This window comes from Ornithorhynchus anatinus, chromosome 5 (genome assembly GCF_004115215.2).
Source record: "Ornithorhynchus anatinus isolate Pmale09 chromosome 5, mOrnAna1.pri.v4, whole genome shotgun sequence".
Classification (NCBI taxonomy): domain Eukaryota; kingdom Metazoa; phylum Chordata; class Mammalia; order Monotremata; family Ornithorhynchidae; genus Ornithorhynchus; species Ornithorhynchus anatinus.
In genome coordinates this window covers 59,954,691-60,069,653 of record NC_041732.1, presented here as the reverse complement: position 1 = coordinate 60,069,653, position 114,963 = coordinate 59,954,691, and the positions used below count along the sequence as shown (strand labels likewise).

Genomic DNA, 114,963 nt, shown 5'->3' with positions numbered 1-114,963 from the left:
GCACTGTACAAAGCAACAATTTGGCAGCAGATAGAGACAATCCCTACCCGACAACGGGCTCCCGGTCTAGAAGAGGGGAGACAGACAATAAAACAAAACAATTAGGCATCAATAGCACCAGTATAAACAGAATTATAGACGTATATACATCACTAATAAAATAAATGGAATAATAAACATGTACATGTATATACAAATGCTGTGGGGCGGGGAAGGAGTCGGGGCGATGGCGAGGGGAGGAGCAGCAGAGGGAAAGGGGGGCTCGGTCCGGGAAGGCCTCCTGGAGGAGGTGAGCTCTCAGGAGGGCTTTGAAGGGGGGAAGAGAGCTAGTTTGGCGGAGGTGAGGAGGGAGGGCAGACGATGAAGCTTCCCAGGGATTTGGAAGTAAAGAGTGCCCAATGGCGACAAGGAAAGTCATCAGGGTTCTGGGCGGGCTCCAACTTTCCCCTTTTACCCCCACCAGAGTCACCTGGGATACCCTCTTGGCCCCTGCGGTGTGGCTCGGTGGAAAGAGCCCGGGCTTGCTTGGGTGTCCGAGGTCATGGGTTCTAATCCCGGCTTCGCCGCTTGTCAGCTGTGTGACCTCGGGCAAGTCACTTAACTTCTCTGGGCCTCAGGTACCTCATCTGTAAAATGGGGATGAAGACTGTGAGCCCTATGTGGGATAACCTGATTATCTTGTATCTCCCCCAGTGCTTAGAACAGTGCTTGGCACATAGTAAGCACATAACAAATACCAACATCATCATCCTGCAAGGAACTTTACCTAGAATCCCTCTGGGGCAGTGTCTTACTTCACCAGGAGTGTGGCCAAGTGGATAGACCATTCATTCATTCATTCATTCATTCATTCATTCAGTAGTATTTATTGAGCGCTTACTATGTGCAGAGCACTGTACTAAGTGCTTGGAATGTACAATTCGGCAACAGATAGAGACAATCCCTGCCCATTGACGGGCTTACAGTCTAATGGGGGAGACAGACAAAAACAATAGCAATAAATAGAATCAAGGGGATGTAGCCCACTGACCTGGAAGTGAGAAGGACCTGGGTTCTCATCCCAGCTCCACCACCGGACTGCTGCGTGAACTTGGTCAAGTCACTTCACTTCTCTGTACCTCAGTTACCTCATCTGTAAAATGGAGGTTAAGACCGTGAACCCCAACCCTAAGATTGTGTCCAATCTGACAACCTTGTATCTACCCCCAGCGTTCAATACAGTGCCTGCCTCCAGGAGGACTTCCCAGACTGAGCCCCCCTTTTTCTCTGCTCCTCCTCCCCTCCTCATCTTTCCCACTCGTTCCCTCTGCTCTACCTCCGTCTCCTCCCCACAGCACTTGGGTATATATGTACGTATTTATTATTCGATTTATTTTATTGGTAATGGGTATATATCTATAGTTCTATTTATGTATATTGATGCTATTGATGCCCGATTACTTGTTATGATTTCTGTCTCCCCCCTTCTAGACTGTGAGCCTGTTGTTGGGTAGGGATTGTCCCTATTTGTTCCTCAATTGTACTTTCCAAGAGCTTAGTACGCTGCTCTGCACACAATAAGCGCTCAATAAATACGATTGAATGAATGAAGTGAATGAATGGCACATAGTAAGCGCTTACCAAATACCCTAAAAAAAGAAACCATTGCCCAACTGCCCATCCTGCTTTCCAAACTGCCAATTGTCTCTGATTGGGCTTCATGGTCTTTTCTTAATTGCGCTTTCTACTCATCTTCCAGAGACCTTGACTGGGGCCAGCCCTTCAGGTATCAGAGCCCTCAAAGTTTCTGCTCCTTTGTGTTTTCTCCTTTCCACCGTTTCACCCCATCTCCCTACCCTCCACGCTGCCATTCCACCTCATTACAGAATGGCAGCATAGTCTGGTGGAAAGAGCACAGGATTGGGAGTCAGGAGAGCTGGGTTCTAATCCTAGAACCACCACACACTTTCTGTAACCTTGGGCAAATCGCTTAACTTCTCTGCCTCTCAGTGTCCTCATCTGTAAAAATGAGGATTAAAAACCTGATCTCCCTCCTCCTTGGGTTGCGAACGCTGTGTGGGACAGGGACTGAATCTAATCCAATTATTTTGTATCTACCCCAGCACTCAGTAAACTGCCTGGCACACGTAACTTAAATATCACTATTATTATTATTAATATCCGAACATTGGGATTTTCAGTATTCTGGATTCAGAAGGCTGATGAGGGGAGTCACCTTGCTGCTTGGAGTAGCTTGCCGATCAGTGCTTGTTTAAGAATAATAAATTGAGATGCAGTGTGGACTAAATAGATAGCGTATGGGCCTGGAACTCAGAAGGACCTGGGTTTTAAAGCCATTTCTGCCACTTGTCTGCTGTGTGACACTGGGCAGTCACTTCACTTCTCTGTGCCTCATTACCTAATCTGTAAAATGGGGGATAAGACTGGGAGCCTCATGTGGGACAGGCACTGTGTCCAATCTGATAAGCTTGTATCTAGTAAGTGCTTAATAAATTCCAAAAAATTAATTAACCAAATTTTTTTTATCATTTCAACATTTGACTCCCTAGATTATGAGCTCCTGTGGTCAGAGATTGACTTCCATTCAGCTCTCTAGCATACATTTTGGAGAATTCTGGAGACGTTCTGGAGAAAATATAGCCGTAGAGTCACTGTGAATCGGAAACAACTCAACGGTACTTGAAAATAATAATAGCATATATTCCCAAGCACCCAGAACAGCTTTTCATACAATGAGGGAAGCTGATTTTTTTTTTTTTTGAGAATACCATGCAGTGCTCCGGCAGTTTCCAAAGATATGGAGTTGGGCCAGTTGTCAGAAACAATTTTTTTTTTTCTTCCCAAACGACTCAGAGTGGTCCAGTAGCAGTTTATGGTTGAGGTTATCAGATAATGCTTATCATCAAGGATTTCTTAAGCACTTTCAGTGAACATGATCCTGGATCCTTTTACCCACTTAAGATTAAAACAAAAATTCTGTTGTCGAAGGTGTAATAACATGAACCAAGGCAACGTTTTAAAGCAGATTCCATTCCTGACGAAGACGGATCCAGGCCTCGACTTTTCAATCTTATTTTTGGGATTTGGGTAAACCAAAAGTGGATGCTTTACACTCCGTTCCCATGTTTGATGCTGCTCTAGAAATAGACTTTTAGAAAAACAATGAATGCTCAGCTGTGCCCTGAAAACCATTTAAAAAGTGTAAAAATTGTAAAAAAAAGAATCCTGCCACCTAAATGATCACGACCTTTGAAGACTTCGATTTGCCGGAGGAAGGGGCGGCCCCCTCCAATATGGCTTCTGTCCCCTTCACTCCACAGAAACCGCCCTCGCAAAGATCACCGGGGAGTTCCTTCTTACCAAATCCAACGGTCTCTACTCCATCTTAATCCTCCTTGACCTCTCAACTGCCTTCAACACTGTCGATCACACCCTTCTCCTGGAAACATTATCCAACATCAGATTCACTGACGCCGTTCTCTTCTGGTTCTCCTCCTATCTCTCCGGCTGCTCGTTCCCAGTCTCTCTTCACAGGCTCCTCCTTTGCCTCCGACCCCCAGCTGAAGGAATCCCTCGGGGTTCAGTCCTGTATCCCCTTCTATTCTCCGTCTACCCCACTCTCTTGGAGAATTCATTCGTTCGCTTGGCTTCAACTACACCTGTATGTGGATGATTCCCAAATCTACTTCCCCAGCCCAGATTTCTCTCCCTCTCTGCAGTCTCACATTTCCTCTGCCTTCAAGACATCTCTACTTGGAGGTCCTGCCATCAGACGTAATACGTGCAAAACAGGATTCCTTATCTTCCCTTCCAAACCCGGACCTCCCCTTGATTTTCCCATCACTGTGGACAGCACCACCATCCTACCTGTCTCGTGAGCCCATGATCTAGGCATTACCCTTGACTCATCTTTCTCATTCAATTCACATAATAGTAATAATAATGTTGGTATTTGTTAAGCACTTACTATGTGCAGAGCACTGTTCTAAGCGCTGGGGGAGATACGGGGTCATCAGGTTGTCCCACTTGAGGCTCACAGTTAATCCTCATTTGACAGATGAGGTAACTGAGGCACAGAGAAGTGAAGTGACTTGCCCACAGTCACACAGCTGACAAGCGGCAGAGCCGGAATTCGAACCCATGACCTCCGACTCCCAAGCCCGGGCTCTTTCCACTGAGCCACGCTGCTTCTCGTATTCAATCTGTCACTAAATCCTGTCAGTTCAACCTTCACAACATTGCTAAAATCCATCCTTTCCTCTCCAGCCAAACCGCTACAGCATCAATACAATCACTTCTCCTCTCCCTCCTTGATTCCTCCATCAGCCTCCTTGCTGACCTCCCAGCCTCTCGTCTCTCCCCGCTCAAGTCCATACTTCCCCCTCCTGTCCGGATCATTTTTCTATCAAAACCTCGAGTCCCTTTTTCTCCACCCCTCCCATCCACCTCCGCAACGAACCGAGACTCCTTACTGTTGGGTTTTAAGCGCTGAAATGCCTTCGTCCTGACCCCCATCTCAATTTGCTGCTCTCCTACTACAATCCAACCCAACCCTCATACTTCATTACACTAAAGCCAACCTACTCACTGTACCCCGGTCTCATCCGGGGCCGAATTGTACCTTCCAAGCGCTTAGTACATAGTAAGCGCTCAGTAAATACTATTGAATGAATGAATGAATGAATCTATCTCACCGCCGACCTCTTGCCCACATTCTGCCTCTGGCCTGGAACACCCTCCCTCTTAATATCTGACAATGACTCTCCCCACCTTCAAAGTCTTATTGAAGACACATCTCCAAGAGGCCTTCTCTGATCAAGCTCTCATTTTCTCCTCTTTCAGTCCCTTCTGCGTAGCCCTGATTTTCTCCCTTTATTCACCCGCCCACCTCAGGCCCACGGCACTTATGTGCATATTCATAATTTATTTATATTTCTATCTGACTCTCTAGTCCGTATGCTTGTTGTAGACAGGAAATGTGTCTACCAATTCCGTTATATTTATAAATCGTAGTCTCCCAAGCACGTAATACGGTGCCCTGCACACGGTAAGCACTCAAGAAGCAGCCAGGCCTAGTGGACAGAGCTAGGACCCGGGAGTCATAAGGACTTGGGTTTGATTCTCGGCTCCACCACTCTGTTGTGTTGTGTGTGACCCTGGACAATAATAATAATAATTACGGTACTGGATAATCGCTTACTATGTGCCAGGCACTGTACTAAACGATTGGATGGATACAGGCGAATCGGGTTGGACACAGTCCCTGTCCCACGTAGGGCTCACAGTCTTCATCCCCATTTTACAGATGAGGTAGCTGAGGCACAGAGAAATGAAGTGGTTTGCCCAAGTCCACCCAGCAGGCAAGTGGCAGAGCCGGCATTAGAACCCATGACCTTCTGTCTCCCGGGCCCGCGCTCCATCCACCCTGCCGTTCTCTGTACCGCGGGTCCCTCATTTGTAAAATGGGGACTACGACTATGAGCCCAATGTGGGACATGGACTGTGTCCATACCGATTACCTCTTATCTGAGAAGCAGCGTGGCTCAGCGGAAAGAGCGCGGGCTTGGGAGTCAGAGGTCTTGGGTTCTAATCCCGGCTCCTCCGCTAGTCAGCTGTGTGACCTTGGGCAAGTCGCTTAACTTCTCTGTGCCTCAGTTACCTCATCTGTCAAATGGGGATTCATTCATTCCGTGAGCCCCACGTGGGACAACCTGATCACCTTGTATCCCCCAGTGCTTAAAACAGTGCTTTGCACATAGTAAGCGCTTAACAAATACCACAATTTATTTATTTTTATCTACCCCAGCACTTAGTACAGTGTCTGGCATAAATACCCTAAAAATAACACAAAATATCATAAAAAATGCGACTGATTGATGGATCAGTCGATTGGCCCAAGGCTTTAGTGGTCTGGAGATCTCTAAACCCGGAACTCCCAGCCAAATCCACTCATCCCACCTGGGATAGAGATGAGTCCAGAACCTCATCCGGCAGCAGGATCAGGACTATACCGAGCTCTTCTGGACATTCTCCTCACATGAAACAGGGTGGCCTAGCAGATAAAGGACGGACCTGAGACTCAGAGGACGTAGGTTCTAATCCTGGTTCTGCCAACTGCCTGCTGTGACCTTGGGCAAGTCACTTCACTCCTCTTTGCCTCAGTTACCTCATTCGTAATAGGGAGATAAGATACCTGTTCTTCCTACTTAAACTCTGAGCACCATGTGGGCGAGGGGCCGTATCCAGACTTGCTTTGCTATATCTACTTCACACAGAGTAAGCACTTAATAAGTACCGTTATTATTATTAACGTGTAGCTTCTACGCTTCCTCGGAGCAAAGGGCAGGTGAAAGTGGAGAATGGACTGAATCCTTTGGCCTTGGGATGAGATTAAAGGGAGGCTCTGAAGCTTTATTTTCTCCACTCACCCCTTTTCAGAACACTGGGCTCCGCCTCGCCTCGTCCCTCCCTTCATGCACCTCACCAGTACAGTGCTCAACTCCTGCCCTCAAGGAACTTATAAGCCGAGAGAAGCAGTGTAGTCTAGCGGATAGAGCATGGGCCTGGGGGTCTGAAAGATCTGGGCTCTAATCCCAGCTCCATCGCAAGTCTACGTCGTGACCTTGAGCAAGTCACTTCACTGCTCTGTGACTCAATTACTTCATCTGTAAAATGGGGATAAAATTCCTGTTGTCCCTCCTACTTAAACTGGAAGCACCTTCTGGGACAGGGGCCGTGACCGACCCGATTATCTTTCATCTCCCCCAGTGCTTAGTACGGTGCCCGGCACGCTAAACGAATACCATTAAAAAGAAAAAAAAACAACCCAGCTCCGTGTCTCCTTGTCCCACTAAGTCAGTGCCCCAGGGAATGAAAGCAGAAAGAATCATGACCTAGTGGAAGGAACACGGAGCCGAGTTCTAATTCTGGCTCTGCCAGTTGCCTGCTGTATAACCTTGAGCAACTCATTTGTTTGCTCTGTGCTTCAATATCCTCCTCTGTAAAATAGAAATTCAATAGCTGGTTCTCCTTCCCACTCAAAATGTGAGTCCTGTATGAACCAGGGATCGTGCCTGACCTCATCTCGTATCCTAGTGCTCAGTACGATGCTCTGCACATCGTAAGCACTCAATAAATACCATTGAGGATGATAGTAAGCATTGAACACATAGCACTATTATTAAAAATGAACAAGGGTAGGGGTGAAATGCATGTTGCCATGACAGAGATAGGAAAAAAGGGCACTCAGGAATAACGAGGCCCCATCCTAAAGCCAAATATTTGGCATAGGGCTGGGATCCCTTAGGTATTCAATGCCAATTTGTTGTCAGACTGGTTGCCCTTTTGACGGTTGGTAGAGGGTGGAAACAGCCACACGGAAAGTTTGAAAATGAGGGAGGAAAAGTAGAGCCCTTGGGTCTGTGGGAATCCCACTGTGGCCAAGTGGAAAAAACATGGTTCTGGGAGTCAGAGGTCCTGGATTCTAATCCCAGTTCCACCACTCATCTCCTGTGTGACTTTGGGCGAGTCACTTCACTTCTCCTATGTCTTGCTTACTTCAACTGTAAAATGGAGATTGAATCCTCCATCCGTGAGCCCCTTGTGGAACAGGAGCTGTGTCCAAACTGATTACCTCGTATCTACTTTCGTGCTTAGCAGGGTGCTTGGCAAATAGTAAGCACTTATATACCATCAAAAAACGCTTGAATAAACCAGATCTTAGAGGCATCTCGAATTGGGGTCTCTCTGCTATCGTCAGTGCTGTCACCCATCCCATAAAGATGAATCTCGGAAAGGTCCTCCGTCACAAGAGTCTGGATCGATGCAAAGAAAGCAGGCCACACTCGCTAGATGCCTCAATGCAGCCCTGTGGCAGAGAGCAATTGGACCCTAGACTCTAAACTCCTTGAGAGCAGAGATAGCACCTACTTAATAATAATGCTAATAATGGTATTTGTTAAGTGCTTACTATGTGTCAAGCACTATTCTAAGCACTGGGGTAGATACAAGTCAATCAGGTCGACACAGACCCTGTCATTCATTCGATCGTCTCACTCTAGGCTTCAAGGGTCTCCATCACCTCGCCCCCTCCTACCTCTCTTCCCTTCTCCCTTTCCACCGCCCAGCCCGCACGCTCCGCTCCTCCGCCGCCCACCTCCTCGCCGTCCCCCGTTCTCGCCCGTCCCGCCGTAGACCCCCGGGCCGCGTCCTCCCGCGGTCCCGGAACGCCCTCCCTCCTCACCTCCGCCAAACTGACTCTCTTCCCCTCTTCAAAGCCCTACTGAGAGCTCACCTCCTCCAAGAGGCCTTCCCAGACTGAGGTCCCCTTTTCCCTCTGCTCCCTCTACCCCCCCTTCACCTCTCCTCAGCTAAACCCTCTTCTCCCCCCTTTCCCTCTGCTCCTCCCCCTCTCCCGTCCCCTCCCGTCGGCACCGTACTCGTCCGCTCAACCGTATATATTTTCATTGCCCTATTGATTTTGTTAATGAGATGTACATCACCCTGATTCTATTTCTTTGCTATTGTTTTAATGAGATGTTCATCCCCTTCATTCTATTTATTGCTATTGTTTTTGTCTGTCTCCCCCAATTAGACTGTAAGCCCGTCAAAGGGCAGGGACTATCTGTTACCGATTTGTACAGTGCTCTGCACATAGTAAGTGCTCAATAAATACTATTGAATGAATGAATTAAGCGCTTACTGTGTGCTGACACTCATAGAGCTCGCAGTCTTAATCCCCAGTTTACAGATGAGATAACTGAGATGCAGAGAAGTGAAGTGCAGGTCAGGCAGTGGACAAGTGCTGGAGCAGGGATTAGAACCCAGGTCCACCACGCTGTATCCAGGTCACTGTGCAGAAGTTGCTTAAGGATTTAGCCATCATCCATTCTCCACACACAGGGCCCCTGGAGAAGTATTTATATTAGTAGCAGGGGCCCCTCCCAGGTACCTGGGAGCAGGGCCGTGGCTCAGTGGAAAGAGCCCGGGCTTGGGAGTCAGAGGTCATGGGTTCGAATCCCGCCTCTGCCACTTGTCAGCTGTGTGACCGTGGGCAAGTCACTTCACTTCTCTGTGCCTCATGACCTCGTCTGTAAAATGGGGATTAAGACCGTGAGCCTCACGTGGGACAAGCTGATGACCCTGTATCTCCCCCAGGGCTTAGAACAGTGCTCTGCACATAGTAAGCGCTTAGCAAATACCAGCGTTATCATTATTATCATTATTACCTAGGACCTACACGGACCTCAGAACTTGATTGTGGTGGGAGGGTGGAAGGAGGAAGAGTAGAAGGAGAAGCAGTATGGCCTAGCATGGCTTAGTGGCAAGAGCACGGGCTTTTCATTCATTCATTCATTCAATAGTATTTATTGAGCGCTTACTATGTGCAGAGCGCTGTACTAAGCACTTGGAATGAACAAGTCGGCAACAGATACAGTCCCTGCCCTTTGACGGGCTGACGGTCTAATCGGGGGAGACGGACAGTCAAGAGCAATGGCAATAAATAGTCGAGGGGAAGAACATCTCGTAAAAACCGATGGCAACCAAATAGAATCGAGGCGATGTACATTTCATTAACAAAATTAATAGGCTAATGTAAATATATACAGTCGAGCGGACGAGTACGGTGCCGAGGGGTTGGGAAGGGAGAGGGGGAGGAGCAGAGGGAGATGGGGGGAAAAGAGGGTTAAGCTGCGGAGAGGTGAAGGGGGGGCGGTAGAGGGAGTAGAGGGAGAAGGGGAGTTCAGTCGGGGAAGGCCTCTCGGAGGAGGTGAGTTTTAAGTAGGGTTTCGAAGAGGGGAAGAGAATCAGTTTGGCGGAGGTGAGGAGGGAGGGCGTTCCGGGACCGCGGGAGGACGCGGCCCGGGGGTCGACGGCGGGACGGGCGAGACCGGGGGACGGCGAGGAGGTGGGCGGCGGAAGAGCGGAGCGTGCGGGGTGGGCGGTGGAAAGAGAGAAGGGAGGAGAGGTAGGAAGGGGCGAGGTGACGGAGAGCCTCGAAGCCTAGAGCGAGGAGTTTTTGTTTGGAGCGGAGGTCGATGGGCAACCACTGGAGGTGTTTGAGAAGGGGAGTGACAGGCCCAGATCATTTCTGCGGGAAGATGAGCCGGGCGGCCGAGTGAAGAATAGACCGGAGCGGGGCGAGAGAGGAGGAAGGGAGGTCGGAGAGAAGGCCGACCCAGTAGTCTAGCCGGGATCTAACGAGAGCCCGTAGCGGTAAGGTAGCCGTTCGGGTGGAGAGGAAAGGGCGGATCTCGGCGATATCGTAGAGGTGAAACCGGCAGGTCTCGGTAACGGATAGGATGTGTTGGTATTTGTTTTTGTTAAGCGCTTACTATGTGCCGAGCACTGTTCTAAGCGCTGGGGTAGACATAGGGGAATCAGGTTGTCCCACGTGGGGCTCACAGTCTTCATCCCCATTTTACAGATGAGGGAACTGAGGCACAGAGAAGTGAAGTGACTCGCCCACAGTCACACAGCCGACAAGTGGCAGAGCTGGGATTCGAACTCATGAGCCCTGACTCCAAAGCCCGTGCTCTTTCCATTGAGCCACGGGCCTTGGGAGTCACGGGTTGTGGGTTCGAATCCCATCTCCACCACTTAGCTGTGTGACTTTGGGCAAGTCACTTAACGTCTCTGTGCCTCAGTTACCTCATCTGTAAAATGGGGATTAAGACTGTGAGCTCCACGTGGGACAACCTGATTACCTTTTATCTACCCCAGAGCTTAGAACAGTGCTTGGCACACAGTAAGCGCTTAACAGAGACCATCATTATTCAGGGCTTAGAACAGAGCTTGGCACACACTAAGCTTAACAAATACCATTATAGAATAGCGGAAAGAGCATGGGCCTGGAAGTCAGAGGACTTTGGTTCTAATCCTGGCTCCGCCACATACCGGCTGGGAGACCTTGGGCAAGTTTTTTGCTTTTGGTTTTTTAGTCTAATACACTCTCCCAAGTGTGATGAGCGGTACTCTGCATGAACTGCTCAATAAATACTTCTGATGGATTACTGGGAGGTAATATAGAGGCACGTTGGAGAGTCGGGATGTTTGGTCTTTATTTCTGCAGGTGTTTTTGAGGGTTTTCTTGGTGTGAATTGGGGACTTTACTCACTTTTCCTCAAAAACAGAGAATTACCTTAATCTGTTTCTCCCATCAAGCTTCAGGGATCTAGTTCCTAGCGTCCCAAAGAACAAGCAACCTCCACAGTTCAGTTGAGCAACGACGGTTTGGAGGAGACACCAGTCACTAAGCCTTGGTCTTTCCTGCCCTCCCGTGACTGGAGATGAACTCGGGCCCCCTCCCGAACTGTGAACGGTGAGGGAATCCCTGGAGCAAGTGTTCAGTACAGTGCTTGGCACATAGCATCAGAACTGGAAAGAATCTCAGCAAGGTCAGCCTCAAGGCTCGGAAAAATCTGGCACAAAGGGAGACAGAAAGAACTAATTACCCTTGCCCGTGTGACCGTCAGACAACCTTGCGTTCCGCTCCAATCGATGGTATTTATTGAGCGCTTACAGCGTGCAGAGCACCGGACGAAGCAGCGTGGCTCAGTGGAAAGAGCGTGGGCTTGGGAGTCAGAGGCCACGGGTCCTAATCCCGGCTCCGTCACTAGTCCGCTGTGTGACCTTGGGCAAGTCACTTAACTTCTCTGTGCCTCAGTTGCCTCATCTGTCAAATGGGGATTAAAACCGTGAGCCTCACGTGGGACAACCTGATCACCTTGTATCACCCGGAGCTTAGAACAGTGCTTTGCACATAGTAAGCGCTTAATAAAAACAATGTATTTTTTATTTACAACAATAAACAGTGACATTCGCTGCCCACGATGAACTGATAGTCTAGAGTGGGCGAGACAGACATCAATACTAATAAATAAAATTACAGCTGGTCATTCATTCAATCATATTTACAGGGCCCTGACCGTGCACAGCACTGTACTAAGCGAGTGGGAGAGTACAATATAACACGGAAGAGGAGGCGCCCTCACGATGCATTTGGCTTCGGGGGTGGGCGCTTCGGGGAAACACCAAAAGGTGTGGTCCAACCCAGCTGTTTGCTCAGCTCCAAGACCGGACCAAAACACCTCTGAGAGGCAGCCACCTGCGGCGGACACAAAGAGGCCAGAAGAAAGGAAGCTGAGGGGTTCTTTGGCAGAAGTGGGGGTGAGCAAGGGAAGGAAATCCCCCCCAACCTCCTGTCTCTCCCCTCTTCGGTCTATACTTCACTCTACTGCCCGGATTATCTTTCTATTGAAACGCTCTGGGCCTGTCACCCCCCTCCTCAAAAACCTCCAGTGGTTGCCTATCAGTCCTCGCATGAAGCAAAAACTCCTCACTCTTGGCTTCAGAGCTCTCCGTCACCTGGCCCCCTCCTACCTCACCTCCCTTCTCTCCTTCTACAGCTCACTCATCCACTTCGCTCCTCTGCCGCTAACCTCCTCATGGTTCCTCGTTCTCGCCTGTCCCGCCGTCGACTCCTAGCCCGTGTCCTAACACTAACCGGAATGCCCTCCCTCACTTCCACCAAACTCTTTTCCCCTCTCCGAAGCCCTTCTGAGAGCTCACCTCCTCCAGGAGGCCTTCCCAGACTGAGCCTTCCCTTTCCCCGTGCCCCTCCTCCCCTCCCCATTCCTTCTCCCTCCCTCCGCTCTACCCCCTTCCCCGCCCCACAGCACTATTTATCCGTTCTGATGCTATTGATGCCTACTTGTTTTGTTTTGCTGCCCGTCTCCCCCTTCTAGACTTTGAGCCTGTTGTTGGGTAGGGATTGTCTCTAACTGTTGCCGAATCGTACTTTCCAAGCGCTTAGTCCAGGGCTCTGCACACGGTAAGCGCCCGATAAATACGACAATGAATGAATGAAATGACCACCCTTCGGACAGAGGCGCAGATTGGCTCATCCTCAGACAACCACCACTTCACCTGAGATGAAAGAACACGACCAGTTTGAAGACATTTCATTTTATTTAAAAGAAGCTAATATACAGAATATAAAGAGCACGGTATGTACATCATTAAAGTAAACAGTTTTGTTTTCGATCGGATCAGTAGTCTGTTTCGATGAGTATAAAAACCCACAATGCTACATGGCCCCAGGCGATGGATGGACACAGCCAGTGGCAAGCCGATTCTCCCCAGACGGCAGACGTCCCTATAAATAAATATCCCTTTTAGCCGGGCAGAAATGGAGTTAAACAGAAATATGGCTGGTTTAAAGAGGGCGATCCACGGGGGAAGAGACAATGCCATAGCTAACTTGGCGGTGGAGAGGGCAGGACACAACTCCCATTATAGAGCCACGTCTGCAGCCCCGAATTCTAAGTCCGGAGAACACCACGCCTGGTTTCCAGGTTCCTGCCCCGGGCTCGCCTCACGGGCAGTGCTGCAAATCCACGCATGCGGGCCGGGATGTTCCGCCCTCGGAGAACTCACTGCTGAAATTTAATCCTGTGACAACTGGGATTTCCCTTTTGCAATCCCTTCTCCGACACTCTCACCCTCCTCGGCACCCTACCTAAAGCATTCCCCACCGTACTCTTTTCTGGCTCAAACAAGAAGTAAAATGTGTGCACGTATGTGTTTTGTGTGTGTGTGTGTGTGTGTGTGTGTGGTGGGGAGGGAGGCGGGATTCCCAAATCCAGGAGCCGGTAGGGCTTTCTCTACCATTTTGGTCCCTGGCTTAGCCGTGAGCCCCGTGTCGAGCGGGGAGTGTGTCCGGCCTAGTTATTTCGCATCTGCCCCAGCACTTACTACAGTGCTCGGCAATTAGTAAGCGCGTATCAGACGCTACAATTATTACCCACCCTAGATCGCCATCGGAGCAGAGACCCGACTGAGAAAGGTCCAGTCAGTGGTTGCCAAAGTGCAGATCTTTTCCTCATGAAATGAAAAACTATGGAAGACTTCGACTTGGGACTGGGTGGGTTCAAGGTCTTTCAAAGTCACGAGGAAAAGGATGAACCAGCTAGCTTACATTCCAACCTCCTTCGAGGGTGGGACACAGTGAGAGGCGGCTGGGCCTGACTTTCTCCCTCCCCCGTCTGCCGCCTCCTCCCAGAGGAAGCTCAGAGCTGAGCTTGCGGACACCTGCGTCGCTCTGAGGCAGAGGCGAGGCAGAGCCTCGAACAGCCAAGATGCTTCCGACGTGTGCAATTTACAAACTCCCTCTTTCAAACCCTTCCATCCCCTTCTCTTCTCCAGGGGGGGATTCTGGAAGATTCAAAATACAAGACTGGCTTGAAATAGGCATCTCCTCCCTGCCCGATCTTTGAGTAAGCTCCTTGAGGACGGGGATCGTGTCTACCAACTCTATTTTACCCTCCCAAGTGCTCTGCACAAAGGAAGCACTCAATAAATAGCATTTTTTCCACGGTATTTGTTAAGTGCTCACTATGTGCCAAACGCCGTTCTAAGCCCTGGGGTAGATACAAACGAATTAGGTGGGATGCAGTCCCCGTCCCACGTGGGGCTCGCAGTCTCAGTAGGAGGGAGAACAGGACAACTGAGGGCCAGAGCTGTTAAGTGACTTGCCCGAAGTCACACAGCAAACATTTGGCAGAACCGGGATTAGAATCCAGGTCCTCTGACTCCCAGATCCGCGCTCCCTCCACTAGACCACGATGCTTCCCTTTGATCGAGTGATTGATGTCGATCGATCGGAGCCGACAGGAAACCCATCCGGACGGATCCTGGACGTCTAAAGGGGGTCATTCCTCCAGCTACCCCTTCCCGGTCGAGCCCCCCACCCTCTTCTAGATGGAACAGAGACTGGTCACTGAGAATGGCCGGGAACCACCTGTGCCTCTACGGGTTCGCCCGCACCCTCCCCGGAAGAGAGGGCATCTGTTCAGTCCAACGCGGATGGTCGGAGCTTCGGAGAGCGGGCAGTTGTTCGGCCTAGAGAAAGCAGTTGCCGCAGGGAGCGAGACTGGCAGCAACCCTTGCCGAATGGCACCGGAAACACCGAAGCTGGTAAGTGACGAGGGGCTTTGGCGGGGGGGGGGGGGGGGGGGGGCGCGCAAGGAGTGAACCGATAAATACAGTACCAAAGCCACCAAGAGCATGCACGTTGTTGCGTTACAACCGGCCCCCCGGATGGCGGCTTCCCTGCCCGCGGGGCCGAGGTTTAACCTCAGCTCCAATCACGGCAGAGAACGTCTGTCGGAGGGGAAAGGCTTGTGTTCACAGCTGTCAGCTTGCACATTTAAAAATCTCGACTTTATTAAAAATAGACTAGATCATCTCTCGCTTTATAAATAGACTATAGTTCTCTTAAGTTGCCCGGTTTGTTTCCCCCTTCCCCTCCCCCCGCCCACCCAACTCCCCGCCCCCCCCCCCAAATCTGAACCCCACCCCCACCCCCGTTCATTCTCTGAGCTACCCCTGCAGAATACATCCACCCATATCCCCCCCAACCCCTGCACGCGTCCTCCACTTGGGCTTTGGATGTTTCAAAAGAACTTGAGCCCCACCCACCCGCACCCAGAAAAGGCAAATCCAGACCCAAAGATTCGCTCTTTGAGATCATCCCTTTCCACCTCTCACTCTGCCGACTCAAAATCTTAGAGAAGACCGGGTGTGTGGGAGGGAGAGGGATGCGTGAAGGCAAACGGAAGGCTATACGGCCACCATGCCCAAGTCGCCTCTTCCAAATCCCCCCCCTTTTTACAAATGAAACTCCCCAAAGCCAAGAATGAGAGAATGCAGCCAACGATATGTGTGTGGTGTGAGTGTGTGTGAGAACCTCTCTAAAATACCAGTGTCAATATGACACAGCGACAGGAATAGAAAACAAAAATAAAGTATTTACAGCTCTACAAAGGAAGAACACCGGACCCCCCCCCCCGCCCCCCCCAGAACGGTGCCCGACACTGTCCCAGCTAGGGGCGGCTGGAGTCCTCTCATGGCAAGTTCTGGGCTGGTGCTAGGGGACAGGAGGGACCTTCCTTACTCGGGTCAAAACCGACACATGCACGCACACACACGCACACACACGAACACACATGCAGAGAGCGCCAGGCATAAAATGCCCAGATCCAAGCCAGCCCCGTCCTAGGCAGCTTCCCCCACCCCGGGCAACGACGGGGTGAAATCAGCATCCTCCCCCTCTCGCCCCGGATGAGCCGCCGGTCACGAGGCCATTGGACGGCATCTCACCCGGCGGCTCTCGTTCGCAACTCTCAAACCCTACCTGTCCGAGACAAAGAGACACCAACTCTAATTACAAAATCCCAGCATCCAAAGTCAAGCTACCTAGGGATATAAGGGGGGGAAAAAAAAAACCCATTCAGGCTCCAGTCACCACGGTAATCTTCATGACCCTCATACACTCTTGCTTTCTTCCACCTTAACTCTAAAGCTATTTCACCTCCCCATCACCCGCGTAACTCCCCCCGGGAGGGTCCCTCTAGTTACAGAGCGGACCGTGAAGAATAAACAAAACTAAATGCATGAACGGCACTCTCCACTCTCCACTCCTCGCCCCAACTCAACACGCACACCATTCTAACCAAGCCTCATGCCCTCCCCCCAACCCAACACGCACACCATTCTAACCAAGCCTGATCCCGTTCCTTCAGAGAGGTCTGACGGGGGGGCCGGGGGAGGAAGGGACCCCTCGTCTCTGTGCCAGAGGGGCAAGCCCAATGGGAGAGGGCCGAGCCTACCCCACCCCGGGCGCTCTGACACCGGAGAGACCCACGTACCCAGAGATCCAGGTCTCCCAGCCTTCGGGTAAACTCAATCCTATAGCAGCTGAGGTTCACACCCGACCGGCTTTGAGAACCTTACGTTTAAAACAAACGACGACGACGACTACAAATTCACCCAGGACAAGTGTATGAACCCTGTTGCCTTTAAATACCAGGAGGGGCTGAGAAAAGAGGGAGCTCCTCCTCTCGTCGCAGTCCCTCCCCCTTAAATAACGTCAAAAGGAATCGCTTTGGCTAGTAACAGCTCCTGGGAAAATAAGCTATGGAACCCCAGGAGAAACCCAGGAGATCGGTCTGACGGATGTTCAGAAACAAAATAAAGGCCACTAAGACGGGACCGACAAACCGGCCCCTGACTAGATAGGCGGATACCGTAGATATGTATACACAAACGGAATTGAGATTACAAACAGCAACCGAAAAAACCAACTGGGTCGAAGGGGAGGTCCTTTCGGGAAAGGGCCGGATTGAACGAACCTCCTCCTGGTCCCTCGGAGGAAAGAGGGGGTGTGGGGGACCCCCCAGATTTTACGAAGGGAAGTGGCCGAACACCTTAGGACGGAGAGTGGCGCGTCATTACCCGTTGTCCTGTGGAGGGAGCCCAAGGGCTAAACCCAAGTTTCAGACGGCGGCTCGGTCGTATTTGAGTGCTGACATTGTGCAGGACACTGCACTACGCGCTTGGGAGAGTATAATACAACCATCTGACACATTCCCTACCCACAGTGAGCTTACAGTCTAGACACGTCCACCCAGCGTGGCGTGAGGGCCCACTGTTCGCACACGGCTCCCCGGCTACCCTGCCCATAGTGGGCATTCAATAGATACCACTGACGGGGGCCTTTCACGGAGTCGCTAGGGGCCGACGGAGCAAGAGGTTCGCGAAGCCCATCTCGCCCGAGCTCTTCTATTCCCCTCAAGTCTCTCTCCTGGGCTCCTGGCTGGTCCCCACTGCCGTCTAAATCTCCCATCTCCAAGCGGGAATCCAGGAGCCATCAACTCCTGAAGGATTGTGGAGAATCTAAATGGCGCCTTTTCTTTCCCTAAGAAGAAAAGGAGGGTGTCCCTCTTCTCTCAGGGTTATTGAGCAAAGGGGCTAAATGGTCCCCCCCCCTCCCCCCGCCTGCTTTCTCACAGAGAAAGTGCAGACCGGTGAACTCTGCAGTAAGCGCAGTGCTGACTGGCCAGGATGACCCGGAGGAGACTTGATTGGTGGGCACGTCCCTAGACCTAGGCCCAAAGCACTAATGACGACCCATTACCGACACACTGCCGCTTCAAAAATTGGACTAGGTAGGTGACCGTTGGCGGGGGCCAGAGGGGGACGGGGAGAAGAGGAAAAACTCAACCCCGGGGAGAGTACGGCCAGTACGACACCTTCTCCGTCCCACCCCCAAGATGGACTCCCAACGACAAACCCGGTGGGCTCTTCTCATCTGATCCCTGGCACCAAAGACACTGGTCTCCCAGAGGCAGCTCTTCCTCGACTCCCCTTCCCACCCCGGGAGAAAACCCAAAGCCCAGCAAAGCCCCGCGTTCCACGTAAATAGGGTAAATAAGGCGAGCTGCTTTTTTTTTTTTTTTGCATAGTAGTTTGAACACAGTGTCATTCCGCTTTCCCCCCGCTGTGCCTTTCCTGTCTGCTTCGCCACTAGAGCTGAGAAAATCAATGTGTCCCCCCCACGCCCCCCCAAACACTGCAGGCGACTGAACTCTTCGCCAGAGGGGTCAGCGGAGACAGGGGAAGTGTTCCCTGCCACTGCCCCGCAAGGAAGGGTAGGACTCGCTCCTGCGGGGATGGGGGGGAGGGAAGGAGCAGGCAGCCGATCGGTCTAGCGAGCCAGAGAAGGCGACCTCCCTGGATCTTCCCAGTGCCAGCACTGCCGCCAGAAATATAATTACTACTATCACCGTCATTATTAAGAATATCCCCCGTTTATATAAAAACACCTGCTAGGAATATTTCTTTAGAGCTCAAAGTGGCTCCGCTACGGGAAAAGGCACAGTTATAACACCGCGGCGGACGGAATCCGGACAGTTCTGCACGTGGAACCTGTAGAACGATAGAAATTTACAGCACCAATCAATGCTGGGGCAGGTGGTCGAGCGGGACGGGGGCACCGGGGGGAGGGAGGGGTGGCTGTCGGAAGCAGCGGTCCCTCAGGAGCGAGAGGGGAGGGTGTCAGGAGTCCGTGTGTGTTCCGCGCTTCCCTCGCTCCCCGCAACCTCTCTCCTCTTCTCCTTCACTGGGTGTCGGGTCCCCGGCTTGCAGGACGTCGTTCCCCGTTGGACATCAGCTGACCATCGGCTCCACCTCCGCCTCTCGATCCAACTCGTCTTGGATCTCGTCTGTGTTTCCTGAGTCGCTGCTGGCTACGGAGCTGGGGGACGGAGAGTTTCTGGGGGAGAAGGGAGAGGAAGGGTTCGGTCTCAGATGCCGAAAGACAGGCAGGGCTGGACGGAGGGGAGACGAGGGGCGCGTCGTACTCTCCCAGGCCGGTGCTCTGCACACGTTGAACGCTCAGTAAGCGCTTCGGATTGAATGTGTCTGCTTATCGTCGGATTGTACTCTCCCAAGCGTTTAGTAAAGTGCTCTGCACGCAGTAAGTGCTCAATAAATACAATCGAATGAATGACTAGATCGACCGAGTCGGATCTGGCCCGATCCCTCGGACGGGGACCTAGACGTGGGCCCCGGGGTAGAACCGAACCCACAGGGGCCGAACCTTGGCGCCCAGCTTGAGCAGCGATCCCGATTCTCCGGGACAATGAGACTCAAGCACGGGATAAGACGGTTGAGCAAAGAGGCAGGGAATCAGGAGCTATGAGAGTTCTAAGCCCGGCTCTGCCTCGCCTCGACGTGCGGCTCGCTCTGGGCCTCAGTTTCCCCCAGTTCTAAAACAGTTGCAGTGGGCTGGTGTTATCTATTCCCACATAAAGACCTGAGCCAGGGCCTCCTGTCAGACTTTCCTTTGCCCCAGTGCTCCTAGAGAGTGCTTCCAAAGAGTGCTCCTAGGGAAGGGCTGGACAGACCCGTGTCTGTCCAGTGCTCCCAGGGTGGGTGCTAAGGGAGTAATAATAATAATAATGGTGGTATTTGTTATGCGCTTACTACGTGCCAAGCACTGTTATAAGGGCTCCCAGGGTGTACTAAGGGAATGCTCCCAGGGAGAGGTCGGCCCGGCGGGTACCTGTCTGCAGAGCCCTTGATGAGCCGCCGGCAGGTCTCCATCTGGACGTCCAGGCCCCGCTTCATGCTGCACATCTCCATGTACTCATGCAGATGCCGGTTCATGTCGCTCTTGGCGGTGGCCAGCTCCATCTGGGAGGGGGCGCGAGGGGGAGGAGGGAGGGATCGGTGTTGGACTCTGAAGATCGCCACTCGACCTCCTTCATTCCCCCCGCCTCTCCTCCCTTGGGCTTGCCCCCCCGGCCCCCACCCTCTCTTCCCTTGACCCTGGCCTCCCTCTCTGCCACAACCAGCCTAGCCTCCCTCATCCCCCACGCCCCCTACCATCCAGGCCCGGCCTCCCTCTCACCACCCCACCCCAAACTCCCTTGTACCCACTTCCCTCCCACCCCCCCAGCTCAGCCTCCCCTCTTGCCCCCTCCAGCCTGGTCTCCGTCCCCCAGCCTGGCCTCGTCCGTTTCCCCCAAGACCCCAGGCGCACCTCAATTTGGCCTATCGTCTCCTGGTATTCCTTGTCTCTCGTCTTGAAGAAGGATTCTGTTTCGTGGATCAGGTTGCCTAAGTTTTCCTCTTGCTGAAAGACAAAAAGCCGGGGCCAGTCAGGAGAAGGAGGGAGCCGTGGGGAAGTGGAAACGACAGGGCCACTTGCCTGCCACGTGACCTTGGACAAGTCACTCAACTGCTCCGTGCCCATTTCCTCATCTGTAAAATGGGGATTTAGTAGCTGCGCTCCCTCCCACTTAGACTGTGAGCCCTATGTGGGACGGGGACCGTATCCAATCTGCTTACACTGCAGCAACCCGAGTGCGGAGTACGGTACTTGGCGCACGTAAGCATTTAACAAATAATTACTATTATTAGGTTGGGAGGTTGAGGGGGGCTTCGAGAGTTGGGGAGAACCCCATGAATGGACCAGAACTGGTTTCCCCAATGCATGGCGGGAAGTAGGGGAGGGGAAATCTAGGGAGAAGAGTGGCCTCCCGGGGGGAAAAAAAAAAGAATAACCAGACCCCTCATTTTTCCACTCGCTGCCAAACGTCCCAACCATCATCAAGAGCGTCGACGGTATTTTCCGAGAATTCTCCTCAGGACGGAGCACGGCACAGGGCACTGTCCCCGGCGTGTAATGACAGAAGGTGAGGAATTTCTGGATAATGGGATTCGTTAAGTGCTTAGTATGTGCTACGCGCCGGGGCAGCCAAGCTTTCGGGTTGGTCACAGTCCCCGTCCCCACGTGGGGCTTGTAGCCTAGAAGAGCGAACGCCCAGGCACTTAATCCCCGTTTTACAGAAGGGGAAATGGAAGCACAGACACGTTAAGTGACTCGCCCAAGGTCACACAACGAGTGTGAGCTAGCTGGCTTTCCCAGGGCCCTCGGACTGGGGGTGAGGAGGGAGGGTCTCCCCACCCTGAGCCGAGCGCGGACTTCTGACAGCTCACCGTGTCCGGGGAACGTCGGTTATATTCAACTTTACTCTCCCAAACCCTTCGCACAGTGCTCTGCACACACCAAGGACTCAATATATACGACCGATTGATGGACGGGACTACGGTTGCCCTCACCTCTCCCTGCAGGTCTATGGATGGGTTGCAGTTGGTGAAGTCTTCCCACAGCAACAGGGTATCTTCATTCTCCTCCCAGGTCAGGCTGTCACAGTCATCATCAAAGTCAAAGGTCTCCCTCCTGCAGGGGGGAAGGAAATGACATCAGAAGTTAAGAACGGGAAGCACAGGACCTCCCGGGTCTTGATTCCCAGAAGACGAGGAGGGGGAAAAACAGAACGGCTCTGTCATATAATTCAGGCTCAAGTCTCCAGGAAATCAGGCTGAACCAAAGAGAAATCACACTCCGGGCAAGTAAGAAGAAGAAGAAGAAGAATTGTGGTGTATCTGTTCATCAATCGATGGTATTTATTGAGGGCTATGTGCAGAGCACTGTTCTAAGCGCTTGGGAGAGTACAATAAGCACGTACTACGTGTCAAGCACTGTTATAAGCTCTGGGGAAGATGCAAGATAATCAGGTCAGACCCAGACCCTCTCCCTCAGGGGGTTCACATTCTAAGTAAGAGGAGGAAACAGGTATTGAATCCCAAATTTACTGATGAGGTAACTGAGGCACAGAGGAGTGAAGTGATTGCCCAAGGCAGGCACGGCAGGCATTACGTCCCAGAACCTCTGACTTCCAGGCCCCTGCTTTTTCCACACATCGCTCCCCGTAAGACACTGTCACGGATTCCCCACTTCGGCTGGTCTTTCTTCAGGCCACTGCTGCCCACACATTTAAGAAATCATCGCCCCGACACTGGGCAGCGTGGACAAGACTGAGGAACACTTCGGGGGTTGGTTAAGGGAAACGGTTATCTGCAAGGCTGGGCTAGAGACAGCAGACACAACCCGGAGTCCTGAGGCAAGGGCTCTCCAGGTCAGCCCCAAATTGGCAGGCCACAAGTCATTCAACAGCATGGCCCAGTGGATAGAGCACGGCCCTGGAAGTCAGAAGGCCTGGGTTCTAATCCTGGCTCTGCCACCTGCCTGCCGTGTGATCTTGGACAAGTCACTTTACTTCTCTGGACTTCAGTTACCTCAGGAGTAAAATGGGCATTAAGACGGTGATCCTCATGTGGGCCACGGTCTGGGTCCAACCTGATTAGCTTTATCTACCCCAGTGCTTAGAACAGTGCCTGGCACATAGTAAGCGCTTAACAAATACCATCTTAAGAAAAAAAAAAAAAAAAGCCTGCGTCGCCAATCGGTCCAGGCAGCAAGACCAGGGGGAAGAGGACCCGACTCGGGAAAACAGGGGCAGGCAGAAGAGATGGAGCCCCGATCTGGGCTCAAGGCGACAGAGGGAAGGGGGCGGGAGGCCTCACTGGGTTCCCAGGGGCTTCCCCCCGCCCGCCCTGATCCCTCTCCGGCTCCTGCCTGCTCCAGCACAGCATTCCCACAGTCCGCCCAGCGCCCCGGGCCCGGCTCCCTGCCTCAGCTCCATTCCCGGCTTCCAGCCAGCATTCTTCTTCTCTGACTTCATTTCCTCGCAGTGTCTCTGCTCAGACTGAAAGCACGGGGCGGAGGAGGGGGACATGGGGGGTCAAAGACCGGAAGAGGGGAGTTTGGGGTGGGCGCCTTCTCCTCTAGGAAAGGGGCTTCGATGGAGGGAGGCGGGCAGGAGGCCCAAAAGTGGTTTTTCCGCTGAATCTGGCCCCTCCCCAGGCCCAGCCCTCCAGCCCCCCTCCCTCCCTCCCAGCGCAAGATGTTCTTGGCTTCAGAACCCAACAGACCTCAGATTTAAAACAAAACAGAAATCAACAGGCCGGGAGCATAATTCACACACCATCCTCTCTTAACTCCCCCCCCCCCCCAAATCTGTCTTTTTGGGCTTAGGGCCCCATCAGCACAATTCGCATTCTTTCTCTATTTCAAATCTCGCCCTTTCATTCATCGAGCCGGCTTCTCTATTTTTTTTTTTTTTAATGAAGTCTGTTAAGCGTTTACTATGTAACAGGCGCTGCGGTCAGCGCTGGGGTAATACGAGCTAATCAGGTTGGATACAGCTCATGTCCCACCTGGGGCTCACAGTCTTAATCCCCACTTTACAGATGAGGTACCTGAGGCACAGAGAAGTTAAGTGACTTGTCCTGCTAGAACGAGATTGGGACTGGAGTGGGGAGAATCGGGATTCTGCTGAAGGTAGATTTCTTATCTGATGACCAAAAGCTTTTTGGAGAACCAGCCCCCTCCCAAAGCGGGGACCAGTGGGAGCTGAAGATGGACCCCAAAGAAAGGGGCTGTCGTAGATGGCACTGTGGGCCACAGTGGAAGAGAGGCAGCGTGGCCAAGTGGATAGAGCACAGGCCTGGGAGTCAGAAAACCTGGGGTCTAATCCCGGCTCTGCCACACGTCTTCTGTGACCTTGGACGTGTCGCTTCGCTTCTCTGTGCCTCGGTTACCTCATCGTAAAATGGGGATTAAGACTGTGAGCCCTGTGTGGGACAGGGACTGTGTTCAACTTGATTAGCTTGTATCTACCCCATCACTTCAAGTGCCTGGCACGGAAAGACCTTAACAGATACCACAAAAAATAGAGAGAGAAAAAGGGGAGGGAGTGGGAGGAAGATGAATGCTCCCAGTCACAGGGGAAGGAGAGAGCGGTCTCCTCTCTGGCCAGGTTCTGTGCTTCGGAGACGACGGGGTAATCAGGGAGTGGACTACTGAGCGGAGACTTATTTAAAAAGGTTTCGAGCCAGGAATCCTGTACTTAGCCCCCAAATCCTGTTCTGTTGTTGGAAACTTAAGAAAGCTTCCCCAGCTCGCTTGGAGAGGAAGTCCCGAATGCCGAAGAGAAGCCACTCTGGGCAACTAACCCCAGCCTGCGGTCTCAATCAGGAAGCTCCTCCTTTCTGCTGGGCTCAGAGGCTGTGGGAGAGGGCTGGGAATGGGGAGCCCAAGGGTGGGGGGGAGGGTTATGTGGCCGAGAAGCAGCGTGGCCTGTCGGAAAGAACGTGACCCTGAGAGTCAGAGGACCTGTACCCTGATCCCGGTCGTCAATTGCTTGTTGTGTGACCTTGGGCAAGTCCCAGAGAAGCAGGGTTGCCTAGTGGAGAGAGCATGGGACTGGGAGTCAGGACCTGGGTTCTAATCCCGGCTCTGCCAGACATCTGCTGTGTGACCTTGGGCGATTCACTTCACTTCTATGTGCCTCGGTTATCTCATCCGTAAAATGGGGAGGAAGACCGTGAGCCCCTCGTGGGAAGGGGACCGAATAGCTTGCATCTACCCCAGCACTCAGAGCAGTGCCAGAAACTTAGTGAGCACTTAACAAATACCATCAAAAAAGTCACCTGCTCTGGACTTCGGTTTCTTCATCTGAGAAATGAGGATTCACTACCCCTACCCGCTCCTAAGTTCAACTTAATTAACCTGTATCTATCCCAACGCTTCACGCACAGAAAATGATAATAATACTAATAATGGGCCCCCTAGGGGTGTACCCTCCGGAAGGGTTAAAAGGTTGCAAAATGGTTCAGGGGGCTAAAAGGCATGAGTAAACATCAGTACTGCTGTGTCCTTCTCCAGAGGAAACTCCAGGCTTGCTATGAACAATTCAGTCTTTATGGGGGAGTCATGAAATCATCATAGACCGAGGCTCCGGAAATGACTGAGGGCAGAGCAGTTTTTTCTCCCACAGCCAGACCGGACTCGATCGCGTCCCCAGCTCCCGCTTCCCGTTCCTCTCGGATTCTCTGCCAGGGTCCGTCTGTCTTCCCCAGGGGTGGCTGGGATATACTCACAGCTGGTTAAACATGCGTTTCATCTCGTCGGTGATGTTCAGGGAGCCCACTTCATCATCCGAGAACCTGTTGCCTTCTGCGTCCTGCTCAGAAAGGTCTTCGTCCGAGGTGACCTTGCGCTCTTTCTTTTTGGACGCCACCTGAACCCAAGGGCAGAGAAAGGGGGGTGACTGAGAGAGCCGGTCGGGGTGTCGCGGGGGGGACCCGGAGGGGAAATTCCCTTCCCTGAGGTGATGGATGGAAAGCAGCTGGAAACGCAGGGTGCGAAGCGAGCGGCAGCCGGGGCTCCAGTCAGGGCAAGCTCGCCGGTGGAGGGCTCGCTGAGCGGCAGGCGGGGTTTGGGGGTGGGAGTCAGCGCGAGGTGGGGGGAGGTGGGGGAGAAGGGGACACAGGACAGGGAAGGGGAAGCCCAAGTTCCCAGACGGGCTTCAGCCGTGGCCTTGGGAGGCGGGGGACTTAGAGGCTTGGCTCTTCCCAGCCATTAGAACCCCTCAGACGAGGACACTTCTGTCCTTGGGAGTCAGGAGCCGCTTGACACAGAGAGGCTGAGAGTGCTGTCCCTTGCTAGCCGGGCAGAGAGAAACCAAGAACCTCTAACGCAAAGGCCTGTTGCCGCTTTTCAGGGCCTTCTGACTACCACACCCGTGCTGCTGGAGGCATAAAAGGCATACCGAGGCTACGGGGTGTCCGCCGATCTGCCCAAGGAGCACAGACTGAAACTACAAGGAACACCCAGAACTTCCAGAGGGGCACGCACACAGGTCACAGGGTATTCACACAACTGCCCAAGGAGCCGACAGAGGCTTCGGTGCGTTACCCAGACCTCTCCGGGGAGCGCACAACAGAGGCTATAGGGTGTATCCAGACCCGCCCAAGGAGCAGACACAGAGGCTCTTAAGGAGTACCGGGACCTGCCCAAGGAGCACACACACAGGTTACGGGGTGTACACAGAATTACCGAAGAACACACGGAGGCTACGGATTGTCCACGGAGAAGTTCCAGAAGCGCACACAGAGGCTACAGGTTGTACACAGGGTTGCCCGAGAAGCGTACACAGAAACCGCCCGAGGAATGTACACACACACACTACAGAGTGTCCACAGAACGCCTTGTCTCCCCCCTCAGCCTCCAAGCCTCCCCTTGGCCTCTGAGCAGGAGAGGTGGAGGAAGGAGAAGACGATGAGGGCATCCCCCCAATATCCAACCCCACAGCTAAAGTGATAGCACACCCACTTCACCCCGGGATCAAGCAAAGACAAAGAAAACAGAAAGGAGAAAACACCGGTGGCGCAGCCTCTCTCCAAGAACGGTACGTTCAGAATGAGCGCTAGGAGCAGCCTATAACCTTGGTTTCCCCTTCCCGTAAATCTGTCAGCTCAAAAGCCAGCTAGTTAGATCGGGATCTCGCGGGCCTACGTTTACACACACGCACACGCACGCTTGCATTAAATCACACGGGCACAGAAACGTGACAGAAGAAAGACCCGATGAAAAAGCAGAGAGCCCTATTTTCAAACTCAGGCGTCTACAGCTAGGCACCTCTCACAGCCTCAGCACCCTGACCTGACTCTCTCCGTCCCACCCGGTAAGGTCCGAGGTCCTAAAGGCGAGTACAGCTTCCGCCCGGGCAGTGGGTTCCAGTACCCGAGGAAAGCTTATTTTTGAGAGATGCGGGATGGGACTCCTTGGGGAGCCTAAGAGCACCTGCTAGGGGGGCCGGGGGCGAGTCGGGGCAGATTAGGAGGAGTGTTGGCAAGAAGACAGACCCGTCCAGGGGCGGGGCCGGAGGCTGGGGTGGGCGGGCCCTATTCACCTGAAAGATCTTGGACACGTCTTCCGAGTTCCGCTGCTGCGCAACATCGCACAGCTTAGCTGTGATATCGATTCGCCGGCAGATGTCCATGTCCACCTTCATGGCCTTTTCCTGGATCTTTGTGTCGAGGTCTGTCATGGGCTGCAGGGAGGACAGCAGGGGGTTACGTGAGTTCAGGAGAGAGCAAGTGCCGGAAGAGGGGACGGATCCTGAGGGTGCTGGGGAAGGGCGGGGGGAGAGGGGGGCGGGCGTGAGGCCTCTGGCCCCCCACGCCCCGGAGCGGCTGGGACTTCAGGCCGCCCTCCTAACCGGGTGGAGGGGCCAGGGTCGGTGACAGGACCTCGTGGGAGTCAATGCTTCCCTGTTGATGGAGGCAGGCTGGAGGGATCACTTCCTGTCTGCTACTTGCCCAGAGGACCGGAGGCCATCCTCTCTCAGCACACACACAATAGCCGTGAGTAGAGCTGAAAACAATTCACGCCCGTGGCAAACATTTCTTTCTTCCCAACACCTCCGCGTGGCCCCGACCGCTGTCCCGGGCTCCTTCGGACTGGCGAGGGCCAGGATCACCCAAGGCAGGGAGCCTAGCAGGGGATCGCAGTGGGAGGGGGGAGGTTGGGGGGGGTGAACGCCAGTCACCCACCAGCTCGTCCCTACCGACCGCCACTCGGATCACCGGGCAGCTCCCCATCGACCACAATCGCAGCCTGAAAGCAACACCAAACTCTCCCTGACATCACTCCTCCGGGCCACAGCCGGCTCAGCCCCAAGAGGAGACAACCTCTGGGCCGCTGAGGTTCAGCCAAACCATCCTTACCCCTCTAGCCATCTAGTCAATCCATCAACGGAATTTATTGTGTGTTCACAGTGTCCAGAGCACCGTACTAAATGCCCGGGAGAATGCAGTACAACAGAGATGGTAGACAGGTTCCCTGTCCACCGCGAGCTGACAGTCCAGAGGGGGAGACAGACATCGATATAAACAAATAACGGATAAGTACATAAATGCTACGGGGTGAACACCGAGTGCCGCCAGTCCACCTGCTCCCAACCCACTCTGCGACTCCAGACCCCACGGGTTCCTTCCGCGTCTTTTTCCGGCCAAGTCAGAGCCCGATGCTCCCCATCCTCGGCCCCTCCTCCCACAGGAACTCTTCTAAATCAGCAAGACCCGGAGGCTTCGGAGCTGCAGGAAACCTCCCTCTTGAGTAAAAAACGTAAGCTCTTTGAGGGCAGGGATTTTTGTCTTCCAATTATATTGTAACCTACTTTTTCAGGGGCTTAATACAGTGCTCTGCACACGGTAAGAACTTAGTAAATACCGCTGATTGACTGATGGAGAGATTCGCTCCTGAATAAGTTCCACAGGGAGAGGGGGAAAGGGTGGGAAGGCAGTGGAATATTCCCAGGATGCCCCAGTTTGGGCCTGTTCTGACGCAGACACGTAATTGGCTCTGGATCCTGAAATAGGAGGTGTCAGGAATCCCGGGTCAGAACCACTGCGAGCAGCCAAGGGCGGGGGGGAACACGCAGTCTTGGATCCCTCTAGCCTTCAAGCTCACTGTGGGCAGAGAATGTGTCCGTCTGCTGATTGTTACACTGTCCTCTCCCAGGCGTTCGGTACAGTGCTCTGCACGCAGCAGCGCTCAATAAATACGACGGAACGAATGAATGAGTGGATCATTCAAACCCAAGACCGACAGGGGCTCAGCTCGGAGAGCCCCGAGGATCTCCCACCCCACAACCCCGGCCTGGCCGGAAAGTGCTGCAAAATCCTGCCAGCACCTGGCTCGAAGCCCAGAGCCAGTTGGGTCCCTCAGCTCTTCGGGGGCCAAGTCCCCCAGGTGTAAAAACTCCCCAATGCTCCGACATCTCAGGCCCCTCAGCCGCTCGACGCGACATCGAGCGAACGCTTTGTGTCAGGCGAAAGCCCCCTCTGCCCTCCAAGCCCCCAGACCCTCAGAAGGGGGGCGGTCCCAACCCACATCCCATAGCGGTGCCAGGGTTCAGGTTTCGAACGTCACCCCTGTGAACTTGTGAGGAGCAAAAAAAAAAAAAAATTCAAAATAATCATCAGGGTTATGGGCTAAGCAGTGAATTAATGCATCTCTAAACATACCAACAGGAAGCGGGGGAAGTGGGGGTGGGTGACTTCGGGGCGGGAGGGCAGGGGGATTGTTTCCCGACGCATCTGTTGTCGGTCTGAGGCAGCCAGGGAGCTGACTACAAAGCAGTGCTCACTTCAGCCTGAAACTCATTGTGAATGAAGCAGTTGCATGGGGGAGGAGGTGGGAAGGGGAGAGAGGAGTCATATCGCCAACCAACGCGGGGGAGCGGGGGAAAGATGGAGGGAGAAGGCACTTACATCACTCATCAGGCCTTTGAACACCACGAGCTCTGCTTTCAGCCGCTCGATCTTCTCATTCAGCTCCTCCTGGATGGCCTCTGCCTCTTGGGCCTCCTAGGGGAGGAGGAAGACAGCAGTCAGAGGGGCTCAGGTTAGACGGAGGGGAGCGAGATCCAGAGGGAGACAAGGTCGATAATGGAATGGAGCTGGAATGGGCAATCACTTCATCTTTCGGGGGGGGCGGGGGGCGGCGGGGGCTGCTGTTCCTGAGAAAGTGCCCCGACACAGCGCGGCCTCGTGGAAAGAGTGTAGAATTTGGAGTCAGAGGAGCTGGGTTCTAATCCCCGTTCTGCCACTTTGCTTTTGCATGACCTTGAATACGTCACTTCAATTCTGGAGGCCTCAGTTTCTTCATCTGTAAAATGACGATTCAATACCTGTTCTCCCTTCTGCGTAGTCCGCGAGTCCCTTGTGGGACAGGAACTGTGTCTGATTTGGCTACCTTGAACCTAACCTAGCGCTTAGTGAAGGCTTGGCAGAGTTAGCACTTAACAGAAGCCACGATTCTAAGCAAACACAGATCAGTGAAAAGGATCACCATGAAACCCTCCGTTCTGAGAGCCTAAAAGGACCAGCCTCTGCGGGGCCGGAGGCCCAAGAGCAGCAAGGCCCCCACTCTGCTCCCTGACCGAGATTAGGCTTTTTTTTAATATATTTATGTATCTGGCATTTGTTATTCGCCCACCGTGTGCCAGGCACTGTACTAAGCGCTGGGGTAGATGCAACCTAATTGGGTCGGGCACAGTCCCAGTCCCGCACGGGACTCAGTCTTAATCCCCCATTTACAGATGAGGTAACCGAGGCAGAGAGAAGCCAAGTGACCCGCCCCAGGTCCCACAGCAGACGAGTGCTGGAGTCGGAATTAGAACCCAGGTCCTTCTGACTCCCAGCCCTGTCCTCTATCCACTAGGCCTCGCTGCTTTCTGGCCAATCCTGGGTTGTGGTATCTTTCCAGCGGAGGGGGAGTCCAAAGCCCCGCCGGAGAAAACCACCCAGGAACCACGACTCAGTGTCGGGGCCGCGGACTAGCAGTTTGCCGCATCTTGCCCCTCTCTGGAGTCTGACGTCCTCCCGAGACTCAACCTCACTCCTTCTCAACTCAAGGAACGCTTTGGGCAGCAGAGGATTCCCCGCGCCCCCGTCTCTGTGGGGCAGCTCCAGGCCCACCCCCGCGCAGGAAAGAGCGACTCCGAAGGCAGAGGGAGTCCAGAGGTAGACTCCGAAATGGACCCTGCCCCGGGAAGCAGCGTGCCTTAATGGATAGAGCACGGGTCTGGGAGTCAGAAGGATCTGGGTTTTAATCCTGCTCTGCCACTTGTCTGTGTGACCCTGCCTCTGGGCCTCAGTTACCTCATCTGCAAAATGGGGATTAAGAGTGTGAGCTCCTTAACGGTGTTTGGCACTTAGTAAGCGCTTAACACGTACCATAATTATTATTACGGACCAGTACCCGCTCCGCCCACTGGCCGCAGCGCCCTCCGGGTGCCTTCCAAAGAGAGCGGGCTTTGTCTGTATCCACCTGGGATGCTTCCACCCCACCGGCCCCCGCCCCAAATCCCCGCCCCGGTCCTCCACTCCACCCCCTCGCCTCGCCCACCGGGGGAGCTTACCTCTTGGAGTGTTTCGACCATGGACTGGAGGCTCATGCGCTTGGCCAGCTCCTCCTCCCACCTGGAAGACAGAAGGCGTCGCTGGGTTAGACAGGGAGTTGCCACAGTCCCGGTCCCTGGCCCACAGAGCAAGGCGCGAGGAGCAGTGAAGGGGATGCAGAGAGCACCAGAGTTGAGTGCCTGCACGCCCCCATCCTGGTATGAAGCTTTCCTCCCTAACACCCGAGGGGACCCCCCGCCCCCCCCACCTCCCTCCCCGATGTCGGCCCCTGGGCCCTCACTAATTGCCAAGACAGCGGCTGCAATATACGAAGTGGGGTGGCTTGGGTGAGCAAAAGCGAAGGGGTTGGCACAGGCGGGTGAAAAGAGGGGCAAGGAGACCAGTTAAGACCGGCCACGGGGTCGATACAAACCCATCCCCCGGTGGGAATCTGCTAAACGAGACCCATTACGACCTTGAAGACCGGCACTTCCACACGAGGTGACTCCAAGAGGAGGAATTCTCTCTTTCCCTTCCCCAGGATCCTAATCAATCAGCGGTTTTTACTGAGCGCTTACTACGTGCAGAGCCCTGTACTAAGCACTTGGGAGAGTACAGTACAACAGAATTAGCAGACCGGTTCCCTACCCGTAAGGAGCTCCCAGTCCAGCGGGGGAGATCGGCATCAATATAAATCGCAATATATCATTTAAAGGTGTGGACGTAAGTGCCGTGGGGTTGGGGATGAGACGAATATCAAACGGCCAAAGGTCACAGATCCAGGAGCGCAGGAGACGCAGAAGGGAGAGTGAGCAGGGGAAAAGAGGGCTTAATCGGGGATGGCGTCTTGGACGATATGACACCTTAATCCTAATGCCTGACAGCACCTGGACAGAAAAGGGGCTGAAAACGAGACTGTAAGCGCCACGTGGGCCACGGTCACATCAACCGAGTCTACGGTCCTCTCCTGTACCCCGCACACGCTGGTTGATTTGGAGCGCCGGGATTTGCCCCGTTATTGGGTAGGGATTGTCTCTATTTGTTGCCGAACTGTACTCTGCAAGCGCTTAATACAGTGCTCTGCACGCGGTAAGCGCTCAATAAATACGACTGAATAGAGGAATGCCCGGGGTGAATCAAGAGCAAAATCCCAACTTGGCAACCTCCGAGAGCTGCCGCCGACGTCAGCTTTGGGTGGGTCAAGAGTAGGATGGAGGGAAAGCGGTGACCGGTGCACATTCGGTTACCACACTGACGTCAGGGAAGCGGATGAAAATGGAGGCTGCCTGGTAACTGACGGACACGCCCACACACCAGAATTCCTCCTCCCTCCCTTCCTCGGTCACGGTGAGGAGGGGGTCGATCCTCACGCCCAGACGGCGTGGCCTAAATTTAAAGGCGGTAGGAGTCCAGCGTCCGGGGAGGGACAGAGTAAGGGTCCCAGAGGAGGGAGTCTGGGGTCTGAACTAGAAACTACCGTCCAGGGTCAGCTCCGGAGGAATCTAACTGGCTCATCCCATCGAGCCAAGCCCGCCCCCCCGCCCCCCCTCCCCGGGCGGTTGCCAACTTGTTGGCCTCAAGGAGACTCCCGATGTGGCGGACAAAAGACCACTCCGGGCCCGCATTTTACACCGGGGGAGGCCCAGGTTCAAGCGTCCCGGCCGAATCGTCCTCTCTGGGCCCAGTGCCGCCCTGCTGGTTCCGGGACAGGAGGGGACCCGCAGCCTTCTGACCCCGGGGGGCCCCGGGACTCCGGGGGGCTGGGTCAGGGCAGGTACCGGAGGCTGGCAGCATCGCCTCCTCTCCCTCTGCTGCAGGGCAGCTCCTGGGTAGACGCATAATCCCGGCTCTGCACTTGTCTGTTGTGTGCCCTTGAGCAAGTCACTTGACTTCTCTGTGCCTCATTTCCTCATCTGTAAAATGGGGATTGGGACCGTGAGCCCCACATGGGACGGGGACCGTGTCCAACCCGAACGGCTCGTATCCACGCCGGCGCTTAGCAGAGCATCTGGCACATAGTAAGCACTTACATTCTGCAATTATTATTCTTATTAGAGCTGGAGAGCAGCAATTCCCCAACCGAGGACCTCTAAGACTCACAGAAAATCCAAATACCCCCAGGGGGGATGGGGAGGCCGGAAGGAAAGGGGAGTTGAGTGTTACTTAAGTTTTTTGCGGCCCCAGGAATGTGAAGAAAAATGTCAGCTGAGTCTACTTGGACTGTGTCATCTTTAGCCCCTGATTCAAGGTGTAGCCTGGTTTCCCCTGGCAGGTGGTTCAGGAAAGACCCATCCCCCCCAGTTGCCCTAAGCAGTCAGCACTGCCATGGCAACCTTGCCGGATGAACTCCCTGCTTGCTGGACCCAAAGTGACTTTTCACTTTCCTCCTTTCGGGGGAATTCGGCAGGAATCTGGCTCTGTCGATTTAAGTGTCCAACCCATGGAATTCCTTTTCATTTTGGACTCTGAGATGACCAGGGAGAGACAATGGCCTGGATCTGGACTTCCAGACTGGATTCCGGAAGCAGCGTGGCTCAGTGGCAAGAGCCCGGGCTTGGGAGTCAGAGCTCATGGGTTCGAATCCCAGCTCTGCCACTTGTCAGCTGTGTGACCGTGGGCAAGTCACTTCACTGCTCTGTGCCTCAATGACCACATCTGTAAAATGGGGTTTAAGACTGCGAGCCTCACGTGGGACAACCTGATTACCATGTAGATCTCCCCCAGCGCTTGGAAAAGTGCTCTGCACACAGTAAGCGCTTAACAAATACCAACATGGTTATGGTTATCTGCTCTGTCAGGTCACCCCGGGGCTTCACAAATAAACCTGAAGGCAACCGGATACACACAGTGAGTAGTTGGTTTATTTGTGACATCGCCGCTGGTCAACCTGCACTCACTAGCTGGGGCCCGATCTCTCCCACCTTTCCCGCTGGCCGGGCACTGCCTGAGGAGCGGCGAGGCCAAGTGGAAAGTAAACAGGTCTGGGAGTCAGGAACTGGATTCTACTCCCAGCTGTGCCACGTGTCTGCTGTTTGACCTCGGACAAGTTCACTTACCTTCTCTGGACCTCGGTTTCCTCATCTGTAAAATGGGGATTAAATCCTACTCTCAGAGTGCAAACCCCAGGTGGGACAGGAATTGAGTCCATCCTGTTTATCTAGTATCTACCCCAGCATTTGGAACAGTATTTAGTATGTAAGTGCTTAAAAAAAAAGTGTGGTTCTTCTGTCCCGAAGTGCTAATAATAAAAACTGTGGTATTTGTTAAGTGCTTACTCTGTGCCGAGCGCTGTATTAAGCGCTGGGGTAGATATAAGAAAACCAGGTCATACACAGTCCCGGTCCCACATCTGACTCACAGTCTAAGAAGAGGGGAGAGCAGGAATTGAATCCCCATCTTCCAGACGAGGAAACGGAGGCACAAAGAAGTGAAGTGACTTATCCATGGTCACCCAGAAGGCAAGTGACAGAGCCAGGATTAGAACCCAAGTCTTCTAACTCACAGGCCCACGCCCTTTCTACCGGGCCACTAGCTGCAGGGGGGCTGCCAGCAAGGTATTTGGGGGAGGGCAGGGGTGAGAAAGATCCCAGGAGATGCCTGATTAGACACTGAGTCACAGGAACCGAGACAGGATGAGCCGCGGCCCTCCATACTTGAGACATATAATAATGTTGGTATCTGTTAAGCGCTCACTATGTGCCGAGCACTGTTCTAAGCGCTGGGGGGGATACAGGGTAATCAGGTTGTCCCACGTGAGGCTCACGGTCAATCCCCATTTTACAGACGAGGTAACTGAGGCACAGAGAAGTTAAGTGACTTGCCCACGGTCACACAGCTGACAGGCGGCGGAGCCGGGAGTCGAACCCATGACTTCTGACTCCGAAGCCGAGGCTCTTTCCACTGAGCCGCGCTGCTTATGAGATGAGAAGCTTGCTGTAGAAAGCCGAGTGGCCTAGTGGATCGAGGCAGGCCTGGGAGTCAGAGGGACATGGGTTCTAATCCCAGCTCCACCACTTGTCTGCTCTGTGACCTTGGGCAAGTCACTTCACTTCTCTGCGGCTCTGTCACTTCATCTGTAAAATGGGGATAAAGACTGTGAGTCCCACGTGGGACCTGGACTGTGTCCCACCTGATTTGCGTGTATCCTCCCCAGTGCTTAGTACGGTGCCTGGCAAAGATCATTTAAAAAAAAAGAAACCACCATCTCTCTCTGTCTCTCTGACCAATGACAGGCTAAAACAAACCAAGTGAGAAGGCTGGGTCAGTTGAGAAGTAGCACGACCTTGTGGAAAGAGCACAGGCCTGGAAGTCAGAGGGAGCTGGGTTCTAATCCTGCCTCTGCCACTTCCTAGCTGGGTGACCTTTTAAAGGTAACTTCCCTGTGCCTCAGTTTTCTCAAATGTAAAATGAGGATTCAATACCTGTTCTCCCTCCTATTTAGACTGCGAGCCCCGTGCGGGACGAGAACTTGGTCCGACCCGATTACCTTGAAACTTACCCCAGTGTCCAGCACAGCGCTTGACACACGTCAGTACTTGACATATACCATAAAAAAATTAATCTGCAGCTAGAAGGATTTAGGTCAGGTGCGACATTAGAACTTTGAAGGGGAAGGGATTAGTTAGATTCTGGAATAGCCTTTCAAAGGAGGCCTAAGCAACCCTCGAGACTTTACTGTCAGCAGTGCTGTCTTCAAACCGGACAATTCCACTATTAGGAATAAAAGAAACACACACATACACCCCTCGTGATCCCCGTGTCCCCTCGGGGGTGGCTTTGCAGTCATCTTGGCAGAGGGATCGGCCCACTGGGATACTGGGGAAATCCCAGGGTGCTAGGATACCACATCGTATGAACCACGAAATAATAACGATTGTGGTACTTGTTAGGTGCTCACTACATGCCAAGCACTGTGCTAAACACTGGGATAGATACAAAATAATCAGATGGTCCCTACCCCATTTCGAGTCCACAGTCTAAGTAGTGATAATAAGAATAAGTGGTATTTTTAAGTGCTTTACTATTTGCCAAGCACTGTACTAAGCGCTGGGCAGACACAAGATAACCAGGTCTCACGTGGGTTCACCGTCTAAGTAAGAGGGAGAACAGGTATCGCGTCCCCATTCTGCAGATGAGAGAACTGAGGCACGGAGAAGTTAAGTGAGTTGCCCAAGGTCATGCAGCCGGAAAGAGGCGGAGCCTGGATTGGAACTCCGGTCCACTGACCCCCAGGCTCATGCTCTTTAATAATAATAATAATAATAATAATGATGATGGTATTTGTTAAGCGCTTACTATGTGCCAACCACCGTTCTAAGCGCCGGGATAGGTGCAAGGTCATCAGGTAGTCCCACGTGGGGCTCACAGTCTTAATCCCCATTTGACAGATGAGGTAACTGAGGCACAGAGAAGTGAAGTGACCCGTCCAAAGTCACACAGCGGATAAGTGGCAGAGTCGCGATTCGAACCCATGACCTCTGACTCCCAAGCCCGGGCTCTTTCCACTAGGCCACACTGCTCTCCTAAGCAGGACAGAGACCAGGTAATGCACGCCCATTTTACAGGTGAGGAAACTGAGAAGCCACTCGCCCAAGGTCACACAGCAGGCATGCCAGGTGCGCCTGGCTCACTGACGTCCCTACCCTCTGTTGGCCTCTCTCCCCAGCTCAGAGCAATTGCGGCAGTCACCGGTCTCCCCACCCCGATGGAGCAATTGTAATTCCTCCCACGGGAAGACGGAAAAACTAAGTGCTCAAACAAGGCAAGAACCTGCCTCCGTGAGGAGGGGCCGGGAAGCCCAGCGCTCCCGCCGTGCACTGCGGAATCAGAGTCCGATCAAACGCCGGCCCCACCGAGAGCTACAAAAATCCTCCAGATCGTCCCGGCCTCAATCTCTCCTTCATCCCAAATGCTTCATCGCTTGGGACTCACAACCCATTCCCCGCAAAGATTAAATTTCTCTTTTCAGATCATCTCTGGGGTGGCCGAGGGGTTCCCGCTCATTCACCCCAACGGAGTTCGCGTCGATTCCTCATACACGGGTCGGGATCAGAGTAGCCGAGGCTTGTGCCGTTTCACCTCTCCGAAGGAGAGGCTGCGTCCGACGTGTCGCTTTGCTAAATACCAATATTATTATTATTTCGAAACCAGAGCCAATAAGTGCATTAGCCTAATGGCAGGTCGGTACTGAAGCCCCCCTGCTTGGCCAAGCCTGACATCTACCAGCTGCCAGCTTCTCCCTGGGCTCTAGCATATGGATTCTTCCCCTTTCCATCTGGCTCATTTATCCAGGGTCCAAGCCAGCACGCTGCTGGGTCAAAACTGCATTAACAACAATAATAATCGTGAGAGCGTGGCCTAGTGGATAGAGCACGGCCCCGCGAGTCCGAAGGACCTGGGTTCTAATCCCCGCTCCGCCACTCGTCTGCTGTGGGACCTTAAACGCGTCATTTCACTCCCCTGGGCCTCAGTTACCTCACCTGTCAAATGGGGAGCCCCACGTGGGACAGGGACTGTGACCGACCCAACTTGATTGTACCGACCCCAGCGCTTAGTACGGTGCCCGGCACATAGTAAGTGCCCAACAAATACCATTATCATTGATTATAATAACAATAGCAATGCAAACTGTGGCATCCGTTAATAATAACGTTGGTATTTGTTAAGCGCTTACCACGGGCAGAGCACTGTTCTAAGCGCCGGGGGATACAAGGCGATCAGGTTGTCCCACGTGGGGCTCACAGTTTTAATCCCCATTTTACAGATGAGGGAACTGAGGCACAGAGAAGCGAAGTGACTTGCCCACAGTCACACAGCTGACAAGTGGCAGAGTCGGGATCCGAACCTACGACCTCTGACTCCCAAGCCCGGGCTCTTTCCACCGAGCCACGCTGCTTCTCAAAAGTGCTTACTAAATACCAAGCACCGTACTAAGTTCTCGGGTCAATACAGAACGATCACGTCCCACATGGAGCTCCCGGTCTAAGTAGAAGAGAGGACAGGTACTGAATCCCCATTATGTAGATGAGGGAACTGAGGCCCAGAGCAGCTAAGGGACTTGCCCAAGGTCACACAGCAAGCAAGAGGCAGAGCTGGGGTTAGAACCCAGGACCTCTGACTCCCAAGCCTGTGCGCTTTCCATTAGGTTAGGCTGCTTCCCATTAATAATTGTTATTTCTTAAGTCTTATCTGTAAAGTGCTAAGCACTGTACTCAGAACCGAGGCAAATCACACAGTCGGGACAGATGGGTCCCACAAAACGCTCACGGTAGGGTAAGTAGGAGGGAGAGTAGATAGTGAAACCCCATTTTACAAACGAGGTAACTGAAGCACAGAGAAGTTAAGTGCTTTGCCTAAGGGCGCCCAGTGGACAAGTGGCGCGGTCAGGATCAGAACCCATGGCCTCTGACTCTCAGGCCCTGGCTCTTTTTCCTCTAAGCCGTGCAGCTCCTCCACCTTTTCTACGGCTGCCCTCAGCCCGGGGCCCTTCCCCCTCACCGAGCCCCGTTGAGCTCGGGGAGTTTTGGCGACTTACTTAAAAGATAACTGTTCTGTTGTTGAGTTGAGCTCCCGGGCCCGTTGAAAGCCACGTGAACAAAGAGGAGAGCCCAATCCCTCGTTAAAGGGGTTTATAAACAGTGCTGCACAGCGGCAGTCAAGATGGGGCATGCCTGGGTGGAGCCCGTCCACCCATGCTCCGAGCCCCAAACGCTACACTTGCCCAAGCCGGGCCAGCTTCGGCAGATTCTCAGGAGAATCCAGCCTATTTTTTTTTTTTTTTTTTTTACAAGGAATCAGGAGCATGCCAACTAGATGAAAGACAGAATAACAGTAGTTTTTTTTAATGGCATTTCTTAAGCGCTCACTCTATGCCAGGCACCGTGCTGAGCGCGGTTTCCTTCATCCGATCGTATTTATTGAGCGCTTCCTGTGCGCCGAGCACTGTACTAAGAGCTTGGAGGGGTAGCATACGACGATAAACAGATACGTTCCCTACCCGCGACGAGCTTACAGTCTAGAGGTTGGATGCGGCCCGTGACCCACATGGGGTTCGCGGTCTTAATCCCCGTTTTACAGCAGAGGTAAGTGAGGCTCGAAGTGAGTTGCACAAGGTCACTCGGCAGACGAGGGGCGGAACCGCGATCAGAACGCAGTTCCTTCTGATTCCCAGGCTCGTGCTTTATCCACTAAACTGCTTCTCTTTTGCCAAGTACTGCACTAAACGCTGGGGTAGGTATTCACTTCTCTGTGCCTCGGTTCCCTCATCTGTAAAATGGGGATTAACTGTGAGCCTCTCGTGGGACGACCTGATGACCCTGTATCCACCCCAGCGCTTAGAACAGTGCTCTGCACATAGTAAGCGCTTAACAGATACCAACACTGCTATTATTATTATATGAGATCATCAGGTTGGACACGGTCTGACCTGTCGCACGTAGGACTCACGGTCTTAAGGGGAGGTATTTAATCCCCATTTTACAGATGAGGGAACTGAGGCCCAGGCAAGTGATGGAGTTAGGATTAGAACATTTTCATGTAGACATTTCTGGATTCTGGATGCACTGCTTAGATCGAAGCACTGTGGATACACTTGCAGGCTTTTCTTTCTTTTTCTTTTCTTTCATGTCTTTCCTTGAAGAAGTGAGCACCTTCTCCATTCCTACAAGCCACAGGAGCGATAACTAGTCACAGTTCAAAGAGGGAAAACAGAGGCACAGAGAGGGAAAAGCATCTTCCCAACCTCACACAGCATGTTGGGGGGGGGGGGAGCGAGGACTAAACCTCTTGTTGCACCGGGGTGTGAGGCAGCTGGCCAACGACCCTTAGGGGGATGCCTGTGGATAAGGAGTCCAGTAATGACAACTACTGAGGTATTCATTAAGCACCTACTATGTGCCAAGCATTGTTCTAAAAACGGGGGGGGTAGCACCGATACCATTGGATCAGACCCAATCCCTGCCCCACGTGGGGCTCACAATCCAAGTGGAGGCAGAACGGCTATTTCACCCCATTTTATAAATGAAAAAAATTGATGCAGAAGGTAAGTGGCTTACCCAGGGTCACCCTGACTCTGCAGTGCCCTTTTCACAAGTTCATTCATTCAATCGTATTTTTTGAGTGCTTACTACGGGCAGAGCACTGTACTAAGCGCTTGGAATGGACAATTCGGCAACAGACAGAGACAATCCCTGCTCAATGACGGGCTCACAGTCTAGGTTAGAATGGCTCCCTTGGAAGGTACTAAGAATTGTCCAAAACTACCGTGGCAGGCTTTGGGGCTCAGCCTCCTCACCCACTTCTGCCCCTACCCGACTTCACTCTCCTTCAAGCTCTCCACCTCTGAAGATGGGGATTCCCGAGTGTTTCTGAGGAATGGAAACAGAAGAAACTGCTTCTCTGCCGCTTCTTCCCAGATTCCCCGCTTCACCGGCCCCAGGCTCATACTCCACCTTAGCCTTTCCCCTTGGAAAAGAGGCAGGGATCCTCAAATCTGCATGCTTCAGAAATCTGGTTGGAGGAGTAAATCTCAGGATTGAGAGGGAACTGGTGCTTATCTCAGAGCTGGGCTTCTCACCTGCCCCTTCTCCGGATGAGGAGGAGGAGAAGGGGGACGGTGGGGGGAGAGGACAGGTTGGGGTGGGCAGGAATTCCGTGAACAGCATCGAGGGGCGGGGAAGTGACAGAGGAAAGGCCCAGTTCCTCCGGTCTCCTGGAGCGACGCTTGCATCTTTTATTGTGGGCAGGATATGTATGGGTCTATCAACTTTGCCATATTGTTTTATTACACTCTCCCAAGAGCTTAGTACAGTGCTCTGCACAGAGTAAGGGCTCAATAAGTACGACTGAATGAATCAATGCCGACGCCTCCTCGGGTCTTGGTCCCCAAGGAGAACGGACAACAGTCTGACACAACTCTCCGCTTCGGGTTCACTGCCTGGGGGTGGCCAAAGAGGGGAGGGGGCTGGAGGGGCTCAGGCACATCCTGCTCTTCCCCCCCATCCCGTCAGGCAGCCCGGAGGGGGGGGGGGCCGAGAAGACGGAGGGCCCGGGGGAGCCGCTTTTCCTGACCAGATGTGGCCACCCTGCATTCCCCGCACATGTCACTGCAGCCCCGTTAGCAGGCCGCCAGCTACCGCTGCAGTCACATGACCTGCAAGGACCGGCCCGGGCCAAAGAACAGCTCATCTTGAATGCGTGCGCACGCACCCCGCAGCAGATGCAGCCCCCCCAGCACACGCGCACTTGGGGCTGCTCTGACACACGGCGCTGGCAGGAGAGGGGCTGACGAAGAAAGGGCCCAGCCGGGGCCGCGGCAATCCGAAGCCGTCGCCTGGCTGAGTCACCTCTTCTTCGCATCCTCCTCTGGCGCTTCCCTCGAAGGGCCGGAATCCTTTCGGCCCAGTTCAAACCCGAGTTCAGACGAGCCGCATCTTCAAAAGAAAGGTGGTGCGCTTGCCGGGAAGGGATTTGAGCAGCCTCGATGGGGAAACAACCGAACGCCGGTCAGTTTTTCTCCCTGCCGCTTTTCACTAGAAAGTCAAGCCACGTTCGGATTTATGGGCTCAGTGGACCATTTCTACAGGAGAGGAGTTGGGTTAAGCCTTTAGTCTGTAAACTCGTTATGGGCAGAGATGTTGTCTGCCAACTCTGATGTAATATACAGATGATACTAGTTAAGCACGTACTATGTGCTAAGCACTGGAGTAGATATAAGTTAATCAGGTTGGACACAGTCCCTGTCCCACATAGGGCTCACAGTCTAAGGAGTAGGATTTCATCCCCATTTTACAGATGGGGTAACTAAGCAACAGAAAAGTTAGTGATTTGCCCAAGGGCACAAGCAGGCATGTGGCAGAGCAAGCATTAGAGCCCAGGTCCTCTGACTCCCAGGTCCATGTTCCTTCCACTGGGCCATGCTGCTGCTTATATTATTGTACTCTCCCAAGAGTTTAGTACAGTGCTCGGCACATAGTAAGCACTTTATAAATACCGTCGATTAAGCAACTGGATACCTTTCTGGAGCCGGACCACGTTGAGGTGTTACTGATGGCCCGTCAAAGGGCAGGGACTGTATCTGTTGCCGACTTGTTCATTCCAAGCGCTGAGTACAGTGTTCTGCACATAGTAAGCGCTCAATAAATACTATTGAATGAAATGAATGATGGAAGAAGTAAATGTCAACCTACACTGGTAGACGAGCCTAGCCTAACCAAGCGAGGGGCCTTTCTTCCCACAGACCCCAAAGTGTATCCATCGGCGATAACCACGAGAGACGCTACAGGTTTTAGGTTGTGTTTTTTTTCAATCTAGGGATGGAAAAAAGCAGCTTTAAAACACCATAAAGGATGCGGGGCAAGAGCGTCTGGCTTTCACCCTAAAATCCCTAAGGTACTGTCCAAGATCCAGAGACAGAATTAAAACCTTTGCTTCATTTACCCCATCTGTAAAATGGGGATTAAAGCTGAGTCCCATATGGAACATGGATTGCATCCCACATGATTATCTTGTAGCTATCCTAGCACTTAGTACAGTGTCCGGTTTAAATACCATAAAAAAAACCCCGCATAGCACTAGAACTCGCAACCTCTGGTATTCTAGATCGATTCTAGACTAAGCTCATTACGGAAAGGGAACATGCCTGCTAATTCTCTTGTCCTCTCCCAAGTGCTTAAAACAGTGCTCTGCACATAGTAAGTGCTCAATAAATATCATTGATTGATTCCTTGGCTTTCTGAGCTAGCAGGCCACCTGGCCCAAGTAAGGGCATAAAGCAGGAAGATCGCTGGGAAGGGATACAGTTCAACATTCAGTCTCCCTCCCTCTTTCTCTCTCATGAGGGAGAGAGACGCTCGCAGGATGAGAAGCATCCAGAAAAAACAAAGCTGACTAGGCACCCTTCCTCAAGGAGGCAAGGAGAAGAAGCAAACTCCTGGACTCGGGTACTCAAACTTTGGGCGTTGGCTGGAGGAGAGAGGGAGGGGAGAGTTACTGCCTCCTAAAGTTCCAGGGATGTTAGCTGTTGGACTCCCTCGTTTCCTCTAGAACCTCTCTCTTTTTCTGTTCCTGCTTCAGGGAGCTGGAAGGAAGGGTGTGCCAGGGGCTGGCTGGCGTGGATGCGCTGGTAGCATGTAGAAGCCCATCGGACGACTGCCGGAGATTAGTCACTGGCAATCTCTCTTCCACGGCCACCCACACCGCACCGTTTGAACCTGCCTGCTAACCCCATCTCCCCGCCGGAGGTGCCAGCCCCCTTGGTCGGACACAGCGAGGACGGAGGAGAAATCCCAGGAGCTGCTCTACTCACAGGCACCTCCGTGGCAGCCAGAGCCTGGAGGATGGGGAGCTGAACCCAAGACTTCCCCTCTTTTGAATCACTTTTGGAACCAGCTAGGGTAAGCTCATTCCCATGTGAAGCAGGCAGATCTTTGGGAAGGAGAAAAGAGGGATCTGGAGGGAATATCACCTCAGTCAAGTCGACAGGGCCCCCACAGCCACTTCTGCAGGATACGCTTACCTCCCCGGGACAGTCTGGGTATCACACTGGAACCAGAAGCTCTTGAACTGGGCCCATTTGCCCAACCCCCTGGACTACCAGTCAGCTTCCCACCTAAAGCCTGCCCTTTTCCCCCCAGCCCCCAGCCCGTCTCCGGTAGATGATCTTGTGTGGTGAGTGGCAGAAGCGACCTCTCTCACCTGACCTGCCAAGTCCATTGCCAGAGTAACCAAGCTCAAGTCGTCTCTCCCAAATTCGCTTCCTCCCTGTTCTCCCAGAAAAGCCAGCAACACGGCGGTTCCTTCTGGGGACACTGAACGCCGATGGGAGGGAGGATGCCATCTTACTGCCCAGGTAGCTCCCAGCCCCTAGGAGAACTCAGATCAGGAGAGCTGCTGCTTCTCTGTTTGGCTCCCAACGATACTTTTTTTCCACACCTCCCCAAAAAGCCAAAACTGCCAGGATGCAGGAGAGGGGAAAGTGGCCTGGATTCTCCCAACAGATGAACTGAAGCCTGCTTCCACCCCAGTTCCCTGCACTGCTTCCTGAATGAAACGTAAATTAAATGCCAACTGATCGTCTCCACGGAAGAGGTATTAATTTAATGCGAACACTTTCCCCGAGAAGCCCATTCCATTACAGCCGGACTATAATGGAATCACAGTCAAATGCGCTCACCAGCGCCGAGCCTTGAGAGACATAAAGGATCTGAACCAGAGGCCCAAACAGCCACAACTGCCTCGAACAGCTCTTTAATTGGGAAGCTGCCAGACAACGGTAGTTATCCCTGAGCCCGGGGATGAAGACTTTCCTTCGGCCTCTTCATTCCACCCCGCTCACCCTCTCTCTTTGCATTTAGATTTTAAAATAATTATGCTATTTTTTAAGCCCTTACTAGACTGCAAGCTAGACTCTAAGCTCCTTGTGGGCAGGGACCAGGTCTACCACCTCCGTTATTCTACTCTCTCAAGCGTTTCGTACAGTGCTCTGTACGCAGTAAGCACTCAAATACGATTGAGTACTACATGCGAAGCACTGGGGTAGATGTAAAATGATCAGATTGGACAGTCCCTATCCTATGCAAGGCTCACAGTCTAAGAGCTAAGGAGAAGGGGTAGCTTATCTCCATATTATGGTTGAGGAAACCGAGGCACAGAGACAACAAATGACTTGCCCAAGGTGACACATCAGGCCAATGGCAGCGATTGGAAACCAGATCTCCCACATCCCGGTATTGTGCTCTTCCCACTAGACCTCGCTACCCCCGTTCCCGGGCATTTTCCCAACAGCCACCACCAATGCTCCTATGCCCTCAGCACTGCCCCAGAATTTAAGGTCTCCCCCGCAACTTTACCACTCTGCCATCCCCCTAAAACCTCTGGATGTGCAAGATCAGCACTCCAGGGTTTCTGAGCTCTGAATCTTAAGAAGGGATGGAGTGCCAGGGCAGTCCTTAACTTCCACCATGGAAACAAACTGGAGCTTCTCCCCCAAGTAGCTACGCCCATTTCCTCTGTTCTTTAGCAATATGGCCCATAAATCCAGCAATACCAAGTGGGCCTGAAGGAGAGAGATGTGCGAGAAAGGAAAGAAGGGTGAGAAAGCCCCCCTAAGTCTAAAGAGAAGGGGCTTTCCCTGCATGTTAAAGAGGTCGTTAGGGAATCTGCATAATCCTGGGGATGATTTCAGCTAAGCTGCACACCCATGAATCCCGAAGAGCGATTCATGCCCAAGAAAGAGTCCCACTGAGGATGGTAATGTGATTAGAACTCTGCAGCCCAGCCATGTGACTACGGGACGTGGCACGCACGTACACACACACACACACGCACAATCACGGGGGAAGCGGTCACCGAGCAGAAAGGAACTTCATTCGTTCAATATTGAGCGCTGTGCGCAAAGCACTGTACTAAGGGCTTGGGAGAGTACAGTACAATAACGGACACATTCCCGACCCACAGTGAGAAAGGAACCGAGGAGATAGTCCCGTTCGGAAGGAACGAGGAGGCCAAGAAGGCATGAGGAGGCCCGGCAACTGAAGTAAAAGCAGAATATTTCAGGCCACCCCGGCTCATTTATCCTGGCGCAAGAGACGAGAGGGGTAGGTGCCGGCATCCCGCATCTTTGCTTTTCTCCCTACTTAGTCTGTGAGCTCCCTTTGGGACAGGGACTGTGTTGAACCTGGTTAACTTGTATCTATCCAGGCACTTAATCCAGTGCTCGGCACATAGTTAGCACTTAACTAGTACTATAATTACTCGACTTTCCCCTGACTACCAAGAGAGCTAGCCCTAATACCCAGTACAAGCCCGGGCTAAAGAAGAATACGGCCAGAGTGGAAAACCCTGCCTGATAGGGGCTGAGTAATTAAAGGTTGCCATTAATTAAACCCAGGAGCTCAGGAAGCCCACAAACCCTCCCCTTCCCCCCCCACCAAACAACAATCTGATAGAAAGGTCATGAAGGTCAATGAGGTCAGGAATCCTCTTGGAATGCTAGCCTGCATTCAAGTTTCATCCAGCCATGAACTGGCTGGGTGGAGTCACTGCCTCTGTGGGCTGCCGGGGCCTCCCTCCCGGGCTGGGAAAAAAACGCTGTTAATGCCAAGTTCCCTGCCAGATGTGTGGGTGCTTTGAGATCGGTGATGACAGAGGCTATAAATGAGCTGATGGTAAGCCCCTGGCAGCCCCTGCCAGCAGGAGTCAGATTGGACTCAAGGCATCAGTGGCACCTTGGCCGAGACATCTAGAGTTCAAAGGCACGTCTCCCCGGTCGAAACCAACACCCAGACGTCCGATTTTAATTTCGGAACAGTGGAGCCTTAAGGACCCTACACTTAGCCTGCTCATACCCGGGCTAATTAAAATCTCCACAGCCCATTAAGGAGCTACAGGTCCCCGGGGCTTCTGGCATAGACCGGACTGCCAATGGGTTTCAAGAGGCAGAAGAGCCCAGCCTCTATACAGGTTCCAGCTGTCTTCGATCGGTTATAAGGAGCAGCGTGGCCTAGCGAATAGAGCACGGGCCTGGGCGTCAGAAGGACCTGGCTTCTAATCCCCGCTCTGCCACTTGTCTGTTTTGGGATCGTGGGCAGGTCACTTTGCTTCTCTCGGTCACCTCATCTGTAAAAGGAGGATTTAAGACTTTGAGCCCCATGTGGGATAGGGACTGTGTCCCCTCTGATTAGCTTCTATCCATTCCTGCGCTTAGTACAGTGCTTGACACATAGTAATTGCTTAACAAATACCACAATTATTATTATTATTATTAGAAGGAATTTGCAACTACCCTATGGATGCACTGTTTTGGAACAGCATTCTGAGGATAGCAGCTCTTGATCTAAATGACTCTCTTCTGGCCTCAGGAAGTCCTGCAACCTGTATATGCAAGGAAGGACCTGGAGCCTTGGAAAGCAGCAAAGTCTAAGGGAATGAGCTCTGAAAGTGACAGGCAAGTCACACCTTCTCAGGGCCTTAGTAAATTGGGGATTAAATACCTATTCTCCCTTCTTAGACTGTGAGCCCTGTGTATGGCAGGAGCTAAACAGACTACCTTGTTTCTGTCCCAGTGCTCAGTACACAGTAAGTGCTTAATGAATACTACAATTACTATTATTTCTTAATCCCTCTAGACTATAAACTTGTTTTGGGCAGGGAATGTGTCTGCTAATTCTGTTGTACTCTCCCAAGTGCTTAGTATGGTGCTAAAACACATAGTAAGCCCTCAGTAAATACATCGGTGAATCGATTCCTGTGATAAGCTGGGCTGAAGGCTTGCATCACACCATCCACACTCTCACTAGTTCTCCTTGCCAGGTGGCCCCCACAGCAAGCCTGCTGTCAGGATGAGAACAGCCTCTGGCCATTTTTTGTCCCCTTGTGGGCCAAGAAAAGCTGCTTCACCTAGAACTGTTTAATAGCCTAATAACCCCCAACCATCACTTCTTTTGCAGCTGTTCTCTTACAGTGCTTTAACAGGACATGAGGGTTCTGGGAGAAGGACAACCAGAGGGGAAAATGGAGGCCCACAGCTGTGAAACAACTGGTCTGAGTCCCCCCCCCCAGTGAGCCAGGATTTGGCTCACAACTTGAGTTTTTGTTGCGTTGCTTATCTCAAGGCTCCCCCTCAGTCTCTAAAAAACACCAGTCCGCTGACCCCTCGGTGGCCCAAATTCAAGAAAGTGTTGGTTATGTTCCACTTGTTAATGAGCAATTACCCGGCACTTTACATGTGCAAAGTGCTTGGGGATCATTTATGAGTTATTGCTTTGCCTTCATTTATTAGTTACACTTGGCGTGGGCTGGTGAATCATGCGACAACCATAACTAGAACAGCACCGATCCTCATGGAGTAGGGTTCTTTCTCCCGAATCGCCTGAGAGAGTCCAGCCCACACCCAGAAAGGGCCCATGTCCACGTTGAGGAAGAGGGAGATGGAGTCAAGCGGGTCAGGGAGAGTGAAATTGGGGTCCCTGGATTCAAGGGCCTGGTGCGTTACAGTGGGAGAGGACCAGAGTTCTCTGGTCGAATACAAGAGCCATCTGAACAAGACCCTTCTTTACAGTCCTAAGGGTAACTCAGTTGGCATTAGACTTGGAGCCGAGAGACACCTCAGCCGCTAACGAGTGTATAAGGCTGAAGGCTTCTCCCTTTCTAACACTTCCCACCCCAACCCATCAACCTGGCCCAGCAATATAATCCTCCGGATGCAGGAAGACAGACTAAAAGTGCTCGGAAAAGAAGAAATGGCTACGCAGGTTTACAGTCATGGGCCGCACAATTTGGTTTTCTGAGGACGGGTGGGATTCACTGCTAACGGGCATATTCTACAGCCAGACCGGACGCAACTGATGAGGCCAATTTTCCGACTGTGTTGAGAACCCAGCCTCTGTTTGGAGATGGTAGCTATGATCACCCTCCAATCACATTCCTCACGTGGTTAGCAGTTACAGGACCTTTGTGTGGGCAGGACACGGAGGTTGTGGCAGGCAGCTTCATAAACAGGGGCCTATAAATTTGTCTTGCTTAGAAAAAGAGTGAGAATTTCACTGACTTCCTCTGTCCACCCTGGCCTCTCCCCATTCTACACTTTGCTGCACAGCACCTCAGCAAAATCCACAAATCACACAAATCTTCCAACCTCTACATCAGAACAATAATAATAATAATGTTGGTATTTATTAAGCGCTTACTATGTGCAGAGCACTGGGCTAAGCGCTGGGGGAGATACAGGGTAATCAGGTTGTCCCACATGAGGCTCACAATTAATCCCCATTTGACAGATGAGGTAACTGCGGCACAGAGAAGTGAAGTGACTTGCCCACAGTCACACAGCTGACAAGTGGCAGAGCCGGGAGTCGAACCCATGACCTCTGACTCCGAAGCCCAGGCTCTTTCCACTGTAGTGGTATTTTTCAAGCACTTAGTATGCGTCAAGTTGATATAAGAAAATCAGGTCAGATATAGTCCCTGACCCACATGGGTTCACAGTCTAAGAGGAGGAGAGCAGGAATTGAATCCCCATTTTACAGATGAGGAAACGGAGGCCCAGAGAGGTTAAGTGACTAGGCCACCTGCAGGCAAGTGGCAGAGCCGGGATTAGAAACCAGGTCCTCTGACCCCCAGACTGGTGTCCTTTCCACTAAGGCATGCTGCTTCTCAATCACTGGTGTTGATTAAAGGCTTACCGTGTGCAGAGTACTGTGCTAAGTACTTGGGAGAGTACAACAGACATGATCTTTACCCTCAAGAGGCTTACAGTTGAGCTGCCGGCCTGCAGCGGGGCCAGGTCTCGTGAAGGCAAGAATCCCTCCACTTTGCCCCCCTAACAGCCCTCCCATTCACATCTTTTAATGGGGGAATTAAGGAGGAGGGGGAAAGGGCAAGGCTACGCCTGTTGGAAACTGTTGGCTTTTCGGCAGGAGAGCATCCAAGAAAGAACAAAAAAAACTCTCCCTAGGAGTCATGAGGAGTAAGACGAAACCGGAGAGCCGCTGCAAACAAGACATCAAGGCAATTTTATGAGCCTGGAAACCCAAGAAGAAACCACAACACAGCCTCGGTACAGGTCCCAGCTCCCCTGACCTCTCCTTCTGGGGAAACACGAGAGGTCAGTGAGATGACAGCAATAGGAAATATCAAATATTCAATCACCACCAGGTGTGAAGAAGGGGCAAAATTAGCCAGGACATGGGGAGGAGTCAAAGATCAGGGCAGTGACCTACAACCTGAGAACTCACTGAAACAGAAGGGAATTTAAGCAGTTATCCAACCGCGACTCCACATCCAGTTGCTGCAGGTTACAGCACAACGAAGCAGTCCCACCTGCTACCTCTGTGCTATTTTCTGATTATGGCATTGTGGAAACTTGGCATTTTCTTGCCCGTCACTTCTGAGAAACCCAGATCTGAGCTGATTCAACAGCAATGACTCCGCAGAGCCTCACAGACTGAGCTTTTTCTCCCAGAGACGCACAAAACCTTTGAACTTGGGATGTATTTGAGCTGATCTTCTAGCAACACTTGGTGGTCTATGTCTTGGTCGGGAAAGGCTAGAATCTCTCCGGATCCTGGACAGCGAGCGATCTCTGGAGTCTTCAGAGAGGGCTGGGGACGGGCTGCGAACTCACTGGAGCTTCGGGAATCTAATCGCTTGACCAACTGCCTTGTACTCTCCCAAGTACTTGGTGCAGTGCTCTGCACGTAGAAAGCGCTCAGTAAATACCACCGGTTGATTGACGAAGCCTTCCTCTCCCGCTCCTCAAAGTCCCTAAAGAGATTCATCCGCATAATCCCAGAATCACGCACGGAATCACAATAAAATCACTGGTTCACAGAGGAGAGGCAGTGTGACTCAGGAAGCCCTATTAACCAAATGGGAAGTCCAGAGCCATGAGTTCTAATCAATAAATGAGTCAGTGGTATTTACTGAGTGCTTATTGTGTGCAGAGTGTATGAAATGCTCGGGAGAGTGCAATACAACAGAGTTGATAGGCACATTCCCTGCCCATGAGGACTTTTCAGTCTAGAGGGGAGAGGCACTAAAATAAATTACAGATGTGTTTTTAAGTGCTGTGGGGCTGAGGAGGGGGTGAATATCAAGTGCTTAAAGTTTACGGATCCAGGTACATGGGTGAGGCAGAAGGAAAAGGGAGTAGAGGAAATGAGAGCTTAGTCGGGAGAGGTCTCTTGCAAGTGATGTGATTTTTAGAAGGTTTGGAAGATGGGGAGAGTGTGTTCTGTTACATATGAAAAAGGAGAGGAAGTTCCATGTCAAGGGTTGGATGTGGGCAAAGTGTTGCCGATGGGAGAGAAGAGACTGAGATACAGACAGTTGATTGGCATTAGAGGAGCATAGCATGCTGGTGAGCTGTAGTAAAAAATCAGCGAGGTAACGTAGGAGGGGTTGAGCTGATGGTGTGCTTTAAATAATAATAATGCTGGTATTTAAGTGCTTACTATGTGCCAAGCCCTGTTCTAAGCACTGGGGTAGATACAAGGTCCTCAGGTTTTCCCACGTGGGGCTCACAGCCTTAATCCCCATTTTGCAGATGAGGTAACAGGCACAGAGAAGTTAAGTGACTTGCCCAAAGTCACACAGCTGACAGGTGGCGGAGCCGGAATCAGAACCCACGACTGCCGACTCCCAAGCCCGTGCTTTTTCCCCTAAGCCACGTTGCTTCTCAGCCAGTGATAAGTTGTTTCGGTTTGACGCAGAGGTGGATGGGCAACGACTGGAAGTTCTTGGACGGAGCATTTTTTTGGTAGAAAAATGATCTGGACAGCAGAGTAAAGTAAGGACTGGAGCGGGGAGAGCCAGGAGGCAGGGAGGTCAGCAAGGAGGCTGACGCAGCAGTCAAGGCGGGGTAGAATAAGTGCTCCAAACGGCTTAGTAGCAGTTTGGATGGAGAAGAAAGGGAGGATTTTAGTGATGTTGCGAAGGTAGAACTGACAGGATTTGGTGACAGATTGAATACGTGGGTGGAATCAGAGAGATGAGTCGAGGATAGAGCCAAGGTTACGTTCTAATCCTGGCTCTCCCTCGGACTCACTTGGTGACCTTCGGCCGCCTGTTCCTGGCTTTCCTCTTCTGTTGAATGGGGCGACTGCCACCAGGATGAACTAACTGATGAACACGACTGTGCATATTAAGTAATTTGAAGATGATGCGCTTGTCAATTTCCAGCTGAATCTTTTCCAGTCTAAAGCCTCTGCTCTAAAATGAGTAAGAAAGTGAGGCTGTCACTTACCTTCCTTGAGTGACGCAAAGGCTCCTGGAGCCCAGAGCAGGCCTTGAGCCATTTTAGGCCACTTGATGAGCAACATTTCCAATCTAGTCTCCGAGCCAGCCCTTTCGAGGCCGCTGGGGTCCTAAACTCTGATGCAGGGGCAAGAGCACTTGGCCTAGTGGATAGAGCACTGGGCCTGGCAGTCAGATGATCTGGGTTCTAAATCCTGGCTCCGCCACTTCCCTGCCGTGTGACCTTGGGCCGGTCACTTCGCTTCTCCGTGCCTCGGCTCCCTCATCTATAAAATAGCGATCGGGACTGGGAGCCCCACGTGGGACATGGACTGCGTCCAACCTAATTAGCTTGCATCTATCCCAGCCTGGCACATACTGAGCACTTAACATATACCATAAAAACAAAGAGTGCTGGTTTAATCGAGATGGGAGTCACTGCACTTGGTTCAGGGAGTCTCACGGACAAGTATTTGGGGGTACGGTTGAAATGACTACTCTCGGCTTACGGAGCTAGGCCACGTTCTTCAACCTTATAAGCCCCTGGAATCAACATCCCGAACATATCAGCCACCTACATAGGCAGAAGTTGAGACTGGAGAGGCTCCTTCGTTCATTTAAGAAGTCACCGTCTTATTCTCCAGGTCACAGATGAGACGCCTGAGACACAGAGAAGTTAAGTGACTTGTCCAAGGTCACACGGCAGATGTGTGGCAGAATTGGGATTAGAAACCAAGTCCTTCTGACTCCCAGGCCCGTGCCCAAACCACTAGGCCATGCTGCCTCTCTCCTTTTTCAGTAAGCGGCATCGTAATCTAGAGTCAAGCCAGAGAGCAATCCTGATAACTCCCCTACTTGGATACGTCCTCTCCAAATCTACTTCGGAGGATCTCAAGTGAAACCACTATTAAAAGGATCAAAATCAAATAAATGCTCTCATTAAAAAAAAATCTCATTTCTCGCGTATTTTACTATTTTTAGTCAACTAGATTCCTTCAACTAAAAAACATACATTATTTGGGGGCTGATTTTAAACAGGCAGAGTCACCAAAACGTTGTGGTGACTGTAAAGTAAGTTTCAGTGAGACTGTAAGTTCTTTGTGGGCAGGAAACGTATCCCTTCGATATTCTGTACTTCCCCAGTGCCTAATACGGTGCACCGCATCAAGTGGGCACCCAATAAGTACCATTAGCATATCTACTACATCTGTCGGGTGACCTTAAATAAGTCACTTTACCCCTCTTTGCCAGTTTTGCCACCTGCTGAAAAAAAATAAAAATAGGGGTAATAATCCTTTTCAGATCCTGGGAGGATGCTATGCATTTCCCCTGAAAGATGAGCTATCAATTCAAAGAACCATTATAGTGCAGAATCCGAGGCTTTTCTGAAACCAGTTCCTGTGCACTACTCAGCTGAAGTTCCGGTTTATTCTGTTGAACCACACTACCACATACACCCTTCTGGCCAACTGCACATTGCCGCAAACCCTCAGTTTCCCTCACGGCTAAAGCTCCTAGAGCTTGGGCCCTCTCTACTGCCATTCTGGGTTATTCCCCTCTCTTCCCGAGGAGCGGTGTGGACTAGTGTGGATAGAGCGTGGGCCCGGGCGTCAAAAGAGCCGGGGTTCTAATCCCGGCTCTGCCCACTTATCCGCAGCGTGACCCTGGGCAAGTCGCTTCAATTTTCGTTCAGTCGTATTTACGGAGCACTTACTCCGTGCAAAGCACCGTACTAAGCGCTTGGGAGAGTACGATAGAACAACAGACCCATTCCTGCCCACCGTGAGCTCAGAATCCAGAGGGGGAGATAGACATTAATATAAATAAATTACATTTATATACAGATGCATATATATATGCTGTGGGGATGGGAGGGAGGATGTCTGAAGGAGCAAGTAAGCGCAGCGCTTCTCTGTGCCTCAGTTATCTCAACTGGAAAATGGGGATTGAGCCTGTGAGCCCCACTGGGGGCAGGGACTGTGTCTAATCCAATTACCTTGTATCTACTCTAGTGCTTCGTACAGTGCCTGGCACATACTAAGCGCTTAGCAAATACCCCAATTATTACTATTCCTGGCAGCCAGATGCTCAGCAGCACATTGTGACTTCCTGCTTCTCCTCACACGGGATGGCATGCAGTGCCCACTGACTCCTGGGCCTAGGAACACTGGCTTAGACTAGTCACATTCCACCGCCTCCCCCGAATTCTTGGCGTGTGCGGACCATTACGCTGGCAGGGCTCCATGGGTGGTGCCCGAGCCGGAAACAGGGCGGCTGAGAGGATCAGACTCGGGTGGTTCTGGGAATAACTCATCAGGAAAATAGGTCGAGCGCCTCTTTCTGAAAGGAAAGGCAGGCACCAGCTCACCTGGAGAAGAGAAACTCCCTTCCCAATCCATTTATAAATCCCTCCTAAGTAGAAGCAGCCCGGCCTAGTGGAAAGAGCACAGAGCTGGGGGCCAGAGGACCTGGGTTCTAACCCCAGCTCTGCCGCTTACCTGCCGTGTGACCTTGGGCAACTCATTGCACTTCTCTGTGCCTCAGTTACCTCATCTCTAAAACGGGGATTACGACTGTGAGCCCCATGAGGGACAGGGACCGGGCCCACCCTGATTAGCTCGTATCTACCCCTGCGGTTAGTACGGTGCCTGACACACTGTAATTGCTTAACAAATACCACAATGATTATTACTATTTTTATTAGCTGCAGTCAGATACCCAAAGACAGCCAGGTTTGGAGCCCAAGCACCTGGGAGAAGAGCTAAACAGCCATTCTCCAAGGGCTACGCTTCTCACAGAGCCTAGAGGCAGCTGGGACTGGCACGCTTCGGCTCCAAGACCTTTCCCGATCGAAACCAGAAGACATTTATCCTCCAACAGACACGGGTTGGGTGGACACCTGGCAACAGGCAAACAACAACAAAAAAGGCCCAGTGGGAGTGAATCCGGTACGGGTTCTGAAACGCCCTTCACAGAGCTTGGGCCTTAGCATAATCTTGGATTATACGTTTAACCACTCTTACTCCCAAATCACCATCGACCCTGCTCTCCTTGTGTTTTCCAGGCACCAGTTTGGCACTCCAGCTCAACAGCATTTCTAGTTAAGGATCACTACCTTTTCCCTCCCTCCCCCTAGTTCAATCAAGGGATTGAGCACTTACTGTGGACAGAGAGCACTGTACTGAGCACTTGGGAGTTCAATACAACAGAGTTGGTGGACGTATTCCCTGCCCCAACAAGCTTGAAATCTAGGGAGGGTTCTCTCTTTTCTTCCCCTTCCCCAGACTCTTGCCCTTGGCTTCCAAGCAGCAGATCTCTCAATGAGCAAAAGAATCCACAGAGAGAACCACCAACAACCCCTGACTTCCCACTTTCCCTCTCGCCATCTCTGCAATTTGCAAAAGAAAGAAGGGACCCCAGGGCAGATGGGTTTTAGAATGAACAGGTAACCCGAGTATCAGTTTTAAATCACCATCATCATTAATGGTATTTATTAAGCGCTGACTATGTGCAGGGCACTGCAATAACTGCTTGGGAGAGTTCGATTAAATGGAATTGTGAGACACGTTCCCTGCCAACAGCGAGCTTCAAGTTTAGAGAGCTTTGGGGAAAACCTAACCTCTTAAGACACCATATGGCTATTTTAGAAAGTTAATGTCCAGTTTGGGTGTCTTGATAGTCACCGATTAGACTGTAAGCCCGTCATTGGGCAGGGATTGTCTCTATCTGCTGCTGAAATGTACACTCAAAGCGCTTAGTACAGTGCTCCGCACATAGTAAGCGCTCAATAAATACTATTGAATGAATTATCTCTCCTGGTAAACAAGGAGTCCCACAGCCCTAGTTGAGGGATAGCCCATTTCCCCGTCTTTGCTCCCTTGACTGTTCATCCATTTGGCACGTGGGATACTTTGGGTTCCTCAAAAACAAGCTAAATCTTCTCTCCCTGGACTTTCATCTCCCTGCTCCCCCGCCAACCAGAAGACATTCTCATTTCGCTCATTCGAAAAATCCAAAACCCTGGTTGGGATTAATCGCAAACTTTGGGATATCCTCTAATCTTCCGACTCTTCCAAAGTTCTTCTGGTTTATCCAGAAGAACCTGCTGGAGTGAGGGAGTCGCTCTCAGCCCCTTGGGCCAGAAGAATAAAAATTGGGGCTCCCCAGCTTGACTTTCTGGGGAACAACCCCAGCCAGGTTCCTGGCTCCATGATATTAAGGCCAATCTTCCTCTCTGACTCAGAGAGCAGCAGGCATACTCATTTCTCTACCTTTCCTCGGTGGCAGGCTAATGACCACAAAGGCTTGAGCCTGCAGGGTTACGTCAGGAGAACGCCAGAAAACAATCAGGGGAAAGAAAGAAAGAAAAAACAATTACCAGTAAAGCTTGTGAAACAGCCGACAACTTGTGGCCCAAGCCCATTTTACACGCCTGTTTCTGAAACGCTGTAATTGTCATAACTGGAGGTGAAATACAGCATACTTCTGGCTCACTTGGAACAGGTAATTAGATTGGTAATCGCCTTCTCCAAAAGGAGAGGATTAGCTGACTAAATACGGCTCAAGGGGACAGACTCATTATTTAATATCAGCCTAGGCACAGTACCAAACTTTACAATGAACGAGAATCCAGGGCGGGAGGCAGAAACGGGCCTCCCTGCCTCCCTGCTCCCCAGAGGGACAACTGTGCCTGCCCTTGGGAAGGGACCTTGCCAAGGCTCAGAAGGGAAAGCTGAGTTTTGGAGGCAGAGGCTAAGGTATTAATCCCATAAAAGGCAAGGGAAGAGACGGGGACGGTTCAGAGCAATTCAGAACTTCTCTCTCCGTAGGCAGGACAGGGCCATCGAAGGAGAAATGGTCCAGAAGTGGGATGATTGAAGGAGGCCCTGGGCAGCTGGCGAAGCGAGGAAAGAAGACTGAAGGGCAAGACCAATGTACCCGTCAATCAATCAATGAGCGCTCCCTGTGTGCACAGCACTGTGGGCGAGTAACCAATCGTATGTATTACTATGTGCAGAGCACTGGACTAAGTGCTCGGGAGAGTACAATATATCAGAATTGGAAGAATCGTTCCCTGCCCATCACAAACTTACAGTCTAAAAGGGAGGGTCTACAGCTTATAGCTACAGGACAATACAATCGAGTTGATAAACTCAATCCCGGTCCCCAAGGAGTCTATTGGGAGAGACAGACGTTAAAATAAATTTCACATAAGGGAAGCGGCAGAACATAAAGATACGGACCCAAGTGCTGTGGGGCTGGGGACGAGGTGAGTAATAAATAATAATGTTGGTATTTGTTAAGCGCTTACTATGTGCAGAGCACTGTTGTAAGCGCCGGGGTAGATACGGGGGAACCGGGTCGTCCCACGTGAGGCTCACAGTTAATCCCCATTTTCCAGATGAGGTAACTGAGGCCCAGAGAAGTGAAGTGACTTGCCCACAGTCACAGAGCTGCCAAGTGGCAGAGACGGGAGTCGAACTCATGACCTCTGACTCCCAAGCCCAGGCGCTTTTCCACTGAGCCACGCTGCTTCCTTTTAAGGGGTGTTGACCCAGGTCCATGCCTGACTCCATATCTACAGTGACCTCTGAGGACAATTCTTCCTGGATTTCCCAGCTCACTGAAAGGAGTAGGGAGCGGTGGGACAATGGAAGGCTGAACACTAGTCCTGGAAGCCCAAGAAGGAGCTCAGTAAGGCTCAGTCAACACAAGAGACCTGAGATTTTGACTGATTTCTCCCCGTGAGCCTCAGTCTCCCCTGCTGTTAATCGGAGACGACAGGGTTCACCTGCCTTCCAAGGTTATCCGGGGAAAAGCTGACGGAATCTTCATGCACATTACCGACGTCGGTTCTCCCTCCTAGTTAGACTGTAAGCCCACTGAGGGACAGGGACTGGGTCCAACCTGATTATCTTGTATCTAACCCCGTGTTTAGTACGGTGCTTAGCGCATAGTAAGTGCTTGGCAAATGCCACCATTATGATGATTATATAAAAACAATTATACAATAATAATCGATCGATGGAAGCAGCGTGGCTCAGTGGAAAGAGCCCAGGCTTGGGAGTCAGAGGTCATGGGTTCCAGTCCCGGCTCCGCTGCTTGTCAGCTGACTTTGGGCAAGTCACTTCCCTTCCCTGGGCCTCAGTTACCTCATCTGTAAAAGGGGGATTAAAACTGTGAGCCCCACGTGGGACAACCTGATCACCTTGTATCCTCCAGCGCTTAGAACAGTGCTCTGCACACAGTAAGCGCTTAACAAATACCACCATTATTATTTAGTGAGTGTCAACTGCAAGCAGAGCATTGTACTAAGCAGTTGGGAGGGTGTAATACAACAGAATTGGCAGAAACGTTCCCTGCCCACAACAAGTTAATCCATGACTCTCTGGGGCGGGGAGAAACTAGCTGCCAGACAATGGAAAACAGCGCAGGCATTCAATGTTTGAACTGTTTTCCCTCACTGCAGAATGTGTCTGCTACACTGTTATACTGCACGCTCTCAAGTGCTTAGTGGTCGGCACACAGTAAGCGCTCAATAAATTCGACTGACTGACAGAAAGCAGAGCACTGCCATTTCCAGAAGCTCCTGCCAGGAGGGGAACGTGCAAATGGAAACACCTAGGACCTAACTCTGGAGGAAAATATCCCACTTATGGTGGGCGTCTTGCCCAAGGAGATTATCGGGGACTGGGGGTAATAATAATTATAGTTATGGTATTTGCTAAGCACTCACTCTGTGCCAAACACTTTGCTAAACACTGGGGTACATACAAGATGATGCAGCCTGGGAGTTGGAAGACCTGGGTTCTAAGTCCAGCTCTGCCACTTGGCTGCTGTGTGACCCTGGGCTAGTAATTTAACTTCTCTGTGCTTCAGTTTCCTCAACTGTAAAACGAGGATTGACAACCTGTTCTCCCTCCTATTTAGACTGTGAGTCCCACGTGGGACAGGGACCGTGTCCAACCTGATTAACCTGTACCGACCCCAGCGCTTAGAACAGCGCTTAACAAATACCATCAAAAAATAAAAGTTGGACACAGTCAAGGAGACAGAAGACAAAACCCATGTTGAGAAGCAGCATGGCTTAGTGGAAAGAGCCCGGGCTTGGGAGTCGGAGGTCATGGGTTCTAATCCCAGCTCTGCCATCTGTCTGCTGTGTGACTTAGGGCAAGTCACTTCATTACTCTGTGCCTCAGTTACCTCATCTGGAAAATGGGGATTAAGACTGCGAGCCCCACGTGGGACAACCTGATAACCTTGTATCTACCCCACTGCTTACAATAGCGCTTGGGACACGGTAAGCGCTTTAAAAACACTCTCATTATCATTATGATTATGATGACGTTTCAGCCAGGATGAAACCTACTGACTCTTGGCTCTAAACTTGTTCAGGGACTTGACTCTCCCAAGACCTAATCCTTAGGTCATACATGAGACTAGACGGGCTGACCCCAAATGCCAGGGGGTAAATGAGCCAAGGCTAACAGGAGGAACAAAGTGGGAAGGACACCACTGACTAAGAATGCCTTGCAACTCACCCCCAGGTTCCTGCTGGCCCCACGATCCAGAGAAACAGTATGGCCTAGTGGAAAGGGCCCGGGCCTGAGAGTCGGGGGACCTGGGTTCAAATCCAGGCTCTGCCAGTTGCCAGATGGGTGACCGCTGGCAAGTCACGTCACTTCTCTGGGTATCAGTTTCCTCTGTAAAATGGGAATTCGATATCCGTTCTCCCTGCCCCTTAAACCGGAGCCTCATGTGGGACGGGGATGGTGTCCAACCTGATGCTCTTGCATCCGCCAGCACTTAGTACAGTGCTCGACACGCAGTAAGCACTTAACGATAATAATAAATTCTAGTCATCTAGTAGTATTATTAATATACTACTAGATGACTAGAATTTATTATTATCGTTAAGTAATACTACTATTAATACTACTAATAATAATAATTTAAAAACTCCCCCGGGTCCTAGGTTTCCAGTGAATAGCTGTGTCTTTCTCTCCCCACTCTGTAACTGGGGGGTGCTCGGTGGGGAATCTCTCGGTGTGCTCCCGTCGAAAAGTTCATCCATTCATTCAATAGTATTTACTGAGCGCTTACTATGTGCAGAGCACTGTACTAAGCGCTTGGAATGTACAATTCGGCAACAGAGAGAGACCATCCCTGCCCAATGACGGGCTTACGGTCTAATCCGGGGAGAGAGACGGACAAAAACAAGACAACGTAATCGCGATAAACAGAATCAAGGGGATGTACACCTCATTAACGAAATAAATAGGGCAATAAAAATATATACAAATGAGCACAGTGCTGAGGGGAGGGGAAGGGAGGAGGGAGGAGCAGAGGGAAAGGGGGCTTAGCTGAGCTGACTCCCCCCAACCCACCCACCCCTTCTTCCTCAGCCATCCGGGTCAGGCATCCCAGAAGCAACTCTGGAAGTTCATTCCTTGATCCCGTCCCCTGCGGAGGCTACAGAGGGGTGTTTCCAAGCACCAGATGGGCTTTGGTGTCAGGCTTTGATTGACCAGATGGCCCAAGCAGACAGAGTCACGTGGCCGGTGAACATCTTGTGGGCAGAAGGGGCTCAGAAAGCAGGCCGAAAAGATTCCTCTCACCTGGGGTTTGACCTTTTCTTACCCAGAGTCCGCATCAGCCCCAGGTCCTCGAGACCACTAAGTCCAGACACCAAATACAGCTCGTTAGGGCAGTTCATTCATTCGATCGTATTTATTGAGCCCTTACTATGTGCAGAGCACTGTACTAAGCGATCGGGAGAGGACAATACAACAATAAACAGACACATTCTCTGCCCACAACGAGACTACAGTCTCCGGTTGCCTTAGCTGTGGTCATGAAGCCTCTCCTTCCGGTGCCCCCATTAGAGTCAGACCAAGTATCCCCCACCCCCAAATCTCACTGATGAGGTCTCGGAGAAGTCGGGAGGGAAGGCCCAGGAACGGCCAGACTGCTGGCAGGAAGGGTCAGGATTCGAACTCCTGCCTCTGAGGCAAACATCTGCCACGGAGGTTTCTGCACCCTGAGCTGTTCGGCACCACCTCCGACCTCTGTCCTGACCACCTCCCAACCCCACTCCCTCCCACCTAACAGCCTATTTTCCTGGAAATAATGATAATTTGTAAATGAAATGTACATCGCCTTGATTCTATTTATTTGCTGTTGTTTTAATGAGACGTTCATCCCCTCGATTCAATTTACTGCTATTGTGCTTGCCTGTCCGTCTCCCCCGGTTAGACTGTAAGCCCGTCAAAGGGCAGGGACTGTCTCTATCTGTTACCGATTTGTCCATTCCAAACGCTTAGTACAGTGCTCTGCACATAGCGCTCAATAAATACCATTGAATGAATAATTACGGTATCTATTAAGCTCTTTCTATGTGCCAGGCACTGTCCTAAGCGCTGGGGAGGATACGAGCAAATCGGGTTGGATACAGTCCCTTGTCCCACGTGGGGCTCACGGTCTCAACCCCCATTTTACAGATGAGGTAACTGAGGCACAGAGCAGCCAAGTGACTGGCCCAAGGTCACGCAGCAGACAAGTGGCAGAGCTGGGATCACAATCCATGACCTTTTGACTCCCAGACCCATGCTCTATCCACTACACCATGCTGCTTCTCTTGGAGCACTTACTTGGTCCCAGAGGGGATGCTCATCACAGGTCCCCGAGGAAAGGGGCAGAACCTCTGAAATAACACATTTCCCTCATTAAGCTTTCAGGGGGGAGCCGGGGGGAGAGACGAGGCTCCTTAGAGACCCATTAAGCATCTCTCCAGTTGAGCGCAGACCAGGCATTCGATATTATTTCTCCACTGCTGGCAAACAAATGGCACCAACTTGTCACTGAAGAGGCAAGCGGCGGGGAGAAAAATAACTTCCAGCAAGCCCGGCCTCACTGAATTTCGCTCTACTGTGTGTCAGCTGGCACCGCTCAAGGGTAGCAACTTGAGCTGTGGTGGCTCAGACCGGGATTCAAAAGATTATTCCCAGAGATGTCAATTCCATCCCACTTGGAAGCATAATTTACAAGAAGCAATATGGTATAGTGGGTTAAATTTCTTCCAAACTCCTCGAGGCCGGGGACCTCATCTTTTGCACTTCGGATATATTTCCAAACACCATGACAACCTACTAAATTCTGATCCTGACGTTTGTACTGAGGGACTGTGTGAAGAGCCGTCGAGACCGTAAACTGGTTGTGGGCAGGGAACGCATCTACCAACTCCCTTAACAGAGTGCTCTGCACACAGAAGGCGCTCAATCAATCCGCTTGATTGAACGACTGACTGTCAAAGGGGGAAACCTGCTGCTGGTTCGACACGGATTTGGGAAGGAGGAACGGGAAGAAGAGGAGGGATAAAAAAATCGTTGCAGGATTTCTTTGCCAAGAACGCTAGAGAACTGCTGAGTTTGAACCACTTGGCTTAGCAATTTCATAACTGCAGATTCGCCGGTCATAGCCACAGAGTGGCGGTTTGGATCTCCGGATGAACAAGAGTCTTGAACGAGAAAGTGAAGATGTGAATGATGACGACGAGCAAGTCTCCGGACTAGAACGGCGGAAGAGCCTCGGCCCAGAGACTAGGCTAAGATAACCCTACGGCTCTTCGCCTATTCTAGACTGTGGTTTCCAGGACCTGATTTGGGAGGCGAACCACGAGATGGAGCGTTTGGGGGCAAAAAGGCCATCTAGGAAGGGTAGAAGCCAGGGAAGTCCAAGAGTCCCAACCCTTTTGAGCACTCTGTTTACTAGTCTTTTTCAGCAGCTGGCCTTACTTCTCCAACAAGGAGGAGTTTAGGGGAGAACAGGCCCGGTGAATTAATAAACTCAGGCTGCAGTTCTCCTAGATGGTTGTGGGAAATAATGTTCATTCAATCGTATTTACTGAGCACTTACTGTGAGCAGAGAACCGTACTAAGCGCTTGGAAAGTATAGTACAGCGAGAGAGAGAGAGAGAGAAGCCCTGCCCACAACGAGCTCACAGACTGGAGGACTCCTACCTGGGGAAAGGAACTGTGAGTTTCCCTTTTTATGTATGATCCTGGCAGCCCGATCCTAGCAGCCTCCCTCCAGCCAGATTCAAGGGCCCATCGGGGCAGAGGGTTAAAACGTGGATCCTAAACTTGGGGCCGGGCTCCGGGATGCTGGGAGAAACAATGACTTCATCGGATGCCAAAGCTGCAGAAGCATCGGGCGGTATCACGTGACCCTCCTGAAACGGTGAAATCCAAAGCTACCCAGGCCCAGTATGGAGAATCGATACTTATCCAAAGCTGGCCATCCCACGCATTTGGAAGAGAAGGAGGGTGGGGAGACGATTTTGGACGGCCGGTCGGGGGAGAGAGCCCTAGAGAAGCAGCGTGGCCTAGTGGAAAAGACACAGGGCTGGGAGTCAGGAGACCTGGGTCCTATTTCCAGCTCCGTCCCTTGCCTGCTGGTGACCTCGGGCAAGTCACTTAACTTCTCTGAGCCTCCATTTCCTCATCTGTAAAGCGGGGGTTCAATCCCTGTTCTCCCTCCCACTTAGACTGGGAGCACTGTGGGGGACTGGGGATGAGTCTGACCCGATTGTCTGGCATCTCCCCCAGTGCTGAGTACAGTACTCGGCCCATAGTAAGCACTTTAAAAAAAAAATCCCCGTTCTCTCTCCCTTAAATTATGAGCTCCGTGTGGGACAGAGACTTGTCTGACGTAATCGTTCCTTCCAGGGCACTTAGCACAGTGCTCAACACCTAGTCAGTGCTTAACCAATACCACGATGATTACTAATCCTGGAAATTCCCTTGGAAAACTCAAGGGCACCCAATTCAGCAGAGAACCCGGGAATGTGGGAAACTGCCCTTTCCGTGCCAAACTTCCGGCCCCTCGGGGGTGCCCCCAAACTGGGGTTCCACCACAGGGAGCCCCGTGTCCAGGGAGGAGGCCCGGCTGGGATCACAAGGCCAGGAGAGCACTTTGGGATCCCGCCACTCAATCCATCAGTGGTAATTACTAAGTGCTTACTATGCACAGAGAACTCTACTATGTGCTTGGGAGAGTACAATACAGCAGAATTAGCAGACACGTTCCCTGCCCATAACGAGCCTCCAGCCCAGACGCTGCTCATTAAATCATCAGGGCGTGTGAGGGACACCGTAGTGATCTGTTGCCAGCAAGTCGCAGGGAGGCTTTTGTGGAGCCGGCTGCTCTTATTCCCCGAGACACCTGTTTGGGAAGGACCAGGGTGGGAGAGACGGGACCTCGCCGTTTAAAGGGACTGACAGTCTACTGAACCTCAAAACTGTTCTGCTTCGCTTCTCTCCCAAACTGGAAAACCCCATGCCTAATCCCCAGAGATTCTCAGCTCAAACATCCAACAGAAAGGTCCGAGATCTCAAATAGGTCAGTCCCTTCGATATAAAGCCTGGGTCCCAGCAGGCATCAGTTGCACGACAGACCACAAAGAGGGTTTATGGATTATTGAAGTCCTGAAGGGGAGGGGAGGGCAGGGAAGAGTGAGAAGAAGTGTTTGAACATACAACATAAAAGGTGATCATAATGATGGTCTCCAGATCCTTTTTGTTTGGACCCAGCGGAGTTTCTCCGGTATCTGTTGACCTCTCGCTATGTGACAAGCACTGCTTGCTCTATGTGCTGGGGTTGATACAAGTTAATTCGGTCAGTCGCAATTCCTGTCCCACAGGGAGCTCACAGTCTACATAAGAGGGAGAACAGGGGTTGAAACCCCATTTTACAGTTAAGGATACTGAGGCGCAGAGAAGAGAAGTCATTTGCCCAAGGTCAAACAACAGGCAAGTGATAGAGCCAGGATCAGAAGCCAGATCCTCTGACTCCGAGGCCCAAGCTCTTTCCACTAGCCCACTTTTTGAAAAGTTACCAGTTAAAATTGCGGCACGGACGATAGAGGTTCTCCAGGAAGCAGCGCTTGCGGACAGCGAGGCTCACGGGGGCGGGGAGGGGGTAGCCGAGGAAGATTAGAAATGGATCGAGTTGTGCGGCTGCTACGGTCCTCCCCGGAGGCAGGTGGAGAGACATATCTGAAGGACTCTTGACCAGGGAAGTAGAACAAAGGACAGAAGACGTAGCAGGGAGTTTTAATAATAATAATGGCATTTGTTAAGCGCTGACTAGGTGCTGGGCCTTGCACTAAGCACTGAGGTAGATATAAGATGAAGATGAAGAGATGAAACGGCATTGCCTAGTAGACAGAGCCAGGCCTGGGAGTCAGAAGACCTGGGTTCTAATCCCGAATCTGCCACTCGTCTGCGGAGTTCCAGGCCTGCTCTCTATCCACTACGCCATGTTGCTTCTCGGAGCGGAACCCTTTTGATCTCGGGCTTGGGGGCCGAGTGGCCTGGAAGCCGACGATTGCCACGGAGAGAAGAGGCAGGACAGGAGGTGCTGCAGGACTGAACCCAGCCCAGAGAGCCGCCGGAGGGGTGGCCTGGCTCCGCTCCGAAGGGTCCAGAGGCGTTCACCTCCACCACACAGTCGGGCATTGTGCGGGCACCACCGGCTTCGTACTGTCAAAACATACCATGCCTCCACTCAACTCAGTCGCAAGGCCACAACCACCCAATTATCGCTCTTCCAATGCCTCTGACTCACTCCCAAGACATCTGTGGGTCCTTCAGTTACCCACCCACCTCAGAGCACACAAACAAAAGATTTTACATCATTTTGCACCTTAGGCAGAAGATAAATTCAAGTTATTAAATTCCCAGAGCAGTAAGCTTTGTTCAGACCAGTTTATGACTGGGGCACCTTGATTTTTTTTTTTAATTGATTTTTTTTTTTTAAAGTTTCAGGGTGGCAAAGGCATTGTCTGTAGCTGTGGTTTTAGTGCGGCATGTCTTCCTGTTCCAAGATGGGGATGAGAGTTGAATGGGGATTCAGGCCTCCACATTCCTGGAAATCCAGCTCTCTCTGGTTTCACCTCAGTTTTCCATTAGTAGGGGATTATTAACTTGGGTTTCAGTCAGTCAGAGTCAGTAGGGCAGCAGCCTACACAATATGGCTTTGTTTTCAAGCAAAACCCTAAACGGGGACCCATTTTCAAGTCAACTCAGTAAAACCAACAGCATTAATAGCTCAGTTTATCCATCACCTTTCTCCCAAACCATGTCAAGGGTTTCACCCACATCAGCTCACTCATCTTCTTGGGGGATTGATCGATCTATTTCACAGATGGGGAAACTGAAACCCAGAGAGGTTAAGTCACTGCCCAAAGACACAGAGAGAATCCAAAGCAGTTTAGTTTCTAGAACTCTTAGCTTCCCATTCAGAGCTCTTGCCCTGGCTACACTTGAGGGGAGAATCCGGAGATCCTGATTATCTTGTAACCTTTCCCAGCGCTTAGACGGAGTGCTTGACACAGAGCACTTCAGCAAATATCACAATTCTGGGCATTTGGAAAAATATCTAAAACTGCCTCAGCAGCTGAACATCCGACTTTATCAATCAATCCTATTTACGGAGTCCTTTCTAAATGCAGAGTACTGGACTAAGCAACTGGGAGGTCGACACGTTCCCTGATCAGAGAGAGAATTTTCACGTCAAAAATCTATCTCCAGAGCTCTCGGAACCCGTGCTCAACCACTGAACAAGTGGGAAAGAACTGGACAGTAATTATTTCCCTCCATCCGAGTGTGCGCTGATGAGACGTGCCCAAGGAGACGTGCTGAGTCCCGCAATCGGGATGGATGCCCAGTTCTGGTTCTCGGTGGGGAGGAGGAAGCTGTCCTGAATAGGCTAGGAAGAACTGGAGAGAGAGAGAGACAGGGAGAGAGGGAGAGTTGTGTGTGTGTGGTGGAGGGGGCTGGAGCACATTTGGCTAGAGAGGACATTTGGCTAGAGAGGGCAGAGAAAACCGGCCAGCCGTGACCCTTAGTAGCCCAACTCCCCCAAGAGCCTTTCCTAATGGCGGCCCGGAGTCTGTCTCCATGGTAACAAGGGCATTATTCAGGCCTTAACTGTGAGAAAGGCCATTTCCCTCAGTCCTACCGGAAGCAAGCCCCACCGTCATGCCTTGTACTTCGGGTCAGGGGCACAGTGGCCTTCCCTCCTCAGCGACTCTTCCCGTCTCCTCTGGAGCTTCATGCTAGGTCCCAAATTTCCTCACCTGCTACCATTTAAGGGAGCAGCGAATTCCCCAGAGAGACTGCAGCAAGGCCAGATTGAAATTGCCCAGGCTTGGGAGTCAGGCTACCTGGGTTCTAATCCCGGCGCCACCACTTGCCTGCTGTGTGAACTTGAGCGAGTCACTTCATTTCTCTGGGCCTCAGTTTTCCCATCTGTAAAATGGAGATTAAGTACCTGTTCCCCCTCCCCTTTAGACTTTAGCCCCAAGTGGGACAGGGACTAGATACTCCAACACATAGCATAGTGCTTGGCACATAATAAGTGCTTAACACCACGATTAGTATCATTATAATTATTAGGGCTGGGTGCAGCTCTGCCCCAAACTCACTCCGTGACATTGATCAAGCTCCCTTTTCTCTGTTCTTCCACTGTTCTATGTGCGAAATGGGGTCACTGCCCCCTCTCTACCTCGCTGGAGAGTCAGGAGGAGCTAAAGGATGCTTTGTGCTCCTGGGAGTCGGGCCTTAACTTCTCTGTGTCTCAGTACTCCTGTTCTCCCTCCCCCTTAGACTGTGAGCCCCAGGGGGGACAGGAACTGTGTCCAACCTAATTAACTTGTACCTAACCCAGAACTTAGAACAGCGCTTGACACAAAGTAAGCACTTAACAAGTACCATTAAAAAAAAAAAAAAAAAAAAAGAGCAGGTCTGTTAAGAATTGACTAGATTCTCATCAGACTGGGTTGGGATAAGTGATGGTGGCTCTGACTGAAGATAGGAGAAGGGGATTAATGGTCTCTCAAGGTCCTTCCGACTGTGTCACTGGAGGAGGGAAACAAACCCTTAATATGGGAAGAGGAAAAGGCCAGAAAAGACAAGCCACAAATAGGCAGACTCTCAACCTTCTCCCAGATTCAACTGGATAGCATTTTCTGTCCTCAAGGCTGTCAGTTTGGCAGCAACTATTTATGACTAGGTCTCCAGAGGGCAAGATAAACATCTCACCACTGTACAACCTTGGGGCTGAGGAAGCCGCAAGCTTCCTGGAAGGTCCCACCCTGGCTCTGGAGCCCACCAAGCTAATGGTAATCTGAAAGCAGGAGCAGGGAAACCACGCCTGAACAAATTAGAGATGAGATTCTGATCCTCTCCCCCCTCCCTTAATTTGAGGGAGCAGCGTGGTCTAGTGGAAATAGCACAGGCCTGGGAGTCGGATGACCCGGGTTCTAATCTGACCCCTGCCACTTGCCTGCCATGTGCCAGAGAAGCAGCGTGGCTCAGTGGAAAGAGCATGGGCTTTGGAGTCAGAGGTCATGAGTTCGAATCCCAGCTCTGCCACTTGTCAGCTGTGTGACGGTGGGCAAGTCACTTAACTATTCTGGGCCTCACTTACCCCATCTGTAAAATGGGGATTAAGACTGTGAGCCCCATGTGGGACAACCTGATTCTCCCGTGTCTCCCCCAGCGCTTAGAACAGTGCTCTACCCATAGTAAGCGCTTAACAAATACCAACATTATTATTATTATGTGACCTTGGGTAGGTTGCTTCACTTCTCTGTACCTCAGTTTCCTCATCTGTAAAACTGGGAATAACTATCTATTCTCACTCCTGTGAGCCCCAAGTGGGAAAGGGACTTTGTCCGACCTGATTATCTCATAACTACCCCAGCAACTTGGCACATAGTCAATGCTTTAAAAATACCACAATTATTATCATCATTACTATTACTGTCATTATTAAGACAGGGAGCTTGCGGAGGACTGAATTTGAAGAACAGATCGTCCTCTCCTCACCCAGAGATGATTTAGAGAGAAGAAAAAGCTATGAAGTCAGAAATCAAATCTCAAGGACACGTCATGCCGCCGCACCACCGAGAAAGAAGACAGGAAAGAAAAGGAAGGAACGAGAAGGGAAGGAACAGCTGCTGCTCCGGGCTCTGGCCCTTTTTATTTCAGGGAGAACGCGTTCCAGCACTCACCCTTGTATTACTGCACAATACAGCCCAGCCTATCATTACCCATAAACTCGACTATAAATACCTTGTTTCTAGGTCCTATTTCAAGTTTCCTCCTTTACCAGACACCCTGGCGGATAATACCTGGTCCCCGCTCTCTGTTTGGAAACATCTTGATTTTCAAAGGCTCTGCAGAGCCACAGTGACACATAGAGGGCTCCTCTCTTCTCCCTCAGAGAATTCCCTTCAAACCATTCAGGAAGAAAGACACCTCCGGAATGGCCAGTTAACATTCACTCCATTTCAAAGCCTTAGTTCAGGGGAGGAGAGAAGGCCTGGGTTCAGCTGAGTTGCTGATGAAAGAAGTTGCTGCCGGTTTCAGACCACCCAACCGCTGAGCTCACGGCAGGACCCCCGGAAGTATTAAATAATTCAACCCAGGAGCCCTCCCCCACAGCTCTTACTCCCGGACTGAAATCCATTACCCCCCCCCCCCCCAAAACAGAGAGCTGAAAGGCAGAGATGCATTTATTGAGGACTTTGCGGTGGCGAACCTAAGCACTTGGTTACTACAGGATAATAGAGTGACACTGCCCTTCCCTGCCCATAAGTAGCTTACACTCTAAGGGGTTGCGGGGAAGAGGAGGGAACAAACATACAAATATCGACAACCAGGGAGGTGCCAAAACAAATTAAAGCAGACTATGTACGTCACATCTCAGATTGCTGGGTCTGCCGGCCCGACAATGAAAGAGGACCATATGGGCTTCCCCTTAGCCCCTTCAGAGGTTAACAGGCCACGAGGAGCCAGGATGTCTTAAATAATAGGAACGATTAAGAGAGCCAATTAACAGGGAGCAAAACCATATCCCTACTGTAGGGGCTTCTTTCCAGCAAAAGCCTTTTAAACGAAGACATCACCAAGTCAGAGCACGTGCCCGCCTTTAGCTTTACAGGCCAGAAATCTCTGTGTCAGCACTTCGAACAGAAAGCTCAAGCGAGGAGGAAAATGCAAAGAAATCCCGGAGCCACGGCTAGCGTTGACTAAGACAAATACCTGCTCTGATTGCACCAAGTTCACCTCGTCCTATCCATACCATATTGGCTTTTTGGATGGGGGTGTGTGTAGGGACAAAATGCACACCATTTGCTACTGAGATGCAGATGTTCTGTTATCGATATTTCAATCTATCACATTTGTGAAAAATTTCAACTTTCCTCCAGGATTTGCCACTGGGAAATTGGAATTCTTTTTCTAAAATATCTGGGGCGTTTTGGGTTTTGGGTTTTTCGGTCTCTGAATAGTTATCTTCACGACACATCCAGGCTTCTCAAGGAATCGGATTTCCAAACTCTATGCTACTGCTCGGAACGTCTCATCATCTTCCAGGAGAAACATTAACTTGGGAGCTAGGCTCAGTTACGGGTTGCCCCACCTGTCCTCTACAACACAAAAATGTAGTTAGAAATCAAGATCGTCGACGAATGGGTGAGATGAAAACATGACAGATGATGGCTAAAAACACTAAAAACAGACTCATCGGGGTGGCTTATCAGGGAAGGCTTTTTACATTTTTTTTTTTTTTAAAGGAGGGTGGGAACCTCCTCAGCCCCCTCCTGCTCGCCACACACACACAGCAACACTGTGACAGTCACCAACATGCAGCTACGCACCCTGGATCAATCAATTAATGCTATTTATTGAGTGCGTACTGCGTGCTGAGCACTGGACTAAGCACTTGGCAGAGTACATTGTAACATTAAACAGACATATTCCCTGGAGACACGGTTTAGCTGATTCACTTTGACACTTCCCCATCAGGGTGATCTCTGGATTTTCAATTTCCAAGTGGCCTCTCCCCAGCTAAGCTCCAAGCTGACACCAGCAGTGGGGGTATAGTGGTGAGTTTCGAGTTTTTTTTTTTTTTTTAAAAAAAACTCTTTCATCTATTTTTTTATGGTATCTGTTAAGCGCTTACTATGTGCCAGGCACTGTATGTACTAAGCACTGGGATAGATTCGAGCTAATCAGAATGGACACGGTCCATGCCCTCCATGGTACTCATAGTATCAATTCCACTGTACGTATGTGGTAAACGAGGCACAGAGAAGTTAAATGGCTTGCCCAATGTCATATAGCAGACAAGTGACGAAGCTAGGATTAGAACCCAGGTCCTTCTGACTCCCAGGCCCGAGCTCTGTCCACTAGGCCGCACTGATTCTCTATTTCTCTATTCTTAACCTTGGAAAAAAAACCTAATGGCGGCTTGCCTGTCCTCCCTCTGTCCCCTTCATATACGATAGACCACCACTCTCCCCACCTTCAAAGCCTTATCAAAATCACATCATCATCATCATCATAATAATAATGGTATGTGTTAAGCGCTTACTACGTGCCAAGCACTGTTTTAAGCGCCGGGGCAGATACAAGGTTATCAGATTGTCCCATGTGGGGCTCACAGTCTTCATCCCCATTTTACAGATGAGATAACTGAGGCAGAGAGAAGGGAAGTGACTTCCCTAGGTCACACAGCTGGCAAGTGGCAGAGGCAGGATTAGAACTCATGACCTCTGACTCCCAAGCCCGGGCTCTTTCCACTCAGCCACGCTGCTCACATCTTCTCCAAGAGGCCTTCCCCAATTAAGCCCTCATTTCCCCTACTCCCTCTCCCTTCTGTGTCACCCGTGCGCTTGAAGGTGTGCACTTGATATTCACCCCACCCTCAGCCCCACAGCACCGACATACATCTCCCAAATTTCTTTTCACATCTGTCTCTCCCCTCTAGGCTGTAACCTCCCTGTGAGCAGGCCTACACCTCTCTCGTATTGTACCCGCCCGAGTGCTTAGTACAGCGTTCTGCACGTAAGCCCATCAGAGGGCAGGGACTGTCTCTATCTGTTACCGATTTGTACATTCCAAGCGCTTAGTACGGTGCTCTGCACATAGTAAGCGCTCAATAAATACTATTGAATGAATGAATGAATCGATCGACTGATTATCCCTTCATCCTAAATCCTCCGAGCCATCCGACGTGGGCAGGAGTGACCAGGGAGAGAACCTACTAGTCAGTTCTGAAACCAGGCATGCCAAGCATTTATTACATCTCACCAAGACTATCAGAAGTCATAAATACCAACGATCAAAAAAAAAAATCTTGAATCAAAAGACGATCCACGCCCGCTGGCTCATGACCCATTTATGTTCAAAGGCGACTTATTCCTTCTTTATTACATTAGGTGTGTTCAAATACCTTGTTTCCCAAGGCTTGTTCTCTTCCCTGCCCACCTCAACATAGGCTGGTCTAAGACCTGCCTTCCTAATGTGTTTCAATTTGCGATGCTCGTTATCAACGAGAGAGAGAGAGAGAGAGAGAGAGAGAGAGAGAGAGAGAGTCTCCCACGGAAAACAATTCAGGAAATATTAATCGGGAGCAGATAACTGTTTAACGATTAGTTCTGTTCTAGTTGCTTCATCCCGTGCAATACGAACACAAACCAGGCCATACATTCCACTGGGAAGGAATTTAAGCGTCAGCTGTCTTCTCGTTCCTTTTCGACTAGGGCCTTCGCTAGCTCCTTCCTGCTCGGGCTTTGAAAACCTTCCGTCTGTGCATAACTCCAACTCAGCCAAGGGGCAGAGGCCTTGGGAAGGCTGTTCCCAAATGAATCGACGCCGCTCTGCCGGGTTTTAGAGGGATTCAGAGGAAGGATTCAGCGAGAGAAGGGAGAGTGATGGCAGTGTGACCACCCCTTGGAGAAGTTGGTCAGGTTGTCTAGCGGAAAGAACCTGGGCCTGGGTTCTAATCCCGGCTCCACTACCTGCCTCCTCTGTGTGACCTTGGGCAAGTCACTCCACTGCTCTGGACCTCAGTTACCTCCATCATTAAAATGGGGATTGAGAGTGTGACCCCCAGGTGGGACAGGGACTGTGTCCAACCATATTCGCCTGCGTCCGCCGCCGCGCTTAGTATGGGGCCTGGCACATAGTAAGCATTTAACAAATACCACAATCATTGTTATTATTATTATTCATCCTGTTTCAAAAGACACCTTTATGCCTTGGCTCCCGGGAGGAGAATGTCGCAGCCCTAAAGCAAGGTGGAGGGTGGGAAAGGGTCCATCTAAAGACATATTCAGCCACTACAAAGGCTCTGCCAAAGTCCACAAAGAGGCTGTTCGTACGTGTCCTTCTACAGTCCTCTTACGTGATCTTGTCGGCCAAAGGGTGTCCATGGCCACCTCGTTGGGGACACGAGGGGACAGCTTTAATGGCGGCCTTGGGACTTGAGAAGGGGTGAGAAGGAGGGTTGGCAAACATCCTTTAATGACCTTCAGACTGTGAGATTGCAGAACCTGGTTTGAGCTGACACACCCCACTTTAAAGTCTCCCAACAGGTTCACCAGTGGGGATAGGGGTGTCTGGCTTTCCATCAATCTCGGCCACCCCCTCCCCCCCCCCCCCCCGGCACATACACACCCTTCACCCTTGGTGAGAAGGAACTGTGTCCAGCAGATTGGCTGATCGCCCTCTTTCCTGCCCTGTGCTTGCAACTAGAAACGGGCAAAAATGCCTCTGCGTTGCTGGAGACGAGGCCTCAAGTGGAATTCTCCACAGGGGAAAAAGTAGGTTAGGTATCGCTTGGGGGTGCCTGGCAGATGAAAGGACATTTCGGAATTTCTCAGGGTCTGGACGAGTCCTGGGAGCTTATGTATCTCTCGCCCAGCATCGGCGAGCTTCCGTATGCCAGAGCAGAGAGCCAGGGGCTTGGGATCAGAAAGGAAAGGAGCTGGAGGGTGAGGGGAGGAGGGGGGATTGGAGCATTAGAGGAAATCGTATAGGAAGGACCATCCTTCCGGACCCAGAACCTCCAGAGCCCACGGTAGGTGCTCCCATCAGACCGACCTAATCCTGAAGTTAAGCATTTAAAAAGAAAAAAATCCGGCAGCCTAAACCCCCTCCCCAAACCCCGAGTCCGGTACCCCTTAGCCGAGTTAAGGCTCCAGTGGGAAGTTTTGTTTAGGAATCTCAAATTTCTCACCCCATTTCCCTTCTGGGGTCAGTCTCGTAAAGGGACAAAGAGGTTCTTGCAGCAAGCAAACAAATAACTGATTGAGGCCAGATGTGCTGCCCTATCCAAAGCCAAGGCCGGGAGAGGGGGCGACCGCTGGGGAGTCCGGGCGTGGGTCTGCCGGGGCAACTTATCCACAACACTTGAGGCCCACTCACCCACTTTAGCCGGAAATCCCCGGCAAATTAGGAAAAGCACATTTAGGGTCCGAGCTTATGGTTCACCCAGGGCTAGGGAAACCGCGAACCGAGCCAGAAGCCTTTAAGCGAGGCGGTTCTACCTACTGCTTTAAGTAAAATTCACCCAAATTCCCTAGGGCGGGGAACATAGCTTAAGAAAGTCTGGGCTTTTTTGGTACTTTTTATATCAGCATTTTTCAGCCTTGCCAATGGCTCAGCTCGAATACAGCATTTTCCTGGCACTTTAGTAAGCAGTGGTAAAGTACTCTGCACATGCAGTCATTCGTCAGGATTTCCCGGGCCCTGAAGAAGTACAAAATTCTCCTGACTTTGGGAGAAAATGAGGGAGAATAGGAAAATGATCGCTTGGGAGCACGCGTGCACACATACACACACCCACGCCCGCCCCCCAAATCTAGGGGCTGAGTTTCAGGATTGGAGAGGCCAGCTAGTTTTGGGGAACCGAAACAGCCAAATGAGTTGGCACCTTTGCTTTTGAGAATCCTGCCAGGTTCCTATGCCTGTTATCACAGAAACAGATCAGTTGCCTCTGGAAAGCAACTTGCTTTCAATCTGTAAAAAATAAAGCTAAATTAAAAACACCCTGAAGCGTGCATCTTTTCACCCTCCGGGCGATCTGGGAGTTGGGGGTAGGTTAGGGGAGGAGGGGGAGAGAAAGGCACACACCTTCTCGCCCTACAGAACCCAGCGCTCATTCCAACACTCTGACGGGGCCAAGCTCCACGCTCCACTCCCAAGGTGCAGCTTTAGCACACCATTGCTCAATGCCCATCTCCCTATATTATCAGTCAGTGTTTCCACCTCCTTAGTACCCAGTGAGAAAAAAGAAACCACAACAAAACCAAAACACAACATGAGCCTGTGACACGACGACACCATCAACATCAGCGAAGGGAGAGTCGATCCCTTCCAGAGACGCTCCAGAGACGCTCGGCAAGTTCTGAAGTCTGTTTCTCTCCCTCCAGGCAGAGCTTCCCCCCCCCCCCCCCCGCCCCTCCAAGACAGGGCGAGACCCCCTCGAAGCACGCTTCCTCACTGATGTTTAGGGGGTTCTGGCCTGGGTCTGAAAAGACACCAGTCTTCCCAGGGCAGGATTCCCAGGGCCCCAGGGGTGAGCACTGTGAGTCGTGAGACCCTCTCCGCAGAGGCTTCCCACAGAAAAGCCTGCTGGCCACCCAAGGCAAATTCCCCCTTCTCTCTCCCCTCCTCCTTCCCCTGCTCCCGCCCCAACCCAGTGAAGACCTCTTGCTGTCTGACCCCAGAGGGAAAAGATAAGATTGGGGCAGTCCGCCAGGCAATAACTACCAGGCAATAACTACCGGGGAGCTCGCCACAAGGGTAAAAAAAAAAAAACCCTGAATTCCCTCTCAAAGACTTCCCCTTTTACTCAGAAGTGAGAAGCAGCATGGTCTAGTGGGAAGAGCACAGGCCTGGGAGGCAGAGGACCCGGGCTCTAAGCCCAGCTCCAATACCGATCTGCTGTGTGACCTCGGGTAAGCCACTTCACTTCTCTGTGCCTCAGTTTCTTCATCTGTAACACGGGGATTAAATCCTACTCCCTCCTTCCTAGACGGTAAGCCCCATACGGAAAAGGAACCGTGCCCAAACATAGTAAGTGCTTAACAAATACTATTATTATTAGTATCGAGAACCTCAGTGGGAAACACCAGGACCTCTGGTACTCAGTGTACAGTAAAAAAGTACACACGGCCTCCTGGTTAGAGGAAAGAATGGGGCTTTAGGATAGTCACCCTTCCCCAGTCAGTCAATCGTATTTACTGAGCACTTGCTGACTGCACAGCACGGTATTAAGCGCTTGAGAGAGTACAGGAAAACGACACATTCCCTGCCCATAATGAGCTTACAGTCTAGAGGGGGAGACAGACGTTAATATAAATAAATTACAGATAGGAATATAAGTGCTGTGGGGCTGGGCCGGAGGGATGAATACAGGGAGCGAGTCAGGGTGACCCAAAGGGGAGTGGGAGAAGAGGAAGGGAGGGCTTAGTCAGGGAAGGCCTCTTGGAGGAGACGGGCCTTCAAGGAGGCATCGAAGCGGAGGAGAGTAAACGTCTGTCAGATAATTGTCTGTCAGAGGCAGCGGCCTCCGAACCAAGCAGCGGCCTCCCCACCCCGCCTTCCCCATTTAGGCCAGGAGGAGAAATGAAGCGAAATCTCAGCCGCCGCAGCTGGACCGATCTTATCGACAGGAAACGCCGGGTAGACAGAAGTGTCAGCTGGGGCTCAACCAGGAAGCGGTGCCAATCACACAGCTGAGGAAGCAGACGTGCCGAAGAGGAAGAATCCGGCCCCTACTAGGAGTGTGTCGGCCAGACCTCTTCAACGGAGCCGGACTACCGGCCGCTTGAGGCAGCCGCTTGGCCGCTCCCAGGCTCAGAACCGGCCCTAGGCGAGGCCGATCCGCCAGCCGTCCCGCTAAGACCGCCGGGCCTCCGGGACGGCGCTGGACTTGGTCTCCGAGGTCCGACGGCCCCCGGAACGGCCACTGCCCATCGCTGCCTCCCTCCGCCACGACTCGAAGGGACCCATCGTGGAGGGCCTGCGCCTGTCTCTGCGGCCCGGATTTCCGCAGCTCGAGGAAGGCCGTTCTGCCCTACTGAGGGGAGACCACCAACTCCTGAATTGGGGATTTATCTCCCCCTCTGCCAGCCACATTCTACGGACCGTTTCTTTAAGAGCAAAATTTGAATGAAATAGGAGAAAAATCTCGAAATCCATGTGGAACACACACACACACACACACACACATATCCAGGCCAGAGAGCCGTAAGGGACAGCTAAGGCAGCGATGGGCCAAAACTACAGCTCTCTGAGGCGTCTCCTCCGATGTCACCCTCTTCCCCACCCATCAGGGATACAGCAGCGGACAATCACTATCCTATCACCAACTCCGTTGTATTGTACTCTCCCTAGTGCTTAGTAGAGTGCCCTGATTACGGTAAGCGTGCAATAAACAGGATTGATTGATTGACAGGCTGGTCTTCTCCCTCTCCCAACCCCCTCCCACCAAGTGGCTCCCCTCCCCAACGATTCCCTGGGGGTAACTGGTGGAGGTGATCCAGCCCACGTTTCCTTTGGTTCTGTGGCACCTCCCTGCCCAGGATGGGGCCCGGAGAGGTGGGGAGGAGGTTGGAAGGATGGTGACAGAGACAGAGAGGACCCCGGTGGAGAGGGACAGCTCTGAGTGGAAAAATCCTCCCCCCTGACCCGCTAGGCTCAACCGCCTCGCCTCCCGCAAGGGCGTGGGGTGCCAGGAGAGAGAAAACTCCATGGCATTTAGGGTTCCAGGCCTCACCTCCCCAAGGCGCCACCACAATCGATCCGAGGCACGACGGGGCCCTTACAGCGCACCGAGCCGGAGCACTGTACTAGGCGCTTGGGAGAGTGCGATAGATACCACAGAGGCATCAAGGACATTTCTCCCTGAAGAGGGCACGGAGGAAGTCAGGGATGTTTAAAGAAAGAGATAGTGGGCCTCTCCAACTCTCCTGGAGGGTGGGGAGGTCCTGGGATCTGCATGTGGGGGCGGCCCTTTGGGGTAGGACCCCCCCCTCACCCCCCACCCCCCGGAGGCCCAGCCCCTCGGGGTCGGGAAGGGGGGCTGGAAGGAAAGCGGGAAGGGGATCGGAGGAGGGGCCTGGAAGGAAAGAGGGAAGGGGGGCTGGAAGGGGGGCTGGAAGCAAGCAGGGAAGGAAACCGGGAAGGGGGCCTGGAAGCAGGGAAGGAAACCGGGAAGGGGGCCTGAAAGGGGGCTGGAAGGAAGCAAGGAAGGGGCCTAGAAGGGGGGCTGGAAGGAAGCAGGGAAGAGGGGCTGGAAGGGGGGCTGGAAGGAAGCAGGGAACGGGGGTTGGAAAGGAAGCAGGGAAGGGGAGCTGGAAGAGGGGGTGGAAGGAAGCAGGGATGGGGGGGTCGGGAAGGAAGCAGGGAAAAGGGGCTGGAAGGAAGCAGGGAAGGGGAGCTGGAAAGGAAGCAGGGAAGGGGAGCTGGAAGAGGGGGTGGAAGGAAGCAGGGATGGGGGGGTCGGGAAGGAAGCAGGGAAAAGGGGCTGGAAGGAAGCAGGGAAGGGGAGCTGGAAGAGGGGGTGGAAGGAAGCAGGGATGGGGGGGTCGGGAAGGAAGTTGGGAAGGGGGGCTGGAAGGGGGGGGTGAAAGGGAGCAGGGATGGGGCGTCGGGATGGAAGCAGGGAAGGGGGGTCGGGAAGGAGGCCGGGAAGGAAACCGGGAAAGGGGTCGGGAAGGAAGGCGGGAAAGGGGGGCGGGTAAAGCCAAGCCGGTGTCTCCGACGGAGCGGGCCGACCGACCTCTTCTTGTAGTCGTCGCGCTCGCGCTTGACCTTGGCCAGCACGTTGTAGAGGGCGCGGATCTCGGGGGTGATGGTGTCGATCTGCACGCCCACGCCGTCGGGGTGCAGCCACGACACGCCGGGGCCCTGCAGCGTCTCCAGCCCGCCGCCGCCCGTGCGCCGCACCTGCGTGTAGCTCCAGATGGTGCCGGGCAGGCGGCTGTAGTGCTGCGGGTTCCCGTGCGGCCCGGCCTGCGGCGGCGGCGGAGGCGGCGGCAGAGGCAGCAGAGGCGGCAGAGGCGGCAGAGGCGGCGGCGGGGCGCCCAGCTCCGGCCCCGTCTGCACCGCCTGCTCCCGGGAGAACGTCTTGTAGCGCAGGCGGCGGTCGCGCTCGCTCTGCTGCTGCTCCAGCTGCTTCTCCAGCAGCCGGTTGCGCCGCTCCAGCTCGTGCACCTTGGCGAGGAAGCAGCGGAAACGCACGTTGAGCCCCTTGAGGAGGTGGATGTTGGAGCCCAGGTCGTCCCGCAGCGCCGCCGTCACCGGGGACGGGCCCGGGGGCCCCGGCGGACCCCCGCCGCCGCCGCCGCCGCCGCCCCCCGGGGGGCAGCCCAGGGCCAGGGCCATCTCCCCGAACAGCAGCGAGTTCATCATCCGCCGGCTGCGGGGCTCCGGGCCCCGGCGCGGCTCCAGCTCCGGGCCGCGGTGGGGGCCGCTCGGCCGGGACCGGGACGGAGACGGGGACGGGGACGAGGGCGACGAGGAGGAGGAGGGAGGACGGTGCGGGAGGACGGTGCGGGAGCCGTCACGGACGCCGTGTCCGGGCGGCCGGCGGCGCTCGGCCAGGGGATGGGGTCCGGACCCGCCCCCTCCGCCCGCCCACTGCAGAACCGCGCCCCGCCCCCGCCGCCCGCTGCGGTTTTCCGCTTCGGAGCGAGGACGCGCCCCTCCCCCCTCCCCCTCCCCCCTCCCCCCGACCGCTCCTTTGCATAGCCCCGCCCACCCCGCCCGTCGTTCTGATAGGCTGCGCCGCCCTCTCGTTTGCAGAGCCCCGCCCACCTCCCCCCTTCTACCTCGTCTGCGGGGAGAGCGGCCCCGCTCGCTTATTTGCATCGCCCCCCCGCCCGTCGTTCTGATAGGCTGCGCCGCCCTCTCGTTTACATAGCCCCGCCCACCTCCCCCTTCTACCTCGTCTGCGGGGAGAGCGGCCCCGCTCGCCTATTTGCATAGCCCCGCCCTCCTCCCCTACACTCACCATGGTCTGCGTCGAGAGCGGCCCCTCCCTCTTATTTGCCTAGCCCCGCCCACACCGCCCTTCTACAGCGTCTGCGGGGAGAGCGGCTACGCCCGCTTATTTGCATAGCCCCCGCCCGTCGTTCTAATAGGCTGCATCTAGGGCGGCCCCGCCCACTTATCTGCACAGCCCCACCCACAGCCCCCCTGCACCCTCCGTGTGGGGCGTGGCCACGCCCCCTCATTTGCATTGCCCCGCCGCCCCGCGCTCTACACCCTCTGCGTCAAGAGCGGCCCCGCCCTCTCATTGGCATAGCCCCGCCCACCTCCCCCCCTCCCTCGACGTCGTCTACGTCGAGAGCGACCCCCTCTTCTTATTTGCATATCCACGCCCACCCTCTCCGCCGTCTGCATCGAGGTCGACCACGCCCCTCTCGCTTGCATATCCCCGTCCGTCATTCTAATTGGCTAAGTCGAGAGCGGCCCCGCCCTCTCATCTGCATAGTCCCGCCCACCCCCCTCATTCTACGTCGGCTGCACGGAGAGCGGCCCCGCGTAAAGATAATGATGGCGTCGATTAAGCGCTGACTGTGTGCGGAGCGCTGTTCTCAGCGCTGCGGAGGATACAAAGGCAATCAGGGTGTCCCACGTGGGGCTCACAGTCTTCATCCCCATTTTACGGTGGAGGGAACTGAGGCCCAGAGAAGTGACCTGCCCAGAGTCACACAGCGGACAAGCGGGATTTGAACCCATGACCTCTGACTCCCCAGCCCGGGCTCTTTCCACTGAGCTCTCTATGCCCGCTGCAGATCCCCGCCCACCTCCCCCCCCATTCTACATCGGCCGCGTCGGGAGCGGCCCCGCCCGCTTATTTGCATATAATGATAATGTTGGTATTGGTTAAGCGCTTACTCTGTGCAAATCACTGTTAATAATAATAATGTTGGTATCTGTTAAGCGCTTACTATGTGCAGAGCACTGTTCTAAGCGCTGGGGGAGATACGGGATCATCAGGTCGTCCCACGTGGGGCTCCCAGTCTTCATCCCCATTTTCCAGATGAGGTCACTGAGGCCCAGAGAAGTGAAGTGACCTGCCCACGGTCACACAGCTGACAAGTGGCAGAGTCGGGATTCGAACCCCTGACCTCTGACTCCCAAGCCCGGCCTCTTTCCACCGAGCCACGCTGCTCCGCATATTTGCCATATATTCGCATATAGTGATAATGTCGGTATTTGTTAAGCGCTTACTCTGTGCAAATCTCTGCTCTAAGCGCTGGGGGCGGGGGGGCGGAAATACAAGGTGATCAGGTTCATTCATTCGTTCAATCGTATTTATTGAGCGCTTACTATGGGCCGAGCACTGGACTAAGCGCTTGGAATGGACAATTCGGCAACAGAGACAGTCCCTACCCAATGAGGGGCTCATAGACTAGAGAAGCAGCGCGGCCCAGTGGAAAGAGCCCGGGCTTGGGAGTCCGAGGTCACGGGTTCGAATCCTGAACCCGCCGCTTGTCAGCGGTGTGACTTTGGGCAAGTCACTTCACTTCTGTAAAATGGGGCTGAAGACGGGGAGCCTCCCGTGGGACAACCTGATCACCTTGGAACCCCCCCCCAGCGCTTAGAACAGTGCTTGGCACCTTAGTAAGCGCTTCACAAACGCCCTCATTATTATTATTAGTAGTAGTATTAGTATTATTATTATTATAATCATCATTAAGGATGTTGGCTCTGGGGGTGAGAGCGGGGCTCATCCTGCGAGAGCTGTTGCTCGGGTCCCTGCTGCAGGTCTGCGGCGAGCCGCGGAGGGGGGCGGGGCTATGCTAATAGGAGGGCGGGGTTATGCAAATCGGGGCGGGACCATCGGTCGCATAATAATGTCGGTATCCGTTAAGCGCTCACTATGTGCAGAGCACTGTTCTAAGCGCTGGGGGAGATACGGGGTCATCAGCTTGTCCCACGTGAGGCTCCCGGTCTTCATCCCCATTTTCCAGAGGAGGTCACTGAGGCCCAGAGCCGTGAAGTGACTTGCCCACGGTCCCAAGGCTGACAAGCGGCAGGGCCGGGATTCGAACCCATAACCTCCGACTCCCAAGCCCGGGCTCTTTCCACCGAGCCACGCTGCTTCTCGCATACGTAAGCGCTCAATAAATACGACTGAATGAACGAATGGACATCCTCGTTGCCTACCCCCACCCCATCTGCTCTGTTCCAAGAGGAATTTATAATAATAATAATAGCAACAATAACTATGGTATTTGCTAAGCACTTACTCTGTGCCAGGCGGTCTTCTCGACTCTGGCTGAGATACAGGATAACTGGGGAAATAATAATACTGTTGGCATTTGTAAAGCGCTTACTATGCGCCGAGCACCGTTCTAAGCGCTGGGGTAGATGCGAGGCAATCAGATCGTCCCACCTAGGGCTGGCCGTCTTCATCCCCATATTACGGATGAGGGAACTGAGGCACAGAGTTGTTCAGTGACTTGCCCAAGGTCACACAGCTGACCAGCGGAGGAGCGGGGATTAGAACCCATGACCTCTGACTCCCAAGCCCGGGCCCTCTCCACTAAGCCACGCTGAAGTCCCTGTCCCATACAGGGTTTACAGTCTTAACCTCCATTTTACAGGTGAGGAAACTGAGGCCCAGAGAAGCAAAATGACTTGCCCAAGGTCACACGGTTGTTAGAAGCAGCATGGCGCAGGGGAAAGAGCACGGGCCTAGGAGGCAAAAGGTCACGGGTTCTAATCTTGGCTCCACCACATGTCTGCCGTGTGAGATGTGTGACAGTGCTTAGAACAGTGTCTTGGCGCACAGTGAGAGCTCAACGAGTACCATTATTATTTTACAGAAGCGGCGTGGCTTAGTGGAAAGAGCCCGGGCTTGGGAGTCAGAGGTCGTGAGTTCTAATCCCAGCTCCTCCACTACAGCTGTGTGGCTTGGGGCAAGTCACTTGACTTCTCTGTGCTTCAGTGACCTCATCGGCAAAAGGGGGAATAAGACCGTGAGCCCCACGTGGGGCGACCCGCTAACCTTATATCTCTCCCAGTGCTTATTTATTCATTCATTCAACAGTATTCATTGAGGGCTTACTATGAGCAGAGCACTGTACTAAGCGCTTGGAATGGACAAATCGGCAAGAGACGGTCCCTGCCCATTGACGGGCTCACGGTCTAATCGGGGGAGACGGACAGACGAGAACGATGGCGATAAATAGAATCGAGGGGATGAACATCTCATTAAAACAATAGCAAATAGATAGAATCAAGGCGATGTACAGCTCATTAACAAAATAAATAGGGTCATGAAAATATATACAGTTGAGCGGACGAGTGCTTAGAACAGTGCTTGGCACGTAGCAAGCACTTAATAAATATCATCATCAAGCGGGGAGTCAGGATTAGAACCCGTGATCTTCTGATGCCCATGCTCTATCCATTAGGCCACGCTGCAGTCTACGAGATCCTCGAGGGCAGGGATCGTGTCTGCCAACTCCACTGTCCCGGGCGCTCAGTACTGCGATCTGCACAGAAGCGCTCAATAAATGTTATCGATCGTTTGCGGGGTTTAATAATAATAATAATAATAATAATAATAATGTTGGTATTTGTTAAGCGCTTACTATGTGCAGAGCACCGTTCTAAGCGCTGGGGTAGACACAGGGGAATCAGGATGTCCCACGTGGGGCTCACGGTCTTCATCCCCATTTTCCAGATGAGGTCACTGAGGCACCGAGAAGTGAAGTGACTTGCCCACGGTCCCACAGCTGAGAAGCGGCAGAGCCGGGATTCGAACCCATGATCTCTGACTCCAAAGGCCGGGCTCTTTCCACTGAGCCCCGCCGCTTCTCTGGTTTACGTCATCTGACTCGCTTGCTCTGTAGTTTAAAGACGCCGAATCCCAGGCACGGAGGAGAGGAAAGACCAGGAGGATCCCGTGTTTCAGTCGCCCACACCGGGGAGACCGCTGAAATCGGAATACGCGTGAATCGCATCTGCCGAGAAGCTGTATTTCTTTGGCTTTTCCCCAGTTTCACTCTCCGGTACCCCACGTCCTAGATCTGGAAGTCACGGTCCACCCCTGCAGCCGGTAGCCACCGTTTATATACTAAACGTTTCGCTTGCTGCCGGCGGTCAGCGATCGAGGTCCAAGGATTCGGGGCAAACGTCACCCTCGAGCTGGCGGCCACGGCGGGGGCCTGGACTCCTCCCGACTCCTTCTCCCTTCCTCCGCCTTTGGAAATCAGCCTCCTTCAGAGACAGCGATTCATTCTTTCAGTAGTATTTATTGAGCGCTCACTATGTGCAGAGCACTGGACTGAGCGCTTGAAATGTACAAGTGGGTAACAGATACGGTCCCTGCCCTTGGGATGCCTGGCTGGGACACACCGAGCGGTGATCGAGCATTAAAGGGAAGATCCATTTGTCTTTTCATCATTCAGGCTGGACTTTCTGCCGCTTCGCAGGGGCCGTTTGAACTCGGGCTCCCCTTGGGGTACGGGCGGCGCGGGTCCCTGCCCGAGCGAAACCGAGAGCCTTCAGACGGATCGGCTTCATTAAAAATAAATCTGCCGCGGAAGCGTGACCCGGACGGGCGATTTCTGAAAGGTGTCCGATCAGATTTAAGTAAGCCTGCTCCTACACAGCTAGGCTATTAGTGTCTCGAGCAGCGTTGTCTGACCTTCGGCAAGTCCGATTCGAGCAGCCGCTGGACGGACCCTACGATCAATCCATCCATCAGCGGTATTTACTGAGTGCTTCCCGTGGGCAGAGCCCCGGACTTGGCGCTTGGGAAAGTCCAGCACAAAACCGTTGGTAGACTCCTTCCCTGCCCACGAGGAGCTTACGGTCCAGAGGGGGTGACGGACGTTAAAATTAATTATCGACTGGTACGTAAGTGCTGGGGTGGGGCCTGAGGGTGGGGTGAATATCAAGAGGTTAAAGGGTACAGATTCAAGCGCAAGGGCAATATAGAAGGGGAGGGAAGAAAGGGAATGAGGGCTTAATCAGGGAAGGTCTCCTGGAGGAGATGGCGTTTTAATTATTCATTGTTATTATTATCAATAATAATAATGGCATTTATGAAGCGCTTACTATGGGCCAAGCACTATTTTAAGCACTGGGGTAGATACAAGGTAATCAGGTTGTCCCACGTGGGACTCACAGTCTTAATCCCCGTTTTACAGATGAGGGAACTGAGGTACAGAGAATAATAATAATAATGGCATCGTTATCATGACGGTATTTGTTAAGCACTTACTATGGGCCAAGCACCGTTCTAAGCACTGGGGTAGATACAAGGTAATCAGGTTGTCCCACAGAGGGCTGACAGTCTTAATCCCCATTTTACAGATGAAGTAACTGAGGCACAGAGAATAATAATAATGACATTATTATGACGATATTTGCTAAGCGCTTACTACGGGCCAAGCCCCGTTCTAAGCGCTGGGGTAGATACAGGGTAATCAGGTTGTCCCACGTGGGGCTCCCAGTCTTCATCCCCATTTTACAGATGAGGTCACTGAGGCCCAGAGAAGTGACTTGCCCAAAGTCACAGAGCTGAGAAGTGAAGTGACTTGCTAAAAAGCCACTCAGCAGATAAGTGGCGGAGCCGGGATCAGAACCCATGATCTCTGACTCCCAAGCCCGGGCTCTTTCCACTGAGCCACGCTGCTTCCCGTGCTTGAAGGCGGAGAAAGTTGTATATGAAGGGGGAGGGAGTTCCAGGCCTGAGGGGGGAAACACGGGCGAGGGGTCGACGGCAAGACAGACGAGTTTGAAGTATAGCGAGTAGGTTGGCATTAGAGAAGTGTGCGGGCTGGGTTGTACACCATAGTATCTGCCCTTATGGAACTTCCTTTCCAAAGTGGCAGAATAATAAAAATAATAATAATAACGTTGGCATTTGTTAAGCGCTTACTATGTGCCGAGCACTGTTCTAAGCTCTGGGGTGGATACAAGGGAATCAAGTTGTCCCACGTGGGGCTCACAGTTTTAATCCCCGTTTTCCAGATGAGGTAACCGAGGCACCGAGAAGTGAAGTGACTTGCCCGAAGTCCCACTGCTGACAGATGGCAGAGCCGGGATTAGAACCCGTGACCTCTGACCCCTGAGCCCGGGCTCTCTCCACTGAGCCACGCTGCTTCTCTGCATGACGTGAATGCGTCGGAGATAAAAATTCCTTTTTCTTTTGATGAGGAGATGACAGTTACGGGTCACCGATGTATTCTTTGGTTGGAACACGGACATGTACCTACGTACGAGACGCTTGCCGTTTCTCTCCGAGACCTTCAGAGACGCCAACTCTGACCCTGCCTTTTCTGAGGGACAGAACAGCAGAATCAATACGCGAGCATCATTCCTGGCCTACCTCACCCAGAAGAATCTGCCTGGATCCTGAGTGGGGAGATTCAACCCCTTCGGATTCTTGCTGTGATCTGGGCCGGGGCGGGGTGGAAGGAGGAGGAGGGGTGGGTCTCTCTCTTATTAATGATTATCGTGGGATTTGTTCCGTATTTACTAGATGACAAGCACTGTGGCACATACAAGACAATCAGATCAGAGACATTCATTCAATCATATTTATGAGCACTTACTAATGTTAACGTTGGTACTGGTTAAGCGCCTACTATGTGCCGAGCACTGTTCTAAGCACAGCTGACAAGTGGCCGAGCCGGGATTCGAAGCCGTGTCCTCTGACTCCAAAGCCCGGGCTCTTTCCACTGAGCCACGCTGCTTCTCTACTTACTTCACTTCACTTACTAGGTGCAGACCTCCGTACTGAGCGCTTAGAAAGTACAATTCAGCAGTAAAGAGAGACGACCCCCGCCCACACCGGGCTTACGGTCTAGAAGGACGCGTTCCCCGTCCCACAGTCTAAGGGGGGAAGAGAACAGCTGCTGAATCCCCATTTTACAGTGGAGGAGATTGAGACACCGAGAAGTTAAGGTACTTGCCCAACGTCACACAGCAAGCAACTGCAGAGTCAGGGTGATGATGATTCCGAACACTAACAGTACTGAGAGTAAACGGGGTATTTGTTAAGCACTAGGGGCCGAGCACCGTACCGTGTGCAGGGGTAAATCCAGATGATCAGGTCCTGCACGGGGCTCACGATCTAAATAGGAGGGAGAACTGGCATAGAATCTCCATTTTGCAGATGAGGGAACACGGAGAAGTGAATCGCCCAGCAGTTAGGGGGCAGAGGCGGGATTAGAACCCAGATCCCCAAACTCCCAGGCCCGCGCTCTTTCCACCAGCCCGTCCCCATTCGAACTCAGATCCGCCGACTGCCAGACTTATGCTCTTTCCATTAAGGCCACGCCGCTCCTCATTGGGTCCAGGGCTTCCCCAAGGACCTCTTTATGAAGTCAACATCCCCCCCGACCCCCAGTTTAGCCCCCTAGACCCTATAACGCGGCCAAGTACTGGCAGCGGGAGGAGCAGACGCCAACTATTCATTCAATCGTATTTATTGAGCGCGGACTGTGTACTGAGCGGTTGGAAAGGTGTGGCTCCTCACCGCGCCTCTCCAAATGCTGAGGTTTCAGGACATTCTCATTTCATCTCTTCATATGGTCACACAGAGAACAAAAGCAAGACAGCGCAGAGGCAGTGAGGTTTCTTAAGTACACTGTGGAAGGTTAGAATTAATCTTCTGCGCACCACAGGCATGTTCTTGAAAATTTAATTTAAAAAAAGCGTTGGCAAGAGAGAGGCTCGGCTCTCTGTTCAGCCGACGCACACTGTCGTGCCTCGTGCTTTCCGACGCGCCTCGGGGAAACGAGCTGTGTCGTAACAGCCGGCTTACCCTGCCCCTCTGCTCCAGCGATTATTCTGGGTGTATCTGCCGGTCGGCGTAATAGGCGTAAGTTACCTGGAAATCTGTGCACGGGAGCGCCCCATCACCTCCCCCCAATCTGGAGTGGAGTTGAAGGATTTTTGCGGCGTTTGGGTTGTGCAGAAAGTTCTACCGTCGCGGTTCACGGCAGCCCTGTGAGGTCAGCCTCGTTAACCTCACGTCCCCGGAAACCGGGGCACAGAGAGGCCCAGCGACCTGTTAGGGACACGCGGCCTGCCGATGAACGGAATGGACAGATTACGCTCCTTCAATAGTATTTATTGAGCGCTTACTATGTGCAGAGCACTGTACTAAGCGCTTGGAATGTACAAGTCGGCCACAGACACAGTGCCCGCCCTTCGACGGGTTTACGGTCTAATCTGATCCAGACCACCCGAGTCCCCGGATCTCTACGCGTGAGACACTTGACCTGACTCTAACACGTGTTACAGCCCAATTCTGTAGCTTTTTTAGGTACCTCGAGCTTTGGCAGCTCTGGTTTGGGCTTCTTATTTGTTCTCTGTTCCATTACCAACCTGCTGAGCCAATCCCTCGACGCCTTTCGGCTTCAGTTGCCCCAGCTCTGAAATGGGAGTGATGTTTTCAGGCAACCGCCACCTTAGGACGCGGTAAGATATTATGCGTAAAGTTTCCCCCGATTAGACCGTAAGCCCGTCGAAGGGCAGGGACTGTCTCTATCTGTTACCGATTTGTACATCCCAAGCGGGGAAGCAGCGTGGCTCAGTGGAAAGAGCCCGGGCTTCGGAGTCAGAGGTCATGAGTTCGACTCCCGGCTCTGCCGCTCGTCAGCCGTGTGACCGTGGGTGAGTCACTTAACTTCTCTGGGCCTCAGTTCCCTCATCTGTAAAATGGGGATTAACCGTGAGCCTCACGTGGGACGACCCGATTGCCCTGTATCTCCCCCAGCGCTTAGAACAGTGCTCGGCACACAGTAAGCGCTTAACAGATACCAACATTATTACAGTACTCTGCACATAGTAAGCGCTCAATAAATACTATTGAATGAATGAAAGTTTGAGAATGAATGAAAGTTTGAGGGCTTCAAAAAGGAGGTTCTAAGAGACCGTAAGCTCGCCGTGGGCAGGGAACATGTCTGTCGTACTGCACTCCCCAAAGCGCTTAGCACGGTGCGTTGCATATAGTAAGCGCTCAATAGACACCATTGATGATCACGATGATTATGTAAAGTATGTTATTTCTTTCATACTCTCCCAAGCACTTAGCAGAGCGCTTCACACTCTGGAGGCACTCGGTTGATTGATATTAACCGTATTACAGATCTATCACAAGAAGGAGAATAATAGCAAAGAGTCGGTGTTTTTTTACCCTGCCAGCAACATCCCGTTTGACTTGGGGCCTTAGTTTCTCCGCGTACAATGGGGAGAATTATTTTTGCCCTACACTTTCAAACCTTACCTTAAAAAGTGTGGAGAAATCATAATTATGGACTCTTTTTTTTTTTTTTTAAACACCATCTTCAGCTGGAAAACTGCTAACGAAAGGCGAGGAGTTTGGATCTTTGGGAGAACCGAGAATTGAGCCTTAGGGAAGTGCATCGTTTATGAGAAAGGTTAATAGCTCCGCAAGGCTGGGAGTCTTGTCTACCTCCTTTTTGATTGTCCTGTGCTCTGTCACCTCATAAACGAGGGTGTTCGCTGGCCAAAGTTGAAACACTTTTCTTTATGGCAAGTGAAGCCATTTAAATCTTGGCTTGACTTCACTCCTGTCCCGTTTACGGATGGATTTGCCACCGACAGCTGAAAATCCTTCGGAGAGCTGCGGCTAAGCGTGTCAGGGGTTCCCCTCGCTCCCGCAGATAGAGAGACTGGTCCCGGCTGTTCCTACAGCTTTGGCAATATCTGCTCCTGGGAGGTGACACCCTATTAAGGAGATGAGTCAAAGAAATATTTGCAGCAGAGGTCTGTCCTGTCTAGCACAATGGCAAGGAGGGACCCATTTGAGTTTATTCCATTTAGTGACGACAGTAAAATGCCTTTAATTGTTATTTGAGCAATTGAAACATTACAGGCGGCGCGGCTGAGCGGAGGTAACTGCATCAGGCCGGCTGCCCGACCTCTAACTGCTAGGCCCGACTCAGCCGTAGTCACGATGGCTGCGTTTGACCCGCATCATCGACGTCAGAATTTATTGAGCTCACCTCCTCCAAGAGGCCTTCCCAGACTGAGCTTCCCCTTTTCCCTCTGCTCCCTCTCTGCCCCCCCCCTTCACCTCCCCTCAGCTAAGCCCCCTTTCCCTCTGCTCCTCCCCCTCGCCCTTCCCTTCAGCACCGCGCTCATTTGTATATATTTTCATTACCCTATTCATTTTGCTAATGCGGTGTGCATCCCCTTGATTCTATTTATCGTGATCGTGTCGTTTCCGTCCGTCCGTCTCCCCCGATTAGACTGTAAGCCCGTCGATGGGCAGGGATTGTCTGTTGCCAAACTGTGCACTCCAAGCGCTTAGTACAGTGCTCTGCACGTAGTAAGCGCTCAATAAATACGATCGAATGAATGAAAGAATTGAGCGCCCGAACCCTGACCCTGGTGATTACGGTAACAGTGATCTGGACCCGCTGTAAGCCACTCGTGGGTAGGGATCACGTCTACCGACTCTTCTGCAAGGTCGTTGTGCGCAGGGAACGTGTCTGCTAACTCTGTGGCCTCGTACTCGTCCGACCGTTTCGTGTCGGGCTCTGTACATAGTCAGCGCTCAATAAATACCATTAAGTGATTGATTATTCGAATAATAATACCAGTAACAATTGGGATATTTGTTAAGCTCTGACTACAAAGCACTGTGGCGGACCCAGGCAAATCAGGTCGGACACAGTCCCCGCCTCACCAGGGGCTCCCAGTCTCAATCCCCGTTTTACAGACGAGGTAACTGAGGCACAGACGAGCGAAGTGACTTGCCCAAGCGGACGAGGGGTGGGGCCCGGATTAGGACCCAAGACCTTCTGACGCGCAGGCCGGTGCTCTATCCGCGACGTCACGCTGCTTCTCCAGTAGCGGAGCCCTTCCGGGCGCTGCATCCGGTTAAACGCTCAATAAGTACTCCCGGTGGATCGATTGGCTGGTGATCCCCATCTACCCCCGGAGGTTCGTTAGGATGGGGCAGTTCTGCAGCAACGAAGCTTCCGGACCTGTCACTGCTTGAAGATCTCTAAGCCCTTTGAAATGAGGGACCCTGGGGAAGGGTTGTAATTCTCCTAGGAGGTTTGGTATTACATTACTAGCTGAAACCCGTAAAGACTTTATGAGAACTTAAGATCTCGGCTTTCTCGCCTTCTTTCTACCCGCCCCTTAGCACCTCCCCTGTGGGCTCTCTCGGGTCAGTTTTTCCCCCAGCAGCTCGCCTCCCTCTCCTCCTGCTCTGAGCCCCCGCTCCGGCAGCTCTCCTTCCTTCCCTTTGCGTGCCGGTTTCCAATTCTGATCCAATTCACCCCCACGATCCCACCTTCACACTCCATCTCCCCTGCAGGAATCACGTCTCCTTACTCTACTGAACTCCTCCAAGTGCTTAGTACGGGACTCTGCACAGGCCCTCGATAGATAGTCAATCAATCAATGGTAGTCAATCAATCAGAGGTCACGGGTTCGAATCCCAACTCTGCCACTTGTCAGCTGGGTGACCGTGGGCAAGTCACTTCACTTCTCTGGGCCTCAGTTCCCTCCTCTGTAAAATGGGGATTAAGACCGCGAGCCTCACGTGGGACAACCTGATGACCCTGTATCTACCCCAGCGCTCAGAACGGTGCTCTGCACATAGTAAGCGCTTAACAAATACCAACATTATTATCATTATTATTTACTGAGCGCTTACTGTACACAGAGCACTGTACTAAGAGCTTGGGAGAGTCCGGTGCAACGGAGTTGGGAGACAAGATCCCTGCCCGCTCTCTGATTGACCGATTGCTGCCCTAAAAGACGATATGGTATATTTGGTTTTTTTTCTTTCAAATTTGGGTAGAGCTTTTCCTTTTGAATAATTAATTGTGGTATATTTTAAGCTCTTACTATGTGCCAAGCCAATCGCTGGGATACGTACAAAAGAATCAGGTCGGACCCAACCCCTATCCCTCATGGGTCAACAGATAGCGAATCCCCTTTTACAAATGAGGAAACTGAGGGAGAGAAAAATAATAGTAATAGAACAGTGCTCGGCACAGTAAGTGCTTAATAAATGCCATCATTAATGTAATACTATACAGATTATATAAATATGATATATAATAATAATGACGGTATTTGTTAAGCACTTACTATGTGCCGAGCACTGTTCTAAGCGCTGGTATAGGTACAGGTCGTTAGGTTGTCCTACATGGGGCTTACAGTTTTAATCCCCATTTTACAGATGAGGTCACTGAAGCCCAGAGAATGCTTGGTATTTGTTAAGCGCTTACTATGTGCGGAGCACTGTTCTAAGCGCTGGGGGAGATACAGGGGAATCAGGTTGTCCCACATGAGGCTCACAGTCTTCATCCCCATTGTACAGATGAGGTCACTGAGGCCCAGAGAAGTGAAGTGACTCGCCCACAGTCACACAGCTGACAAATGGTGGAGCTGGGATTAGAACCCACGACCTCTGACTCCCAAGCCCGGGGTCTTTCCACTAGGCCACGCTACTTCTCTAAAGTAAAGTGACCTGCCCAAGGTTACACTGCATGTAAGGGATTAGAATACAACTGAGGCCCAGGACTGCGTTCTTTCCACTAGACCACGCTGCCCTGAACTCAGAACTGCGGGGTTCTACAGCTTTTTACTGCTCATCTCTCCTCCTCTAGACTGTAATCTCCTTGTGGGCAGGGAACTTGTCTACCAACTGCTCTGCACACAGTAAGCACTCAATAAATACCAAAGATCGATCTTATCCTTGGGAATTCTCACAGTGGCTGATCAGGTCTCGAATGACACTCCTACAACGCACAACGCGTTGTTGTGCGAATCCTACAACGCACAGCTCATTCTAGAAGCAGCACGGCCTAATGAACAGGTCGCGTGCCTAGGAGTCAGAAGGACCTGGGTTCTAACCCTGGCTCCGCCACTCATCCGCTGTGTGACCTTGGCCAAGTCACTTTGCTTCTCTGTGCCTCAGTTCCCTCATCTGCAAAATGGGGATTAAGACAGTGAGCCCCGTGTGGGACAGGGACTGTGTCTAACCCACTTTGCCCGTATGCACCTCAGTGCTTAGTACAGGGTCTCGCACATAGTAAGCACTTAACGAATACCCCAATTATTATTATTATTGTTTTTCCCCCTCCATCTCAACAACACCTTTTTTTAAAATGGTATTTGTTAGGCATTTACTCTGGGCCGGGCACCCTTCTAAGTGCTGGGGTGGAGGCAAGCTAATCAAGTTGGACAACAGCCCGTGTCCCACACGGGGCTCACGGTCTTAATCCCCGTTTTACAGTTGAGGTAACTGAGACCCAGAGAAGTGAGGGGACTAGCCCAAGGTCACCCAGCAGACAAGTGGCAGAGCCGGGATCAGAACCCACGTCCTTCTGACTCCCGGGCCTGTGTTCTACCCACTGGGCCACGCTGGCCCTTTCCGCTCCTCTCTTCCAAGCCGTCTGGTCCTCTTCGCTCTCCAGGCAACCCCTGCAGAGATCTGGGAGGTGGATCGCTGGCTCCACAAGATTCCCTCGCCCTCTCTCCCATTCTCTGCTGCTCCCTCCACCCCACTCCACAGCCCCAAGGGTTGGCAGAGGGTCTGAACAAACGAGCAAAGGACTCTTGCCTGTGGCTCAGGGAAAATACCGAGAAAAACCATTGTAAGGGGAGAAATCTTGAGGCCAGGCCAATAATAACAATGCTGTTCGTCAAGTGCGCGCTCTGTGCAAAGCACCGACTAAGAGCTGGGGTGGAAACAAGATAATCAGGTCCCACATGGGGCTCCTCTTCAAAGTAGGAGAGAGAAACAGGTACGGAATGTTATTTCTCTATTGTACTTTCCAAGCACTTAGTACAGCACACCGTAAGCGCTCAACAAATACGACTGAATGAACGATTGAATGAATCCCCAGTTTGTAGATGAGGGAACTGAGGTTCAGAGAAGTTCAGTGACTTGCTCAAGGTCACACAGCAGGTAAGTGAAGGAGGCAGGATTAGAAACCAGATCCTCTGACTCTCGGGCCTGTGCTCTTTCCACGAGGCCAAACTGCTTCTCTGGACAGTAGCCGTGTGGGGAATACCCTTGGACAGTCAGAAGTAGCTTTTACTTTCCAATCATAGTCTCCTTGAGCTCCTTGGAGAGGAGACCTTATTCCTTATTTATCCACTAAGCCTCAAAAAGCAGTGCGGCTTAGTGGATAAACCATGGGCCTGGGAGTCAGAAGGACCTGGGTTCTAATCCCAGCTCCTCCGTCTGTCTGTGGTGTGACCTTGAGCAAGTCACTTCGCTTCTCTGGGCCTCAGTTACCGCATCTGTAAAATGGGGATGAAGAGTGTGAGCCCCACGTGGGACAGGGACTGTGTCCAACTGTTTGACTTGCAATTACCCCAGCGCTTAGAACAGTGCTCGGCACATAGTAAGAGCTTAACAAGTACCGTAATTAGTAGTAGTAGTAGTATTACTCAGAACTCCACTTGGGAAAGCTCTCCCACTCTCCTGAAGGACAGGGATCGTGTGCACTGTTTCTTTTGCAAAGTCAATCAATCAATCAGTGGTGTTTATTGAGTGTTTAATGTGTGCAGATCACTATACTAGGAAAAGCAGAGCAGCTAAGCCCCCGACGATAAAGCACTGTGGGGAAGGATGAGCCATCTAATTAATAATGATGGCATTTGTTAAGCGCTTACTATGTGCAAAGCACTGTTCTAAGCGCCGGGGAGGATATAAGGCGATCAGGTTGTCCCACGTGGGGCTCACAGTCTTCATCCCCATTTTACAGATGGGGTAACTGAGGCCCAGAGAAGTGAAGTGACTTGCCTACAGTCACACAGCTGACAAGTGGCTGAGCGGGGATTTGAACCCATGACCTCTGACTCCCAAGCCCGGGCTCTTTCCACTGAGCCACGCTGCTTCTCTAATTGATGATCAAGTGGACAAGAATACTTCCCTAAAGTCCGATGAGACAACCGAGGCAGAGAGGAGTAAAGTGACTCACCCAAGGTCACACCGCAGGTGCGTGGTGGAGTCGAGATTAGAACGCAGGTCCCCTGACTCCCAGGCCCTCATCTTTCCATTTTTTTATCCCAATAGGATATTACTGACATCCTCTAGACTGTAAATTCACCACGGGCAGGGAATGTGTCTACCGATTCTGTTCTTTCATACTCTCCCAAGCACTTGATACGGTGTTCTGCATACAGTAAGCGCTCAATAAATACCACTGATGACGATACTGATGATCTTTACCACCGAACTGCTGCAGATGCGCACAGAGCAGAACCGGAACCTGTAAATGGGGTCCGTTGCGCTCCCCAAAACTTTGGACTCCGTAAATCGCCATGGTCTCCGGGCCAGCCTTTCCAAGAAAAGCTGGCTGATGTCACGAGGTGGCTCCGGGCTGGAACGAACACCCGAATTCCCGACCCCCTTAGCTGGCGCGAATGGGGTCAAGCGAGGCTCCGTCCTCACACCGATGCTTTCCGTCACAACGATCCCCTCTCAGGGTCGCAACTGGAGAGTTTCCAGTCCTCTACCAGCCTCAGCTACGGAAAGGAGAGTCAAGCAGAGGCCTACCCGTTCCGCTCCTAGCTTGGCCAGTGGCTAGCGAGTGGAAGCCGATCTGCTCCCAGTCAAAACTCACCCGTGCCGGGCAGCGGCGGCACGGGAGAGAAGCGAGGGCGGAGACTCGAGTTTACTGCGCGGAAGGCGGCCCTGGTAAACCACTTCCATATTTTTACCGATCAAACTCTATGGTTTCACTACCAGAGCGGGGCATTCTAGGAGAGATAATAATAATAATGTCGGTATTTGTTAAGCACTTACTATGTGCAGAGCACTGTTCTAAGCGCTGGGGGAGATACAGGGGAATCAGGTTGTCCCACGTGAGGCTCACAGTCTCAGTCCCCATTTGACAGAGGAGGTAACTGAGGCACAGAGAAGCGAAGTGACTCGCCCACAGTCACACAGCTGACAAGCGGCAGAGCCGGGAGTCGAACCCGTGACCTCCGACTCCGAAGCCCGGGCTCTTTCCACTGCGCCACGCTGGGGCGGAAACGACGTGACAGCATAAGACGAGACCTGAGACTGGTATCGAACGGCAGGACCGCATCTTAAACATCCCAGCAGGATCACGGGTACCGAGGCGACGACGATCAAACTCTCAATCTGTCGGTGGTACTTCCTGAGCACTTACTTACTGGGTGCGGATCACCGTCCTAAGTGCTTCGTACACAACTCAGCTCCGACGGAGTCACCGGCTGGGATGAATGGATGCCGAAAGGGTTCCCAAGGCGATCGACTGTGGAGAACTGAGCACGGTCCAGAGACGGCCAGAGAAAATCGGGACAAAGATAAAGATTGCTGAAGGCCACCCTCAGGATAAGATAATGATAATAATTATGTTGGTATTTGTTAAGCGCTTACTAGGTGCCGAGCACTGTTCTAAGCGCTGGGGGAGATACAGGGCGATCAGGTTGTCCCATGTGAGGCTCACGGTGAATCCCCATTTTACAGATGAGGTCACTGAGGCACAGAGAAGTGAAGTGACTTGCCCACAGTCACACAGCTGACAAGTGGCCGAGCCGGGATTTGAACTCATGGCCTCTGACTCCCAAGCCCGGGCTCTTTCCACTGAGCCACGCTGCTTCTCTAAGATCCATGGACTCCAGAGCTTCGGATTCCCCCTGGTCACAGCCGGGACACATTCAGGTTCATCGAGAAGCAACGCGGCCTGCTGGAAAGGGCACAGGCCTGGGAGTCAGAAGACCTACCAAGACCTGCCGGTTTCACCTTTACAATATCGCCAAGATCCGCCCTTTCCTCTCCACCCAAACGGCTACGTTACCGCTACGGGCTCTCGTTATATCCCGGCTAGACTACCGGGTCGGCCTTCTCTCCGACCTCCCTTCCTCCTCTCTCGCCCCGCTCCGGTCTATTCTTCACTCCGCCGCCCGGCTCATCTTCCCGCAGAAACGCTCTGGGCACGTCACTCCCCTTCTTAAACAACTCCAGTGGTTGCCCGTCGACCTCCGCTCCAAACAAAAACTCACTCTAGGCTTCGAGGCTCTACATCACCTCGCCCCTTCCTACCTCTCCTCCCTTCTCTCTTTCCACCGCCCACCCCGCACGCTCCGCTCCTCCGCCGCCCACCTCCTCGCCGTCCCTCGGTCTCGTCCGTCCCGCCGTCGACCCCCGGGCCGCGTCCTCCCGCGGTCCCGGAACGCCCTCCCTCCTCACCTCCGCCAACCTGATTCTCTTCCCCTCTTCGAAACCCTACTTAAAACTCACCTCATCCAAGAGGCCTTCCCAGACTGAGCTCCCCTTCTCCCTCTACTCCCTCTGCCACCCCCCCTTTACCTCTCCGCAGCTAAACCCTCTTTTTCCCCTTTTTCCTCTGCTCCTCCACCTCTCCCTTCCCATCCCCACGGCACCGTACTCGTCCGCTCGACTGCATATATTTTCGTTACCCTATTTATTTTGTTAATGAATTGTACATCGCCTCGATTCTATTTAGTCGCCACTGTTTTTACGAGACGTTCTTCCCCTCGACTCTATTTATCGCCATCGTTCTCGTCTGTCCGTCTCCCCCGATTAGACCGTGAGCCCGTCAAATGGCAGGGACCGTCTCTATCTGTTGCCGACTTGTTCATTCCAAGCGCTTACTTCAGTGCTCTGCACGTAGTAAGCGCTCAATAAATACTATTGAATGAACCTAGGTTCTAATCGCGGTTCTGCCCCTTACTTGCTGAGAGACCTTGGACAAGTCACTTAATAATAATGATGTTGGTATTTGTTAAGCGCTTACTATGTGCAGAGCACTGTTCTGAGCGCTGCGGGAGCTACAGGGTAATCGGGTTGTCCCACGTGAGGCTCACAGTCTTCCTCCCCATTTTACAGATGAGGAAAATGAGGCACAGAGAAGTTAAGTGATTTGCCCATAGTCACACAGCTGACAAGTGGCAGAGTAGGGATTCGAACCCATGTCCTCTGATTCCCAAGCCCGGGCTCTTTCCACTGAGCCACGCTGCTTCCCCGTACCTAATCAATCGATAGTATTTATTGAGTGCTTATTGCCCCCAGAGCACTGTACTGAATGCCTGGGAGAGTACAATATACCAGAGCTGGTAGACACATTCCAGCCCCTAACGAGTTTACAGTCTGGGCCTCAGCTTCCTCGTCTGTAAAATGGGCATTCAATTCCTGCGTGATGGACAGGGATTGTGTCTGTTCTGATTATTCCGTGTCCACCCCAGGGCTCAAGACGGTACTTGGCACAGAGTGAGCACTTAACAAACACCACATTATTCAGCCCTTTGAGGACGGAGGATGACGACGATACTTGTTAAGCGCTTATGACGTACCAAGCCCTATTCTAAGCTCCGGGTACACAGATACAAATTACCTATGTGATAAATAATAGATAATTTGGACTAATTTTCACAATTTTAAATAAACAATTTAAATAATACATTTGTAATAAATAATTACACATCTTTAGATCTGGGGTAGGTCAAAATTAATCACATCGGACACGGTCCCCGTCCCACGTGGGGCTCACGGTCATTTTGCAGACGAGGCAACTGAGGCACAGAGGAGTGAAGTGACCTGCTCAAGGTCACACAGCAGACAGGCGGAGGAGCCGGGATGAGAACCGAGGTCCTTCCGACTCCCGGGCCCGTGCTCTATCCACTAGGCCAAGAGGAGAAACACACTAGGAGCCAGGTAGTTTCATGAGCAACAGATGAACCAGTGTTGAGTTGTGGGCGACTCTTGAGCCTCCAGCCTCAGCCTCCAGCTACACCTGGGGCGCGTCGGAAGGGACCGGGCCAAGGCTCATCCATCGTCCTCGATGGGAGACTTCACCCATCTCCCAAACGTTTTGTGCCATCGATCGATCGGATTTATTGAGCACTTGCTGGGTGTAGAGCACCGTCATAAGCACTTGGGAGAGTATAATATGACAGGGTTAGCAGACACGTTCCCCGCCCGCAAGGAGCTTCCGGTCTAAAAGGGGAGACAGGCATTAATATAAATAAATAAAATCACGGAGTGCGGAGAGGCTGAGGGAGAGGTGACTGAAGGGAGCGAATCCAAGTGCGAGGATGACGTGGAAGAGGGTAGGAGAAGAGGAGAAGAAGGCTTAGTTGGGGAAGGTCCCTTGGAAGAGCGGTTCTTGTAATAAGGTTTAGAAGGTGGGGAGAGTGAGAGAAATATAAAGGAGGAAGTGGCAGGTCAGAGGCAAGGGTTTGGCGGTGAGACAGACAAGATCCAGGTACAGCGAGGAGGTCGGCTTTAGAGACGCCAAGGGCGCGGGTTGGCTCATAGTAGAAAATCGAGTCTCACTTAGTAGGTACTCGATAAATACCACGGTTCTTGACGAAGCCTGGGGGACTTGAATGAAATCAGATTCCGGGATTCCGGGAAATGCCGGGAAAACCGAGAAGCAAAAAGGCAAATATTAGGTCACGCTTTACAGTCGGCGTGGAGATATGAGGCATGTCCAAAAATCTATTACCGATTAACTCCTTACATTGTCCGGTGTAGGCAGAGCCTTTGTAAGGTGAGAGAACAGGTCAATGGGTCGGACTTTCCATTTCATGTCACTTGGTGTCCTGAGAAAGGGAGTGAGCTGTTCGGGCCACGCAAAGGTCGTATCCCGGATAGGGTGGGGCCATCTTCTTCGTCAGCCTGGTCTCCTCTGTGTGGTCATCTTGCTCCCTGAGAGGACCCAAAGCTGTGTCACTTTGGACAAGTCATTTAACTTCTCAGTTACCTCATCTCTAAAATGGGGTTTCAATCCCTGTTCTAGACTGTAACCGGTTGTGTGGGCAGGGGACATGTCTAGCAACTCTTACGTTGGACTCTCTCAAGTGCTTAGTACAGTCTCTTTACACAGTAAGCACTCAGTACGTATATTTGATCGAATGACTGTCTGTACTCGCGCCTAAATAGACCGTGAGCCCCTTGCGGGACAGGGCCCGTGGCCCATCTGATCATCTCGTATCCACTCCAGCGCTTAGAAGAGCGTTTGACAGATAGTAATACTAAATACTATTATTATTAATAGTGGGCCAGGCAGCCGGAACTCTTCTTAATTTTTGCTGAGTTCTCTGTTCACCTCTTGGGGCAAAGAATCAGCAACGCAAGGACTGATTTAGCTTGGCTGGGGATTTCTGGCCTCCCGCGGGTGACCCCGACAGAGCCCCGATCAGTCCTTCTGGCCAAGTCGGGGAAGTTTGGCTCTGTACCACGAAGCACCCCGGCCCGAGGGTGTCGGGGAGGAGAGAGCGTTTGGTACGGCTCTGTGTAGGCATCGTGGTTGTCCCCGTCTGTCAGTTGAGGATTAGGCCACGTGATTCATCCTTGGAGTTGGGGAATCCACCCGTCCGCCTTGGGGAATCACGGGGATGGGATGTTATTACCCGAGATCAGCATGCTTGTCTCACGCGTCTGCGGCTGACTGGCCCGGTGGCTGACGATGGCCGGCTGGATTCATCGATCCTTCTCGCAGGAATCTCCTGCCACCCCTCAGGGAGGGGAAGTCTTCGAGGCTTTTTTTTTAATGGGAGTTGTTTAACGCTTACTGTGTGCCAGGCACTGTTCTAAACTCCGAGGTAGATACAAGCTAATCAAGGTGGACAGAGTCCATGGCCCACAAGGGACTCACGGTCTTAATCCCCATTTTACAGATGAGGGAACTGAAGTCCATGGACGTGAAATGACTTGTCTAAGGTCACACAGTAGCTAGGTGGCAGAGCCAGGATTAAAATCCAGTTCCTTTTGACTCCCAGGCTTGTACTTTTTCCACTAGGCCACGCTGCTTCTCATGGCTTGCCATGCAACTGGTTCCTGAAAACTGCATCTTAGAGGAGAAGCATGGCCTAGTGGAAAGGGCATTGGCCTGGGCGTCAGAAGACTTGGGTTCTAATCCAGATTCTACTATGTGTCTGCTGTGTGACCACGGGCAAATCACTTGACTTCTCCGTGCCTCAGTTACCTCATCTGTAAAATGGGGATTTAATAACAATTCTCCTGCCTACTTGGATTGTGAGCCCTCTGTGGGACAGGGACTGAATCTGACCTGATGATCTTGTATCTACCCCGGTGCTTAGAACGGTGTTTGACACATAGTAAGTGCTTGACAAGCAGCGTGGCTCAGTGGAAAGATCATGGGCTTGGGAGTCAGAGGTCATGGGTTCGAATCCCGGCTATGCCACTTGTCAGCTGTGCGAGTGTGGGCAAGTCACTTCACTTCTCTTTGCCTCAGTTCCCTCATCTGTAAATGGGGATTAAGACTGTGAGCCTCGCGTGGGACCATCTGATTCCCCCGTGTCTACCCCAGCGCTTAGAACAGCGCTCTGCACAGAGTAAGCGCTTAACAAATACCAACATTATTATTATTATATGTCACAATTACTTCAGAAAAAAATAATATTCTCCTCAGAAACAACAGGATAAAAGGGAGATTGGCTCCTGAACCAAGATCATTCATTCAGTCATATTTAGTGAACATTTACTGTGTGCAGAGCACTGTACTAAGCGACTGGGAGAGTACGCTGTAACACACAGACACAGTCCGTACCCACATTAACCCTACGGTTACCAAAATTACTCACAATTGTGCCTCTCTTTCGTCACAGCTCCATTCATGTATTATTATGAAGTAGAGAGAGTCCTCGATTGGGTAGCCAGCTTTGACTTCATCCGGAGTGAAATGGGGTGTTGACCTGGCCTAAAGGTCATCCGCTAAACCCTCCCCTCTCCACTCCCCAATCTGTCTCGCTGCCCTCTCTGCCCTACTGAAACTTTGCCATCCCCTCCCCACTGCCGCTTTTTCGATTGTTTCTCCATTTCCCCACCGAGCCAGTAAACCCTGCCCTGTCCAACTACTCTCCCCCCCCCGGAGTCCGAAGCGTAGAGGACGCGAGGGTTATTAAAGTCAAAACCGATGTGCTATAAAGCTGAAGCCCCGTGTGAGCTTAGAGACATTATTGTTGTTCATCTGAACTTGAAGCTCCTAAATCAAGAACTCCCTGAAGTACAGAGGTATCTATTGAGAATTTACTGTGTACAGAGCACTGGAATAGCGTGGCTCAGCGGAAGGAGCCTGGGCTTCAGAGTCAGAGGTCATGGGTTCGACTCCCGGCTCTGCCACTTGTCAGCTGTGTGACTGTGGGCAAGTCATTTAACTTCTCTGTGCCTCAGGTACCTCATCTGCAAAATGGGGATTAACTGTGAGCCTCACATGGGACAACCTGATGACCCTGTATCTACCCCAGGGCTTAGAACAGTGCTCTGCACATAGTAAGCGCTTAACACATACCAACATTATTATTATTATTTGGGCGAGGTTGATAGAAGGGTTGGTAGACGCAATCCTTGCACCCAAGTAGCTTACAGTCTATAGGAAAAAGGATTTGGATTGGAGAGAGGCTATTTTGGCAGGGTAAAAACGTTGGCTACCTCAGGGCTGAAAGTACGGATTATTAGTAGTAGTAGTAGTATTATGGTATTTAAGCGCTTACTATGCGCTAAGCACTGTTCTAAGTGCTGGGGCAGATACAGGGTAATCAGGTTGTCTCACATGGGGCTCACAGTTTTAATCCCCATTTTACAGATGAGGTAACTGAGGCACAGAAACTGTGACCCCGATGTTGGGTAGGAATTGTCTATCTGTTGCCTAATTGTCCTATACAAGCATGTAGTACAGTGTTCTGCACACAGTTAGCACTCACTAAATATGATTGAATAAATGAATGAATGAAGTGGCTTGTCCAAGGCCACACAGCAGACAAGTGGCGGAGGCAGGATTAGAACCCATGTCCTCTGATTCCCAAGCCCAGGCTCTTGCCACTAAGCCACGCTGCTGTGGAAGCTTTAAAATTTAATGAGGGGAGTGAGATCAGAGGCAGGGGCACCTGGGGTACTGTTCTGCCATGGACTCACGCAGACCTCTCCCCTCCACAAAGCAACAGATCTCATGGATTTTGCCCTCAGGAAGAGCTGCCCCGGCCTAGAAATCCAGGGATCTGGCCACCGATTGGTTGAAATTGTCTTCTTCTTCAGGAACCACCTAGCTTCCTTCCCAATTCCTCAGTTTCCTGGTCTGTAAAATGCGGAAAGTAACCTATGTCCCTGCCTCAAAACAGGTGGGAGAAAAAGGGAGGTCTATCCTAGTCCTTTCTGATACGTAAGCTCATTATGGGCAGGGATTATGTCCGTTATATTGTTATATTGTACTCTCCCAAGCGCTTAGTACAGTGCTCTGTACACAGTAAGCACTCAATAAACACGATCGACTGATATCTACCTATAAAAGGCATCGATCCCTAAACCCCACTGGGTGAGATTCCCCCCCAGCCAAGTTCCATGTCTTGATATGTCACAGACTTATGAATTAGAGTGGACAATTTCTGCCCTTTCCCACCAACAGAGGATAAGGATGTAATTCTCCCCGTAGACTGGAGGCTCCTTGAGGGCAGCGATTGTGTCTACCAACTCTATTGAATTGTACTCGCCCAAGCGCTTAGTACAGTGCTCTCCACACGACAGGCGCTCAATAAATACCACTGGTCAGTTTAGGAGTTTCCCCTCTTCCAGTCCTCCATTGGAATCCACCTCCTCACCCTCGGGAGGATTAAGGAAACCCGGACGAGCGTTAAGGAGCTCAAGTTGACGAATTCTCTTTCGTCATCAACACCATCGCCATTAGTAATTAATGAGCACCTACCGTGCGTAGAGCAGTATTCTAAGACCTTGGGAGACTATAATAAAATTAGAAGAGAAGGTTTCTGCCCATGTGGAGCTTACATTCTGATGGGGGAAAAGGGCAGGCACAGATAGTATCCAAATAATGGAAAAGAGAGAGAGAAACACAGATACAACTGGTGAAAGCAAAAGCAGGCCAAAAATCAATCAAATGAATAAATGGAAGGATAAATTAATCCGCGGGTAAGGGCTAAGGGACACCAAATGGCCAACTGCCTTGACAAGGCCGGGAAGGTGGAGATTATTGGTGAACTCTGAAGGAGCTGATTTTTTAGGAGGTGTCAGAAGCTGGAGGAGCATGTAGCTTGGTGGATTAGAGTGGGGAGGGTGTTCTATGTCAAAGAAAAGTCACGCAGATGGACCAGAGCCAGGAGTGTTGAGAGCAAAATACAGTGAGAAAGCTACTTCGGAAGGAACAAAGAAAGCGTGAGAGTGTAATGGGAGAAGAGAGCAGGAAGCTAGAAAGCAGGTAGGTGAGAAGCAGAGTGGCCTGGTGGATAGAGCCCGGGCCTGGGAGTCAGAAGGACCTGGGTTCTACTCCCGGTTCTGCCTCTTGTCTGCTGTGTGACGTTGGGCAAGTCACTTCACTTCTCTGTGCCTCAGTTTCCTCAACTGCAAAATGGGGATTCACTACCTGTTTTTCTTCCTCCCTCGACTGGGAGCCCCATGTGGAACAGGGGATGTATTTGTCCCGATTACCTTTTTCTACCCCAGCACTTAGAACAGTGTATGACATTCATTCATTCATTCAACTGTATTTATTGAGCACTTACTCTGTGCAAAGCACCATACTAAGCGCTTGGGAGAGTACAGTGTAACAACAAACGGACATATCCCTGCCGACGCTGAGCTCCCAGTCTAGAGGGGAGACAGGCATTCATATAAATAAATACATAAATAAATTACAAAAATATACGTACGTGCTGCGGGGATTGGAGGGAGGATGAATAAAGAGAGCCAGTCAGTGCAACCGAGAAGGGAGTGGGAGGAGAGGAGAGCTTAGTCAGGGAAGGCTTCTTGGAGGAGATGCGCCTTCGGTGAGGCAGATAGAAATACACATAGGAAGCACTTAACTAGTATCTCAAAAAGGACCTAACCGCTCCCCCCGAGCTCCCCAAATTTGGAGCGGTGACCTGGGTTGTGGCAAGGGAAAAGGGTCTTAAGGTCTGGGTGCGAGTGGGCTTCACCCTTCCGCCAGCCCCCAGCTTTCCGCTGTCCCAGAACCTCTCAACTCTTTCAGTGAATGCACCTATGGCTTCCTATTTCTGGAAAGAGAGACGGTCATTAGGAGATTATCCTACTTGGGTTTTCCACCAGACCTAGGCTATTTTTCCAACTGACTCACCCGTGTGGCTATAATTATTATTTTTATGGCACATTTTTTAAGCTGTCAGAGGCCTTCAGGCACAGATGGCTCATAACACAGATTCATCGTTCATTATTATTGATATTTGATTAATAACACTCTTTTGTCTTCACCCCTCTCGTCATCGGGGATCTCAAAGCGCTTAACGAGTGCTGACGCACCGGTCCTCCCGACATTCTGGTCACAGAGGTCACTAGGATCCTGCCTTCGGACAGATATGGAGGCCAAGACTCAGAGAAAGACTGAAGTGACTCGCTCAGTGACACTCGGCGAGTAAAAATTAGCACTCGGAGCACAAGACACTCAGACCTGGGCCCACGACACTCCTTTTACCACCTCTAAGAGACATCTGCTAGCCAGAGTTGCCTAGGTATCATATAGCAATGACTATAAGACCTCCCCCATTTCTTCTCCCTAATGACCCGGTTACCTACTTTACAGCAGCGTGGCTCAGTGGAAAGAGCACAGGCTTGGGAGTCAGAGGTCGTGGGTTCTAATCCCTGCTCCGCCACTTCTCAGCTGTGTGACTTTGGGCAAGACACTTAACTTCTCTGTGCCTCAGTTGCCTCATCTGTAAAATGAGGATTAAGACTGTGAGCCCCACGTGGAACAACCTGATTATCTTGTATCTCCCCTGGCGCTTAAAACAGTGCTTGGCACATAGTAAGCGCTTAACAAAGACCATCATTATTACCATTGAGAAAATTGAAACTGTCAGGTGTGATCTCCCTAAAATCTCCATAAAATCTCCCCTGCTCCTCCCCAGTCCTTCCTCCTCTTGCTTCTTCTTCAATTCTCCCATCGTACCCAGCACTTTCTCAAGAGGAGATCAACCGCCTTCTCCAAATCACCTTCAAAATCCTTCAAAATCCACCCCCTCCACCTGCACATCCCACCCCATCAATTCGCACCTCATAATAACAATAATAATGATGGCATTTGTTAAGTGCTTACTACGTGCCAGGCACTGTACTAACTACCGGGGTGGATACAAGTTAATCGAGTTGAACATAGTCCCTGTCCCACTTAGGGTTCACAATTTCAATCCCCATTTTAAAGATGAGTTAACTGAGGCCCAGAGGAAGGGAAGTGACTTGCCCAAGGTCACACAGCAGACAAGTGGCAGAGCTGGGATTAGAACCCATGACGTTCTGACTTCCAGGCGCGTGCTCTATCCGTTACGCCATGCTGCTTATCAACACACTTGTCTCCTCCCTTCTTCCCTCCCTGATCCCCATCTTCAACTGTTTCGTCTCCAATGACTTCTTCCTCTCAGCTTTCAAACGTACTCCTATCCTTGACCCCAAGTTTCCCTCTAGTTATTGACCTATATCCTTCCTATCATTCCTCTCTAAACCTCTTGAGCAAGTTGTCTACACCAACTGACTCAAGTTCCTCTCCTCCAATTCTCTCCTCCATTCCCTCCAATCTGGCTTCCGTCCTCTTCACTCCACAAAAACTGCCCTCTCAAAGGTCACCAATGAACTTACTTGCCAAATCCAGCGGCCTTTACTCCATAATAATAATAATAATGTTGGTATTTGTTAAGCGTTTACTATGTGCAGAGCACTGTTCTAAGCACTGGGGTAGATACTGGGTAATAAGGTTGTGCCACGTGAGGCTCACAGTCTTAATCCCCATTTTACAGATGAGGTAACTGAGGCACCGAGAAGTGAAGTGGCTTGCCCACAGTCACACAGCTGACAAGTGGCAGAGCCGGGATGAGAACCCATGACCTCTGACTCCCAAGCCCGGGCTCTTTCCACTGAGCTACACTGCTTCTCCAATAATGATGGTATTTGTTAAGTGCTTACTATGTGCTGAGCACTGTTCTAAGCGGGGAGGGTAGATACAAGGTAATCAGGTTGTCGCATGTGGGGCTCACCCTCTTCATCCCCATTTTCCAAATGAGGGAACTGAGGCCCAGAGAAGTGAAGTGATTTGCCCGAAGTCACACAGCTGACAAGCGGCGGAGCCGGGATTAGAACCCATGACCTCTGAATTCTCCTCGACCACTCAGCTACTATCAACACTGTCGACCACCCCTTTCTCCTGGAAGCATTATCCAACCTCAGCTTCACTGACACTGTCCTCTCCTGTTCTCCTCTTATCTCTCTGACCGCTCATTCTCATTCTTTTTCGTGGACTCTTCCTCCCCCTCCCATCCCCTAAATGTGGGAATCCCTCAAGGGGCGGTTCTGGGTTCCCTTCTATTCTCCATCTACATCCGCTCCTTTGGAGAACTAGTTCGCTCCCATGGCTTCAACTGCCATCTCTATGTGGATGACACCCAAATCTACATCTCCAGCCCTGATCCTCTTCAAAGCCCTACTGAGAGCTCACCTCCTCCAAGAGGCCTTCCCAGACTGAGCTTCCCTTTTCCCTCTGCTCCCTCTCTGCCCCCCCTTCACCTCCCCTCAGCTAACCCCCCCCTTCCCCCTTTTTCCTCTGTTTCTCCCCCCTCCCTTCCCCTCCCCTCAGCACTCTGCTCATCTGCTCATTTATATATTATTTTGTTAATTTATTTTGTCAATGAGACGTACATCCCCTTGATTCTATTTATTGTTAATGCTTTTGTCTGCCTGTGTCCCCCGATTAGACCGTAAGCCCGCCAATGAGCAGGGTCTGTCTCTATCTGTTGCCGAATTGTACATTCCAAGTGCTTAGTCCAGTGCTCTGCACATAGTAAGCGCTCAATAAATACTAATGAATGAATGAATGAATGAATAAATGATACCTCTCCCTCTCCGTAGTCTCGCATTTCCTCCCGCCTCTGCATCTTTATCTGGATGCCCTGCCATCACCTCAAACTTATCATGTTCAAAATAGAGCTTATCTTCCCTCCCAAACCCTGTCCTCCCCTTTTCTTCCCCATCACGGTCGTCAGCCCCAACATCCTTCCCGTCTCACAAGCCCGTAACTTTGGCATTATCCTTTACTCCTCTCTCTTATTCAACCCACATATTCGATCTATCAGTAAATGCCGTCAGTTCAACTTTCACAACATCACTAAGATCTGCTCTTTCCTCTCCATCCGAACGGCTACCACATTAATCCGAACGCTTATTCTATCCTGCCTCTGTTACTGTCGCTTCCTTGCTGACCTTCCTGCCTCCTGTCTCTCCCCGCTCCAGTCCATACTTGCCTCTGCTGCTCTGCTCATTTTTCTACAAAAACGTTCAGTGCAGGTTTCCCCACTCCTCAAGAACCTCCAGTGATTGCCCATCCACCTTCACATCGAAGAAGAGCTCCTCATCACCGGCTTTAAAACACTGGATCACCTGGCCCCCTCCTACCTCACCTCGCTTCTCTCCTACGACAATCCAGCCTGCACGCTTCCTTCCTCTGATGCCAACCTACACGTTGTACCTCCACCTCGTCTATCCCACCGCTGACCTCTCTCCCACGTCCTGACTCTGGCCCGCCTGAAACACCCTCCCTCTTCATCTCTAACAGACGACGACTCTCCCCACTTTCGAAGCCTTACCGAAGGCGCGTCTCCTTCCAAGAGGCCTTCCCTAAGCCCTCATTTCCTTTTCTCCTTCCTTCTGCATAATCCTGCTTTGCTCCCTTTATTCACCCCACGTCAACCTCATAGCGCTTATATACATAGCCATAATTTATCAATTTATACTAATCCCTCTCTCCCCCTCTAGGCTGTAAACTCATCGTGGGCAGGGAACGCGTCTGCTATATTTTTATGCCGTACTCTCTCAAGCACTTAGAACAATGTTCTGCACACAGTAAGCTCTCCATGAATGCATTTGATTGAATGCTTGATCTCTCCCCCTCTACCATCACCATTTTTCGGCCTATAAAAATTAAAACGTCTAAAAGGTGCAGCAGCTTGACCCTTTGGACAATGGGGATTCGCCCCACCCTCAGTTCCTCAGTACTTATGTACATATAAGTAAATTATTTGTTTATATTAATAGCTATCTCCCCCTCTAGGCTGTAAACTCATCTTGGGCAGGGAATGTGTCTGCTATATTGTTAGAGTGTACTCATTAAGTACCATCGACTGACTGATTGATTGACTTAGTGCAAAACACCTGGGCCTGGGAGTCAGAGTACTTGGATTTTAATCCTGGCTCTGCCATTTACCTGCTGTATGACCTTGGGCAAGTCCCTTAACTTCCCTGGGTCTCGGTTTCCTCATCGATAAAATGGGGATTAAATAATCCTTCCTCCAGTTCAGACCGTGAGGCCCACGTGGGACAGGGACCATCTCCAACCTGATTATTTTGTATCTATCCCAGAGACTAGTACAGTTGCTTGGCACATAGTAAGCACTTAATAAATAATATAATGAATAATTATTTAAAAGTCTTTCTCCATCCCGAGGTGCCTCAGTCCCATCTTTCATGGCCTGCTTCTTCAGCTCCTGACTTTTCCTTTTCCATCTTCTCTCATCTCTCTCATGCAGCCATCTCGAGTAACTATGCGTGCTAAGTATCATATTAGGCAAATTTTATCAGAAGAATAAGGCATAGTCCCTGCTAAAAAAGAAGCTTCCAATTTAATGGGGCAGATAAGCTTTTCCATTAGACTGTAAACTTCTTGAGGGCAGGGACTGGATCTACCAACTCTATTACCTTGGGTCCAAAGAATAGAACGTAAGAGGTTTCAAATAACAGCCAAAAGGGCATCATTTACATCTTAGTCCTCTTACTAACACTACCCTCGTCTGCTGTGTGCACTTGGGCAGTTCACTCCCCTTCTCTGTGCCTCACTTACCTCATCTGCAAAATGGGGATTGGGATTGTGAGTCCCACATGGGACAGGGACTCTGTCCAGCCCAATTTGCTTGTATTCACCCCAGCGCTTAGTACAGTGCCTGGCACATAGTAAATGCCATAGTAATTATGGTTATTACAGCAGAGTCCCACATAGATATTAACGGTAGCTGGAGGGGTCAGATCTGGGAAGGTTCTGTGGTGGAAAAAAGTTTTGAGTACCGTAGTCTGGAGGAAAAAGGATGTAGTTTCACAGAATGAAGATGAGGATATACATAACTCCTTCAACATGCCCAAAACAGCCTTGAATCCTCACTGAGTGAGTCCTTAGGCTGAATAATTTTAAACAGGGACAGTCAGCATGGAAGCAGGACCACAGCTTCAAGCAATACCCCCAGGTGAGAAGCAGCATGGCCTAGAACCAGCATAGCCTGGTGGATAGATCACAACCGGGGTGGGGGGGAGTCATAGAACCTGGGTTCTAATTCTGCCAATTACTCGCTGTCTGCCCTTGGGCAAGTCACTTTTCTTCTCTGCACCTCAGTTTCCTCAACTGTAAAATGGGGACGAAATATCTGTTCTCCCTCCTGCTTAGACTGTGAGCGACATGCTGGAAAGGGATTGTGACCGACCTAATAAAGTTGTACCTTCCCCAGTGCTTAGAACGGTGTTTGACACATAGTAAGTGCTTAAAAATACCATTAAAAACAAAATGGAGTTTTAGATACCAGCATTTCAGCAGCGGAAGAAAAATATCACATTGGTTTTCTGTTCTCCTGTCCCATCTGAACAGCAAGTGAGGTTTAATAATAATAGCAATAATAGCAATGCTAATAATGATAGTATTTGTTATGCGCTTCCTTTACGCCAAGCACCGTCCTAAGCACTGGGATAGATATAAGATATGAAGTGGAAAGATGATTTCAGTACTCCTTTCCAACAGAGGTTAAAGGAACTAGGAACTCGGTGTCTCGATGGATTGAAAGCAGTTTTTGGTGAAGAAGAATCACTGAATAGATTAATGAATCAATCAGTGGAATTTGTTGAGCGCTTACTGTGTGCAGAGCATTGTACTAAGGACTTGGGAGAGTTGATAGACCCATCCTCCGTACACAAGAAGCTTGCAGTCTAGAGGGGGTAGGAAGACATTAAAATTAATTACTTATACGGACATAAATGCTGTGGGTCTAAGGGTGGGGTGAATATCAAGAGCTTAAAGGGAACATAGGTACAACTACATAGGTGACACAGAAGGGAGAGGGAACAGAATAAATGAGAGCTTAGGCAAGAAGGGCTTCCTGGAGGAGATGTGATTTTCGGAATGCTTTGAAGGTGGGGAGAGTGGTGGTCTGTCATGCCTGAAGTGGGAGGGAACTCCACATCAGAGGGAAGACTTGGACAGGGGTCAGGGATGGGAGAAATGAGACTGCTGTACAAAGAGTAGTTTGGAGTTGGAGGAGTGAAATGTGTGGGATGGGTTGTAATAGCAGGAAATCATGGAGGGAAGATAGGAGGAGGCAAAGCGGTTAAGCACTTTAAAGCCAATGATAGGGAATTTCTGTTCGATGCCAAAGTGGCTGGGCAACATCTGGAAGTTCTGGAAGAGAAGAGAGATGTAGATCGAGAATTCTTTTTAGAAAAATGATCCAGGCTGCTGAGTGAAGTAAGAACTGGAGTGGGGAGAGAGAGGAGGCAGGGAAGTCAGCGAGGAGGCTGACGTAGCGGGCTAGGAAGGAGGGGGTACGAGCTCGGATCGGCACGATAGCAGTTCGGATGGAGCGGAAAATCGGCTTCCCCCAAATCTCGCCACTTAGTTTGCAATGGGAAAAGGAAAGTTGGGGTTTTGGGAAGCTCAAATTTCATTGCCCATTCGAGGCCTATTGCACATCATCCCTTCTCTTGTTTTGCTCATCCCGCCACGCAATAGTGGATACCCCGTGAGTGGTTCCCCGACTGAACTGCTGCATCTTCATTTAGGAATGCTGATCCCTGTCCTTCTGCCTGTTGCTAAGTCACCGTTGGTGCTTAGTAACCTTTCTGGGCTGGGGAACTGGAATGTTAAGTTTGCCTCTCTTCACCACCCATCTTCGACTTCCATGTCGCCTTTCGGTCTGCTTCACCGATTGCAAGATCTTCACCCCGGCTGCCAAGCCCAGGATAATCCGGGCTCCTTTGGGCCAGATCTGTTTGTTTGAGGAGAGGAGTTTCCACCTCAACGGCAGGGACACCTCTGCTCAAAGCGGGCAGGAGGACACGTGACTGGAGCATAGAGCCGCCCAGGGGAACTCATCCATTAAGAACTGGGAAGTGACTGCAGACAAGCCACCCAGGCGTGCGGCAATAAGAGCTGAGGTGGCTTGGCTCAAACTGAGACGCCAGAGAGTCGTGAGTCAAAGAGGCAGAGCCCCGAACTGCCAGGGGCCCCCGCAAACGGTTGCCACAGCCGCTAACCAGAAGCCGGCACGCCTTGATCTTCTCGGAAACCTGTCCGTCCATCGGTAATCTCATCTCTGAGATTAGTAGGGTCATTGCCGACGGAGTGATGCACCAAGATATTCCTCTCTCTGGACTTGGCTTCTCGCTCTCTCTTTCCGTCTCCTGCCCCAAGTCTATTCGAAAGCAGGGTGGGCTAGGGGATAGAGTCAGAAGGATCCGGGTTCTAATCCTGGTTCAGCCACTTGTCTGCTGTGTGTGCTCGGGCAACTCACTTCACGCCTCTGGGTCTCAGAAACCTCTTCTGTAAAATGGGGATTAAGACTGTGAGCGCCACGCGAGACATGGATGGTGTCCAGCCCGATTAGCTTGTACCTACTCCAGCACTTAGTACAGGGCTTGGCACATAGTAAGCATTAAAGAAAAGAAAAAAAGGGTCACCTTTTTTCCCCGGGGGAGAGTCCATCATCCCTGTGACCAGAAGCAGCGTGGTCTAGCGAGAAGCAGCGTAATCTAGAGGAAAGAGCGCAAGCCCGGGAGTCAAAAGGTCCTGGGTTCTAATTCCCACTTGCTGTGGGACCTTGGGCAAGTGACTTGACTGCTCTGAGCCTCATTTTCCTCAACTGCAAAATGGGGATACCAGTTCTCATAGACTGTGAGCCCCATGCGGGACAGGAACTATGGGGCAACCTAAGTAACTTGTACCTACCCCAGAGTGTTTGATACGTAGTAAGCGCTTAACAAACATCATGAAAAAAAAATCAGATATCAAAGAAGCCACTTGCCATCTGAAGCAATGTCAGTCTTCAGAGCAGCACGACCGGGGTCTTTCCCGGGACATTTGATTCAGTACGGCATGGAAGCAATGACTTTCTGCCTTGGAATCTATCTGGAGTATTGGTCGGTCTGAGGACTACCCTCTCCTTGAATGATCCATTCACCTGTCAATCAATCCATCAATCAATCAATCCTATTTACTAAGTGTTACTCTGTGCCAAGAATTCTACTAAGTGTTTGGGAGAGAGTACAATAAAGTATTAATCAATCAGTGGTATTTATTGAGCGTTTTCAGTGTGGAGAGGACTGTACTAAACACTTGAGAAAGTGCAATATAACAGAGTTGGTAGATGCTGCTGACAGGGAGCTTACAGCCTACAGGAAGAAACAGACACTAAAACAAATTAGGGGTGGGGGAAATAGTAGAGTACGTGGATAGAGAAGCAGCGTGGCTCAGGGGAAAAAGAGCACGGGCTTGGGAGTCAGAGGTCAGGGGTTCGAATCCCAGCTCTGCCACTTGTCTGCCGTGTGACTGTGGGCAAGTCACTTCACTTCACTGTGCCTCAGTTTCCTCATCTGTAAAATGGAGACGAAGACTGTGAGCCTCACGTGCGGCAACCCGATGACCCTGTATCTCCCCCAGCGCTTAGAACAGTGCTCTGCACATAGTAAGCGCTTAACAAATACCAACATTATTATTATATTTGCACAAGTGCGGTGAGGTTGGGATGAAGATCAAAATGATCAATCAAACAATCAGTGGAATTGATTGAGCACTTACTGCGGGCAGAGCATTGTACTAAGCGCTTTGGAGAGTATGATACAGAAGAGTAGGTAGACACAATCCTTGGTCTCAAGGAGTTTACAATCTAGACATTGCTGTCTTGATTTGTTGATGCTATTATGGCTTATCTATCCTCTGCTAGATGGGGAACCCCTTAATGTACAGATGTTATTTTTTTGTGTGAGTGTGGTACTTGTTAAGTGCTTACTAAGTGCCGGGAACTGTACTAAATACTGGGGTAGATACAAGGTTGGACCCAGTCCATGTCCCGAATGGGAGTCTGGATGACGACAAAGTCCCAGAACCTTCCATTGGAGTGGGATTTCTCTTGCGACTCCCTTTTCTCACCCCTATCGGCCTCACTGCCCAGAGCAACCGCGGAGTTGGGGTTTCTGTCAGCATTTCCATTGGGCTGCTCCCCTTTTCAATCGGCCGCGCCGGGCTCCCTGTGGGCTCCGATCCACGCGGCTATTCGGAGGGTAAGGCCAGATTTATAAATTCTGGTTTATAGGCAGGGAAACTGAGATTAAGGGGTTTGCCCTGTGAGTCAGTAGCCCAGCGGGGTACAGCCCAAGATTCTTCTCTCCAACTCTCCCCTTGCAATCACGAGGCTTCTCAGCCTCCCTAGCTAAATGCGGTGAACTCTTCCTGGCTCGTTAGTGGGTTTCCTATAAAAATCTGCCCCAGCGACAGAAAAAGACGATTAAATTTAAGTCACGCAAAAGGGTAGGATTTACATCCGGGAGCAGTGTCGTCTAATGGAAAGAGCACAGCCCTGGGTTCTAATCCCGGCTCTGCGGCTTGTTTGCTGAGGGACCTTCAGCGAGTTGCTTCTTTGCGCTTCAGTAACCTCATCCGTAAAATAGGGGTTAAGATTGTGAGCTCCATGTGGGACGTGGACTTTGTCCAACTCGATTAGCTTGTATCTACTCTAACGCTTAGTTCAGTGCCTGGGACATAGTAAGCGCTTAACAAATGCCATTAAAAAAGAGTCCAAGGACAGTAGAAATCCAGTGAAGAATAACCCATTACAGCAAAATTAAGTGAAATAATGAGTTGCAAGAGAGGCCGGCTGGATGCTAGAAAGTGGATCAAAAACTCGGTCTGGGCGGGGGATGTGTCTATAATACTGTTATAATGTACTCTCCCAAAAAATAAATAAATAAATGTTGGTATTTGTTAAGCACTTACTATGTGCAGAGCACTGTTCTAAGCGCTGGGGTAGAAACAGGGGAATCAGGTCGTCCCACGTGGGGCTCACAGTCTTAATCCCCATTTTACAGATGAGGGAACTGAGGCCCAGAGAAGCGAAGTGACTTGCCCACAGTCACACAGCTGACAAGTGGCAGAGCTGGGATTCGAACCCATGACCTCTGGCTCCAAAGCCCGTGCTCTTTCCACTGAGCCACGCCGCTTCCCAAGACCTTAGTATAGTGCTCTGCACACAGTAAGCACTCAATAACTATAAATGACTGGCTAGAACATCGAACTTGGGGGGGTCAAAAGACCTGAATTCTATTCCCAGCTCCTCTCGTGAC

The 114,963-nt window shown here is 51.7% G+C and overlaps 1 protein-coding gene across 1 annotated transcript; it reads right to left on the bottom strand.

Annotated features, from left to right (window-relative positions):
• Window positions 1–18,634: 18,634 nt before the first annotated feature.
• On the bottom strand, window positions 18,635–79,199 carry IFFO2 (intermediate filament family orphan 2). Its single transcript, XM_029065744.2, is given in 11 exon segments — window positions 18,635–19,114; window positions 19,907–20,037; window positions 20,387–20,479; window positions 21,469–21,589; window positions 25,195–25,334; window positions 27,009–27,149; window positions 29,374–29,469; window positions 31,026–31,086; window positions 78,379–78,609; window positions 78,611–78,665; window positions 78,668–79,199. Coding segments are annotated over 11 exon segments (1,518 nt in total). The 5' UTR covers window positions 79,011–79,199; the 3' UTR covers window positions 18,635–19,008.
• Window positions 79,200–114,963: the final 35,764 nt, after the last annotated feature.